Consider the following 144,179-nt stretch of genomic DNA (forward strand, 5'->3'; position numbering starts at 1 on the left):
CTTAGAATTAAGGCCAAAAAGTTCTATCTTGGTCTCATCAGACCAAAAAATCTTATTTCTCACCATCTTGGAGTCCTTCAGGTGTTTTTTTTAGCAAACTCCATGCGGGCTTTCATGTGTCTTGCACGGAGGAGAGGCTTCCATCAGGCCACTCTGCCATAAAGCCCCGACTGGTGGAGGGCTGCAGTGATGGTTGACTTTCTACAACTTTCTCCCATCTCCCGACTGCATTTCTGGAGCTCAACCACAGTGATCTTTGGGTTCTTCTTTACCTCTCTCACCAAGGCTCTTCTCCCCCGATAGCTCAGTTTGCCCTGACGGCCAGCTCTAGGAAGGGCTCTGGTTGTCCCAAACGTTTTGCATTTAAGGATTATGGAGGCCACTGTGCTCTTAGGAACCTTAAGTGCAGCAGAAATTTTTTTGTAACCTTGGCCAGATCTGTGCCTTGCCACAATTCTGTCTCTGAGCTCTTCAGGCAGTTCCTTTGACCTCATGATTCTCATTTGCTCTGACATGCACTGTGAGCTGTAAGGTCTTATATAGACAGGTGTGTGGCTTTCCTAATCAAGTCTAAGCAGTATAATCAAACACAGCTGGACTCAAATGAATGTGTAGAACCATCTCAAGGATGATCAGAAGAAATGGACAGCACCTGAGTTAATTATATATGAGTGTCACAGCAAAGGGTCTGAATACTTAGGACCATGTGATATTTCAGTTTTCCTTTTTTAATAAATCTGCAAAAATGTCAACAATTCTGTGTTTTTCTGTCAATATGGGGTGCTGTGTGTACATTAATGAGGAAAAAAAATGAACTTAAATGATTTTAGCAAATGGCTGCAATATAACAAAGAGTGAAAAATTTAAGGGGGTCTGAATACTTTCCGTCCCCACTGTAGATATATGGAGCCTTATTCAGATTCAAATATCATACATTTTTACAAAAGATCAATTTATAAAGTTGTATTTAATTTATAACATTTTCAGCTTTGTAAAGCATCTCCATAGGAACATCTGCTTTTGATATGCTTTCACTACACAACAAAATGACAAGCACACATTCACAGTCCTAAAAAGCTGCTTGCATGAACCCTACAGAGAGCAGGTGCGAGAGCCCTTTCAAGAACCCCAACGCTGTTAGGGCTCAGGCAACTAAGCGGCCATCTAAACGTACCCTTATTGTGCGTATTTGTTAAAGCAATATTAAACCCTGAACAAAAATTTATTATATTTCAGCTGACTAATTCTTGAATGTAGTGGCTGCATCCGTTCTCTTTTAGGCTTTTTTTCCTTTATTTTTACCTGTTGATCCAGCCAATAACACACTTCTTGCCTTATGGCAGTGATGGCGAACCTTGGCACCCCAGATGTTTTGGAACTACATTTCCCTTGATGCTCAACTACACTGCAGAGTGCATGAGCATCATGGGAAATGTAGTTCCAAAACATCGTCGTCATGCTGGATGGAAGAGCAAAGGCGACACCTTTGGACAGCAGCATTGTCAATCTGAGGAAAGGGTAGCTGTTGAGCGCTGTGGTAGTTCATTGATTCTTCCTGTCAGTGTGAAACTGCCTGCCCATGCGATGTGTGGGCAGACAGCTTATGCTTACAGTCTGTGGGAATCCATGCTGGTGCAATGCTTTCCAGGCTCCTAAAAAAATAGTTAATGCGCATTTTTTTATGTACAAGGTATTTTTTTTTCTTAAAAGGTAAACTTATGCTTTAAATTAACTAGACTTACAAAATAAAGCCAAACTCCAGCTAACATTCTGGCTAGATAGCTATGAGTAAGCATCAGTAGATGTGAAACGTGTTAGCTGTTGTGCCTGTACCATCCACCTCTGATGTGACCTATTTTGGATTTTTATACTTTTTTTTTACAATAAAGATGCTCTATTTTTCACTGAGTGCGGGTGTCCAGGACTACCTTATTTTCCTCATCTAACTGTGCAGAGCCAGCACCTGTGAGGCTGAGTAGGGCGGGAGCTCTCATTCAGGTGTGGCGGTCCTAGGAGCCACATTTCTCTTTGTAACATTCTTTGCAGCAGCTGAAGCAACAATTTGTTTTCCTTTTGAGATAAATGTTTTACTTAAATGAATAAAGGCTGACCATTATAAATGCCCCCGTCAGTGTTAAATGGTTTCTCTCAACCCTTTAACTGACATTTTTGATGGACAGCTTAGTCTGTTAAAGGAAGTTGAAAAATAACAGACATACTAGCTGGATCACCAGGAGAAAATAAAGGAACAAAGCCTAAAAATAGAAAACGAATGCAGCCACCATAAGCTACAATATAATACATTTTTATTTTTGGGCTTAACACTGCTTTAATTGTTGCTGACAATATTCATTGCTAATATTGTTGTGGATCTGGCTCCCGTTGCTGACCCAAAAGCCAGCTGTGGGTATAGTGCTTTCTATAAACATGTGGTGCATACCTTTATACACTGTGCCTGCATGAAGTGGTCTCTTGCAGCTTACAAGCCCGCCACTGTGGACCAGAATTGGTTATGGATGCATTCACATAAGTGCTTATGTTTAGAACGTTGATGGGACTTTCAAGTTGTGTGGGGTGTCTTCTCAATGGGCTTTTCATATTCCGTTAAGCTTTGACGAATGGGGGAGGTTCAGCTTTCAGATGCTGATCATGTTTTCCTAGGGAGAGCACTGAAGACTCTTTTGAGAGAGACTGAGCATGCCGCTGGTGAGAAGAGTGTTGTTAGCAGAAGAGCAGTTTAGATAAATTCAAGATTTTTTCCTATTTTTTTCTGCTGATCACAAACATGCAGCTTTCCACCTGAAGCCCCTGCACCCTGCTGGGCTTTAATCCAGCCCAATTCACCCAGCCACACTGGAAGTGCTGTACTTCCACTCTCAATGCACTGATTGCCCTCGCTATGAATGCCACCACCTGCAAGAAAGGCTGTTTTTTTATTCCCTCTGCTCTTCTTGAGAAGGAAGTAAAAGATGATAATTTATGGCAAACATTAATTAATTGTTTACAAGATTACTTTTTTTCCCAACCCCATCTATACTCTATTCCAGCGTCCAGGTTTCAAGGACTGATGCCGAGTGTCTCAGAGTTAACCCCTGAAATGTTAGAGGGGTCATTTCACTGACATGTATAAAATTCGTTGTAAACCCAATCACTAAAATCTCACATAATCTTTTACATATTAATGTCATTTTAAAAGTAATTTTCAATCTTCAAAATCTGCAATTTTCATTAGAATAGTACCTGGTGATTCTGCCATGAAGGTCTTTGTTCAGGTGTTTCCTGATGCAGGATGACAATGCTCTGTCCAAAGAGGCTACAAAGGGGATGGAAATTAGCAGCACCTACATGCAAAAATATATAAAAAAAAAGGCAAAAACTATTTTTTGTAAAAGAAAAAAACATGACAGCTGTATTTGATACCAACGCTAGCAAACAGAATGTCATCTAGTTAAGGTCTACATCTACTTTACAGTAAAGAATACATACAGCACCTTGAAAAAGTATTCATACCCTTTGACATTTTCCACATTTTGGCATGTTGCAACCAAAAACGTAAATGTATATTATCAGGATTTTATGTGATAAACCAACACAAAGTGGCAAATAATTGTGAAGTGGAAGGAAAATAATAAATGTTTTTCAAAATTCTTTACAAATAAATATCTGAAAAGTGTGGCGTGCATTTGTATTCAGCCCTCCTGAGCCAATGCTTTGTAGAACCGCCTTTCGCTGCAATTACAGCTGCAAGTCTTTTTGGGTATGTCTCTACCAGCTTTGCACATCTAGAGAATAACATTTTTGACCATTCTGCCTTTCAAAATAACTCAGGCTCTGCCAGATTGGATGGAGAGCGTCTGTGAACAGCAATTTTCAAGTCTTGCCACAGATTATTAATTGGATTTAGGTCTGGACTTTGAGTGGGCCATTCTAACACATGAATAGTCTTTGATCTAAACCATTCCATTGTAGCTCTGGCTGTATATTTAGGGTCATTGTCCTGTTGGAAGGTGAACATCTGCCCCAGTCTCAAGTCTTTTGCAGAGTCTAACAGGTTTTCTTCTAAGATCGCCCTGTATTTGGCTCTATCCATCTTTCCATCAACTCTGACCAGCTTCCCTGTCCCTGCTGAAGATAAGCTTCCCCACAACATGATGCTGCCACCACCATGTTTCACGGGATGGTGTGTTCAGAGTGATGTGTTAGTTTTCCGCCACATATAGCATTTTGCTTTAGGCCAAAAAGTTCAATTTTGGTCTCATCTGACCAGAGGACCTCTTTCCACATGTTTGCTGTGTCCCCCCCATGGCTTCTCGCAAACTGCAAATGGAACTTCTTCTGGCTTTCTTTCAACAATGGCTTTCTTCTTGCCACTCTTCCATAAAGGTCAGATTTGTGGCGTGCACAACTAATAGTTGACCTGTGGGCAGATTCTCCCACCTGAACTGTAGATCTCTGCAGCTCCTCCAGAGTTACCATGGGCCTCTTGGCTGCTTTTCTGATTAATGCTTTCCTTGCCCAGCCTGTCAGTTTGGGTGGACAGCCATGTCTTGGTAGATTTTGAAAAACATTTATCATTTTCCTTCCACTTCGCAATTATGTTGGTCTATCACATAAAATCCCAGTAAAATACATTTACGTTTTTGGTGGTAACATGACAAAATGTGGGAAATTTCAAGGGGTATGAATACTTTTTCAAAGCACTGTATTATAGACAGTAAAATAGATAGAAAACTCTAACTGTAACACAATATTTTTGAAGGTGTGCCTAGGCACATAGGTAAGTCCAAAAGTGATATTTTGATTATAGGTGGAAGCTGGTGGGCTAAGACATTTAGATGACATGAGAAGAACACAAACCCTTTGAGGCTCAGTTCACATATGAGCCGCATCCTGTCACACAGCAGGGGTCCGGTGTGTACTGGTTAACTGTTTTAGGTTCGATTTCAGCCCAAATTTTGGGCTGAATTCAGACCTGAAACGGACCAAAAAAGGCACAAGTTTTTCCTGCAAAACACACCGGACCTGCTGCGGAAATATGTGAACTGGCTCCATAGAGAGCCAGTCACATTCTCCTGCTATGCAAATTGGATGCGGGAAAACCCGCATCCAATTAGCATAGGTGTGAACCCAGCCTTAATTACATGCTTGGGAGATGCCTTTAAGCAGTGTGGGATGTTGTGGAACAGCATTATCAACACTATATTCCGGCATGACATATTTTGGATGCGTGATTGAATTTTTACCTTATACATTTAGCTTTGCTTTTCAGTTACTTTTGGCTGCAACAACTGCTTTTTTTATCTAGAAGTAAAAATTCTCATTGAAACTAATGCTAATGAGACCTTTTCCATTCTTCTTCTTCTGCTAAAGGGTGCATATCAGCCATTTATATTGCTAATGCATTTTCCTACTCCTCCTCCCAAGGGCATTAATTAGTCACTTTCCTTTCTAGTACTACTCTAGTGCCATCCTTCTCCCTGTTCTCTGCTAATCCCACCATAGCTCCACCAACTGGTTATAAGGAGTCAGTGAAATTATGTTAGCACTGCTATCTCCCAGGCTAGTCCACAGACCTCTGCATTTTTAAGCCTTTTTAAACATATGACTTCAATACCAGCTCTGCCAGACACTCATTTTAGTGAGTTTGTGGCTTGTGCTACACCACAGTATTAGTTACCCAGCCACCAGGAGTGTTTACGAGCTAGCAATGAGGAGGAGGGAGGCCAGGGTGCTTGAATTAGGTAGGACAGTTGGAGTGCTGTTGGTGAAGAGTAGGGATGAGCCGAACACCCCTCTGTTCCGTTCGCAGCAGAACATGCGAACAGACAAAAAATGAGTGCGAACACCGTTAAAGTCTATGGGACGTGAACATGAAAAAAAGTGCTAATTTTAAAGGCTTATATGCAAGTTATTGCCATAAAAAGTGTTTGGGGACCTGGGACCTGCCCAAGGGGACATGCATCAATGCAAAAAATAGTTCTAAAAACTGAAGTTTTTTTCTGGAGCAGTGATTTTAATAATGCTTAAAGTGAAACAATAAAAATGAAATATTCCTTTATATATCGTGCCTGGGGGTGTCCTTAGTATGCCTGTAAAGTAACGCATCTTTCCCATGTTTATAACAGTACCACAACAAAATTACATTTCTAAAGGAAAAAATGTCATTTAAAACTGCTCGTGGCTGTAATGTATTGTTGGATCCCGACAATATAGATAAAAATACCAAAAATACAAAAAAAAATGGTGTGGATGTCCCCCCAATCCATACCAGGCCCTTCAGGTCTGGTATGGATATTAAGGGGAAGCCCGCGCCAAAAATTAAAAAAAATGGCTTGGGGGTCCCCCAGGGCCCCAGGCACTATATACTCTGAACAGCAGTATATATACTATGCGGCCTGCCCTATATACTCTGCAGAAAAACTGGGCCTTAGGTGTTGGTGGTACCAGAACACTGTATCCCCTCACAGTTACTCTTGTTGGGGGCAGGATATTGTATCAAAAATTGTAAATACATTGCCCTGTTAAACAGGGGCAGAAAAAAAATTTTGGTGGCGCCAGAACACTGTAATGCCCCGTACACACGATCGGACATTGATCGGACATTCCGACAACAAAATCCATGGATTTTTTCCGACAGATGTTGGCTCAAACTTGTTTTGCGTACACACGGTCGCACAAAGTTGTCGGAATTTCCGATCGCCAAGAACGCGATGACATACACCACGTACGACGAGACTAGAAAAGGCCAGTTCAGAACAAAGCACGGCACCCTTTGGGCTCCTTTTGCTAATCTCGTGTTAGTAAAAGTTTGGTGAGAGACGATTCGCGCTTTTTCAGACTCGTGGTTTTCAGATCGTTTTCTGCTGTTCATTTTGTGCTTGTGGGTTTGTATCTGCTCATCAGTGCGCGCAGCGAGTACCATTGACTCTTGTCATTGTGTTCTTGTTCGTTCGTTACTGTTTTTCAGGTCGCTCTTCAAAGGCCTTGCTGTTCTTCAGTGCGTTCTGTTACTTCGTTCTGAGCAGCCAACCGTTTTCTAGCCATGTTGCGTATACGTACTCCTCGTAGAGTTCGTGCTGTGCGGGGGCTTGGTGTTGGGGTCCTGACCTTGACACAAGTCCAGTCCATGAACAGGGTGGGGAGGAGTTCATGGACCAAGAATTAGTTGCTTCAGCGTGACCAGTTCTGTCATATGCCTTTGCTCCGTGAGATCCGTGAGAATAATCCTGATGATTTCAGGAACTTTCTCCGGATGACGGACCCTGTATTTCACCGTTTGTTGGCTTTGCTGACCCCTTATATTAGCAGGCAGGATACCTGCATGAGGCAAGCCATCACTCTGGAGCAGAGACTCGTCGCCACCCTGCGGTACTTGGCGACAGGGAGAAGCCTGCAGGACCTCAAGTTCTCAACAGGCATCTCCCCCAGGCTCTGGGAATCATTATCCCAGAGACCTGTTCTGCCATCATCCAGGTCCTGCAGAAGGAGTATATGAAGGTAAGATTTAACATTGGGTCTATACTGCTTCTAGATTGAGGCCTGTATTTGCACAAGTTTAGAAGACTTTAGGCTGACATTAGGGTTTGTCTTGTGTTGTGTCTTGCAGTGAAAATGGATATCTTGAAAGATAAGGACTTTATGCAAATCTTCATTGATATGTTCAGGGAGCTGCCCTGTCTATGGCAGATAAACCATCCGGAATATAAGAACCAAACAAAGAGGAAGGCAGCGCTGGATAATTTGTTGGAATTTGTGAAGACGGTGATCCCCACGGCAGACATCACCTATTTGAAGATCCTAATTGGTGGCCTGAGGAGTAGTTATCTAAGGGAGCACAAGAAGGTCCAGGATTCCCAGAGATCAGGAGCAACAGATGACATTTATGTCCCCAGGCTGTGGTACTATGACAGACTGCATTTTCTGGCAGGTCAGACTGAACCCAGGCTAGCACTCTCCACTCTTCCTTCCACGCTTCCTTCCCCCCCAGCTGAGGCTTCTGACGCCCAACCTGGGCCTTCCAGGCAGCAACATGTGGAGGAACCCAGCTTGAGCCAGGTATAGCATTCTTCTAAATATTTCTGGTTGTCCAATCAATGATGTTAAATAGATGTTAGTTTGGATTGCTAATTTATGATTGTGATTGATGAAGCAAAAACTAAAACCATGTCCCTTTTTCATTCACAGGGAAGTCTCAGCCAGGAGGTGCCGGGCCAAGCAGACTGCCCGAGACACAGGTCCCTACCCTCCACCTTCAAAGACAAAGTGGCAGGAAGAGGAGTAACCTGGAGGAGGCTGCCATAGGCCTCTTTTGGAAGGCTACAGAGGCCCTGAGAACCCCCCACAGTGTGGAGGAGGACTTTGCTGGCATAACTGCATGCAAAATGATGCAGATGGAGGAGGGCCAACGACTCCTGTGTGAGTTCTTAATTTTGGAAGCTCTCAATAAGGGGTTGAGGGGCCAAATAACATGTGCTACCCACATTTGTGACCTCACACATAGTCTTCCTCCTCCTCCTCCTCCAGGTCCTACTCCTCCTCCTCCTCCTCCAGGTCCTACTCCTCCTCCTGCCACATCTCCAACACCAGAGCCACAGCCGGCAAGGAAGCGTGGAAGGAAGACCAGAGAGTGATGACCCTGGGCTCAGTCTGGTCTGGCAAAAGATGCAGCCTCTTGTAGTACCACAGCCTGGGGACACAGATGTCATCTGCTGCTTTCCGGATCTCTGGGACTTCTAGACCAGATTGAACTCCCTTATATATGGACTCCTCAGGCCACCAATTTTGCTGGAAAAGAATTGATGTGTGCCCTGGGGGTCCAAAGCTTCGCCAATTTATGATATTTATCCAGCGTTGCCTCCCTCTTTGTTTGGTTCTGAGCCCTTAATAAAGGAATTTTTAGTTCAATTATACTCGCCTATGTGTGTTTTCCTTCAAAAGGACAGTTTGTTTTTTGAGAAGGCAGGTACATTTAAAAAATACAATGTGAAATTAACAAGGGACACCAACACCAAGCAACCTCCTTGAGATTAAATAATACAAGATACCAATGGTGTTGTGGTAACTTGACACACAAAACACACACAAAAATATTATGGAGTAAAACCAATTAAAAAAAAAAAAACATCAGCCTTGAAAAAAAAAAACAGCCTTGAAAAAAATACAAAACAAAAATAAAACAACAAAAAACACATTTGGTCAGATGTGACAAATCAAAATATATTGAGGGAATCACAATAAATAATAAAGAAAGAAGTTTGTGAGAACTCTGTGTGAATATGAGCAGCAAAACTACTTAATTCTTCTCACATTATGAAGAAAAAGAGAGTGTGCTGTATTAAAAATTTTTTACATTGCAGCGTGACGAAAGTTCTCTATCCATTCCGAACGCTAATTTTACCAAACCAAGCTGTTCCATCTGGGAATTTCTTCTGAGCATGCGTGGCACTTTGTGCGTCGGAATTGTCCACACACGGTCGGAACTGACGCGATCGGATTTTGTTGTCGGAAAATTTTATAGCCTGCTCTCAAACTTTGTGTGTCGGAAAATCCGATGGAAAATGTCCGATGGAGCACACACACGGTCGGAATTTCCGACAACACGCTCCGATCGCAATTTTCCGTCGGAAATACGACGAAGTCCCCACAGTTACTCTTGTTGGGTGCAGGAACGGGTCCTGCTGTGAAATATTATATCAAAAATTGTAATTACATGCCCCTGTTAAACAGGGGCAGAAAAATTGGGCCTTTGGTTTTGGTGGTGCGAGAACACTGTAACCCCTCAAAGTTACATAATTACATAGTTACATAGTAGGTGAGGTCGAAAAAAGACACAAGTCCTTCAAGTCCAACCTATGTGTATACTCTTGTTGGGTGCAGGAATGGGCTGTGCTTAACTATTATTTCAAGGGACCATGGCCTGCGCGGGCATGTGAGCGGATACATTACACTGAGCTTCCACTGCATATCCTCTTTTGATCCTCTTCCCGCTTGAAATAATAGTCAAGCAGGGCCCGTTCCTGCGCTCTGCTTAACTATTATTTCAAGGGACCATGGCCTGCATGGGCACTTGAGCGGACGCATTACACAGAGCTTCCACTGCATATCCTCTTTTGATCCTCTTCCCTCTGATGATCAGGACCGGGCACCGACCCATTCCACCTGCTACAGTCCCTGAGGTGATCCGGGAGTGTTTCCAGCGCTTCATGGGGCCCATGATGACCTGTAAAGGAGAGAAAGATGCCTCGGCGGCCATGGAGGCCCAAGATGGCGCCTGCTCTCCATAGCCTCAGAGAACAGAGCAAGGGGCTGATAAACAACAGGAGGTCAGCGGTAAGTTCCTCAAGGCTCACAAGCTGCAGGGGAAGGAGCAGCCCAGGGATATGCTTTATTACACTCAAAAGCTGCAGGGGACAGGCTGCTCCATCCTCTGCAAGCACAGACTCCTGCACATGAGCCAGAAGACACAGAATCTCAGCATTAAATGACACACTGCCTTTGGATAGTTCCCCTGTCCCTACTCGTGATCTGTTTGACACGCTGCAGGATGACACACAGTAACCCACACTAATTGAAATCCTGCATGCAGTCCAACAGTGCACGGCCTCAGTGGATGGCCTGAAAGAGCAGTTTAGGGGTCTCACAGAAGCAGTGTCCCTTATGCGACAGGACCTCCAGAAAATACGGGAGAGAACCACTGCTGTGGAGGGCAGAAGTAGTGACATGGAAGATCAGTTGCCCCCACTCACCAGAGACACCAGGGCAGCGATACAACAAGCAGCACAGGCCAATGTCAAAACAGATGATATAGAGAACCGCCTGAGGTGGAACAATGTCTGCATCGTGGGGCTCCCCGAAAAAGTTGAGGGCCGGGACACCACAGCAATTACAGAGCAATGGCTGCAAGATGTATTTGGCAGAAGGCCTTTACTTCACTGTTTGCGGTTAAGCGGGGCCACCACATGCCACCTCGGCCCCTTCCCCCTGGCAATCCACCGAGATCCATGTTGGCCTGGCTCTTGAATTACAAAGACCGTGAGATTATACTCAGACTGGCAAGGCAGAAAGGCTCTGTTCATTTTAATGGGACTAAAGTTTCCTGATTTTTCGGCTGAGGTGCAACGAAAGCAAGCTAAATTTGCTGAGGTGAAGAAGCATCTACAAAAAATCCAATTAACGTATGTGATGCTGTTTCCGGCCAAACTGCATGTCACAGCCAGAGGGCAATCTACATTCTTTGAATCAGCCTCGGATGAAGCTGCATGGCTGGACCACAATGAACAGGACCTCCGGAGAAGTTGTGACGCCGACAGGGGAGACTGACACCTGGAAACCCAATCTGGCATGGCCGGTATGATGTCTGTTGACACTTCAAGTCTACTACTTACACAGTGGGACACTTTATAATTTGCCTAGACCAGCGCTTTGAATAGCTTCTGACACAGCGCTAAACACCAAGTTCAGTTCACAGTGTGTGAGTCGAGCTCACACGCTTCTAATGTATTTCACTATGTCCCAGTTGCAGGGACACTCTTGTTGGTGCCAGGTTGGCACATGTTTTTCTACCGGGTACTGGCCTGTGGGGAAATGGAGGCGGATTGTTCCCACCCCATACAAGTTGGCGGCGGCTGCTCAGCTATGTATTATTCTCTACACTTACCTTTGTTGCGCAGTTGCGCTTTGTTCTGAAACCAACACTTCACTACCTCTTTAAGCTGAGCTTGACACTTTTTCAGTGTTTAACCATTTGTCACCTGGAGAAATTAAGTGATTACCTAGCAAATCGTGACATTCTTGCATTCAGGTACTTTATTTAGAAATTTCATCTGGCCTTAATAGGCCTACAGGAAACTCATCAAAAGATACAGTGGGATTTTTGCAATATTCCTGGTTGGGCAAGGCATACCACTCCACGCATTCTGCCTATTCTCACGGAGTGAGTGTGTTGATCCATAAGTCCTTGGCTTACCAGTAGGGATGGGCCGAACACCCCCCTGTTCAGTTCGCATCCAGAACGTGCGAACAGGCAAAAAATTAGTTCAAACACGCGAACACAGTTAAAGTCTATGGGACACGAACATGAAAAATCAAAAGTGCAGCGATTCCCTTTGCATAAGAGGGGGCAGGGTCACCTGTACACATCACTGGATAACCCCGGCGTTTCCCCTTGTCAGAAGGGGCGGGGTCACGTGATGGGTGGCCCCGCCCTCAGCTACATAAGAGCTGTCAAGCTAGCACTGCCTTATTGGCTGGGTGCCTCCGGTGGAGGCATGATCCTGTGCGTGTTCCTCGCTGGAGATCATCCATCGCTGGAGATCGAGAATTGGATTACATCGCTGGAGTAGGAGCATGGATTTATTGGATGACATCGCTGGAATCTCTTTTTTATTTTTTTATTTTTAATAAAGGACTTGTCCCAAGCAGTCTCCTGTGGTTTTTAACATTTTGACACTTTCTTTTTGTGAAATGGTAGGGGTACAATATATCCCTTACCAATTCACATGGGGAGGGGCAGGATCTGGGTGTCCCCTTTGTTAAAGCGGGCTTCCAGATTCCGATAAGCCCCCCGCCCACAGACCCCCACAACCACCAGGCAAGGGTCGTGGGGATGAGGCCCTTGGCCCCATCAACATGGAGTCATCCTCCCCATGTTGAGGGCATGTGGCCTGGTACGGTTCAGGAGGGGGGGGGGCACTCTCTCGTCCCCCCTCTTTTCCTGCGGCCTGCCAGGTTGCGTACTTGGGTAAGGGTCTAGTGTGGATTTTTGGGGGAACCCCACACCATTTTTTTTCAATTTTGGCATGGAGTTCCCCTTAAAATCCATACCAGACCCTTCTTATGGATTTTTGGGGGGAACCTCACGCCATTTTTTTTTATTTTGGAGCGCAGTTCCCTTAATATCCATACCAGACCTGAAGGGCCTGGTAATGGAATTTTGGGGGACCCCCACGCTTTTTTTTTATTTTGCAATGACTTTCAATGACTTTAATGTGTATTGTCGGGACTGACAATTCATTAATAGCTGGCACTAGCGCTAGCACTTTTAAATGACTTTTTTTTTCCTTTAGAAATGTCATTTTGCTCTCGGACTGTTATAAACACGGGAAACATGCGCTACTTTACAGGCATACTATAGACACCCCCCAGGTACGAAATTTAAAGGAATATTTTACTTTTATTGTTTCACTTTAAGCATTATTAAAATCACTGCTCCCAAAAAAAGTCAGTTTTTAAAACTTTTTTTGCATTGATACATGTCCCCTGGGGCAGGACTCAGATCCCCAAACACTTTTTATGACAATAACTTGCATATTGACCTTTAAAATTAGCACTTTAGATTTCTCCCATAGAATTTTAAAGGGTGTTCCGCGGCTTTTTGAATTTGCCACGAACACCCCAAATTGTTCGCTGTTCGGCCAACGGGCGAACAGCCAATGTTCGAGTCGAACTCATGTTCGACTCGAACAGATAGCCCATCCTTACTTACTAGGAAATAGACTCCATAGTAGACCCCATGGGACGATATGTGTTTTTGTACTGTAGACTGTTTACATTAAATGTGATTATTGCCTTTGTGTATATCCCATTTTCTAGAGAGATACTACAGCTCCTTCTGTTGTACCTGGTTGACAAGCCTGAAGTTCCCACCATGATCATGGGAGACTTTAATTGTTACCTGGATCCCAGGTTGGACAGGCACCCTCCGGTCCAGCCTCCCTTAGGCACTATTTTAAGCCATCTGCTGACAGAGGTGTGCTGGACAGATGTATGGGGATTGAAATACCCTACGACTAAACAATTCTCCTTCTTCTCTAAAACGCATGGTTCTCTTTCTCGCATTGACCTCTGTGTTGGCTCCTCACATATTATTAACTTGGTCACTAAGGTAGAGTACTTTCCCACGGGAATATAAGACCACTCCCTAATGTTGGCACATTTAACTACCCATCCAGCTGTCTCCTTGCAAAGAGCCCCATGGAAATTAAATGTCTTTTGGCAAAAACTTTTTTCTTCTCATGAGCGGGTGGTCAAACAAATAGAGGGATTTTTTCATAATAACCAATCATATCTCAATGTTTTAATGAAATGGGATAACTTTAAGGCATGCCTTAGAGGCACTTTCATAGAAGAAACTGAGGCCATAAAACATAACTCGTCAGCCCGCCTGGAGTGGGTGGAGGATCAGGTGCGACAGCTGGAGCTCTCTTATGTCACAGATCCATCTGTATCTGCGAGGGAGGCATGGATATCATGCCAGGATTCCCTGGGCCGGTTGAGATCCTCCGCCGCAGAGTGGAAACGCTTTTTTAGTAAGCAGGCTTTCTATGAGGAAGGTGAGAAAGCAGGTCACTTGTCAGCTAGGATTGCTAGGCCCCAAAGTCTTCCCCAGCCATAGGAGCCATTTGCTGTTCCACTGTGCGGCTGGTGAATGACCCTGAGCTAATAATAATGGAACTAGCATCTTTTTACACAGACTTGTACAGGCCTTGTGATGATTACTCTGATTAGGCACTACAGGGCTATCTATAAACTTTATCCCTACCGGTTCTGACCCATCAGGCTCGCCTGGAACTGAAAGCTCCGTTCACGTTGGACGAGCTAAAAGAGGCGGCTGCCTCCGGGGGAAAACGGGATCCCCATGGAAGTCTATACCTAGTATGGGGAGGTAATTTTACCTAAACTACCAGAAGTATTTCATTCCTCAATAAAGTCGGGACAGCTACCTACAACTATGTCCAGGGCAAATATTATTCTGTTACTCAAACCAGGAAAAGACCCGGTGGATCCAAGCTCTTATAGTCCCATCTCCTTGCTGCAAAGTAATGTAAAAATACTAGCCAAAATTCTAGCCTTAAGGGTTAACAGGGTTAGTCTGTCTATTATTCACCCAGACAAGGCAGGCTTCATGCCATGAAAATCCACTGTGACTAACCTTAGAAGACGTTTTTTGAACATGCAGACCCCAGCAGATAATGCAGGCCATATGGCACTGTTGTCTCTTGACGCCAATAAGGCATTCAACAGTGTCAGCTGGCGTTATCTCTGGGCTGTATTATCCAAATTTGGGTTCGGTCCTAGATTTATCACGTGGACATGGTTACTGTATAGTTCTCCACAGGCCACCATATGCATGTCAGACAGGATGTCTCCTGTCTTTGCACTGGGCAGAGGGTCTAGGCAGGGCTGCCCCCTTTCTCCCCTGCTCTTTGCACTGGCCATTGAGCTTCTCGCTGCCCAGGTGCAAGATCGGCCACAAATCAGGGGATTTCGCTATGGTGACCTGCATGAGAAAATAATGCTCTACGCCGATGAAAAGCTCCTCTTTTTGGAGGACGTGGACAACTCATTGGGGGTCATTTACTATAGCGCCGAAAAATTATCCTGCAGTGCCAAAAAATAGCGCTTAAATAAGGCCAAAAAGACTTCTACTCTCAGAAACTGAGCGCTAATGCAAATGGAAAGCAGTGCTATTGCCGGCAATAATGCCTGTCAGATTACATATGCTGGAATAGTGGAAGTCAATGGGGCTTGAACCAGCAAAATCCAAAGTTCTCACTGAAAGCTTATATACAAGTTCTTTGCCATAAAAAGTGTATGGGGACCTTGGTCCTGCATCAGGGGACATGTATCAATTGGAAAAAATGTTTTTAAAACTGACGTTTTTTCGGGAGCAGTGATTTAAATAATGCTTAAAGTGAAATAATAAAAATTAAAAATTCCTTTGAATATCATGCCTGGGGGGTGTCTATAGTATGCCTGTAAAGTAGCACACCTTTCCCATGTTTGTTACTGTACCGCAGCAAAATGACATTTCTAAAGGAAAAATTGTCATTTAAAATTGCTCGCGGCTGTAATGAATTGCCGGTTCCTGGCAATATAGAGAAAAAAAAAAAAAAACAGAGTAGCTTCCCCCCACCAGTCCATACCAGGTCCTTCAAATCTGGTATGGATATTAAGGGGAACTCCACGCCAAAATCTAAAAAAAAATGGTGTAGGGGTCCACCACAAAATGCATACCAGACCCTTCAGGTCTGGTATGGATATTAAGGGGAACCCTGCACCAAAATTTTTTTAAAAAATGGTGTGGGGGTCTCCCTCAAAATCCATACCAGACCCTTATCTAAGCACGCAACCTGGCAGGCCACAGGAAAAGAGGGGGGATGACAGAGCACCCCTACCCTGAACTGTACCAGGCCACATGCCCTCAACATGGGGAGGATGCTTTGGGGTCCCCCCCAAAGCACCTTGTTCCCATGTTGATGGGGACAAGAGCCTCATCCCCACAACCCTTGCCCGGTGGTTGTGGGGGTCTGCGGGCGGGGGGCTTATCAGAATCTGGAAGCCCCCTTTAACAAGGGGGCCCCCAGATCCCGGCCCCCCTATATGAATTGGTAACGGGTACATTGTACCCCTACCATTTCACCAAAAAAAGCAGTGAAATGTAACAAAAGACATTAGCTGGTTTTTGACAATTCCTTTATTAAAAAATGTCTTCTTTCCCCCGCTTCTTCTTCCATCTTCCTCCGGTCTTCCTTTGGGTTTTCTCCTTCTTCCTCCAGCTTCTTCTTTCCCCCGATTCTTCCTCCATCTTCCTCCGGTCTTCTCCATCTTCCTCCGGCTTCTTCTTCCCCCGATCTGTCCTCCGGTCTTTTTCCTCCGCCGCTCCCGCCGCCGCTCCCGCTGAACATTCAAAAAATGAACTTCCTCCAATGCCTTGTGATTTCACTGCCCGGGGCATGATGGGTCAGTGATGTCACAAGGCAGCAGGGTCTCCCGCTGACGTCATCTGGCGGCCATGCCCCTTAGTTATATATGATATGTGCGCTATAGAAGTGGACAGATCGGCTGGCCGCAGCGTCGGAGGAGGTTTGTTGTTTTCATGTTCAGCGGGAGAGGTGGAGGAGGAAGACCAGAGGACGGATCGGGAGAAGAAGAAGCCGGAGGAAGATGGAGAAGACCGGAGGAAGATGGAGAAAGAATCGGGGGAAAGAAGAAGCTGGAGGAAGAAGGAGAAAACCCGAAGGAAGATGGAGGAGGAAGCGGGGGAAAGAAGAAGACATTTTTAATAAAGGAATTGGTGAAATGGTAGGGGTACAATGTTAAAGGGGGCTTCCAGATTCCGATAAGCCCCCCGCCCGCAGACCCCCACAACCACTGGGCAAGGAACCCCAAAGCACCCTCCCCATGTTGAGGGCATGTGGCCTGGTACAGTTCAGCAGGGGGGGGTGCTCTCTCGTCCCCCCCTCTTTTCCCGCAGCCTGCCAGGTTGCGTGCTCAGATAAGGGTCTGGTATGGATTTTGGGGGGGACCCCATGCCAGTTTTTTTTTTATATTTATTTTTATTGGTATGGAGTTCTCTTTAAAATCCATACCAGACCTGAAGGGCCTGGTATGCATTTTGGGTGGACCCCATGTCATTTTTTTTAAATTTTGGCATGGAGTGCCCTATAAAGTCCATATCAGATAATGTTATTGAATAATTACATACCATTGCATGCATTTGAAGAGTTAAAATGATGGAATAAACGAAACTGATGTGCATCCACTAATTATGCTGCTGAGTACAATGTACGTTTTCAGGAGGTGATACCATTGGATGAACCATGGCATGAACCTTTGAAGGTAGCAGGGCATACCACTATGCTATGGAGCTGAGCACAATCCTACAAAGAAAATACTATTACTAAAGTTTGATTCTTTTTATTCTATACAATAATGTTTTGCATTTGAGGCAATAATATTATGGTACCAACCATGATCATGTGCCATTGGCTATTGGGTAGGGATGAGCCGAACACAATTTCGGTTCGCACCAGAACTTGCGAACAGGTCAAAAATTTGTGCGAACACCGTTAAAGTCTATGGGACACGAACATGAAAAATCAAAAGTGTTCATTTTAAAGGCTTTTGTGCAAATTTTGCCATAAAAAGCATTTGGGGACCCGGGTTCTGCCCCAGGGGACATGTATCAACGCAATTTTTTTTTAAAACATCAGTTTTTTCAGGAGCAGTGATTTTAAGGTCCCTTTCACACTTGTGCTATTCCAAAGTCGCACGATTTTCACGGCCACGATTTTTACAAAATAGTCATACGACTGCAGATCCGACTTTGCCCTACGACTTGAAGTACGAATTCAACGACCAGGGACGCGACTTTGATTAGGGGGAACTCCACGCCAGTTTTTTTTTTTAAACTGGCATAGGTTCCCCCTTCATGAGCATACCGGGCCCCTCAGTCTGGTATGGATTTTAAGGGGAACCCCACACCAAAAAAACGGCATGGGTGTCCCCCACATGGCCTCAACATTGGGGGTGGGAGCCCTGCACCCCCCACCCCAAAGCACCTTGCCCCCATGTTGATGAGGACAAGGTCCCCTTCCCGACAACCCTGGCCGTTGGTTGTCAGGGTCTGCGGGCGGGGGGGCTTATCGGAATCTGGGAGCCGCCTTTAATAAGAGGGCCCCCAGATCCCGGCCCCCCACCCTATGCAAATGAGTATGGGGTACATTGTACCCCTACCCATTCAGCTGAAAAAAAAAAGTGTCAACACTAAAAAACACTACACAGGTTTTTAAAGTAATTTATTAGGCAGCTCCGGAGGTCTTTTCCGACTTCGGGGGTCTCTTCCTTCTTCTCCGCTCTCTCCGGCCTGTTCTCTGCGCTCTCCGGTTCTCCTCCTGCTGTCCGTTCGTCTTCTGCCGGGTTCTTCTGCTCTTTTGCCCGCTCTTTTGCTAGCTCTTGCCCGGTCTTCTCTGTCTTCTTCTCTCTGCTCTTCTTCCGATGTTGACACAACACTCTCTCCCGCTGTAATGCCGTGTGCGCGGTGCGCAACGACTTATATAGGCATGGGGCTTGGTCACCGGGTGATGTCATCCAGTGATTCCCCCCCTTATGACGTCACCACCCAGGGCATGATGGGGCGATGACATCATACCAGGGCGTGATCACCAACTGATGTCATCAGGTGATACCGCCCCTTATGACATCACCCAGTGACCACGTACCATGCCTATATAATTATAATATATTCAATATAATATATTCTGTTCGTGCGGTGGTTGGCAAGCGGTTAAATGGACTGTAAAGTGGTTCTGCAAAACGCAATAAAAAATGCATAGGTGTGAATCTAGGGTCAGGGCCAGTTCACACTGTAACGATGCGGAAACCCTGCAAATCCAGTGTGGGTTCCCGCATCGCATACAACTCGCAGGCAGTTCACACTGCCATATGCAAACTGCTGGGAGTATTATTATTATTATTATTATACAGGATTTATATAGCGCCGACAGTTTACGCAGCGCTTTACAACATTAGGGCAGACAGTACAAGTACAATACAATTCAATACAGGAGGAATCAGAGGGCCCTGCTCGTTAGAGCTTACAATCTAGGAGGGAGGGTCAAGTTATACAAAAGGGTATCAGTAGAAAGCTAATGACACCCCCAAATCAGTTCGCAGATCACAGAGCGAACTGCAAATTCAGACAACACCCATGCGATCCAATTCTGCTGTGGAACAAAGAAAGGGTCCTGTGCGAGTTTGGTCCAAAATGCGATGTAAAATCAACCATACATTCTGTATGGCAGAGTCTGCATCACACAGACATCGCATGTGATTTGCAGTGAGGGGCAAATCACATCCAATGTCGGACAGCACACCAGTGTGAACCGGCCCTAAGGCCCCTTTCCCACTTGTGCGACTTTTCTTGTGACTCCTGCATCCATAGACCGCATTGCTTCAAATCACATCAAATTTGCAGCAAAAAGTGATGCAAAATCGCTGGTCTTTTAGATCGCACAAATGTGAAAGGGGCCTTATGGACCTCAAGTTCTAGGAAAAGTCGGCCATGTGTGAAAGGAACCTAATGAGATTCATTGATAACATCTTTGAATTAGGCCCCATTTGCACTTGTGCGACCAATATCGGGGTAATCTTGCGGTATATGGACCTCAAGTCGCATCAAAGTCAAACCAAAATAATGCAGGGACTAATTTAACCCACTTGCAGGATGCACAAGTGAGAATAGTGCCTAATTCAAAGGTATTTTCTATGAATCTCATTCACACTGCTGCGACCTGAAAGTCACATTATTTTGCTGCCACTTTGCTACTGCAACTTGGCCCCAACTTCTGGGAATGCCTGTGTAATATTGCGCCCTATGTACCTCAAGTCACACCAAAGTAGTACAGGGACTACTTTGAAGTTGTTGCAACTTGAAGTAGCACAGATATGAATGGTTATCATTGAGAATCATGGAGTACAACTTGTCAAGCAACTTAGCGGTCCAAAGTCGCCCAAATGTGAAACAAGTTATATATATTTTAATAGAATGGAGCTCTCATTTATATTTGCACAGTCGTTACTGATTTACATGAGAACAAATGCAGGAAGTGTGCACATGGGCCAGAAGCAAATGTGTGGGGATGCCAAACAAATTAATGAACCCAACCCACACCAAATCTAACTACCACATCCACCCCCACATTGAGTAAGCACAAGTACATATCCTACACTTACCCGGAAAACGAGCAGCACCTCCTCTTTGCTAAAGAGGGACCTTGTCCTGTCCACCTAGACGAAGATCCTGACCAGCACAGGAACTTCCGGTTGATTAAAATGACTTATTTCTGGGTCAGAAGGCGAAATCACGCTCTTTTGATCGCAGCTGCGAATATTTGATCACAACCACGATTAGAATTTTATTATTTTTGTTTATTTGCCGATATGCAAATTTGTATTTCTACTTATGATATTTAAAGGCGTTCGATAAGAAATGGTGTCCCTGGGATAGCAGCAGGTGAATGACAAATCAAAAGGCCCAGTTTAAGCCCTGGTTCACACTGAGACCCGGTTCACACACGGGCGGCACGACTTGCAGGTCGCCTCAGTGAGGCGACCTGCAAACGACTTCCGCGGCGACTTGCAAAACGACTTCTGTATAGAAGTCTATGCAAGTCGCCCCCAAAGTCGTACAGGTACCTTTTTCTAAGTCGGAGCGACTTGCGTCGCTCCGATTAAAACGGTTCCATTGTACAGAACGGGAGGCGACTTGTCAGGCGACTAGGTCGCCTGACAAGTCGTCCCTGTGTGAACCGAGTCTGACAGTGGGAGGAAATTGCACGAGTTCAGCTGAACTCACACAATTTCATTCCCGCATGTCAGTCCCAACTGCAAGGGGAATTTCAGAGACATCTGTGCAGGTTTCTGCACTGATCTCACTACAAATTGCACCTCAAAGTCACACCAATTAAAACAGTGCAACTGGCACTGATTTGACATGTCAAATCGCACCAATGTGAACCAGAGCTGACACATACAACACTGCCTATCCAGCAGCTGAATTCATTACCTGCAATTCTCCACGGCTGTTATAAATAAAGATTCCACCTTTATCATTTACTTGCAGGTGTGCAGAAGCCTAGGTTTACATTGGAGCGATTTGTCATGCAATTTGAGAGATCAAATCACATGGCTATTGGCAACAATGGTACTGTTCCAATTGATACGACATCGATTTTGTGGCGCTGCACCAATTTGCAAAAGTAGTTCCTGCACTACTTTTGCCGATTTCAGGTGCGACTTCAATAGACATATGTGTATGAAGCCACACAGATGTTGGTACTGACCTTGCTACTTTGAAATCGCGCTACTTCAAGTGAAGTGGCGCAATTGAAAGAAAGAAAGACACACACACGTGCAATAATGTAATTTTATTTTGTCAGCAGAAAAAAAAAAGTACATTCATTTACTAGCTTCAAAAAAAATTTGGACAGGATATATGGTGCTACATTTAGCAATTGGATTTTAAGGGCCCTGCTCCTAGGAGCTTACAATCTAAAATTTGGCAAAACCTTAGAGTGGACACAGCTTTACTTTCAGTGTATAACGGGCAACACATCACATTTTTATCTGCAAGATTATAGAAAAATACTTAACAGTCAGTCATTCTTACAAAGCATTCCAACATAATAATAAAAAAGACACTTATTCAAAACACCCACCACCCGCCCACAATCCATACATACATAGGTGACCATGTTCTGCTGGAAGCTGCATTTCTGTGTACACAATTAAGCAATGAGATCAAAGAGTAGAAGGTCAGCAGACGCTTCCAAACGATGTTTGCATGGTCAGACAGGAACAATACACACATTGACAGCATGGCCACATAAACCCACTTTTGATTGAAAAAATGCACAAGAATTTCAGCAACTATCCCTAGTTGGGCATACGGGGAATTTTTCACTTCTCAGACTTTTAAAGATATTTCAGTGTAGAAATCATTTTTTCACACAGTTTAAAAGCAGATTATCTTTAAATAATATACCGAACATTTCAGTACTATTTAGGCATTTATATCATGCTCTAAATAATATTTCAATGTGCAATTCTCCAGGTTTTAGCAGAGTAAGGGTTTGGGCGCTATTTGGTTTCAGGGAACTATAGTAAATTTGATTTTGGGAGTATCTTCTCACCAGTGCTATAGTGAATACCGTTTTAGCGCTAATTAGTGCAAATTCACAGTAATTCATGCTAATTAGCGCCGCGGTGCTATAGTAAATGACCCCCACAGTCTTATGCAATGTCACTCATCGCAGATTTTGGCCACTATTCAGGCCTTACCATTAATTGGTCTAAATCCACATTGATGTTTCTGGACGAGGCACCTGAGTCGAGTGCAGAGCTTCCCTGCCCTATCCCTATAGTGACTTCCTTTAAATACTTAGGCATTTACATATCCCTCAAACTGACTGATTATTATAGTCTAAATATATAAACCCTTACTGACTCGTTTCAGAGATAACATAAACATATGGGACTGACTTAAAATGTCCTTAGCAGGGAAAACAAACCTTATTAAGATGATTCTTATGCCTCAATTTCTATACCTGCTCCTCAACACACCCGTGGTTATTCCACTAAAAATATTTTGAGTGGTCAATTCCCTATTCAGATTACTGTTATGGCATAACAATCCCCCCAGGATCAAATTGGAGCAGCTGCAATATCCGAAGGAGGGGGGGGTGTCTGGTATTCCCCAACCCTTGGATATACTATTTGGCTGCACAGCTGCAGCACTTGATAGGATCCATGGCTCCCAGACCTGCTGGTTCGTCAGCTAAACTCCTGCTTGTTGGGGCGTGGCTAGGATGGCGCTGTAAGCGGTTGCCTTTTCAGAGAGCTCCGCTGATCCGAACGAAAATCCGGATCCATCGGCCCCAAAAAAGCACCAAATCCACTCCTGTTGTCAAGCAGGGGATAGGGGATCCTATCCCTGCCGAGATCTGGGGGAAATTTTGACTCCCGGAGCGAGATTGGGGACCCGGCCTACCGCGGGCGACTAGGCCGAAGCCGCGGCCTTTCCTGACGGCCGCACGGCGGACCGGGAACCCCCTGCCGCGATCGGCCTGGACATCGGGCCCTGCTGGCTGCCTCGGACCACAGGTGGGGACGGGTGAGTGAGTCCTGGACTGTGTCTGGGCCGCGTCCTGGGCCTGAAATCCTTTTATTCCCCCCGCGATTCACTAGGCCGCAACCGCGGCCTTTCCTGGAGCCCCGGGGCCGCCGGATAGACGGGGGTACTGTTGTGTCCTGCTGAGCTAGTGGAGGGGGCCCTGTGACCGCTCAGAGGCGCTGCCAGGCCACAGGAGCAGACCCTGGAGCGCCCACATCCCCCCCCCCTTACAATTGTGGTGAAGTGCGGTGGCTGAGTTGGCTATTCCTGTGGGCCCGTGCGGACCTGAAGTCAACGGCTCCTGTGCCATTTGCCTGCAGATGAGGAGGGAGGACTGTTAAAGGGACACAAACGTTATCCTACCTGCTGCTTGAATATCCCTGACTTCGCAAACAGGCTCCCTATACCAATTGCTGAGTACTGCCCTACTGCCCGGACCGGACCTGGGCCTGCGCCACCTAAATGAGGCGCCGGAATTCCAGCGCAAGATACAGTAAAGGGGGTAAGAAGTTGACCTTCCCACCCCAGCTGGACTCCCCCCAGACGCCCACCGGTCCCCCTCCGGAGGACCCTAAAGTGCGCGGCACCCACAGAGTCCCACAGACAGACATTATGGAGTCGGATGACTCTCGTCCCCCCTGGTTGGCGGACGTCATGGCGGCCATTGCTACTTGCCAATCAACACTAACAACAAAGATCGAGGCAGTTCAGTTGGACATGGGTCTAATCCGTCAAGATATAGATAAAATCAGATCACGAGTCACTGAGACGGAGCAAAGACTGAGCACCACTGAAGACACCATTGCGGAACACGAGAGGTCCCTCCGCACTCTTCAAACTAAAGTAAAGGTCCTCGAATACAGAGCTGAGGATGCGGAGAACAGGAACCGGCGAAATAACCTTCGTATTGTTGGTTTACCAGAGGGGGTGGAGGGGAGTAACCCTACCTCCTTTATAGAGGGCTTGCTCCGTGACCTTCTACCTGAGGCCCGCTGGTCACCTTACTACACGGTGGAGAGGGCGCACCGCATCCCGCCTAAGCTGGGACCTCCTGGATCCCCCCCTCGCACCTTCATTCTACGTCTACTTAATTTTAGAGATAGAGACGAAGTTCTCCGTGCCTCTAGAAATGTTGGGGACCTCAGATTCCAGAACACGAAGTTGATGATCTTCCCCGATTATACGGTAGAGACCCAGAAACTTAGAAAATCTTTTGACCAAGTTAAGGTGGCTCTACGATCACGCAACATTCGTTACAGTGTACTTTTCCCTGCTCGCCTGAGAGTCCAGGATGGCGAGACAACTCGCTTCTTTACCTCTCCAAGGGAGGCCTCCACCTGGCTGGACTCGCTACCACGGATCCGTTGATGGTGTACCTGGCATGCAAGGTGAGATCCTTCATTGTTTGTTCACCATAGTCCTGGCTCAGGTCTGAGGTAATATACGTATTCCCACATGGATGACTTTCTTCGTTGCATAAGTTTTGCTCAGTTCAATCCATGGGGTGGACAGCCTTGGGAGGAGAGGTTCGTTACCCCTTCCAGGGAAATTCTAAGATAATGCCCCTGCCAAACAACTTGGTCAGGAGACCGTTGGAACATGAAGTTCCTTTACAACTCCTTGTTCTCTTGAGGGATGCTGGGAACATTTTTGTTCGATATCTTCACCCAACGATGGACAGACTTTACTGTGGGGTCATACTATCGGATGTTTCCCCGTCATCGGACTTTCTGAATCTCCACAGCCTGTTGTATTACAAACGGAGCTCGCAACTGTATAAGCCGCTTGAAATGCTGTTTCCCCCCCGTGTGAAGTTTCGGGGGGGTGAGCTCGCCTCTTCCACGGACCCTCTGTTGCAGCCGGCGAGCTGAATAAGTTCGGGATAGAAACCCGCCTCAGTTTTGGGGGGCTGGGTGGGGAGGGGGGTGGGGTAAGTTCCCCTATTGGGGCCATTTTTATTTTCATCTGCTCCGATTTTTGGGATCCTCTATCTGTTTTTGGTTTGGTTTTGTTTTTGTTTGTTTTTCTTACCAAGATAATTGACTTATCGGCATTGCACTGTTTACAAATGTGTCCGGTTCGGGTCCGGGGGTCCGATCCGAGAGCCGCGATTTCCATTGATCCTAATACTCTTAACAATATCAATGGCCATGTCCTCACTTAACATCATCTCCTGGAACACCAGGGGACTGAATTCCCCGGTTAAATGCTCTCTGGTGTTCCAATTCATTAAGTCTTATAATCCACACATATGTGTGCTCCAGGAAACGCACCTAACAGGTCGTAGGGTATTGGCCCTTAAAAAACCATGGGTGGGACACCACTACCATTCCACGCACTCCACATTTTCTAGGGGTGTAACTATACTGGTGCTGAAGTCACTCCCCTTTCGGCTCTTGGATTTGGCCCTGGACCCTGACGGACGGTATGTTATTATTCACGCAAAAATTTATTCTGTAACGTGGACTATTGTGGGCTTATATTTGCCCCCCCCGGCCTCCTTGCTGGTGCTCAATCAGATCACCGGTAAGCTGGCCGACTTTGCCTCTGACAACAATGTCATATTGGGGGATTTTAATCTGGTCCCTGACCCGGATTTAGACAGGCTAACTCCTGCGGGAGGTCATTGCTCTGGGTTGGCTGAGTGGGCGGATACCTATGGCCTGACTGATGTCTGGAGGTGGCGTCACCCCCAATCTAGGGCATACACATGCCACTCGGCCTCCCACAGAACGTTTTCCCGCATAGACTTGGTCTTCGCGGGGTCTCGGGTCCTCCCACGGGTTACAGACATACGAATACTGCCTAGGGGAATTTCCGACCATGCACCCTTGTTGTTGTCTTTGGATCTCTCCCTAGGCTCAGTAGAGAGGGTATGGAGGCTCTCCAGATTTTGGATTTCAGACACTGCAGTAGACTCCCAATTTAGAACGGAATTGCTTGATTTTTGGGCCACAAATGTGGGCTCTGCTGACTCCGCGGTGGTGTGGGATGCCTTCAAAGCCATGACGAGGGGGCACTACCAGACCATCATTGCCAGGGTCCGACGTGAGCGTAGAGCAGACTTAGTGAAGGCAGAGCGGGAGGCGTGTAGTGCGGAGGCTCTCTTTGTTCGTACCCGGGACCCTGCGCACTATTCGCATCTACAACTGTTGACGAAGGAGGTGGTCCGTCTCCGTACCTCTCTCACGCAGAAGAAAATGTTGGCTCAATCCCAACGGATTTTTGAACAGGGAGAGCGATCAGGCCGTTTATTGGCCTGGCTCTCTAGGGAACAGGCGGGTGGGATGAGCATTTCACATATTAGAGACTCCTCGGGACTACTGATCCACACACCGGAGGGGATCAACTGTTGCTTCGCTGAGTTTTATGAATCTCTTTATGGTTCCAGGGTAGACTATAGAGGGGAGGATCTGGGGGCATATTTAGACGACATAGATATCCCAACCCTTACAGTAACGTATCGCGACAAGCTTGACGCCCCAATTACGTCCTTGGAGATACTAAGGGCACTTAAATCAATGCAGGCTGGGAAAACTCCGGGACCTGATGGCATCCCTGTAGAGTTTTATAAACAATATGCCACAGAACTAGCTGACAAATTACAGGTCCTCTTCTCTGAGTCATCGCGTCTTGGGAAACTTCCTGACACAATGAGTGAAGCAATCATTGTAGTGATCCCCAAACCAGGGAAAGACCCCACGTTGTGCTCCTCGTACCGCCCTATATCTCTTCTGAACGTGGATGCAAAAATACTGGCAAAAGTATTGGCCAATAGGCTTAACCTGGTAATTACTGCTTTAATCCACAGAGACCAAACTGGCTTCATGCCCGGCAGAGGAACTGATATCAATATCAGACGCCTCCATACTCACATAGACAGGGCGGACGAGGTGACCAATGGGATGGTGGCCTCACTCGACGCGGAGAAGGCTTTTGATTCCGTCGAGTGGGGCTACTTATGGGAGGTTCTCTCGCGATTCGGGTTTGGTACGGGTTTCACGAAATGGCTCCGCATGCTATATCACGGCCCCTCAGCTAGAGTACGTACCAATGGATGCCTCTCAGGGAAGTTCCAATTGTCTCGAGGTACGCAACAGGGGTGTCCCCTTTCCCCGGGTCTATTTGTTCTGGCAGTGGAGCCCCTGGCTATACTGTTGAGGGCCGACCCTGGGGTGAGGGGTCTTCAGGTGGGACCCATTGAGGAGAAGTTATCACTCTACGCGGACGATGCTCTGCTTTATTTAGCGGATGCGTCGTCCTCTTTGCAGACTGCACTCAATCTGATTGATCGATTCGGCGGGTATTCGGGGATTCGCATTAATTGGGACAAATCGATCCTATTCCCGCTCCATCCCTCGACCCCAAGGTTACCACACCCACAGCTTAAATGGGTAGATGAATTCAAATATCTGGGGATAAAAATTAGCGGTAAAGTCCAAGATTATATTGACAACAATTTACGTCCGCTCATGACACAGCTTACGGCTAAATGCTCTGCTTGGCGTTCCCTTCCATTGACTCCGGTTGGCAGAGTCAACTTGCTCAAAATGATCTACCTTCCCAAATATCTATATTTCTTTCGCAATACACCCATACCCATCCCTGGGACCTTCTTCCGGAGGCTGGAGAGCCTGTTGATACACTTTGTCTGGGCTGGGAGGCCACCCAGGGTGGCCTAGCAGATCTTATATCTCCCTCTCTCGGGAGGGGGACTGGCGCTACCGAATTTCCAAATCTACTACTGGGCCGCAGTTCTGGTCACGATTCGGTGGTGGTTCTCCCAGCCCACGCAGAATCCCGCGGTCACTCTGGAGGCAGCCATTCTTGGTTCCTTTGCTGCCTTGAGTAACCTCCCGTTTCGGGGTCTCGGGGCCAGTTCGTCCATGACGACCCTGATGCGTACCACTGTAAGGGTTTGGCAGGAGGCTAGGAAAATATATAGGAAACCAAATAGCATTTCACCCCACATGCCCCTGTGGGGCAATCCTATGCTACCCCATTTTTATACTTTACCGGACCCCTCTCTTTGGGCAAAAAAGGGAATTCTTACACTAAAGCATATAGTCAAGGATGGCAGGCTTATGACTTTTCAAGCTCTTAGACAATCATTTGCTATTCCTGCCTCCTTCCAGTTTAGATACTGGCAGCTGAAGCACGCCTTTGAGGCTCAGTTCCCTGCCCCCCTCACTCTGGAACCGGACTCTATTGAAAGGCTCTTGACTTCCAGCGTGATGGGGAAGCCCCTTTCCACACTATACCTATACCTGACAGTGGAGTATGATGCCAAACTAACTAGAACCTGGGAAAAGTGGAGGGCTGATATTCCTTCATTGGATGAGGAGGAATGGAAGGAGTGTTTAATATCCTACATTCCTTCCATGATCGCTGCAAAAGGTTCATACAATTCAAGTTCCTACACAGGGCGTACTTTACTCCACAGAGGTTGGTGCGCATTTACCCTCAGAGAGATCCCAATTGTCAGAGATGCAGACAGGAAGTGGGTACTTTCTGGCATATGGTCTGGTCGTGTCCCTGTCTCCGACTCTTTTGGTCAGAGGTGGCATCCACACTGAGCAATGTCATAGGATCAGACTTGCAGGCGGATCCCCAGATACTACTGCTCAGTCACCTTGAGGATGTTGTGGGTGATAGGTATAGCAAATTGTGTCTAACCTTCGCATTGTACTATGCTAGGCGGGAAATTCTATTGCGGTGGAAAATGGTAGAGCCTCCTACCCTGGCCTCGTGGATAAGGTCTGTGAATGGGGTACTCCCTCTGTACAAATTAACGTATGAAAGTAGGCAATGCCCGGGGAAGTTTGACAAAATCTGGTCGTCCTGGGTCGACGCCTCCGGAGACCCTGATCCCCCTACCCCATAAGCAGGATGGGAAAAGTAATGGAAGCTATCCTATACCTCACGTCTCTTCTCTTTATGCCTGTTTCCTTTCATCCCGCTCCTTCTCATCCCTCCCCCCCCCCCCCCCTCTTCCTTTCTTCCTCTCCCCCGCCTCCTCCCCCCCCCCTTCCCCCCCCGCTGTCCCTACCAGGTTTAGTTGATTATTGGGCCACTCATTTTATACTATCAAAAATGTATGAAGATTTGAGCTTTGAGAGGTCTGGTTGAGTAAAACTTCTGATGTTTGCACGCCCGGAATTCCTGATAAATAATGGCTATTGTTTAAGTGTCAATTTTACTTTTTTTTTTTTTTTTTTTTTTTTTTTATTCTCACTACAATGTCTGTATTGAACTTTTATATTGTACTGCTGATTTGTTCAATAAAAAAAAATTTTTCTGTTAAAAAAAAAAAACTCCTGCTGCTGAGTCTGTACTGGAGGGCCTGGAAGCACAGCTGTTTCAATGGCCCAACAAACGAATGCCCACTTACACACTCCTTCTTAAGGTGTGGAATAAGGTCAAACAATCAAGTAATGGGGTATACAGGGGTATGGGGGGATTAAATCATATGAGGAATTGTCCAAACTCCAAAAGGGACCCAGATGGCGCTCCCTGGGAATAACACACCTCAGGCATGTCTTTCATAACGGGAGACTGCTCTCTTTCTCAGACCTGCAATCTAAGTTTGCACTGCCTTCCAGCATGCTATTCTACTACTTACAACTAAAGCATGCCGTTAAAGCACAAGGGACACAAAGGGTATAATATCCCAATGCTATCTTATGCTCCTATCTGCACTCTTAGAAGGATATTCCGTTTAAGCAGCGGCCCAGTGGGAGGTAGGCTTAGGCCCTATTACAGGAGAGCAGTGGGAAGAGGCCCTTCAAGCTGTTAACACTTGTTCGCTGAACGTATCGCAAAAAGTATCCCAATTGTATTCCTGTTGAGAGCACACTATACCCCAGTAAAACTTTATAAAATGGGCAAACTACCTGACTCATTGTGTGACAAGTGTAAAATAGTGCCAGGTGACCTGATACATCTCCTCTGGCATTGCCCCAAACTCCATAGATATTGGAAGGGGGTTCTGGCCACGCTTAACCAGGTTTTCCAAACAAATATCCCTCTTGATGCACTATGTTGCCTTCTAGGTGTACTGGAGGGGGCAATCCCAGAGGAAATGATAAGGATGGCTTTTGCCAGGGCCCTTTTTCAAGCTAGGGAAATAGTACTTATGATCTGTAAATCTGCCATTCTGCCATCGGTTAAATCTAGGATTCAGCACATGGGTAATACCCTTATCCTGGAAAAATATATATATCAACATAGGGGGAATCCAGGGAAATTTGACAGATTATGGGACACATGGCTTGATACACCAGGAATTAGTCCCAGAGAACTGGTACAGATGAGGCTGCTCAGATGCCCACAGATACAGTGGGTGCCTGGGGAAATGCTTGCTTGAGAAAATATGTAGCATTGTAGGGAAAATGCGGGGATGATATGGCTGTCATTACAATGGAAAGGGTTCACAGCAGGGCTTTTTTTCTCAGAGAAAAGGTGGTGAAACTCACCCCCCCTCCCCTGGCCACGCCCCTACCCACCCACCCATAGGACCGCCCCCTAGAACCGCCCCTTTAGAGAACAGTGATGCAAGTAAAATGTGTGGCACAGAGACATTCCCAAGTGTGTGGCACAGAGACATTCCCAAGTGTGCGGCACAGAGACATTCCCAAGTGTGCGGCACAGAGACATTCCCAGTGCATTAGAGACAGCCATAGTCCAGCAAAGAGATCATCCAGCCCAGCAAAGAGACCACCCAGCTTAGTCCAGCAAAGAGACCGTCCAGCCCAGCAAAGAGACTATCCAGCAAAGAGACCGTCCAGCCCAGCAAAGAGACCACCCAGCTTAGTCCAGCAAAGAGACTGCCCAGTCCAGCAAAGAGACTACCCAGCAAAGAGACCGTCCAGTCCAGCAAAGAGACTGTCTAGCAAAGAGACCACCCAACTTAGTCCAGCAAAAAGACTGTCCAGCTTAGGCCTGCCACTCACATGCACCAAAGCATGCATCCCCATATATTGAGCAAAGAGACATTATCAAATGTGCAGCAGAGAGACATTCCCAGCAAAGAGACCGCCAGCAAAAAGTCCACCCAGAATAGTCCAGCAAAGAGACCGCTCAGCCCAGCAAAGAGATGTCAGCAAAAAGACCGTCCAGATTAGTCCAGCAAAGAGACCGCCCAGATTAGTCCAGCAAAGAGACCGCCCAGATTAGTCCAGCAAAAAGACTGCCCAGGAAAGAGACTGCCCAGCAAACAGATGGGATGGATGATCCGGGGTGGGGATGAGGGAGAGGGATGGATGATCCGGGGTAGGGATGATGGAGAGGGATGGATGATCCGGGGTGGGGATGAGGATGATGGAGAGGGATGGATGATCCAGGGTGGGGATGAGGATGATGGAGAGGGATGGATGATCCGGTGTGGGGATGAGGGAGAGGGATGGATGATCCGGGGTAGGGATGATGGAGAGGGATGGACGATCCGGGGTAGGGATGAGGATGATGGAGAGGGATGGATGATCCGGGGTGGGGATGAGGGAGAGGGATGGATGATCCGGGGTGGGGATGAGGGAGAGGGATGGATGATCCAGGGTGGGGATGAGGGAGAGGGATGGATAATCCGGGGTGGGGATGAGGATGATGGAGAGGGATGGACGATCCAGGGTGGGGATGATGGAGAGGAATGGACGATCCGGGGTGGGGATGATGGAGAGGGATGGATGATACGGGGTGGGGATGAGGATGATGGAGAGGGATGGACGATCCGTGGTGGGGATGATGGAGAGGGATGGACGATCCGGGGTGGGGATGATGGAGAGGGATGGACGATCTGGGGTGGGGATGATGGAGAGGGATGATGATCCGGGGTGGGGATGAGGATGATGGAGAGGGATGGATGATCGGGCGTTGGGATGAGGGAGAGGGATGGATGATCCGGGGTGGGGATGAGGGAGAGGGATGGATGATCCGGGGTGGGGATGAGGGAGAGGGATGGATGATCATGGGTGGGGATAAGGGAGAGGGATGGATGATCCGGGGTGGGGATGAGGGAGAGGGATGGATGATCCGGGGTGGGGATGAGGGAGAGGGATGGATGATCCGGGGTGGGGATGAGGGAGAGGGATGGATGATCCGGGGTGGGGATGAGGGAGAGGGATGGATGATCCGGGGTGGGGATAATGGAGAGGGATGGATGATCCGTGGTGGGGATGAGGATGATGGAGAGGGATGGATGATCCGGGGAGGGGATGATGGAGAGGGATGGATGATCCGGGGTGGGGATGATGGAGAGGGATGGATGATTAGGGGGGGGATGATTCAGAGGGATGGATGATTTGGAGTGGGGATGATGGAGAGGGATGGATGATCCGGGGTCGGGATGAGGATGATGGAGAGGGATGGATGATCCGGGGTGGGGATGATGGAGAGGGATGGATGATCCGAGGGTGGGGATGATGGAGAGGGATGGACGATCCGGGGTGGGGATGAGGATGATAGAGAGGGATGGACGATACGGGGTGGGGATGATGGAGAGGGATGGATGGACGATCCGGGGTGGGGATGAGGGAGAGGGATGGATGGATGATTCGGGGTGGGGATGAGGGAGAGGGATGGATGATCCAGGGTGGGGATGAGGGAGAGGGATGGATGGATGATCCGGGGTGGGGATGATGGAGAGGGATGGATGGATGATCCGGGGTGGGGATGAGGGAGAGGGATGGATGGATGATCTGGGGTGGGGATGAGGATGATGGAGAGGGATGGATGATCCGGGGTGGGGATGAGGATGAGGGATAAGGATGATTCTGGGTGGAGATGAGAGTTACATTGTGAAGAGGCTCTCCATAATGTATCTCATCTTCACCCAAAAACATCCTCCTCCCTCTCCATAATGTAACTCCATTATGTTAGCTTGACAGGGTCAGGTGTATGATGTCCCATCTGGGAGATTAAATACAGTCACTCCACAAACCAATCAAGATTCTAAAACAGCAGCACACACATCGACTTTAGTGACTTACCAGGTCTGCATGGCATGCACAGCACTGACGAGGCTGGCCACACCCCCTCCCTGAGATCACATTACTAACCTATCACCACTGTCACACTCGTCTCAGCAGGGAAGCAAAGATCATGGATCATCTGCAGGGAGGGGCGGAGGGGAGGAGGAGACGGCACGGGACTACACACAGCCCACATGTATGGAGGTTTATCTGTGTTTCCTCCTCAGGAGGCGGGGCGCAGGCTATACAGAGATTAGGAAGTTTGTTTAGAGACAGAATGGCTGACAATAGGTGGCGGAACGCAGTCCCGGTGCGTTCCGCCAGAAAAAAAGCCCTGGTTCACAGTGTATAACAATATGGAAGTTAACAATGTATGTGCTATGCAAAGACTACTCACTGGTACCTGTTTATTGAAGGGTATGACCAATGGTGATGTCACTGATTTTTCACAGTCAAGTTAAAGTGTAATGTAATATTTGTTTGGATTTGCTCTATTTTTCTTTTGCAATAAAAACTTTTGATTAAAAAAATATAAAATATTATTTCAAAACAGTAATTACATGCCCCTGTTAAACAGGGGCAGAAAAATTAGGCCTTTGCTTTTGGTGGCGCCACTGTAAGTGCCTCACAGTTACACTTGTTGGGCGCAGAAATGGGCCCTGCATTGAAATATTATATCAAAAAGTGTAATTACATGCTCCTGTTAAACAGGGCAGAAAAATTGGGCCTTGGATGGTGGTGGTAGTAACAAAACACTGTAACCCCTCACAGATACTCTTGTTGGGCACAGGAACGCGATCTGCTGTAAAATATTGGATCAAAAATTGTAATTACATGCCCCTGTTAATCAGGGGCAGAAAAATTGGGCCTTGGGTGGTGTTGGTGGTGCCACAACACTGTAACCCCTCACAGATACTCTTGTTGGGTGCAGGAACAGACCCTGCTGTGAAATATTAGATCAACAATTGTAATTACATGCCCCTGTTAGACAGGGGCAGAAAAATTGGGCCTTGGGTGGTGGTAGTGGTGCCCTTAAACAAAAATATTGTTGAAAGCTAGCATCATCAAGATTGAGGAGGAATAGGATAGTCAGCATAGGCAGTCTTCAAGAGATCCCAGATCTATAGCAAATTCAATCAATTACATCAGCATCAGGTGCTTGATAGCTGCTGATTCAAGACTCATTCATTTTTATGAATGTGAGCCTATCAACAGAGTCTCTAGACAGGCGCACTCTTTGATCCATTACAAACCCTCCAGTAACACTGAATGTGCGTTCAGAAAGCACGCTGGATGCAGGACAGGCCAGTAGCTCAATTGCAAATTGAGCAAGTTCTGGCCAGTGGTCCATCCTCAAGACCCAGTAACCCAGTGGATGGTCTGTTGGAAAGGTCTCCAAGTCTGCTCTTGCCCCTAGATATTCCTGGACCATATAATGCAGACGCTGGTGATGGTTGCTCGAACTGATAAGACCTGGGCGCTGAGGACTGAAAAATTGTTTAAAGGCATTGGTCAGCTGGCCACCTTCTCCACCGCTCTTCCTCTGACTGAACGAAGCCTCAGCAACATGTTGTCCAGCACCAGGAAATGGTAACCTCCCAGGGTCTGGAAATGCATTACACAAACCTTTATTCAAGGCCTCCTGAAGATGTTTCATCCTCTGCTCCCTCTGCAAAGGCAGGATGAGTTCTGCAACTTTACCCTTGTAGCGTGGATCAAGAAGGGTTACCAGCCAGTAATGATCCCTCTCCTTGACACCACGAATCCTAGGGTCCTTTCGCAGGCTTTGCAGAATCAGGGAGTCCATGCAGTAAAGGTTTGCAGAGGCATTCGATTCTGAGTACTCTGGGTCACTAAGGATTACATTATCCATAACTACCTCCTCCCAGCCACGTACAACTCCTTGGGTTTCTAGGGACTGAAAACCATCCGTTGAAGACTGCTGCTGAGTGCTATCCTCTACATCCATGCTGACACAATCCTCCTACTCTTCTTCCTGTGTGTTTGGGGGCCCGAAGGAATGCTATCTGGATAAAGGGGACCTTCACTGGAAAGGAAGTCCTCTTCTTCCTCCTGCTGTTCTGCCTCAAGTGCCCTGTCCATGATTCCACCAAGTGTGTGCTCCAGCAGGAAGACTAGAGGGACAGTGTCACTGATGCATGCATTGTAGGGATGAGCTTCGAGTTCGAGTCGACCTCATGTTCGACTCGAACATTGGCTGTTCGCAAGTTCGCCGAACAGCGAACAATTTGGTGTGTTCGCGGCAAATTCAAATGCCGCGGAACACCCTTTAAAAGTCTATGGGAGAAATCAAAAGTGCTAATTTTAAAGGCTTATATGCAAGTTATTGTCATAAAAAGTGTTTGGGGACCCGGGTCCTGCCCCAGGGGATATGGATCAATGCAAAAAAAAGTTTTAAAAACGGCCGTTTTTTCAGGAGCAGTGATTTTAATAATGCTTAAAGTCAAACAATAAAAGTGTAATATCCCTTTAAATTTCGTAGCTGGGCGGTGTCTATAGTATGCCTGTAAAGGGGCGCATGTTTCCTGTGTTTAGAACAGTCCGACAGCAAAATTACATTTCGAAGGAAAAAACCCATTTAAACCTACTCGCGGCTATTGCATTGCTGACAATACACATAGAAGTTCATTGATAAAAACGGCATGGGAATTCCCCACAGGGGAACCCCAAACCAAAATAAAAAAAAAAAAATGACGTGGGAGTCCCCCTAAATTCCATACCAGGCCCTTCAGGCCACATGCCCTCAACATTGGGAGGGTGCTTTGGGGTAGCCCCCCAAAACACCTTGTCCCCATGTTGATGAGGACAAGGGCCTCATCCCCACAACCCTGGCCAGTGGTTGTGGGGGTCTGCGGGCGGGGGGCTTATCGGAATCTGGAAGCCCCCTTTAACAAGGGGACCCCCAGATCCCGGCCCCCCCCTGTGTGAAATGGGAAGGGGGTACTAACCCCTACCATTTCACTAAAAAACTGTCAAAAATGTTAAAAATGACAAGAGACAGTTTTTGACAATTCCTTTATTTAAATGCTTCTTCTTTCTTCTATCTTCCTTCATCTTCTTCTTCTTCTGGTTCTTCTGGTTCTTCCTCCAGCGTTCTCGTCCAGCATCTCCTCCGAGGCGTCTTCTATCTTCTTTTCCTCGGGCCGCTCCGCATCCATGGCATGGGGGGAGACTCCCGCTCTTCTCTTCATCTTCTTCTTCATCTTCTTCTCTTCTTCCTTCTTCTCTTCTTCTCTTCTTCTCTTCTTAATTTTCTTCTCCGGGCCGCTCCGCATCCTTGCTGGCATGGAGGGAGGCTCCCGCTGTGTGACGGCGTCTCCTTGTCTGACGGTTCTTAAATAACGGGGGGCGGGGCCACCCGGTGACCCCGCCCCCCTCTGACGCAGGGGACATGACGGGACTTCCCTGCGGCATTCCCCGTGACGTCACAAGGAAGTCCCGTCAAGTCACTGTGCATCAGAGGGGGGCGGGGTCACACAGCGGGAGCCTCCCTCCATGCCAGCATGGATGCGGAGCGGCCCGGAGAAGAAAATGAAGAAGAGAAGAAGAGAAGAAAAGAAGAAGAGAAGAGCGGGAGCCTCCCCCCATGCCATGGGTGCGGAGCGGCCCAAGGAGAAGAAGATAGCAGACGCCGCGGAGGAGATGCTGGACGAGAATGCCGGAGGAAGAACCAGAAGAACCAGAAGAAGAAGAAGATGAAGGAAGATAGAAGAAAGAAGAAGCATTTAAATAAAAGATTTGTCAAAAACTGTCTCTTGTCATTTTTAACATTTTTGAGTTTTTTAGTGAAATGGTAGGGGTAAGTACCCCCTTACCATTTCGTACAGGGGGGGGCCGGGATCTGGAGTCCCCTTGTTAAATGGGGCTTCCAGATTCCGATAAGCCCCCCACCCGCAGACCCCCACAACCACCGGCCAGGGTTGTGGGGATGAGGCCCTTGTCCTCATCAACATGGGAACAAGGTGTTTTGGGGGGCTACTCCAAAGCACCCTCCCAATGTTGAGGGCATGTGGCCTGGTACGGTTCAGGAGGGGGGGGCCGCACTCTCGTCCCCCCCTCTTTTCCTGCGGCCTGCCAGGTTGCGTGCTCGGATAAGGGTCTGGTATGGATTTTTGGGGGACCCCACGCCGTTTTTTTTTTTTTTTGTTTTTTTTTGGCGCGGGGTTCCCCTTAAAATCCATACCAGAGCTGAAGGGTCTGGTATGGAATTTAGGGGGAACCCCACGTCATTTTTTTTTTTTTTAATTTTGGTTCGGGGTTCCCCTGTGGGGAATTCCCATGCCGTTTTTATCAATGAACTTCTATGTGTATTGTCGGCAATGCAATAGCCGCGAGTAGTTTTAAATGGGTTTTTTCCTTCGAAATGTCATTTTGCTGTTAGACTGTTCTAAACACGGGAAACATGCGCCCCTTTACAGGCATACTATAGACACCCCCAGCTACGAAATTTAAAGGGATATTACACTTTTATTGTTTGACTTTAAGCATTATTAAAATCACTGCTCCTGAAAAAAACGGCCGTTTTAAAAAAAAATGTTTACATTGATCCATGTCCCCTGGGGCAGGACCCAGGTCCCCAAACACTTTTTATGACAATAACTTGCATATAAGCCTTTAAAATTAGCACTTTTGATTATTCCTGTTCGTGTCCCATAGACTTTAACAGTGTTTGCGTGTTCAAACAAACTTTTTTCCTGTTCACATGTTCTGGTGCGAACCGAACAGGGGGTGTTCAGCTCATCCCTAATGCATTGTCGCTGCTCATCCTTGTGGCCTCCTCAAATGGTGATAGGGCAGTGCATGCATCCTTGATCAGTAGCCACTGGCATGGTGAAAAGAAGCCAAGCTCCCCTAACCCTGTCCTGGTGCCATAGTCGCACAGGAACTCATTGATGGCTCTCTGCTGTGTGTGCAGCCTCTGCAGCATTGCCAACGTTGAGTTCCACCTGTTGGGCATGTCACAAATGAGGCGGATGGTGGGCAGGTTGCATTCTGTTTGAATGTCAGCCAACCGAGCACTGGCATTGTATGACCAGCGGAAATGACCACAGACTTTTCTAGCCTGCCTCTGCAGATCTTGTAAGCCTGGGTACTTGCTCAAGAACTGCTGCACCACCAAATTCAGGACGTGTGCCAAACATGGAACATGGGTCAAGTGTCCCTGTCGGTGGCTGGAGAGAAGGTTGGTGCCATTGTCGCATACAACCATTCCTGACTGAAGCTGGCATGGCATCAACCACCTCTGAGCCTGCCCCTGCAGAGCTGACAAAATCTCTGCCCCAGTGTGGCTCCTGTCCCCTAGGCAGACCAACTCAAGCACCGCATGGCATCTTTTAGCCTGACTGCTTGCATAGCCCCTTGAACGCTTACGGAGCACTGCTGGTTCAGAGGACAAATTTGCAGAAGATGCAATAAAAAAAAAAAGAAGAGGAGGGGTGGAGGAGAGAGCTGTGGCAGAATCACCACTAGCCACTTTTGGAGGCATGGTGGCAGAACAAGCTCCAACAACACTGAACCTTGTCCTGCATCCTTCCCAGCTGCCAGCAGAGTTACCCAGTGCGCCTTGAAGGAAAGGTAACATCCCTGCCCATGCCTTCTGGATCATGAGTCAGCGGTAATATGAACCTTACTGCGGACCGCCCTGTTCAACGAGGCCAAAACATTGCCTTTCACATGCCAATAGAGAGCCAGAATGGCCTTCCGTGAAAAGAAATGGCATTTTGGAACCTGCCACTGAGGTACAGCATATTCCACAAATTCACAAAAGGGGGCAGACTCTACCAGCTGAAAAGGCAGCAGTTGCAGTGCTAGCAATTTGGCCAGGCTAGCATTTAGATGCTGAGCATGTGGATGGCTGGGACCAAATTTCTTTTTACGGTTCAGCAACTGGGGTAGGGAAATTTGCCTGCGAAATTCAATTGGTGGTGTACTGCTAGCAGATTGGCTGCACGTTCTTGGGACACCTATTGCTATACCTTCATACCTCTCAGTGCAGGTTTTTGAGAGGACTGGAGGTATAGTAGAGTTGGAGATCCCAGATAAGGAGCAAGGAGAAGTCCGCCTTTTTTTTTTATGTGAGTCTTTCAAGTGCTGTTGCCAACGGACTGTATGGCAGGTCGTCATATGTCTGGTCAAGCATGTGGTGCCCAAGCGGCTGCTGTTCTGGCCATGTTTGATCCGCTTCAGACATAAGTTGCAAACAGCAACAGTGCGATCTGCTGCACATGTGTCGAAAAAGGCCCACACCAGGAACTTTTAAAAGTAAGCGGGGAGTCAGCAGTGCCCTTCACCTGCGGAGCTCTGCGGTGTGATGCAATAGGGTGGCTGCCCTTATGTTGCCCCCTAGAGGACATCTTGCCTCGTTGGAGTTGTGCCTCCTCTTCTTCCTCCTCCTCCTCTCTTCACTCAGGCACCCAAGTACAGTCAGTGACCTCATCATCCTCTCCCTCCTCATCACTGTAGCAAACTTGGCAGCATGCTGCAGCTGGGGGATCATGACTGCCAGTTTCTTGACCTTCTGTGGCACCCCCTCTCTCTAGGCTCACGTTACTCCCTTCCTTAACCTGGGAACCAACATCGGAGCCTTCAAATCACTGCGCATCCTCCAGCAGCATGTACCTGACACTGTGGTCAAAACATTCTGGGGACTCCTCCGTGCATGATGGTGGGGCTACTGAAGGAGTGACTGTGGACAAGGAGCCGGTGGAATAGGTCGCTTTGGCAGCTGCATTGGAAGGCAAACTACTCTGAGCCTGGGTGACAGAGGATGAGGAGGATGAGGACGACTTTGTTATCCACTCCACCAACTCTTTTGCATGTTGTGGCTCATGGAGTCTGTACCTATCATTAGCATGACGCAAGTGGAACGAAGACCACGGAGATGCTCCTCTAATGCAGGAATATTCTGCGGAACAAACGAGTCAGGCAACATGGAAGGTTGGAAACCATAATTCACCATAAACGGGGACAGTCGGGAAGCAGAATTCAAGGCACTATTGTGAGCAAACTCTGCCTACGGTAATAAGTAGGGATGAGCTTCGTGTTCGAGTCGAATCCATGTTCGACTCGAACATCGGCTGTTCGATCGTTCGCCGAATTGCGAACGATATGGGCCGTTCGCGCCAAATTCGTGTGGCGCGTCACGGCCCATAATTCACTGCGGCATCGCAGTGCATTGCTTGCTGATGATTGGCCAAGCATGCACTATGACCCGCATGCTTGGCCAATCACAGCGCCGCCTTAACAGAGAGCCATAATTGGCCAAAGCCAAGGAGGCTTTGGCCAATTATGGCTCAGGGGATTTAGTACACGCCCCACACTATATAAGGCCGCCTGCACGGCGGCCCTGTGCAGTGTGTTCCGGTGTGCTTAGAGAGAGAGAGAGACAGTGTCATTTCATTTGAGTTAGCTAGATTAGGCAGGACAGTCAGTCAGTTAGCTGCACTTAAAGTGTATTGTGTATATATATGCATCCCAGGTGTTGCATATATATATATATACACTGTATTCAGTTTAGCTAGATCCGTTCCTGTTATCTTCTAGACTATTTACATTTAGTGCAGTGCGTCCTGCTCACAGTGTTCAGCTAGATCCGTTCCTGTTATATTCCTACTGACAGGCAGGCTTGTCTTGTTACAGTATTTTGAAGAAAATTACTGGTGTTCTTTTGATCCTATTAGTACCACAGTCAGGCAGCTAGACTATTTACATTTAGTGCAGTGCGTCCTGCTCACAGTGTTCAGCTAGATCCATTCCTGTTATCTTCTTACTGACAGGCAGGCTTGTCTTGTTACAGTATTTTAAAGAAAATTACTGGTGTTCTTTTGATCCTATTAGTACCACAGTCAGGCAGCTAGACTATTTACAGTTAGTGCAGTGCGTCCTGCCCACAGTGTTCTGCTAAACCTACAAGTAAGTGGGGTGCGTCCTGCTCACAGTGTTCAGCTAAACCTACAAGTTAGTGGGGTGCGTCCACCTCACAGTGTTCAGCTAAACCTACAAGCTAGTGGGGTGCGTCCTGCTCACAGTGTTCAGCTAGATCCGTTTCTGTTATCTTCTTGCTGACAGGCAGGCTTGTCTTGTTACAGTAAATACAGCTACCTGAAGAAAATTGCTGGTGTTCTTTTGAACCTATTAGTACCACAGTCAGGCAGCTAGACTATTTACAGTTAGTGCAGTGCGTCCTGCTCACAGTGTTCTGCTAAACCTACAAGTTAGTGGTGTGCGTCCTGCTCACAGTGTTCAGCTAAACCTACAAGTTAGTGGGGTGCGTCCACCTCACAGTGTTCAGCTAAACCTACAAGCTAGTGGGGTGCGTCCTGCTCACAGTGTTCAGCTAGATCCGTTTCTGTTATCTTCTTACTGACAGGCAGGCTTGTCTTGTTACAGTAAATACAGCTACCTGAAGAAAATTGCTGGTGTTCTTTTGATCCTATTAGTACCACAGTCAGGCAGCTAGACTATTTACAGTTAGTGCAGTGCGTCCTGCTCACAGTGTTCTGCTAAACCTACAAGTTAGTGGGGTGCGTCCTGCTCACAGTGTTCAGCTAAACCTACAAGTTAGTGGGGTGCGTCCACCTCACAGTGTTCAGCTAAACCTACAAGCTAGTGGGGTGCGTCCTGCTCACAGTGTTCAGCTAGATCCGTTCCTGTTATCTTCTTACTGACAGGCAGGCTTGTCTTGTTACAGTAAATACAGCTACCTGAAGAAAATTGCTGGTGTTCTTTTGATCCTATTAGTACCACAGTCAGGCAGCTAGACTATTTACAGTTAGTGCAGTGCGTCCTGCTCACAGTGTTCTGCTAAACCTACAAGTTAGTGGGGTGCGTCCTGCTCACAGTGTTCAGCTAAACCTACAAGTTAGTGGGGTGCGTCCACCTCACAGTGTTCAGCTAAACCTACAAGTTAGTGGGGTGCGTCCTGCTCACAGTGTTCAGCTAGATCCGTTCCTGTTATCTTCTTACTGACAGGCAGGCTTGTCTTGTTACAGTATTTTAAAGAAAATTGCTGGTGTTCTTTTGATCCTATTAGTACCACAGTCAGGCAGCTAGACTATTTACAGTTAGTGCAGTGCGTCCTGCTCACAGTGTTCTGCTAAACCTACAAGTTAGTGGGGTGCGTCCTGCTCACAGTGTTCAGCTAAACCTACAAGTTAGTGGGGTGCGTCCACCTCACAGTGTTCAGCTAAACCTACAACCTAGTGGGGTGCGTCCTGCTCACAGTGTTCAGCTAGATCCGTTCCTGTTATCTTCTTACTGACAGGCAGGCTTGTCTTGTTACAGTATTTTAAAGAAAATTACTGATGTTCTTTTGATCCTATTAGTACCACAGTCAGACAGCTAGACTATTTACAGTTAGTGCAGTGCGTCCTGCTCACTGTGTTCTGCTAAACCTACAAGTTAGTGGGGTGCGTCCTGCTCACAGTGTTCAGCTAAACCTACAAGTTAGTGGGGTGCGTCCACCTCACAGTGTTCAGCTAAACCTACAAGCTAGTGGGGTGCGTCCTGCTCACAGTGTTCAGCTAGATCCGTTTCTGTTATCTTCTTACTGACAGGCAGGCTTGTCTTGTTACAGTAAATACAGCTACCTGAAGAAAATTGCTGGTGTTCTTTTGATCCTATTAGTACCACAGTCAGGCAGCTAGACTATTTACAGTTAGTGCAGTGCGTCCTGCTCACAGTGTTCTGCTAAACCTACAAGTTAGTGGGGTGCGTCCACCTCACAGTGTTCAGCTAAAGCTACCTGTAGAAGGTTGGTGGTGTTCTCATACTACAGGCAGGCAGTTGATTTTGCTAGCTGCAGTATCAGTACATATATATATATATATATATATATATATATCCCAGCTTAGTGCAGCTACAGGCCATTAGTATGTCTGGAAGGCCAAGAAGGAGAGGCAGACAGTCACAAGCCAATAAGAGAGGGCAAGCAGGCTCTGTGTCTAGTGCTGGTCGTGGAGACGGTGCATCCTCATCAGCACGTGGCCATGGGACACGCTTGGCCTTTTTTTCGGCAGCTGGCCATGTTGAGCCGCAACATGCGGAAGACTTGGTCGAGTGGATGACCAAGCCGTCCTCATCCTCCTCATCCTCTCTCACCCATGCCCAGGGTACTTTGTCTGGCAAAGCAGCGGCCTCTTCCCTCGGCTCAATGTCATCAGTGACTCCTTCCCTAGCCCCACCATGTCCTCCTGAGGAGTCCCTCGAACTGTTTGACCACAGTGTTGGGTACATGCTCCAGGAGGATGCCCAGCGTTTGGAAGGCTCTGATGATGATACTGAGCTCGATGAAGGCAGTAACACGAGCACGGACAGAGGGGGTGCCCAAGAAGGACAGCAATCTGGCAGTCATGCTCCCCCTGCTGCAGCATACTGCCAGGTTTGCTCCAGTGATGAGGAGGGAGGGGATGATGAGGTCACTGACTCAACGTGGGTGCCTGATAGGAGAGAGGAGGAGGAGGAGGAGGCGGCACATCACCAACGAGGCAGGATGCCCTCCAGGGGCCAGCCTAAGGGCAGCACATTGACTGCATCACACCCCAAAGCTCCACATGTGCAGGGCGCTGCAGTCTCTGCGCGTTATTCAAAAAGTTCTTTGGTGTGGGCCTTTTTTGAGACGAGTGCATCAGATCGCACCGCTGCTATTTGCAACATATGTCTCAAGCGTATCTCGCGTGGCCAAAACATCTCCAGCTTGGGTACCACATGCTTGGCCAGACATATGTTGACCTGCCATGCAGTTCGTTGGCAAGCGTATCTAAAAGACCCACACCAAAGAACAAAGAGGACCTCTGCTTGCTCCTCATCAGCTGAGATTTCCAACCCCACTAGACCTTCAGTCCTCTCTGAGACCTGCACTGAGAGGAATGAAGGTGTAGAATTAGGTGTGTCACAGCCACGTACTTGTGGGCAATCTGATTTTGGTACACCGACGTCAGATTGTACCAGGCAAATTTCCCTGCCCCAGCTGCTGCACCGCCGAAAGAAGTTTGCTCCCAGCCATCCACATGCCCAACGGTTGAATGCTAGCTTGGCAAAATTGCTAGCACTTCAACTGCTGCCTTTTCAGTTGGTAGACTCTGCCCCCTTCCGTGAGTTTGTGGAATGTGCGGTTCCTCAGTGGCAGGTACCCAAACGCCACTTTTTCTCACGGAAGGCGATTCCGGCTCTCTACCAGCATGTGGAAGGCAATGTCCATGCCTCGCTGGACAGGGCGGTCAGCGGTAAGGTGCATATTACCGCTGACTCATGGTCCAGCAGGCATGGACAGGGACGTTACCTAAGTTTCACGGCGCATTGGGTGACTCTGCTGGCAGCTGGGAAGGATGCAGGACAAGGTGCAGTAGTGTTGGAGGTTGTTCCGCCACCACGCCTCCAAAATGCTAATGATTGTGACACACCTCTCTCCTCCACCCCCTCCTCTTCTTCTTCCTCCATGGCCTCTTCCTCGGAACCAGCGGTGCTCCGTAGTCGTTCAAGGGGCTACGCAAGTACGCAGGCCAAAAGATGCCATGCGGTGCTTGAGCTGGTGTGCTTGGGGGACAGGAGCCACACTGGGGCAGAGGTTCTGTCAGCTCTGCAGGGGCAGGTTCAGAGGTGGTTGACGCCACGCCAACTTAAGGCAGGAATGGTGGTTTGCGACAATGGCACCAACCTCCTCTCTGCCCTCCAACAGGGACAAATGACCCATGTGCCCTGTTTGGCTCACGTCCTTAACTTGGTGGTGCAGCGGTTCTTGGGCAGGTACCCGGGCTTACAGGATGTCCTGAGGCAGGCCAGGAAAGTCTGTGTGCATTTCCGCCGGTCATATAATGCCAGTGCTCGGCTGACGGACCTCCAAAAGGAGTTTAACCTGCCCAAGAACCGCCTAATCTGTGACATGCCCACCAGGTGGAACTCAACGTTGGCCATGCTGCAGCGGCTGCACACGCAGCAGAGGGCCATCAATGAGTACCTGTGCGACTATGGCACCAGGACAGGGTCAGGGGAGCTTGGTTTTTTTTCCCCACGCCAGTGGGCCATGATCAGGGATGCATGCACTGTCCTGTCACCATTTGAGAAGGCCACGAGGATGGTGAGCAGTGACAGTGCATGCATCAGTGACACTGTCCCCCTTGTCCACCTGTTGGAGCACACGCTGCGTGGAATAATGGACAGGGCACTTGAGGCAGAACAGAGGCAGGAAGAGGAGGACTTCCTTAGCTCTCAAGGCCCCCTTTATCCAGACAGTGTTCCTGCGTGCCCGCCGATCACACAGGAAGAGGACGAGGAGGAAGAGGAGGAGGAGGAGGAGGAAGATTGTGTCAGTATGGAGGTGGAGCCTGGCACTCAGCATCAGCAGCAGTCTTTAAGGGATCAGTCCCAAGAAACACATGGACTTGTACGTGGCTGGGAGGAGGTGGCTGTGGACCATGTCGTCCTTAGTGACCCAGAGGACTCCGGACCGAATGCCTCAGCAAACCTACGCTGCATGGCCTCCCTGATCCTGCAAAGCCTGCATAAGGATCCTCGTATTCGTGGTATCAAGGAGAAGGACCAATACTGGCTGGCAATCCTCCTTGATCCACGTTACAAGGGTAAGGTTGCGGACCTTATCTTGCCATCGCAGAGGGAGCAGAGGATGAAACATCTTCAGGAGGCCTTGCAGAAAGGTCTGTGCAACGCGTTCCCAGAGACTGGGAGGTTACAAACTCCTGTTTCTGGACAACGTGTTGCTGAGGCTTCGGTCAGTCAAAGAAGGAGCGGTGGAGAAGGTGGCCGTCTGACCGATGCGTTCAGACAATTTTTTGGTCCGCAGCCCCAAGGTATGATCGGTTCCAGCAACCATCGCCAGCGTCTGTTTTACATGGTGCAGGAATACCTAGGGGCAAGATCAGACTTGGACACCTTTCCCACCGAAAATCCTCTGGGTTACTGGGTCTTGAGGATGGATCACTGGCCAGAGCTTGCACAGTATGCAATTGAGCTACTGGCCTGTCCTGCATCCAGCGTTCTTTCGGAACGCACATTCAGTGCTGCTGGAGGCGTGGTAACCGATCACAGGGTGCGTCTGTCCACTGACTCGGTCGATCGACTGACCTTCATAAAAATGAATGAGTCTTGGATCACCACCAGCTACCAAGCACCTGATGCTGATGTAACCGAATAATTTTTTTTGAAATCTCAGATCCCTTCAAAGACTGCCTATGCTGATGCTGAGTGACTATCCCTGAGTAATTATCCTCTTCCTCCTCAATCATCACGCTGATAGCTTGTAAGAACATTTTTGGTTCTGGGTGCCACCACCAGTGCCTAAGGCACAATTTTTCAGCCCCTGTTTAACAGGGGCGTGTAATTACGATTTTTGATGTAATACTTTGCAGCAGGGCTCGTTCCTGCATTCCAACTAGAGTGTCTGTGAGGGGTTGCAGTGTTGTGGCACCAGCACCAGTGCCTAAGGCCCAATTTTTCAGCCCTTGTTTAACAGGGGCGTGTAATTACAATTTTTGATGCAATACTTTGCAGCAGGGCTCATTCCTGCATTCCAACTAGAGTGTCTGTGAGGGGTTGCAGTGTTGTGGCACCAGCACCAGTGCCTAAGGCCTAATTTTTCAGCTCCTGTTCAACAGGGGCATGTAATTACAATTCTTGATCTAATATTTCACAGCAGAGCCCTGTGAGGGCTTACAGTGTTGTGGCCACAGCAACACCTAAGGCCCAAATTTCTGCTGAGTATATAGGGCAGGACCCTACTTTCAAACAACTAACTTACAAACGACTCCTACTTGCAAACGGAAGGAGACAACAGGAAGTGAGAATAAATCTACCCCTAGGAAGGGAAATTCTCTCCTGTAAGAGTTAATATGGGAAAAACATTTCTCCTTTCCACTGATGCTTTCCAATCCATTGGGACAAAAAGTGAGGTGAAATCTTCTGAAGAGGAGGAAAGACAGCAAAACAAATGTCACAGGGGTGATAACCCTTCCCTATGTTTTCCAAAAAGCTTAAAAAAGATTTTTTGGCTGGAGCTAAACACGTTAAAAATGTACCCGTTCAAAATTACAAAGAGATTCTACTTAACAACAAACCTACAGCCTGTATACTGCTGTTCAGAGTATATAGGGCCTGGTGGCCCCACACCTTTCCTTATTTTAATTTGGGTGCGGGGTTCCCCTTAATATCCATACAAGACCCAAAGGGCCTGGTAATGGACTGGGGGGTACCCATGCCGTTTGTCTCACTGATTTTCATCCATATTGCCAGGACCCGACATTACATTAAACCCGCAAGCAGTTTTAAATGAGATTTTTTCCTTTAAAAATGACATTTGGTGCAGGGACTGTTCTAAACACGGGAAACACGCGTCACTTTACAGGCATACTATAAACACCCCTCAGGTACGATATTTAAAGGAATATTTCACTTTTTTTTTTTTTACTTTAAGCATCATTAAAATCACTGCTCCCGAAAAAACGGCCGTTTTTAAAAGTTTTTTTTGCATTGATACATGTCCCCTGGGGTAGGACCCGGGTCCCCAAACCCTTTTTAGGACAATACCATGCAAATTAGCCTTTAAAATGAGCACTTTTGATTTCGAACGTTCGAGTCCCATAGACGTCAATGGGGTTCTAACGTTCGTGCAAACTTTCAGTCCGTTCGCAGGTTCTGGTGCGAACCGAACCGGGGGGTGTTCGGCTCATCCCTAGTAATAAGTCTGACCAGTTGTTATGATGGTCAGAAATATAGCAACGTAGGAATTGCTTCAAGGACTGATTGGCTCATTCTGCGGCCCCATTAGAATGTGGGTGATAGCAGCAGAGGCGAAAGCAAGCTGAATTCCCAACTGTGCACAAAAGGCTCACCAGATCCGGGAGACAAACTGACTACCCATGTCCGAGACAATCACCTTGGGTAGCCATTGTAAGCGAAAGATCTCCTGAGCAAAAATGGAAGCCAGTTCCTTAGAAGTGGGCAACTTCTTAAGTGGAATACAATGACACATCTTTGAGAACCGCCAAAAGGATAACAGTATTGCCTTAGGAGTTGGATAATTCCACAATGAAATCCATAGACAGGTGTGTCCAGGGCCTCTCTCCATTGGGTATGGGTTGTAGGAGGCCCACTGGAAGGTGTCGTGGAGTCTTATTCTGGGCACACACGGAACAGGCAGCTACGAAGTCACATCAGCACGTAGACTAGGCCACCAGAATTGTTGGAAAATGGCCCAAACGAGTTGATTCTTCCCAGGGTGGCCAGCTGTCTTGGGAGAATGGTAAGTCTGGAGCACGGCAGTACGGAGACTCTCTGGGACAAAGCAGCGATCACAAGGTTTCTCTGGAGGAGCATGGACCTGAGCAGCAAGAATTTTGTCACCCAAAGGAGAAGTGAGACTGGTGCGAACCGTAGCCAGAATACGATCTGGAGGAATCAAGGAACCGGAACCGGAACCAACTCCAACTTGGAAGTGGAGGAAAATTGTTTTGACAAGGCGTCAGCCCTTACATTCTTAGTACCAGGTAAGAATGAGACAATGTAATTGAAACTTGACAAGAAAAGAGCCCATCGCGCCCTTCTGGGAGAGAGGCGTTTAGCCTCAGACAAGAATGTGAGATTCTTATGGTCAGTAAGAATGAGAACCAGCAGAGTGGTACCTTCGAGGACCTTCGATCGTCTTACCAGAAACACTCTGCATTGGACTGGATCACCCCCAAATCACTGGGGAAGTGGAGCGGAACCAGACATACCTCTTATAGAGGTAATACTCGAGGCGGGTGCCTGCACAGAGACTGGAGCAGCAGCAGGGAAGGCCTGCAACACAGGTTATACCGGAGCAGCCACAGTGGGAGATTCCAGGTGAGCCGTGCAACTCAGGAGCGTTTGTAACGCCATGGCAAACTGATCCATGCGGTGATCCTGCTCATCCAATCTGGAAAAATATTACCAACAAGTGGATTGATTGCATCTTCTGGATTCATGGCCTTCACCTACTGTCAGAAACCATGAATCAGACTGAGACAGAAGTACAGTTAAATCACACTTGTTTAATAATAATAAAAAAAAGGTAAACAGAGTAAATGTAGTCCAAACATAGCCAGCGTTCAGGAACCGTAAGGGATAGTCAGACAAGCCAAAATGTCAGGGAGCCAGAGAACAGCGTAGTAGAACATCAAGCAGGATCTGGAGCCAGAAGGAGTGTCAGCCAAGCAAGTCTTTAACAGGAACACAGGAGAGCGTCTCTAGAGATGTGACCAAGGCGAAGGCAGAGATCATTTGGACTGGACGGCTTAAGTAGGCAGGACTGAAGAGCAGGATATCATCAACAAGAAGCATATTATTTGTAGTTATTTGCAAAATTGTGTATTTGTTTGCAATGTATGTGAACTGCAAACAGGTTGGGATTGCCCAGAACCCACGTTTGACTCGAACCTGAACCCTAAATGTCTTAGGTGTCTAATGCCGCGTACATACGAGCGGACTTTACGGCAGACTTTGCCCGGCGGATGGGATTTCGTCGGACAATTCGATCGTGTGTGGGCTCCAGCGGACTCAAAAGTTGGACGGACTTAGATTTGAAACATGTTTTAAATCAATCCATCGAACTCGAGTCCGGTCGAAAAGTCCGCTCATCTGTATGCTAGTTCGACGGACAAAAAGCCATGCTAGGGCAGCTATTGGCTACTGGCTATGAACTTCCTTGTTTTAGTCCAGTCATACGTCATCACGTACGAATTCGACGTTCTTTGGTGGATTGTGGGTAGGCAAGTCCGTTCATTCAGAAAGTCCGTCATAAAATCCGTCATAAAGTCCGCCGGGCAAAGTCTGGCGTAAAGTCCGCTCGTGTGTACGCGGCATAAGTGTTATTTGTCTCCCCACCAGTTGCCAAATGCTGAAATATCAGCATTTTATTTAAGTGGACTGGTCGGGTAAACTGGTCATATACAATACTGTGCAAAAGTTTTAGGCAGGTGTGAAGAAATGCTGTCATGAAAATATATGTTTAATTGTTTATATTTATCAGTTTACACAATGCAAAGTGAATGAGCAGAAGACAAATCTAAATAAAATCAATATTTGGTGTGACTACCCTTTGGCTTCAAACCAATATCAATTCCTCTAGGTACACTTGCACACAGTTTTTGAAGGAATTAGGCTGGTAGGTTGTTCCAAACATCTTACAGAACTAATATAAAAGAATGAGTGTGCATATCCATATAAACCCAAAAATTAATAAATACAAATCATACATTCATCAAGTGAATAATACATCAAATATTATCCACATAAAAAAACTAAAGTCATATGCATACAATATTACAATTGTTCTAATGAGGAATACATAAAAAAGTAAAAAGTCCTCCAAGTGAATTAAAGTGCTTTTAGTGACATTCAAATGCATATGAAGTGCTTCCAGTGTTCAGGTGCTGCTCCCTCATGCACAGCCTCTTACCAAAAATTCAGATCTCAACAAAAGAAATCAATTTGCACATTGATATAACTATGAGGCTTCAGAAAGCCAGGCCCAGATCAATAACACCAAATGGATGTCACCCATAGATACTTTATATCAATCTTTAACCTTCGCAGGCAATACCCAGATAAAACAATAGAGCAACTTCATAGTGCAGTAAGCTTAAAACAAGATTTATTTCAACCAAGGATTAACTCACATTACAGTAGAAACAAAAAAGGCATTTTTAATATACACAGCGCCTTGCAGGACCAGCCGCCATGCATGATGATGTCACAGAACAGCTCCTACCAACACGTTTCCCCCAAACAGGCGTCTTCAGGAAAGACCTCACCCTTTATAGTAATTGATTAATTTATCTTGATTTTACATTCTTATAATCAGCTGTACAGCAGCACTGAGACTGGTAGAGGGAAGGGCCATAGAAGAGACCCTCAGTTTAATCAGATGTGCTGCATCATCAGTCTGTACAATTACAAGCTGAGAGTAGGGAGTATATTTTCTGTTTAACTTCAGCAAAGAAAAGTCAGGTTCATAGACTGGCTTTGCAGCACTCTGTAAATATGTGGATTGGCAGAAGTTTCAATCCTTTGACAAGTAAGATATCTCCCATATATGTACTTTATTGCTGCATTCAACTTTTTGCCTGGAGTTCGGATTTCTCTACTTTGCTATAAGTAACAGGGTGGGGCTCTCCCTCACAGTAATCCTTTCCTGAGAAAGTACTTAAAGTGGATGTAAACCCACATTTTTTTTTTTTTGATATCATACTGTAGAGTATAAGATTTCCTATCATTTGAGCCCAGTCTTGCCACACAGAGTAAATCCATCTCTGAGCAATCCCCTTTTATTGTTCAGTGAGAGAAATCTTGACAAACTGACAAAAACTTTGTCAAATACTCCCCCTTGCTGTGAGTGACAGCCTAAGACACAGGCATGATTTTTTAATTCCCTCCCCCACTCCTTTCTTCAGCAGCTCTGCAAGGATTGGCTGTTCCACACCTCAGCATGATTTTGCATGCTGAAGTCATGTGGTTACTTTCCTGTCTTTTCACTGGATGTTAGAGATCATAGCAGATGTTCAGTGTAAGAAATACACAGGAGAAAATGCATATTGACAAGGGGAGTGTAGAGGTGGGCGGGGAGTCTACTGACATCACGACTCCACCCATGAGCTCCAGATAACAGACCCACCCACAGAATCTGCAGTTTTTCAGCTCTCATAACAGACAGAGGGGAGACATTTGACAGGTAAAGATACTGTACATGCAGGAGGCATGTATATCCTTATAGATAACCCCTATGGCAGTAGTTTAGAAAGGATGACATTGGGTTTACATCCACTTTAAAGAAGAACTAAGGTCAAAAACGAAAATTCAAGATAGAACTTTGTAAACTCTAATATATTTCTGTCTTTGTAATATAAATGCAAGGATATAGAGAAATGTACCTGCTCCACCTTAAGCTTGTCAGCTTCCTTTATTGTGGGGATAACGCAGCTTCCTCACTTTCCAAATGGTTCAATTGTCCCCTTTTGCATTATGCTTTTATTCATGGAACTACAGGGCAGCACAGTGACACCGTTGTGAAGCGTTGCTTCCTTTCATTAGAAAGCCCTAGTGTGTCAGTCATCTTTGAAGACACGCCAAGGCTCTACCCACTTCTCATGTTTTGGCCCTCCTATGCCACTGCCAACTGCACATGGAATCATGGGAACTGTAGTTTCCTGTGGGAGATGCTAGCACAGTGGAAGGCAATGACGTGCTAGCTCTGAAAAACTCCTCCCACCATCAATATCAGGATCCAGTAGCGGAGATACAGATGGCGGGGTTAGAGCAAACAAATGCAGGTGTATGCTGAGGTAATATCGATTTTATTTACGATATTTATTCAAATGTGGCACTTTCATGAGCTTTATTCAGAGTACATTAAAATTCGTACTTTAAGTCTCCATACGTGGCCTTCCTTTTTGAGAAAACTAATTCCCTGGCTGCCATCCTGATCCTGATCCAGTAGTTCCACCAGGAGCCACTGTTGATAATGGGTCCTCTGCTCTGCCACCACTCTCTAAACTGCTTAGTCCCCACCGACACACTTGGTCATATACTAAAGACTGTTTGCACCACTGGATTTAAAAGTAAGCAGGCTATCACTCTAAGGATGCACAGGAAAGAGACCACAAACAGCTTGGCAGTAAATTAAATTATTAAAGTAATTCAGTGTAATACGGTGCAAATCAATAAACAGATAAATGCATAGACAAAATGCACTATAATAGACAAATGGGCAACAGTTTGCTTACTTGCACTTAAAAAAAACTACAGCACTGTTAACTCTTCACCAGGCTACTAGAGTCTCTAAATAACCGCAAACAAGTCAGAAAAGTCAGAAAAAACAAACAAGATGTACAATTCAAATAAGAGAAAAAATCCTACGAGCCACACTGAACCTAGTGCTAAGTATAAGCACTACTAAGCTGCATGCATGAAACATGTCTTGTATTGCGTGTAGATAGCAAATAAATAAAAGATAACGATGCGCTAAAGTGTGCTAAATGTGCCCCTATTGTGACACAAGAAAATGTTGTGCATATATAAAAAAAGGTTTATAGAAGTGTATACCACACTAAATTTTGTGAAATAAACTAAAAAAACATAATCGCAAAAAACTGATAAATATTATGTGCATAAACAAACAATACAAGTTACACATATAATATCAATCCAATGAAACCACGTTTGCTTTAGATATACATCATAGGTGCAAACGGATACCAAAAAGTACCATGTGCCAAACAAATTGCAAAGTGCTTAGTGCCACACAATTCATATATATAATAGTCCTTATTGAACTACATGAATATATAATGAGCATTTAAATAAAAGTCCTGCACATAAATAATAAAAGTGCTTATGTGAGATCTTCAATGGTGGTATATTCAAACATGCTTATATATTTCTCCACGTGCCACAGGTCATGCGATGGTGCAATATAGGTGACCACCCAAGGTAATGAGCTCACCTCAGAGTATGTGATTAAGTTGCTAAACAAAGTCAGAGAACACTTTTGAGCCACCCCGGGCTCTGTGTGGATCACAGGATCACAGGCTCCAGCACGGGAACAGTCTGATATCGGGGAAACAACCAAATCCAGTCAGGCGGGAAAATTGCTCAGCTGGGCAGTTTACGGGGGGCCCCACTTGCCTGGGGGGCCCCGTCTGCCAAGCGACCCAGGGCCGTCTTACCCAGGGGCCCCATGTGCTCATGGGGCCTCATCAGGGCTGGCTCTGATCTAGAGGGATGCAGTACTCGCTCTCGGCTCGACTGCGCATGTGCAGTTCCCGGCTGGAGCCGGCGGAGGCCGAGAATCTCCGATCATCTATCTGAGTGAGTGAAGCTATTTGTACCCTCCCCTTTTCTCTCAGAGTGCCTTATTTAAGTTCCTCACAGGAGAAGCTGAGAGGGGGAGGAGTGGAGCCAGCCTGCAGTGGAGGACGGAGTTCAGCCTAGCCTAAGGTAAGCTAGCTGAACAACATGCAGTTCTGTCGGTGGCTTATCTTAGTGGGCAGGAGGAGGGGAAGAGAGGGAGAGAGGATGGGCTCTGTGTAGTAGGCTTCTGTCTCATGCTCTTACGCTAGATCATTTTTGTGTGTGGCTGTGAACTGCTCTGCTTCTAAAGGGAGCACGTTTTCTGAGATCTCCCCCCAATCTCTATTACACCTCCCTCCCTGTCCCTACCCATTACCTGCTCACCAGGCACAGCCTCCTCTCCTGCAAGACCACCTCATGTGTCAGGCTGTGGCACTACAAATCCCAGGATGTCAGGAGAGGGGAGGCAGCAGCAATATCACAGATCAGGCTGGTTTGTAAATGAAAAGAGCTGATGTTGTATAGTGCGTGTTTTATAAAATGAATGATCATTATATATTTGATTATTGTACTTTATGGTCTTAAGGTATTTATTATTCATATATTTTTTTAGTAAGTGGTGAGCAAATTTAGTGTGGAAGCTCACTGGAGTATTTTTATTTGTATATAATGGAAAGAGAGTAGAGGAGTGATGGGGGGGGGTGGATGGACAGAGAGATGGAAAGAGTGAGGAGTGAGTTAGGCCCCTTTCACACATACACGTTCAGGTCTGTCTGTCAGTTTTTCAGGCGGACCTGACCGGACGCTCCATTCACCTCTATGGAGCGATAGATGTCCTTCTGGCATCCAATCCACTAATCCAGATGGATGGAAACCCTATTGTCCATCCCTCTGGCAGATGGGATGAAAACGGACAGGCAGATCTGTTTTCATTCGATCCCCCATAGAGGAGAGCGGAGCTCTGACAGGTCAGTCTCTCCAAAGTGAGCAGAGACGGACCTGCCATCTGTCGGCTCAGCGGAGTCCATGAAAACGGATGTGTGTGTGCAAGAGCCCTAAAGAATGGAGGTATAGACTGGGTGATAGTGAGATGGATGATGGGATAGAGCAAGGCATGGAGGGATGTGAGTGAGACAGAGGAATGGAATGATGAAGCAAATGATGGAGGGATGGATTTTTTGGAAAGAAAGAGGGAGAGACAGAATACTAGAGGGATGAAAGTGATGGAGGATAGAAAAGGTGGAGGGATATAAGGCACAAGGAGTTGTGGAAAGATAAAAGAAGGGAGGGATAGAGTAACAGAGGGATGGAAGTGATTGAGGGTGAAGAGGTTGGAGGGACCTGCAACAGAGGGAGGGATGGAGACAGGAGGTCTTTAGAATTGGGGACATACATTCTTGTGATCCTGGTTGCTACCTGGGATTGGGTTGCGTTTGGTGAGCGGTAGTGCAGCCTTGTGGGGGCCCCAGTGCATTACTTTGCCCAGGGGCCCATAATGCTATTAAGATGGCACTGGTTAATGGCCGCTCTTGGGTGGAAGAAAGAGTTTTAATTTTACTGGGGGCTACTTTACTTTTGACTTTACAGGCCATGCGGTAAGATACTTTAGGTTTGGAGGTTATTGATGATTGTAGGAAAGAGTCCTCGAGGAGGATGGACCAATGTTTATTGACTATTTGGTCCATCTTTTTATACTGTACATGAAATTGGGTTGGATTGTAAACCTGGTAGGTTGACTGATGCTGGAGGGATTCCATTTTTTTTTCTTATTTAGTTTCTTATGAGAGTAAGACTGGAAGGCCTCCTGAACAAGTGGGACAGGATACCCTTTGTCCAAGTACTTCTCTGTGAGCAGATTGAAATGAATATGGTATTCATAATCCCAAGGACATTTACTGCCCAACCAACAGAACTGACTCTTTGGTATCTTTGGATGGTGACAACTGCGGAAATGAAGAAAAGAATTACCCGCTGTTGGTTTTACATATTTTTTTTTCATATATAGCATTGCCCTCATGACACAACTCTAGATTAAAAAATGCACACACATTAGGGTCCCGAACAAAGGTAAAGGAGAGTTCTAGGTCACTGGTATTGCAATATTGGGTGAACATATCCACTAATCCCAAATGATGATAAAGTTCCAACCGTAGAAAATGATGTTAGCAGCAAAGGGATTGTTCTTCCAAATATGTAGAGACTCCCAATATCCCATGGTTAAATTGGCATAGCTGGGGGCAATATTAGCTCCCATCATGTGCCATTGGTCTGTAAATAAAAGGTCCCATTAAATTCAAAATAGTTGCGTTTCAAGCAAAAAAGAGTTGCATCTAGAATGAAGCTGGCTTGTTTGGGGTTGATAAGGGGATCCTCAGCCAGGAACTGTTGTACCACCAGAAGGCTGACATTGAGAGGGGATCAGTGTGCATAATGAATTCACATCCAGGGAAACCCACACATATGTGGGTTCCCATGAATATGATTGCAACATATCCAATAAATGGATTCTATCTCAGATATATGATGGTGGACCCTGAGCTAATGTTTGTAGAAATTAATCAATGTACACTGAAAATCCACTAGTAATGCTATCCATTGTGACTACTATAGGGCAGCTAGGTGTATTAGTTAGATCTTTATGTATTTTTGGTAAATGGTAGAAGTAAGGGGTCTTAGAGAAGTCATTTTTAACAAAGACTACTTCTAACTTAGTAGTAAGTTCTTCCTCCTGTGCCCTCACAATAATACTAGTGGCTTCAGTAGTGAATTAGGGCAATGGCTCTTGTTTCAGTTGTTGGTAAGTATCAGAAAGCAACCATTCCGCTTCCTTGATGTTATCCATATTCTATTCTGTACAACAATCCCACCTAACTTATCAGCAGACTTGATTATATTGCTGTTTTTAGTAAGGTTGTTCAGAGCCTGTAACTCCAATGATTTTAAGTTGGAGTGTAGAGGGACTGGTCTTACACATGTGTACTAGGTCGGCATAAACAATCTGATTAAAAGCCTGCAGGTATGAAGGTTTGGACCTTTGCTATATGTAGGGTTGATTCAGACTTCGGTCTAAGATGGGTGTTTTGTATAGGGCTGAGGTTGGACAATGTTGTGTGACCCAAATTATGTCATCATCAAAGTTCTCAGTGTATAGTTCCTCCAACCATGCCAAAGCAGGTCTATCTGTATCACTATCTGATCTGAATGTATGATCCTATATGAGGAACTCTGCCCGAGCAGTAGTAAGAGGCCTATCTTTAGGGGTCTTAATATTGTAAAAATGCTTAATGGTGAGGTCCCTGATAAATTCATTCTGGTCCTTAAACAAGGTGGTAGAGGACATTCGTAGATAGGTTGAAGATTTTTATAGTTTGTGGATCTTTCCTTTCCCCCTTTCCCCCTTGTGTCTACCTCTCCCCCCTCCTGTCTTGTCTCCATACTCTTTTTTTGTGAGGATGGACGGGGGGATCCTCTCTAAAAAAGACTCAGGGTCCAAATTGGAATGGACTTGTTCAGTGGCTGTATGAAATACCTCTCCTACATCCGATAGTGGCTCAGTGGTGGGTGATTCACCTCCCAAAAGGTCAGAGGTACCAACCACAACAGATGCAGTAACTGTGGGAACTGCAATTGTATTATTAGGCACATTATCAGCACTAATTGGTACAACTGAGGGAGATGTGGATGTATGTTCTCCTGGATGAGCAACAGCAGGTACCTGATGTACAAGATTCCCTTGGTGGGTGACCATGGGCACCTGGGCACTAGTGGGGGAGGGGACATGTTGATAGAGAGTGACTGGCACCTGTAAACCAAACTTAGTAACAGGAGGTTCGGGAGTAGTGGTGTAAGAAATAGAGGTTTGTCTTCTCCTTTTTCTCACCTGTCTGGGTTTTGGGGTATGTCCAGTCACTGGATGCTGTGTATTCCATAACCTATGGGTGGAGGAATGGTGAGTATGGGATGAGTCCTTGGTGTGAAGAGTAGGGGTAGGGCGGCAGGCCATAAGTGAGATGGGTGCATTATGAGGAGAAACAGTGGTGGTTTTGGGTTTCTTCCAACATAAAATCTTATGATTGTAACAATAACAATAACAATCTTATGATTGTTATAATCAACATCTGTCATGATCAGGGGTCAGGCTTGAAGACCAGTTGCTATAGCAGTTGCGTGACTACCACCTGGCAGATGACGTGGGCTCACCTGAGGTGCGTAGTCTAAGTACTAACTGGTGTTCACCAGCGATCCTGATGGTGGAGATGGTCCAGTAGCAGATAAGCAGATAAGGATCAAACAGAAGCATAGTCAGTAAACAAGCCAAAAGGTCGGTAATGAGTAGTTGCAGGTTAGGATTAGGCAGAAGCGTAGTTGAGGAACAAGCCAAGGGTCAATGGTAGCAAAATATGGACGACAGCAGGGGAGACAAGAGCGAGATACTGGCTGAAGACAGCACAATAATCTGGCAAACAGGAAGTTCAGAAATATGGCTTTAAATCAGGAAGTTCATGGGAGAAGAAAAGAGTTCAGGGTTCAGCAGAAGTTAAAGCGGGGCCTCCACCCACCGCTGCAAAAATTAAAAGCCAGCAGCTGCACATACTGCAGCTGCTGACTTTTAATAATCGGACACTTACCTGTCCTGGAGTCCAGTGATGTCGACACCGCAGCTGATGTTTCCGAGAGTAGCTGTCGGGTGCATGCCGCCTCCATTGCGAGTAAGGGAACCCGGCTTACGGCTTCACGCCAGGAACCCTACTGTGCATGCGCGAGGCTCCGCTCCTCTCTCCTACTGGCCCGGTGGCCAGGGAGGAAGGAGGGAGCCCGGTCGGTTGTGTCAATACCCGCGGCTGAGGCTCCTGGACGTGGGAACAGGATACCTTTGAAAGACAGGTATCCTATCCCCCCTCCCCCCGAAAGGTGCCAAATGTGGCACCGGAGGGGGGAGGAGTACAACGAGCAGAAGTTGCACTTTTGGATGGAACTCCGCTTTAAGGCACAGGACAAGGCTGTCCAATGTATCAGACAGGGTGCTGTCCAGCATTTCAGCGAGAAGAGCCATAGACAGATACAGCAGAGGTCCCAGGTTCAAGTCAAGTCCAGGCCCTGACAACATCCCTCCTAAACTTCTCTAATTTAACCCTCATAAGGTCATACTCCCTTCTCTTAGTATTTTCTTTAGAGTAATTAATGGAAGATGTTGTGTCCACCTGGTGATGGCCTGGATTAGATTCTGGACTCAACTACGTTAAGTTATGAATCACTGACTCGTATGTGGACTTTTCTGACCTGCATGCTTGTTTCAAGCCACTGACTAAAATGAAAGTCAGAGACAGCCAGGCAACTATCATTTTAAGAAGGTAGGCAACAGCAGTAGCCTCTTTATACAGGTTTACTTTGAAGGTGTGTCATAGTAATTTCTCCTAGTGCTATCCAATCACAGTAAATCATTGCATATAGTCATTTTCTAATAGAGGAAAAAACAAGTTTGATTTTCCTTTTTCCTATATGTATGCTCAAACACGTGTCACACTCCATAATAAAACTATTTCATTATGTGAAACACAAAGTGGTTAAAAAGCCTGCATTCCATTTCTGCCTGAAGCCTTTAAAATCCCACGGCTGAAAGACAGCGAGTGGAATACAGGAGTGGCACAAACAGGTCGGTAATGGGGGTGTATTGATTACTTAAAGAAAGTTAAAGTAAAAGCAATTTTTTTCCCTGCATATCCCTCGCAAAGCAGTCCTCGGTCCATCCACTCACATCTAAAAAAGCGTTCTTGTGGTTAATCAGGTTTCAGCTGTCTCCCTTCCTTGGCCAAGCCTCTCATCTCTCAGCCCTCTTCAAGAGCTTCTTTAATTAACCATAATACCATAGATGCTATTGATTTTTTTTTTTAAAACATTTTTTTTACACTAAAAAATCCCATTGCAGTGAAGCCGTGCCAAAAGCCAAGCTGAGATTCTTTGCTGTGCTCTGCTCTTTCTTTAACACTCTCTGCATACCTGATGAGTTTCCATATCCATATAGTGCAATCTCTAGTTTTATCCTGGAAAATAGAATTGATTTTTCTATCACCCCCTCCATCTCCCCGTGTTACACTTCACATCTGTCATTAGAACTATAAATCGCAAAGGGGAAACTGTAAGCAAGCAGGGTCTCATCTACAAGGCATTACAATTCCAAATTAGTTGGATCAACAGACCATGTGTGTCATAGTGTTATATAAAAAGGGTCAAGCATTGAAATCAATTAAATGTTATTTTGTTATTTTGGCCTGCTACTGGTTAGTTAATGCAACTTTAACTTTTTCCTTCACTAAAAATGTCAACGGAAAATAGGCATTGCAGTCAGGTGTAAGACCCCATTCTCACATCAGCATTTTGTAGCTTGTAGCTCGAAGCTCCAAAATGCTGGAGGAGATAAAAATCAATTTATTCTCTATGGAGATGGTTCACATCTGAACTCCAAGTTGCTTGAAGCCAGACTTTTTTTGTAGCTCGAAACTGGCAGATTTGAGCTTCTTTACCACATTTTCATTCCCATAGAAATGAATAGAAATGTGTCATTCGTGCGTTTTTGTGCGAATTTGCACGCTTTTAGGCAATTTAATGCACAAATGAAAAAATTACAAAAAAATTAAATAGTAATGATATATGAATAAATAAATGTAAACTAAATACCCAAATAGCTAAAAATCATCATAAATAAAATAAATTCATAATATGTAACAATACATAAATAAATAATAATGAACCTCTAGCCTTAAAATATATTAAATAATTTATTATTGTTATTAATAATAATAAAAAATAAACACCCAAACCCTAACAAGAAAAATAAATTATTAATAATATTAATAATAATAATTCATTTATTTATTTTGTGTTAGGGTGTTTAGTTATTTATTATTATTATTTTATGGGTTAGGAGCTAATTATCTGTTTATAATTAACCCCTATTTATATACAGTATCTCACAAAAGTGAGTACATCCATCACATTTTTGTAAATATTTTATTATATCTTTTCATGTAACAACACTGAAGAAATTACACTTTGCTACAATGTAAAGTGTACAGCTTATATAACAGTGTAAAATTGCTATCCCCTCAAAAATAACTCAACACACAGCCATTAATGTCTAAACCGCTGGCAACAAAAGTGAGTACACCCCTAAGTGAAAATGTCCAAACTGGGCCCAAAGTGTCAATTTCTTTGTGTGGCCACCATTATTTTCCAGCACTGCCTTAACCCTCTTGGGCATGGAGTTCACCAGAGCTTTACAGGTTGCCACTGGAGTCCTCTTCCACTCCTCCATGATGACATCACGGAGCTGGTGGATGCTAGAAACCTTGCGCTCCTCCACCTTCCGTTTGAGGATGCCCCACAGATGCTCAATAGGGTTTAGGTCTGGAGACATGCTTGGCCAGTCTATCACCTTTACCCTCAGCTTCTTTAGCAAGGCAGTGGTCTTCTTGAAAGTGTGTTCGGGGTAGTTATCATGTTGGAATACTACCCTGTGGCTTAGTCGCCGAAGGGAGGGGCTCATGCTTTGCTTCAGTATGTCACAGTACATGTTGGCATTCATGGTTCCCTCAATGAACTGTAGCTCCCCAGTGCTGGCAGCACTCATGCTGCCCCAGACCATTACACACCCACCACCATGCTTGACTGTAGGCAAGACACACTTGTCTTTGTACTCTTCATCTGGTTGCCGCCACACCCGCTTGACCCCATCTGAACCAAATAAGTTTATCTTGGTCTCATCAGACCACAGGACATGGTTCCAGTAATCCATGTCCTTAGTCTGCTTGTCTTCAGCAAACTGTTTGCGGAGTTTCTTGTGCATCATCTTTAGAAGAGGCTTTCTTCTGGGATGGAATAATTAGTAATACTCATGCGCTGGTATGACAGTAATATTGTGTGTAGCGTTAGAATAGCTGCAGCCAAAATAGTGATCACTCACTCATAAATAGTGCTAAATTGTATAAAAAATATAGTGCGCTAATCTCCTATATATGCAATCGTGCTATACATCAAAATGGTCCCTCTTAAATTCCAGACCACTAATAAAAGTGCCAAGTGCTGTGAAATAACTACAACCGCAAACCTGTGTGTATACAAATAAATATAAATAAATATATATGTGAATGCGAGTTAATCGCATACAAACAATGAATCTTTCAAATAAAATAGCAATATACTGTGTACCAATGCTAATAATCCAAAACTGGCATGAAAAAGAAGTGTTCTGTCCTAAATTTCTACTGCTGAGATGAGCTATGGCTAGGTAAAACCACAAAATAGCAACAACTGAAAAGTACCAGATCTTTGTAAACATACGATGGTAATATGAGTGGAATGTGCCCAGCTGCTTCAATCACTTAATGCTGATGTTCTCCATGTCCTCCCGGCATCCAACATGTAAAAAGAAAAAACACAATAGTGTTGTACTGCAGAGACTATTATGCAGCTGTCTCAAGCTGATACACTCCTCCTGGCATTAGAGGACTGAAACTACTGACTAACTTCGGAGTCAGTCAACTTGTCTGGGGTCTCCTCCTGTGTTAGTCTCCTGCCGAAAGGGGAGAAATGTGACAGACCTAGCCGGGAAAGAGACTTTTGGAGGGAACTGTATGCTAGCCTCTTGCTGATCGATCGGGGGCCCTTGCATTTGGGGGAACGGTGCTCTTTGTGAGCTGAATGCCTGGGTACCCTTGAGGTGGTATTACTGTGGATTAGGGTCCTGGTCCCCCAGGACACACAGACTCTGGGGACACTGGATTTGCCATATTGGAATAGTGGCTGATTCATAATGCTGGGACAGATACTGTTATGAGATGCTGATGTAAATTCCAGCACCTGTCTGTCTGTTGTCTGCTAAAATGTGTATTGTAAATAAGTATATAGTATGGGATCTAAGAGTCATTAGATCCCCATTGTTGTTTGTGTTAATTAACTCTGCTATTGTGGGAAGAAGAGTCTATGTTGATTGTGATAATGTTGATTGGATTTTCTGAACTACAAGACGGCCAGTCTGGCCTAAAAGTCATGTCTGAGTCATCTAGGCTGTCTAAAAGGATTAGTTAATTAGCTCATGTTAATTAGGTTAATTAGGTTACAGCTGTATTGTTAGAGTAATATGAGCAGGAGGTCTGCCCCTCCACTTTTAGTGTATAAAAGCCTGTATTTTGCAATAAAGTGAGATTCCTGTTTGAATTTACATACAGCCTGCCTGGTGTTTGTTCTGAGCTATCACAACTGGACTAGAACGGCACAGAGCTGTAGTTTTAGCAGCAGAGGAGTGTCGGGAGAGTGGAACTGAGCAAGCAAGGGGCTTGTTACATTGGTGGCAGCAGTGGGATTTGCTCTCCAGTTACTGGGACACTCCAAACCAGCCTGCAGGAGAGCCACGCTGAAAGACTTACTTGAGAGCCGTGGAGGGAATGGTGGGATCGTGCTTCCTTGCCGTGAACACATCCAAACCATCACCTGGATCCAAGGTAGCAGGATAGCAGGAGAGGAGAAATACCAGCTACCATGGATGAGGAATTCAGAAGGAGGTTGCAAGAGAAGGAGATACAGCACAGAGGATCAGTATCAGAGCAGGTCCTGCTGGGATGGTTTGATTCTATCCGCGGTGAACTCTGGAAGGAAGCGCTAGCCCTTGAGCAGCGACACCAGCGAAAAGTTCTCCCCTCCATCCATGTGAGGTACTGGTCGCAGTATGAAGTGCGAATGCTGTTTTTGGGGGAACAGCCCAACCAGGAGTGGACAGCCGAGTTAAGCAGGCTGATCCGGGCAGAAATGCGGTTGGACGAGAGCTACAGAGCCCTCCAGTGGTATGTAGCCCGAGTGTGCCAATGGACAGCGGATGACAGCCCCACGGAAGGCTTTGACTACGATGGCCTGGGATTGTTATACTGGAGGCTGTCCAGGGACCCTGACTTTGGAAGTGATCGGGAGTGGCGTTTGGAGGAAATAATGGAGCACAGAGAGCGGAGACTGAATGTCTCAGAAGTGCACTGGGCACTGGAAGATTTGGAGTTTCTGACCATTCAGAAATGGGAGTTGGAGATCGCCTACAAACAGCTGTTGGACTCTGCTCAGCAGCAGGGTGGTGCTCCCTTTGCCTGGGACTATCATGAAATACCAGCTGACAACTCTGAACTCCTGGCTGAAGAGTTGACAATGTGGCAGAGTAATGGTGTGCTTTGCCAACCTGCACCCACAGCTATGGAGGGGGAGGTCTTATGGCGGATGCAGCAAGTGCTGACTGACCTTGATGAACCTGTTTCTGCATTGGATGATCTTGGATGGAGGAATGTGCCTGTCCAGCAGAATGCCAGAGAATCGGCAGTGGAAAATCTGAAGATTGCCGTTCCCAAACCTGAAGTGCTGACAACAGGGCAGAGCTCTGCTAACCTCTGCCCAGCACTGATAGCATCTTCTGGGTTCCACGGAGAGGAGATGGTGAACCTTTATCCCCAGACACCAGTTGCAGAGACAGGGGATTTGATAGACTTTTCTGCTGAGGAAGAACAACCTGGTGAGCCTCCAGCAGAAGAAGAGCTGTTATTAGGGCCAAACTTCACTATGCTCTGCCCAGCACCAACAGAAGTATCTGTGAAGTTACAAGGAACTTCCCCAGCTGAAGCGCTGGCAACCGGACAGAGGGTCCAAGATCTCTGCCCTACACCTGCGGCGGTTCCGGAGGCTCAGGGTGAGAAGGAGGTGGTCACTTCCCAGCAGCAGATCAGGATACAGGGGAGAAGGGAGAGGAGTTGTTCGTCGTCCCTCCCCAACAGTTAGCCGGAGCAGATGGTGTGGGGTTTCCAGCAGAAGGGCTGGCAACAGGGCCGAGTACTGCTGGACTCTGCCCTCAACTAACAGAGGATGGATGTCCTGTGAAGGTGGATGGGACTTCAGTCTCCACCTGTATACCCCAGGGATGCTGAGCAGTCAGCCCAGATCCCCAACAGCATGACGGAGTGAGCCCAGACACCCTGTCTTCTCCCCAGCGGCAGATATGTTCTCTGAGAGAGGCAGAGGTTGGCTGGGTGAGTAATACTTTGTTTGGAACAATTTGTTTGGGGTACTGTGTGGGTACAGGCATTAGAGGACTGAAACTACTGACTAACTTCGGAGTCAGTCAACTTGTCTGGGGTCTCCTCCTGTGTTAGTCTCCTGCCGAAAGGGGAGAAATGTGACAGACCTAGCCGGGAAAGAGACTTTTGGAGGGAGCTGTATGCTAGCCTCTTGCTGATCGATCGGGGGCCCTTGCATTTGGGGGAACGGTGCTCTTTGTGAGCTGTATGCCTGGGTACCCTTGAGGTGGTATTACTGTGGATTAGGGTCCTGGTCCCCCAGGACACACAGACTCTGGGGACACTGGATTTGCCATATTGGAATAGTGGCTGATTCATAATGCTGGGACAGATACTGTTAGGAGATGCTGATGTAAAGTCCAGCACCTGTCTGTCTGTTGTCTGCTAAAATGTGTATTGTAAATAAGTCTATAGTATGGGATCTAAGAGTCATTAGATCCCCATTGTTGTTTGTGTTAATTAACTCTGCTATTGTGGGAAGAAGAGTCTATGTTGATTGTGATAATGTTGATTGGATTTTCTGAACTACAAGACGGCCAGTCTGGCCTAAAAGTCATGTCTGAGTCATCTAGGCTGTCTAAAGGGATTAGTTAATTAGCTCATGTTAATTAGGTTAATTAGGTTACAGCTGTATTGTTAGAGTAATATGAGCAGGAGGTCTGCACCTCCACTTTTAGTGCATAAAAGCCTGTATTTTGCAATAAAGTGAGATTCCTGTTTGAACTTACATACAGCCTGCCTGGTGTTTTTTTCTGAGCTATCACAACTGGACTAGAATGGCACAGAGCTGTAGTTCTAGTCCCGGAGCATCGGATGACCGAACCATCAGACGTTGCAATCTGATTCAATAGCAGCAGAGGAGTGTCGGGGTCTCGTTACAGTTTGAATTTCTCGATCGCCCAAAATTTAAGTTCTGTGGCATTTTTATTGTGTACTTCAGCAAAATGTTGGGATACACTATGCTTTGGGAATCCTGATTTCATATTCTGTATAGGTTCACGTAATCTTTTCCATAGAGGGCGTTTAGTTCTTCCTATATATTGTAAAGAACAGGAGCATTCCAACATGTAAACAACCCCTTCTGTGCGGCATGAGATAAAGTCCTTAATGTCATATTCTTTTTTGGTGGTATTCGATATAAATTTATTACACTTTTGTCCATTTAGATTTGTATTACGACAGGCGAAACATTTTTTACATGGATAAAAACCTTTTCCTTGAAAAAAAGTAAAATCATGATTTCTTTTTGGGGGGTCTGGTACATTCTTCACAATCAAGTCTCTGAGGGTGGGTGCTTTTCTGTATATAAAATGTGGTTTATCCGGTAAAATTTTGTTCAATTGTGTATCTGCTTTTAAAAGTGACCAGTGCTTCTTACATATCTGCTCTATTTTTTTATGTTGAGCATTGTAGTTAGGTATCATGGGGATGCCCTGCCTGGGCGGTTAGCGGATGTGGGAGCCCCCTCAATCCCGCTTCCTTATGGTTCCTCTTATTCTTCTCTTTATCTATTATGAGGGACTCTCTAGGTATTTCCAAAACCTCCTGGATTTTTTCTTTTATGAGATCTTCACTGTACCCTTTTTCTACAAATTTGTTACCTATTACGTTTGCTTGTTTCACGAATGTATTAATATTGCTGCAATTTCTTCTAATTCTTATCATTTGTCCCTTTGGTATGTTGATGAGCCAAGGATCATAATGGTACCTGTCTGTTGGGATGTAGCTATTATGTTCAACTGGTTTAAAAAATGTCTTGGTGGATAGACCTTCAGTTTCAAGACTTACTTCTAAATCTAGAAATGTTATGTGACTGTTACTGATCTCATATGATAATCTGATGTTTTTCCGGTTGTCATTTAGTTTTTCAAAATACTGGGTTAAGCTGTTTCTATCTCCTTTCCAGATGAGGATGCAATCATCTATGAATCTTTTGAACAAGACCAGCTCCTCTGGGGGGTTTGAATACATAACTTCTTCCTCCCACTTTGCCATGAAAATATTGGCGACACTAGGGGCATACTTTGCTCCCATGCCAATCCTATTCAGCTGTCGATAATATTCCATGTTGTGCCAAAAATAATTGTGTTGGAGTCCATGTGCTAAATGTCACAGACCTAGCCAGAACAGAGGCTGTTGGAGAGGACTGTATGCAAGCCTGTTGCCTTTTGATTATGGGCCCTGGATTTTCAATGGATTCATTCTGTTGGGACACATCCTGTGAGGAGATGCTGGTGTCATCAACCTGTGTTTATGTTAATTGAATGAGCTAATGACATTGTCCTCTATACAATGTAGGAGACGGGACGACTGCTGTTGTGTTGATATAACTGTGTGAAGCTCGGTGACCACAAGTCTGGGCGAAAGGTCATGTCTCAGTCACCTAGGCTGTATAAAGGATTAGATAATTAGCTCATGTTAATTAGGTTACGTTTGTATTGTTAGAGTAATCTTCTCCTGTGTATATAAGACTGTATTCTGGTTCTGAATAAAGTGAGTTCTTGGTAGCAGCAAGCAAGTGTCGCCTTGTGTTGTGCTCAGAGAGGTTGGGATATCTATATACAGACTGGGAGGAAGTGGTATATGACGGAAGCACTCAAGCGGAGTGTGGGACGTTCCGTGACATTGGTGGCAAGCAGCATCAGCATAGCAGACTTCAGTCACCCCAGCGGAGATATGGACCTGGCATCAGAATTCCCGGGGCTGCTGCGGATCATCCTTTCAACATACACCAGGACTGTGTCTGAGGATGAATACCTGGAGCTTAGGCAGCAAATTCGGGTGGAGCTCTGGATTGCAGCCCTCCGTCTCGCTGGTATAAAACAGGGCAAGTGCTTTCCAACCCAAGAGCAACGGGCCAGTGACCAACGGGCATTGCGGATGGCATTCCTGGGAGAGCAGCCCCAGGAGCAATGGGTGACTGAGTTGGACAGGTTGGTCCAGCAGGAGATAGAGCTGGACAATCGTTATCGGGCTCTGCAATGGCAGGCAGAGGAGGGATATTTAGGGGAGACAACAGAATGCTCTCCGGAGGGATATGACATTGGCGGCCCTGGGTTGCTGTGGGAGAGCCTTACAGATCTTTTTATGTTTGGCGATGAAGGGGAACCTGACCTTGAGGACCTGAGAGACTATAGAGAGTCTATGCTCGGTCTTGCAGGGGTCTCAGAGCTCAAACCTGATCTGGACCATTTGCTAAGGAAGGAACAGCATCTGGAAAGGGCATACAGGAAACTGCTAGAACAAGTTCAGCAGCATGCCAGAGAATCGGCAGTGGAAAATCCGGAGATTGCCGTCCCCAAACCTGAAGTGCTGACAACAGGGCAGAGCTCTGCTAACCTCTGCCCAGAAATGATAGCATCTTCTGGGTTCCATGGACAGGAGATGGTGAACCTCTATCCCCAGACATCAGTTGCAGAGACATGGGATTTGATAGACTTTTCTGCTGAGGAAGAACAACCTGATGAGCCTCCAGCAGAAGAGCTGCTATCAGGGCCAAAGTTCACTGTGTTCTGCCCCGCACCAACAGTGGCTTCAGCCTTCCTGAGAGAAGAGGTAGTCGGCCTTTCTCCCACAACACTGACAGGGACATGTGATTTTCTGCCAGCAGCATCTATGGAGTTAAAACAAACTTCTCCAGCTGAAGATCTGGTAACTGAACAGAGGGTCCAAGACCTCTGTCCCACACTTTTACCAATTCCAGAGACTGGGGATTTAATAGACGTTTCTGTAGAGGAGGAACCACCTGGCAAACCCCCAGCAGAAGTGCTGGCAACCGGACAGAGGGTCCAAGACCTCTGCCCCACACCTGCAGCAATTGTGGAGGCTCAGGTTGAGAAGATGGCAATCACTTCCCAGCAGCAGATACAGGGGGAGAAGGGAGAGGAGGTGTGTGTTGTCCCTCCCCAACAGTTGGCCAGGGTGGAGGAAGTGGGCTTTCCTCCCCAGCAAAGATCCGTGTACCTGGGAGACAGTACCATCGACATGTCGTCCCAGCAGCCAGATGAGGGAATGGAAAAGGAAGCAGCCGACTCACCTCCCCAATGGCAGCTACACAGTTTGGGAGTGGAGGAAGCCAGCCTCCTGCCCCAACAGTTAGCCAGAGCAGAGGATGCGGAGTCCCCAGCAGAAGTGCTGGCAACAGGGCAGAGTGCTACCAACCTCTGCCCAGCACCAGCAACAACTACAGAGTTCCAGGGAGGCGGGGCAGTCGGCCTCCCTCTCCAACAGTTAGCCGGAACAGATGGTGTGGGGTTTCCAGCAGAAGGGCTGGCAACAGGGCCGAGGACTGCTGGACTCTGCCCTCAACTGGTCTCGGAATCTCGGGCAGTCTCCTGTGGAGTCCCTCAGGGCTCACCCTTGTCACCAGTGCTATTTAACATCTACATCCGCCCGCTTCTCAATATCATCAGGAAAACGGACCTCTGCTTCCACTCATACCCAGACGACACCCAACTCTACCTTCGCATTAACAGACAAAAAGATCATCATCAGCAACTACAGAAATGCCTCACTTTAATCAATGACTGGATGACCACTAGCTCCCTCAAACTCAACGGATCAAAAACAGAACTTCTTCTCCTGCAAGCCAACAAAAATTCCAAAATTAAGACTCCGTGGACACCACCCTCCATCCTCGGACAGACCATCTCCCCCAGCACCAAAGTCAAGAGTCTCGGAGTCATCTTTGACTCAGGAATGACAATGGATGCACAAATAGGATCGGTGGTGAGCGGATCCCACCACCTCCTCCGCCTGCTTCGCAGACTCATCCCCTTCATCCCAGAAGAGGACAAAGCGGCAATTGTGGGAACAATCATCAATTCCCGACTCGACTACGCAAATTCCCTCTACGTAGGTCTACCCCAATATCAGCTTGCGCGCTTGCAACTCATCCAAAATACGGCGGCAAGACTGTTAACAGGAAAAAAGGCCTGGGAATCCATCTCCCCATCCCTAAAAAGCCTACATTGGCTAACTGTGAAGAATCGGATCATATTCAAGACCCTCTGCCTCACCCATAAATGCATACAAGGAAACGCTCCGCAATATCTCCGGGAAAAAATAAAACACTACACACCGAATCGCAGTCTTCGATCAGCTAACCAAAACCTCCTCATCATTCCCAAATACCGCTACAAAGCAAAGGGAGAACGTAGATTTGCAGTCCAAGGACCTCGACTATGGAATGCTCTCCCAACCAACCTCCGCATGGAAGAAAACCACCAGGCCTTCAGGAAAAAACTAAAGACCTTCCTTTTCTAGAAGCTGGCTACAGAGAATACATCTAGCGCCTTGAGGCGATTCAGTTCGCAATTGCAGCGCTTTACAAATCATTCATTCATTCATTCATTCAACTAACAGAGGATGGATTTCCTGTGAAGGTGGATGGGACTTCAGTCTCCACCTGTATACCCCAGGGATACTGGGCAGTGGGCCCCGATCCCCAACAGCATGACAGAGTGAGCCCAGACACCCTGTCTTCTCTCCAGCGGCAGAAAGGATTCCAGGGAGAAGAGCCAGTCCAGGCCTCTCCCTAGCGGCAGATATGTTCTCTGAGAGAGGCAGAGGTTGGCTGGATGAGTAATACTCTGTTTGGAATAATTTGTTTGGGGTACTGTGTGGGTACAGGCAGTAGAGGACTGGAACTATGGACTAACTTCGGAGTCAACCCGTCTGGGGTCTCCTCCTGTGTTAGTCTCCTGCCGAAAGGGGAGAAATGTCACAGACCTAGCCAGAACAGAGGCTGTTGGAGAGGACTGTATGCAAGCCTGTTGCCTTTTGATTATGGGCCCTGGATTTTCAATGGATTCATTCTGTTGGGACACATCCTGTGAGGAGATGCTGGTGTCATCAACCTGTGTTTATGTTAATTGAATGAGCTAATGACATTGTCCTCTATACAATGTAGGAGACGGGACGACTGCTATTGTGTTGATATAACTGTGTGAAGCTCGGTGACCACAAGTCTGGGCGAAAGGTCATGTCTCAGTCACCTAGGCTGTATAAAGGATTAGATAATTAGCTCATGTTAATTAGGTTACGTTTGTATTGTTAGAGTAATCTTCTCCTGTGTATATAAGACTGTATTCTGGTTCTGAATAAAGTGAGTTCTTGGTAGCAGCAAGCAAGTGTCGCCTTGTGTTGTGCTCAGAGAGGTTGGGATATCTGTATACAGACTGGGTGGAAGTGGTATATGACGGAAGCACTCAAGCGGAGTGTGGGACGTTCCGTGACACTAAACATCTCAATATAAACCTCTTTTGTTTCGATATGAGTTTGCTATATGTATCCATGGGACTTTGGGACTAAGAGTTGTATAAAATGGTCTACATATTCCCCCAATCTCGCATTAATGGATTGTATTCCATTGATTATGGGTCTCCCAGGAGGTTGGGTCTGGTTTTTATGAATTTTGGGTACAGTGTATATGATAGGTACTCTGCAGATGTCTGGTATGAGGTACTTTTCTTCTTTTTCTGACAAAATATTTTTTGTTTTGCCTTTCTGTATTAATTCCTGTAATTCCCTCTTATACTCCTTCGTTGGGTTACCTTGTAACTTTATGTATGTGTTGACATCCCCCAGTTGGTTGGCTAGTTCAGTGTTGTAGTATTCCTTGGAGAGCACTACAATAGCCCCACCTTTGTCTGCTGGCCTGACCATGACTTGTTTATTCTCTTCCAATTCCTTGATGCCTTTCTTAATTATTTGTGGATTTGGTATTCTTTTTATTTTGAGTTTTTCAATATCCTCAGTTACCATTTTGTTGAATACTTTAACATGTTCATTATTGGACACTGGTGGGTTAAAAAGTGATTTGTTTCTCAATTCGGTATGTTCTATTCTATCCATTCTGTTTGGTCTTTCTTCTGCAGCAGGTGCTTTGTTCATCATGTATTTCTGAATATTCATTTTTCTTATATATTTCTGTAGATCCACATAGGTTTCAAACTTGTTCAAATTTTTTCTTGGTGCATATTTTAGGCTTTTATCCAATGTACTTATTTACGATTTAGTGAGCTCCATTCTGCTAAGATTGTATATGCCCTCTCAAGCCTCTCTCAAGTCCCTGGATATGGACACTACCTCCTGGGGAAACCCTGGCACAAGACTGATCGACATGGTGCACGATGATCCCCCAAGGCTGTCAGACATATGAGTCCATAAGGATAACCAAAGCACAAGAGAAGCGAGCACTCTGTGAAGCCAAAGCTGCAAATGCTGCAATGGTGGTGCCCACACATGTCTGCCCGGTATGTGGCAGAAGATTCCGTGCCCTTATCAGTCTTAACAGTCACCTGCGGAAATACCGTGGACAGCCAACAGCATGTTGTATGTCAAGGTCCTCTTCGAAAACGATGGATGAACATCACTCATTCACCAAAAAAGTGTAAAAAGTAAAACAAAACACAACAGTTTTTGACAGTCCTTTATTTAAATAAAAACAATAAATAAATAAATGCCCCCCTAAGTAGATCCAATGTCAATCATTATTGCCGACCAAAAAAAGAGAAAAAAAAAAAGCTCTGCACCTGACAAAGGCTCCAAACGTGTACTTTTTACACTTTTTTGGTGAATGAGTAGGGATACTATGTATCTCTATTCATTCACATGGGAGGGGGAGCCGGGATCTGGGGAGTAACCCCCCCTTGATGAGGGCATGTGGCCTGGTAGCCTGGTATGGTTCAGATGGGGGGGGCGTTCGCACCGCATGATCCGGCTGTGGGGGCATTTAAGGGTGGGCTCCCTTGGTCCCATTCTTATGCCCTGTACACACAGTTATATAAAATTTTCCGACAACAAAATCCGTTGTCGGAAATTCCGATCGTGTGTACACAAATCCAACGCATAAAGTGCCATGCATGCTCAGAATAAATTAAGAGACGAAAGCTATTGGCTACTGCCCCGTTTATAGTCCCGACGTACGTGTTTTACGTCACCGCGTTTAGAACGATCGGATTTTCCGACAACTTTGTGTGACCGTGTGTATGCAAGACAAGTTTGAGCCAACAACTGTCGGAAAAAATCCATGGATTTTGTTGTTGGAATGTCCAATCAATGTCCGACCGTGTGTACAGGGCATTAGAAGCACCTCGGACGGTGCAGGCTGCATGTTTTGGGGTAAGCCAACAACCCATATGTGGGACATCTATTTTATTTCTAGATGCAGAATACTACATTAGCCTTTATTATGCTTTATTGCAGGTACCTACATGTGGGTGGGATGATCCCTTGGACCACCTTTCTGTGGTTTGGTCCCTCTCCCTGCAACACTGACTTTTCCCCCATAACTACACTAGATATGATTCTGCTGACTATTCTATGTCCCTCCGATGGTGGTTCCAGTGGGATTTTGCACTTGGCCATTTTCATTTTTGTTGGATATATTCCCCCTCCCCCTTCTTCTCTTCTCTTTTGGATGCTATCGTTAGTCCTTGCTGGAGAGTTATTTTGTAACACCTTTTTTTCATATACAAGTAAGTAATCCGCGATCTGAGGCTCTATAATATTATCGTATGTAATTGGGGGGTCATCTGTTTAGACCATCTGGGTTTAATTGTGTATATATTATTGAAGGCCACAGCCACATTGGGAGGTTTCATCCCCTCCCCTTTGGATGCCCCAGTGCCCGCACCTGAGGTTCTGCTTCTATGGGTTCTGCTTCTATCCTACATTCTGCATTTTTGGGCAAGGTGAACGCTGTGTTAGATACGTAACTGATGTATATGTTATGCGCATGATACATGTACATGATTGTAATCTATGTTTTTGAATTCACCTACTGAACTTTGTGCTCTTTTGCTGTGTGTCCTGAAGAAGCAAAAGCAAAACACATCGACACACAGAGTACAAGGGATTCGCTTATTTACCCATTGTTTGGAAGCATTGGGCTTTAATGCATCATCATTGTAATCGTATTATTGTTTATGCGCATTGTTTTTAACTTTTGACACTTGTTATGTGCCTGATGTTTTAACAATTTTGTACCAATAAAATGTTATTATTTTATGATTTCTAGTGCCTCATCTGCCTCTAAAGTCCGCCATAGATTTTTTCTTTCCTGCCCTGGGTTTAGAACAGTATTAGGCATGTACACAGACTTCTCCCACAGGTCTGCATTATGTCACCTTTGACTTGGGGAAAGCCTGAGGACACCATACCCTCACCCACAGAACTGCCATGCAGTAGTACAGAATCTGCTATGGTGATTGCACTGTCCAAATCAAAGTAAGAAGTTAAAGAAAAATATTAGGTACTGTAGATTTTGTGGAAGCAATGATGAATTGTAAGATAAACCTTGTAAAGAAATTGTTTAATTCCAGTCAACAGTGAGCTGCGTGTAAGCCTATTTTATTTTCACTTCATAACCAGTGTTAATTTTGGCAGCAAATTTCAATTTAGTTTTAGTCTTAGGACTAAAATGGCATTTTAGTTTTAGTCCCATTTTAGTCTTTTGCAATTATTTTAGTTTTAGTCATATTTAGTCGACTAAATCTCCAGTACATTTTAGTCGACTAAAATGTCCTACGTTTTAGTCGACTAAAATCTCCAGTATATTTTAGTCGACTAAAACTCATTTTAGTCGACTAAAATGAGTTGTCTAAAATCAAATGGGTTAATTCAATTGTAATGCATTAGTTAACAATTCTTTACAATTTGCAAACTCATTATACACTGCTGGAGTGAAAAATCTAATATGTTATTTATTATTACATAGGTATGAACATGCACTACAGACCAGTGTTAATTTTGAAGTCAAATTTCAATTTAGTTTTAGTCTAATGCCCTGTACACACGGTCGGATTTTCCGACGGAAAATGTGCGATCGGAGCGTGTTGTCGGAAATTCCGACCGTGTGTGGGCTCCATCGGACTTTTTCCATCAGATTTTCCGACACACGAAGTTTGAGAGCAGGCTATAAAATTTTCCAACACAAAATCCGATCGCGTCAATTCCGACCGTGTGTGGACAATTCTGACGCACAAAGTGCCACGCATGCTCAGAAGAAATTCCGAGAAGGAACAGCTCGGTCTGGTAAAATTAGCGTTCGGAATGGATAGAGCACTTTCGTCACGCTGCAATGTTTAAAATTGATTAATACAGCGCACTCTCTTCTTCTTTATAATGCTAGAAGAATTAAGTAGTTTTGCTGCTCATATTCACACAGACTTCTCACAAACTTCTTTCTTTATTATTTATCGTGATTGCCTCAATATATTTTGATTTGTCACATCTGACCCAATTTGTTTTTTGTTGTTTTATTTTTGTTTTGTATTTTTTTCAAGGCTGTTTTTTTTTTTTTGGGGGGGGGGTTGTATTTGTTTCAAGGCTGATGTTTCTTTTATTTTTTATTGGTTTGACTCCATAATATTTTTGTGTGTGTTTTGTGTGTCAAGTTACCACAACACCATTGGTATCTTGTATTATTTAATCTCAAGGAGATTGCTTGGTGTTGGTGTCCCTTGTTAATTTCACATTGTATTTTTGAAATGTACCTGCCTCCTCACAAACAAACTGTCCTTTTTGAAGGAAAACACACATAGGCGAGTATAATTGTAACAAAAATTCCTTTATTAAGGGCTCAGAACCAAACAAAGAGGGAGGCAACGCTGGAGAAACATCATAAATTGGTGAAGCCTTTGACCCCCAGGGCAAACATCAATTATTTTACAGCAAAATTGGTGGCCTGAGGAGTCCATATATAAGGAAGTACAATCAGGTCCAGAAGTCCCAGAGATCATGAAAGCAGCAGATGACATCTATGTCCCCAGGCTGTGGTACTACAAGAGGCTGCATCTTTGGCCAGACCAGACTGAACCCAGGGTCATCACTCTCTGGTCTTCCTTCCACGCTTCCTTCCCGGCTGTGGCTCTGGTGTTGGAGATGTGGCAGGAGGAGGAGTAGGACCTGGAGGAGGAGGAGGTGGAGGAGGAGGAGGACCTGGAGGAGGAGGAGGAGGACTATGTGTGAGGTCACAAATGTGGGTAGCAGATGTTATTTGGCCCCTCAACCCTTTATTGAGAGCTTCCAAAATTAAGAACTCACACAGGAGTCATTGGCCCTTCTCCATCTGCATCATTTTGCAGGCAGTTATGCCAGCAAAGTCCTCCTCCACACTGTGGGGTGTTCTGAGGGCCTCAGTAGCCTTCCAAAATAGGCCTATGGCAGCCTCCTCCAGGTTACTCCTCTTCCTGACACTTTTCCTTTGATGGTGGAGGGTAGGGACCTGGGTATCAGGCAGCCTGCTTGGCCTGGCCACCTCCTGGCTGAGACTTCCCTGTGTATGAAAAAGGGACATGGTTTTAGTTTTTGCTTCATCAATCACAATCATAAATTAGCAATCCAAACTAACATCTATTTAACATCATTGATTGGACAACCAGAAATATTTAGAAGAATGCTATACCTGGCTCAAGCTGGGCTCCTCCACATGTTGCTGCCTGGAAGGCCCAGGTTGGGCGTCAGAAGCCTCAGCTGGGGGGAAAGGAAGCGTGGAAGGAAGACTGGAGAGTGCTGGCCTGGGTTCAGTCTGGCCTGCCAGAAAATGCAGCCTGTCATAGTACCACAGCCTGGGGACATAAATGTCATCTGCTGCTCCTGATCTCTGGACCTTCTTGTGCTCCCTTAGATAAGTGCTTCTCAGGCCACCAATTAGGATCTTCAAATAGATGATGTCTGCCGTGGGGATCACCGTCTTCACAAATTCCAACAAATTATCCAGCGCTGCCTTCCTCTTTGTTTGGTTCTTATATTCAGGGTGGTTTACCTGCCACAGACAGGGCAGCTCCCTGAACATATCTATGAAGATTGGCATAAAGTCCTTATCTTTTAAGATATCCATTTTCACTGCAAGACACAACACAAGACAAACCCTAATGTCAGCCTAAAGTCTTCTAAACATGTGCAAATACAGGCCTCAATCTAGAAGCAGTATAGGCCCAATGTTAAATCTTTCCTTTCGCAATCACGATCCGCGCCTCCGTTACTCCTTCCTCCACTCACAGATCGTACGTACTACGCACACGTGTTACGCTTTATAGACACTGCGCATGCGTGAAACTCCGCCCGCCCCTTCTCGTTCGTCACAGTGGTGGAAGAGCACATGGCGGAGACACAGCAGGTGTCAGATAATTACACCAACGAGGAGGAAGAGGAGGAAAGCCCGGAGCCTGAAACGTCCCGATCCAGAAGGAGACGATTTAAGGCCTCAAATATGTCCTTTGGGGAGATGTTGGAGATGGTCGACATCCTGAAGAAGGCCGACTATGACAGGAAGTATGGACCTTACCCCAACCGCAATGTCAGAAAGGCCAAGATCATGGTGAAAGTAGTCAAGAGTCTGCACCGGAATTTCGGGGTACGACGATCGAAAGATCAGCTCAGGAAGCGGTGGTCGGACCTGAAATTAAGAGAGCATGAGCAGTACAGAAGGATCCGGAGAGTGCTGCAAAAAAGTAAGTAGTTGTCCTGTGTTCCTATTCTTTATGTTTATTACGTTCGTGCTGCTCCATGTGCTTTTCTTAACAGTTATCCAGTTTAAAATGGCAACTTTCATGTTCATGGCCACATTATTCGTTCATATAAAACATTGTTCTTTTCGGCCTAGAAAACACCATTGTTTTGGCCATATGCATTTGCCCACATTTTTTATGGCCTACTTGTCTGAAAAAAATTTGGATGTGTAGATGGGTTTGTAACTAGAATGAAATGCAAACTAGATTCTGTGTAAGGAGAGGACACTCAGCAGCTGTTTACACATCTGGATGCTGTAGCACTAGTGTGGGACACAAGAACACCCTTTTTATTAGCGGGCCCACACAGGTGCTCCAGTGTATACTATAGGGGTGTCTCCATCTGTGAAGCTTGTACAAAACAGGTAAAGTATTGAAGCTTGACAAAGGACAATAAAAATTCTACATCTTGGAACTCTGCCAAAATAGACAATTGTACCCCACTTCCAAGCAATGTTTCATATTCCTATTTCTGCCATCAAATATCTGTGTGCTAAGTATATCTATTTTTTTTTTCATAGGGGAGAAAAGACTCGGAGGACACCCCTCATCCGAGGAGACCACAGACTCCCCCACCTCATGAAGAAGTGGAGACCCACCCAAGTCAAGCAGAGCAGGAGGAGGAAGGAGATGTGGTGGAAATTGTCACCACAACAGGTAAGTGTCTGCGACCACAGGCTCAGGTAAGAGATGGATGGTGGCATATTTATAATACATGGTGTGTTTTTGTTTCTATCTTTTTAGGTGATCGTGATGTTGTGGATCCAGGCCATTTCACCTCGGAAAGTGCACAGATCCTGATCGGGGAGATCATGGGGTGTAATAGGGACTTGGAAAACATCCTTAACCACCTCAATACAGTGTACTTACACCCCCTTCTTGCCCAGACCAATTTTCAGCTTTCAGCGCTCTCACACTTTGAATGACAATTACTCAGTCATGCAACACTGTACCCATATGAAATTTGCGTCCTTTTTTTCACACAAATAGAGATTTCTTTTGGTGGTATTTAATCACTAGTGGGTTTTTTATTTTTTGTGCTATAAATAAAAAAGACCGTAAATTTTGTGAAAAAAATGCCCTTTTCTTTGTTTCTGTCATAAAATTTTGCAAATTAGTAATTTTTCTTCATAAATTTTGGCCAAAATTTATACTGCTACATATCTTTGGTAAAAATAACCCAAATTAGTGTAAATTATTTGGTCTTTGTGAAAGTTATAGTGTCTACAAACTATGGTGCCAATCACTGAAAATTGATCACATCTGATCACACAGATGTACTGATGGTCTATCTAATTTCTTGGGACACTAACAAGTCAGAAAAGTACAAATACCCCCTAAATTACCCCTTTTTAGAAAGTAGACATTTCAAGGTATTAAGTAAGTAGCATGGTGAATTTTTTTAAATTGTAATTTTTTTCCCACAATTCTTTGCAAAATTAAGATTTTTTTTTTTTAATTTTTTTACAAAATTGTCATATTAACAGGTTATTTTTCTCTCAGAGCATATGCATACAACAAATTACACCCCAAAATACATTCTGCTACTCTTCCTGAGTATGGCGATACCACATGTGTGAGACTTTTACACAGCCTGGCCACATACAAAGGCCGAACATTGAAGTAGCATCTTCATGCGTTCTACAAGCATAAATGACACATCTCATTTCTCAACCACCTATTGCATTTTTGAAGGCCCTGGAGCACCAGGACAATGGAATTTCCCCCAAAATGACCCCATTTTGGAAAGCAAACACCCCAACATATAATCTATGAGGCATAATGAGTCTTTTGAACGGTTAATTTTTTTTCCAGAAGTTTTTGGAAAATGTGGAAAAAAATGAAAACGCATTTTTTTTTACACAAAGTTGTCCATTTATCAGATATTTCCAACACATAGCATGTACGTAGCAAAGATGACACTCCAAAATACATTCTGCTACTCCTCCTGAGTATAGCGATACCACATGTGTGAGACTTTTACACAGCATGGCCACATACAAAGGCCCAACATTGAAGTAGCACCATCAGGCGATCTACGAGCATAAATGACACATCTCATTTTTCAACCACCTATTGCATTTTTGAAGGCCCTGGAGCACCAGGACAATGGAATTGCCCCCAAAATGACCCCATTTTGGAAAGCAAACACCCCAACATATAATCTATGAGGCATAATGAGTCTTTTGAACGGTTAATTTTTTTTCCAGAAGTTTTTGGAAAATGTGGAAAAAAAAGGAAAACGCATTTTTTTTTACACAAAGTTGTCCATTTATCAGATATTTCCAACACATAGCATGTACGTAGCAAAGATGACACCCCAAAATACATTCTGCTACTCCTCCTGAGTATGGCGATACCACATGTGTGAGACTTTTACACAGCCTGGCCACATACAGAGGCCCAACATCCAAGTAGCACCATCAGGCGTTCTAGGAGCATAAATGACATATATAATTTCCTGGCAACCTATCATTTTTGAAAACCCTTCATATTTCTAAACACATAGCATGCACATACCAAGAATTACAATCCAAATTAAAATTCTATTGCAGAAAGGGTAAAAAAAAAAGCATTACCTGTGCTTTTAGTAGTATCCACAGAGGAGAGCACTGGTCCAGGCAGCAGGCAGGGAGGTGCTTAGTGACAGCAATATTAACTATCCAGGCAGCAGGCAGGAATATTGTCTATAGTCGGCACAGCACAGTCCATAGAAATTGTCCAGGCAGAGACAGCCAGCACAGCCATAATATTGGTCCTGGTACACTGGTAACTGCAGACACTCATTATTGTACCGCTCTCCAGCCCTTCATAAACATACTGCCTCCTGCTACAGCTAATTATTTGCATAGTCCAGGTAGCGGTGTGGTCCATTCATGCGACAGGCATGGGCATGGTGGCAGTAAGTCAGCAGCAGGCTGAGGGCCACAATCAGGTAAGACCTGTGCACAGGGGCACAGGGGTAGAGGCTTCGACCCACTCAAATCTCTATGAAGCCTCCGGACTCCAGACCCTAATTCCAAAACCCGGAGAAAACAAAAATAATTGTTTTCTCCAACCAGAAGAACAATTCTGGAGCCCCTCACATATGTGAGACCCCTGTGTACTACAGTAGCAGGGCAACAGATCAGTTCAAGTGGTAGGCAAAAGCATAGTCCATAAAACAGGCCAGGGTCAGTTCATGTGCAAGCAGTCCAAGCAGTAGGCAGTAGAGTAGTTGATAAAACAGGCCAGGGTCAGTTCACGTGGAGGCAGTCCAAACGGTAGGCAGAGGCATAGTCACAAAACAGGCCAGGGTCAGTTCACGTGGAAGGCAGTGGCATGGTTATTTGGGAAAGAATGGAAAATGGTCAGCACAGATGATGAAAATGGGGAAATGGTTAAAAATATGGGCTAATATTTTATGGATGTATGATAAAGTTGGAAGCATTCACCAATGCAAAGGCCAGGTTGGGAGGGACACTGGGGACAATGGTAGCTGGTATCTTTTCTAAATCCTTTTTTGGTGCACATGCGACGGCCTGCTTCAGATGGTGGAATGCTCAAGGGGAAGTGGCGCTCATGAAGTCGGCAAACAGCCTCAGAACGAAGGTCTTCGGGGGGGGGGCTTTTGTTAATAGATGAGGGACGTGAGAACTTCTTCTATGAATTTTAGGAAGGGGGCAGGGCTTTCAATGGATTTGGTGTAGACTACGTAGGAATTGTAAATGGCCAAATGGATGAGATAAATTGCTACCTTCTTATACCAGAATCGGGACCTCCTTATTGACAAATAGGGCTGAATCATTTGATCGTTAAAATCTACCCCCCCATGTGGAGATTATAATCTTGGACACATGTTGACTTTTTAATGGGACCTTGTCTTCTTTGTACCTCAATTGCAGTGTCGTCATGGATGGTGGACATCATGTGCACGTCCCTCTTATCCTTCCACCTCAAGGCCAGCACTTCGTTGCATCTCAATGATGCTCTTTCCCCCCTTCGCAGCTTTTTGTTCGCTAAAGATTGTGGGAAGCCCTTTCTATTTTTTCTGGAGGTTCCACAGGCCAGGGTTTTTGCAGTGTATAAGTGTTTGAAAAAGGGCAGGCTGGTGTAAAAGTTGTCAACGTAAATGTGAACTTTGTAAGTTCAAGATTTGTGTCTTTCTTGTTGGTTTTAAACATGCCTGTTTTATCTTAAATGGACATTTCTACTTTTTCTAATGTGACCCCAAAAATTGTTATACAACAAACATGTTGGTTTGTTTTAAAAACCTTTTCTAAATACACATGTGATTGTGCTGGTATTAAAAAGAATGTTAATCAAGAATGTGTGGATTATTGTCTCAACGCTCCAACACTTTTGTGGTGCTCTAATTGGTGTTTTCTGTGACAATTGGTGTTATTTCCTAAGGGCAAATCCACTTTGCACTACAAGTGCAGTTTCAACTGCACTTGTAGTGCAAAGTGTCTTTGCCTTTAGTAAATAACACCCAACAGTGCTTTGTAAGGTTACACAATCACGCCATTTTCAGGACTCACCACATTTCTGTCAGGGTCAGCTAAAAGAAACACAAGCAGTAAATGTCATCAAAGATTTGAGTAGTTATTTTTTTTTATTTGAAAAAGGTTTCAGACATTGTCTGCCATATTGATAGCCCCCCTACCCGCAAAGTATTCAAGGTATCTTAGCCGGATATCACGGGCACTCGGGGGGGGCAAGCCAGGACGGCCACTTTCAAGCACCGTCAGGGTTGTTTCATTTAGAATTGCGGCCTCAGGCCCAACTGAGGCAGCATAGTTGGCAGAATGTTGCCGTAAAAAGTTGTGTAGAACACAGCACGCCAGGATAATATGATTCAGCTTATACTCCGCCATGTATATGGGTGTAAGAAATAGGCGGAACCGGCTGGCCATGATTCTAAACCTGTTCTCCACCACTCTTCTAGTTCTGGCCAGCTGGTAATTAAAAACCCTCTGGTCCGGGGTGAGGGTCCTCATTGGGAATGGCCGCATAAGATGGTCCCCCAGCGCAAATGCTTCATCCGCAACGAAGACAAATGGGAGTCCTTCCACATTGTCTTCTGGAGGTGGCAAGTCCAAGCTGCCATTCTGGAGATGCCTGTAGAACTCCATCTGGGCAATGACTGCACCATCGGACATCCGGCCATTCTTCCCCACGTCCACATACAGGAACTCGTAAGTAGCCGACACCACCGCCAACATCACAATACTATTGAACCCCATATAATTATAATAGTATGACCCCGAGTTGGGTGGTGGGACGATGTGGATGTGTTTCCCATCAATTGCCCCTCTGCAGTTAGGAAAGTCCCACCGCTGGGCAAAGTGGGGCCACAGTCTGCCATTCCTGTGGCGTGGAAGGAAACTGTGGAGTCAAACAACAACAAAAAATTAGTAATTTTGCACATAAACAGGGAAAGCAGATTAGACACAAACATTCTTGGCCAACATCAATATAACATTTATTTGAGGGAGTTTTTAAAGACCAAAGTCTAAGGTACACCTATCAAATCCCCCCCCCCTCTCATGGGCCATTTTTAACATTTTGGGGGGGGGGAGCTCTTGGACAGGTAACCCTCTCCACTTCATTGAGAGATGAATGCCTAAATAATGGGTATTACTTTGGCCAGATCCTCCTTAGTTACACTATTGGCAGCCCACTGGACAAGTAAGAAGTGTCATAATACAAAGCTATAAATACACATTGTACACATTTGAGCACATTTGGAAATTCTACTATTACCTATCAAGATAAAAACTTTAAACAGTACCATTTGAAAGTATACAGGCAGGCCCTTGCACTACATGCTTTGGGGAAATTATCCATAAATATGACCACTAAAGAGATGGGTATAGTGTGTATGGGTTTGGCAAAGTCAGCAGATAGATGATTGAAGATAGATAGAGAATTGGTATCAGCTGACTTAGCAGTTGGGAGGGTTACAAATGATTTGGGGACCCCCAAAGAAAAGCCTCTGGCACTCTGCCTGAATTTAAAGCACAAATCACATTTTAAAACATTTTAGGGGGGGGGTTAGGGTAAAGCACTACTATGGAGCTGATAAAATACATTGTTAAGTGACTACATGAGGTGAATATAGGGCCAGGAGACCATGCTGGGAAGGTAAGTGAAGGCAAATATGTATGAAGGAGAAAAAAAATAATTACATAAAAATCCAGCATGCATGAGGACAAAGGGGACATTCACAGCATATTACAATCATGGTAATTTGGGAATGAGGAAAGAAATACAAGAAATGTTCCCTTTGCAGAGAAACAGCCCCAAAGCATGATGTTGCCACCCCCATGCTTCACAGTAGGTATGGTGTTCTTTGGTTGCAACTCAGCATTCTCTCTCCTCCAAACACGACGCGTTGTGTTTCTACCCAACAGTTCTACTTTGGTTTCATCTGACCATATGACATTCTCCCAATCCTCTTCTGGATAATCCAAATGCTCTCTAGCAAACCTCAGACGGGCCCGGACATGTACTGGCTTAAGCAGGGGGACACGCCTGGCACTGCAGGATCTGAGTCCCTGGCGGTGTAGAGTGTTACTGATGGTAGCCTTTGTTATGTTGGTCCCAGCTCTCTGCAGGTCATTCACTAGGTCCCTCCGTGTGGTTCTGGGATTTTTGCTCACCGTTCTTGTGATCATTTTGACCCAACGGGATGAGATCTTGCGTGGAGCCCCAGATCGAGGGAGATTATCAGTGGTCTTGTATGTCTTCCATTTTCTAATTATTGCTCCCACAGTTGATTTTTTCACACCAAGCTGCTTGCCTATTGCAGATTCAGTCTTTCCAGCCTGGTGCAGGTCTACAATTTTGTTTCTGGTGTCCCTCGACAGCTCTTTGGTCTTCGCCATAGTGGAGTTTGGAGTGTGACTGTTTGAGGTTGTGGACAGGTGTCTTTTATACTGATAACAAGTTCAAACAGGTGCCATTAATACAGGTAATGAGTGGAGGACAGAGGAGCCTCTTAAAGAAGACGATACAGGTCTGTGAGAGCCAGAAATCTTGCTTGTTTGTAGGTGACCAAATACTTATTTTCCACCATAATTTGCAAATAAATTCTTTCAAAAATCAAGCAATGTGATTGTCTGGATTCGTTTCCACATTTTGTCTCTCATAGTTGAGGTATACCTATGATGACAATTACAGGCCTCTCTCATCTTTTTAAGTGGGAGAACTTGCACAATTGGTGGCTGACTAAATACTTTTTTGCCCCACTGTAACTTCCTACATCCTGTTAACACCCCCAGGTCCTCAGACCTCTATGTAAATCTGCAGCACATACATATTCCACAGATACACTGGCTTTTTCTTGTTAAATCATTAGTTACTAATTACTGTGTAATTTACCAGTAGCTGCTGCATTTCCCACCCTAGGTTTATACTCAAGTCAATACGTTTTCCCAGTTTTTTGTGGTAAAATTAGGTGCCTCGGCATATTTTCGGTTATACTCGAGTATATACAGTACTTTTTCTGCGCTGTCCAGTCCTTCTTCTCTTTTTATCTTTTTTTTTCTCTGGTCTTTTAATTTGGATCTTACTGTAGGACACATAAATGTGGGAGTACCGATTTCTAAAAGGACTGTGATGAAATGATCTCTAGCAATCTCATATAGCATTGATAGATATAAGCTAGCAACTCTGTGGGCTCTTTAAGACGCTGTAGCAGGATGTCCCCGGAGCTGATGCACGTGCCCAGCGGGCGCGATGACTGCCGGGCACCTGTGATCGCTCGTGACAGAGTGAAACCCGGGATCTGTGTGTGTAAGCACACAAATCCCGGTTCTGTCAGGGGAGAGGAGACAGATCGTGTTTGCCTACTAAGTGGGAACAATAATCTCTCTCCTCCTCTAGTCAGCCACATCCCCCCCCCCACAGTTAGAACACATATAGGGAACACATGTAACCCCTTGATCGCTCCCTAGTGTTATCACCTTCCCTGACAGTGACATTTATACAGTAATCAGTGGCTATTTATAGCACTAATTGCTGTATAAATGTCAATGGTCCCAAAAAAGCGTCTGATTTGTCCGCCGCAATGTCTCAGTCCTGATAAAAATGGCAGATCGTCGCCATTACTAGTAAAAAAAAAAAAAAAAACAATAAAAATGCCATAAATCTATCCCCTATTTTGTAGACACTATAACTTTTGTGCAAACCAATCAATATACGCTTATTGCGATTTTTTTTTTTACCAAAAATATGTAGAAGAATATATTGTATATCAGCCTAAACTGATGAAGAAATTTTATTTATTTTTTTTTTTTTTGGATATTTATTATAGCAAAAAGTACAAAATATTGTGTTTTCTTTTTCAAAATTGTTGCTCTTTTTTTGTTTTGTAGTGTAAAAAATAAAAACCGCAGAGGTGATCAAATACCACCAAAAGAAAGCTCTATTTGTGGGGAAAAAAGGACATACATTTTGTTTGGGTACAGCGTCGCACGACCGAGCAATTGTCATTTAAATCGACGCAGTGCCGTATCGCAAAAAATGGCCTGGTCATTAAGGGGGAAAATCTTCTGGGGCTGAAGTGGTTATTGGCCACCGAAAGCAGCCATTTTTGTTGCCCACCACTCCTCTAGGTTGAAACTACCCCAAGCCCATGGGCGGCATTCTCCTGACCACAGTTACCTGTCTGAAGTCTCTGTCAATCTGCTGTAGCTAAGCTCTGTCCCTGTCTATCTCTTGTAGCATGTCCACCATCTACATCCAGTATATAAGACATAGGTGTGCACAGCCTATTGCATTATGCCCCGTACACACGGTCGGACTTTGTTCGGACATTCCGACAACAAAATCCTCGGATTTTTTCCGACGGATGTTGGCTCAAACTTGTTTTGCCTACACACGGTCGCACAAAGTTGTCGGAATTTCCAATCGACAACCACGCGGTCACGTACACCACGTACGACGAGACTAGAAAAGGCCGGTTCAGAACCAAGCGCGGCACCCTTTGGGCTCCTTTTGCTAATCTCGTGTTAGTAAAAGTTTGGTGAGAGACGATTCGCGCTTTTTCAGACTCGTGGCTTTCAGATCGTTTTCTGCCGTTCAGTTTGTGCTTGTGGGTTTGTATCTGCTCTTCAGTGCGTGCAAGCAAGTTCCGCGTGACTTTAGTCACTGTATTCTTGTTCGTTCATTACTGGTTTTCAGGTCGCTCTTCACAGGCCTTGCTGTTCTTCAGTGCGTTCTGTTACTTCGTTCTGAGCAGCCGACCGTTTTCTAGCCATGTTTCGTATGCGTACTCCTCGTAGAGTTCGTGCTGTGCGGGGGCTTGGTGTTGGGGTCCTGACCTTGACACAAGTCCAGTCCATGAACAGGGTGGGGAGGAGTTCATGGACCAAGAATTGGTTGCTTCAGCGTGACCAGTTCTGTCATAAGCCTTTGCTCCGTGAGATCCGTGAGAATAATCCTGATGATTTCAGGAACTTTTTTCGGATGACGGACCCCGTGTTTCTCCGTCTGTTGGCTTCGCTGACCCCCTATATCAGCAGGCAGGATACCTGCATGAGGCAAGCCATCACTCCGGAGCAGAGGTTGGTCGCTACCTTGCGGTATTTGGCCGAAGGGAGAAGTCTGCAGGACTTGAAGTTCTCGACAGGCATCTCCCCCCAGGCTCTGGGTATCATCATCCCAGAGACCTGTTCTGCCATCATCCAAGTCCTGCAGAAGGAGTATATGAAGGTAAGATTTTTATCCTTTTATATCATATTTTATTGTATTGAATGTTTGCTAATATCTTGTATTTCTTTCCTCATTCCCTAATTACCATGATTGGAATATGCTATGAATGTCCCCTTTGTCCTCATGCATGCTGGATTTTTATGTAATTATTATTTTAGGTCCTTCATACATATTTGCCCTTCAATAACCTCTCCAGCATGGTGTCTCCTGCCCTATATTCACCTCACGTAGTCACTTAACAATGTATTTTATCAGCTCCATAGTAGTGCTTTACCCCAAACACCCCCTAAAATGTTTGTTAATGTTATTTTAGCTTTAAATTCAGGCAGAGTGCCAGAGGCTTTTTTTGTGGTGTCCACAAATTTTTGGTAACCCTCCCTCCCCCAACTGCTAAGTCAGCTGATCCCAATTCTCTATCCTCAATCATCTATCTGCTGACTTTGCCAAACCCATACACACTATACCCATCTCTTTACTGGTCAGATTTATGGATGAATTCCCCAAAGCATGTAGTGCAAGGGCCTGCCTGTATACTTTCCAATGGAACTGTTTAAAGTTTTTGTATCCTATTATTATCTTGATAGGTAATAGCAGAATGTCCAAATGTCCTCAAATGTGTACAATGTGTATTTATATCTTTGTATTCAGACACTTCTTACCTGTCCAGTGGTCTGCTAATAGTGTAACTAAGGAGGGGCTGTTCCAAGTAATACCCTGTATTTAGGCATTCATCTCAAAATGAAGTGAAGAGGGTTACCTGTCCAAGAGTCCCCCCCCCCCTATAATGTTAGAAATGGCCCATGAGAGGGGGGGAGGGGGAATATGATAGGTGTACCTTATACTTTGGCCTTATTAAATTCCCCTTATTAAATGCTATCTGGAGGTTGCCCCATAATGTTTGTGTATAATCTGCTTGCCATGTTTCTGTGAAAAAATAGTAATGTTTATTGTTTTTTCCTCAACAGTTTCCTTCCACGCCACAGGAATGGCAGACTGTGGCCTCCCACTTTGCCCAGCGGTGGGACTTTCCTAACTGCGGAGGGGCAATTGATGGGAAACACGTCCACATCATCCCACCACCCAACTCGGGGTCGTACTATTATAATTACAAGGGGTTTGATAGTATAGTGATGTTGGCGGTGGTGTCGGCTAATTACGACTTCTTGTATGTGGACGTGGGGAAGAATGGCCGGATGTCCGATGGTGGAGTGATCGCCCAGACGGAGTTCTACAGGCGTCTCCAGAATGGCAGCTTGGACTTGCCACCTCCAGAGGACAATGTTGAAGGTCTCCCATTTGTGTTTGTTGCTGATGAAGCATTTGCGCTGGGGGACCACCTGATGCGGCCATTCCCGATGAGGACCCTCACCCCGGAACAGAGGGTTTTTAATTACCGGCTGGCCAGAGCCCGAAGAGTGGTGGAGAACACATTTGGAATCCTGGCCAGCCGGTTCCGATTATTTCTGACACCCATCCATATGGCGGAGTATAAACTGAACCATATAATACTTGCCTGCTGTGTTCTCCATAATTTTTTAAGAAAACATTCAGCCAACTATGCTGGCTCAGTTGGGCCTGAGGCCGGAATCCCAAATCCATCAACACTGACGGCGCTTGAAAGTGGCCGTCCTGGCTTGCCCTCCCTGAATGCCCGTGATGTCCGGTTACGCTACCTGGAGTTCTTTGCGGGTAGGGGGGCTATCAATATGCCAGAGAATCTGTGGCACCTTTTTCAAATAAAAAACAAACAAAAGAAATTCTTGGTGGACATTTACTGCTTGTGTTTGTTTTAGCTGACCCTGACAGAAATGTTTTGAGTGCAGAAAATGTCGTGATTGGGTAACCTTATAAAAAATAGTGTTGGCTGGTACTTCCTAAATGCCAAAACACATTTCACTACAAGTGCACTTGCAACTGCACTGAACCTGCACTTGTAGTGCAAAGTGTAATTGCCCTTAGGAAATAACCCCCATTTGTGCATAAAACAGCAATTACATCACCCCAAAAGTGTTGTAGTGTTGAGACAATAATCCACACATTCTTGAGTAAGGCACTTTTTTATAGCTGCACAATCACGTGTGCATTTCCGCAAGGTTTTTAAAACAAACCAACATGTTTGTTGTATAACAATGTTTGCAGTAGCATTATCAAAAATCGAAATATCCATTTCAGATAAAACAGGCCTGTGTAAAACCAACAAGAAAGCCAAAAAACTTGAACTTACAAAGTTCACATATGGTAAAACCTGAAGGCTATATCAGACATGAATATTTAGGAACTGTGTTTGATATAGCGTTCAGATGGGGGGAAATCACCCCTGGAAAAGCCAAATTTGGAAGATGCACACCAAGTTCAGAATGTCAACATGTGCTATCTGCCATCAGGGGGGATCAAGGGACGTGTTTTGGGGGAGCAAGCCCTTCCTCAATGCGACTTTATAATTGAGGAAGGGGTTGCACCCCCAAAACGCGTCCATTGATCTCCCGTGATGGCAGATAGCACATGTTGGCACACTGTGTGCATCCTCCAAATTTGGCTTTTCTAAACATTGTAAAAATTTTAGTTACATAAAACAGGTGATTTTGTGGGGTTTAAATTCGCCCCAAAACATCAATGATGTTATTATTTTTTTTAATAACATCAGTGATTTGTTGCTGGATGTTTTGCAATTGGAGATTACACCCCATGATCTCCCCGATGAGTATCTGGGCACTTTCAGATGTAAAGCGTTCTGGATCACGATCACCTAAAAAGAGATAAAGAACAAAAAAAAAGGTCTCAAAAATCTGCCACCATCCATCTCTTTTACCTGAGTCTGTGGTCGCAGACACTCACCTGTTGTGGTGCCAATCTCCACCACATCTTCTTCTTCCTCCTGCTCTTCTTCTTGGGTTGGTATTTCCCCTTCTTCCAGAGGGGGGGGGGGCTCTGGTCTCCTGGGATGAGGGGTGTCCTCCGAGTCTTTTCTCCCCTATGTAAAACAAAAATGGTATAATTAGCACACAGATATTTGATGGCAGAACTAGAAATAGGAAATATTGCTTGGAAGTGGGGTACAATTATCTATTTTAGCCGAGTTCCAAGATGTATATTTTTTATTGCCCTTTGTCAAGCTGCAATACTTTACCTGTTTGGTACAAGCTTCACAGATGTAGCCCCCCCTATAGTATACACTGGAGCACCTGTGTGGCCCCCCTAATAAAAAGGGTGTTCTGGGGTCCCACACTAGTGCTCCAGTGTCCAGATGTGAAAACAGCTGCTCAGTGTCCTCTCCTTACACACAATCTAGTTTGCATTTCATTCTAGTAACAAACCCATCTACACAAACAAATATTTGGCATCCAAGTAGGCCCCCAAAAATGTGTGAAAATGCAATGGTGTTCTAGAGGCCGAAAGAAAAATGTTTGATACGAACGAATAATGGGCCCATGAACATTAAAGTTGACCTTTTGAACAATTACTAAAAGCATATGGAGCAGAACGAACAGAATAAAGACAGAAAGAATAGGAACACAGCACAACTACTTACTTTTTTGCAGCACTCTCCGGATCTTTCGGTACTGCTCTGGCTCTCTCAACTTCAGGTCCGACCACCGCTTCCTGAGCTGATCTTTAGACCTTCTTCCCCCAAAATTCCGCTCAAGACTCCTGACCACTTTCGCCATGATCTTGGCCTTTCTGATGTTGGGGTTGGGGTAAGGCCCATATTTTCCGTCATAGTCGGACTTCTTCATGATTGTCGACCATCTCCAACATCTCCCCAAACGACATATTTGTGGCCTTATAACGTCTCCTTCTGGATCGGGACGTGCCTGGATCCGGGCTTTCCTCCTCCTCCTCCTCCTCGTTGTTCGAATTAGCACGCACCTGCTGTAACTCCGCCATGTGCTCTTCACCCACTGCGCCGAACGAAAAGGGGCGGGGAATAGACTAGAAAGAACGTCAGGGGCGGGCAGAGTTACACGCATGCGCAGTGTGTATAAAGCGTAACACGCGTGCGTATTACGTACGATCTGTGAGCGGAGGAAGGAGCATTGGACGCGCCGATCGTAAGAACGAAGGTAAGAGCCAAACTTGTGCCTATACTGCTTCTAGATTGAGGCCTATATTGTAACAAGATTAGGAGAGTTTTGTCTGACATTAGGCTTTGTCTTGTGTTGTGTCTTGCAGTGAACATGGATATCTTAATGAAAGATAATGACTTCATGTCAGTATTCATAGATATGCTAAGTGAGCTGCCCTGTCTGTGGGAGATTACCCACCCCCATTTCAAGAACCAAGCAAAGAGGAAGGCAGCACTGGAGCAATTGTGTGAAATTGTGAAGCAGGTGATCCCCACGGCAGACATCACTTATTTAAAGATTTTCATTGGTGGCCTGAGGAGCACATATCTAAGGGAGCGCAAGAAAGTCCTGGATTCCCAGAGATCCGGAGCAGCAGATGACATCTATGTCCCCAGGATGTTGTACTACGACAGGCTGCATTTTCTGGAAGGCCAGACTGAACCCAGGCCATCCCTCTCCAGTCTTCCTTCCACGCTTCCTTCCCCCCCGGCTGAGGCTTCTGACGCCCAACCTGGGCCTTCCAGGCCACATGTGGAGGAGCCCAGATTGAGCCAGGTATAGCATTCCTCTAAATATTTCTGCTTGTCCAATCAATGATGATAACTAGATGTTAGTTGGGAGTACTAATTTAGGATTGTGATTGATGATGCAAAACATTACAACCATGTCCCTTTTTCATACACAGGGAAGTCTCAGCCAGGAGGTGACCGGGCCGAGCCGGCTGGCTGATATCAAGGTCCCTCCCCTACACCTGAAAACAGAAAGTGGCAGTAGGACGAGTGCCCTAGAGGAGCCGGCTATAGCATTCTTTTGGAGGGCTACAGAGGTCCTGGGAGCACCCCACACCAGGCAGGAGAACATTGCTGCATTCATAGCATATAAAATGCAGAGGATGGAGGAGGGCCAAAAAGCCATGTGTGAGGCCCTCATATCAGAGGCTCTGGAGAAAGGTATGAGGGGCCAAATTACACCTCACACACAGCTTTGGGATGGTCCTCCTCCTCCTCCTGCAGGTCCTCCTCCTCCTCCTCCCTCTCCTCCAGGTCCTCCCAGTCCTCCTCCAGGTCCTCCCAGTCCTCCTCCTCCAGGTCCTACTCCTCCTTCTGCCACATCTCCAACTGCACAGCCACAGCCCGGAAGGAAGCGTGGAAGGAAGACCAGACAGTGATTGCCCTGGGTTCAGTCTGGTTGGCCAAAAGATGCAGCCTCTTGTGGTACCACAGCCTGGGGACACAGATGTCATCTGCTGCTATCCGGATCTCTGGGACTTCTGGACCAGACTGCCCTCCCTTACATATGGACTCCTCAGGCCACCAATTTTGATGTTGAAGAATTGATGTCTGCCGTGGGGGTCCCAGGCTTCGCTAATTTCTCATGTTGATCCAGTGTTGCCTTCCTCTTTGTTTGATTCTGATCCCTTAATAAAGGATTTTTGTTTTGAATTATACTCTCCTATGTGTTTTACTTCAAAAAGGACAGTTGGTTTGTGAGGATTCAGGTACATTTCAAATATACAATGTGAAATGAACAATGGACACCAACACCAAACAATCTCCTGGAGATTAAATAATAAAAGATATCAATGGTGTTGGGGTAACTTGACACACAAAACACACACAAAAATATTCTGGAGTAAAAATAAAAATAACATTGAGCAAAGATCAGCCTTGGAAAAAATCCAAACATTAAAGAAAAAAAAAAAGGCTGAAAATCCAAAAAAAAAAAAAAAAATAAAAAAATAAAACTGTCAGATGTGACAACTAATAACAATATATTGAGGGAATCCCACTAAAAAAACACAAATAAAACTTTGTGAGAAGTGTGTGTGAATATGAGCAGCAAAACGACTTAATTCTTGTCACATTATAAAGAAGAAGAGAGTGCGCTGTATTAAACCATTTTTAACATTGCAGCGTGACAAAAGTGCTGTATCCATTGCGAACGCTAAGTTTACCAGAACGAGCTGTCCCGTGTCGGAATTTCTTCTGAGCATGCGTGGCACTTTGTGCGTCGGAACAGGCCACACACGGTCGGAATTGACGCGATCGGATTTTGTTGTCGGAAAATTTTATCTCCTGCTGTCCAACTTTGTGTGTCGGAAAATCCGATGGAAAATGTCCGATGGCGCCCACACACGGTCGGAATTTCCGACAACACGCTCCGATCGGACATTGTCCATCGGAAAATCCGACCGTGTGTACGGGGCATGAGGGTGTGTACCTCAAAGCTCAAACACGTATGTGTGTGTGCATTTGTATTTAAGAAACAAGGAGAGAGACGCCTCCAGGTGTAGGATTAAGCTAATAAAATTGGCAACCCACATGTGTGAATTTAAAAACAGGCACATCAATGAGTACGGTCCCAAAAAGGGAGGTCATCGGCAGACTGTCAACTCCTTCAGTCCCATAGCTGTGAAGCACTGTGCTCAATGCGCGTCACCGCTAAATAGGAATCCGGCTGTGCCTGTTTTTAACTTCACACATGTGAGTTGCCAATTTTATGGGCTTTTAAATTGTTCTTAATCCTACACCTAGAGGCGCCTCTCTCCTTATTTCTTTCAGCTTTGCTGGAACTCAGCTTCTTTTCCCATATGGTGGCAGCCCTAAGTGTTTGGACTTTCTTAACCCCCATTAGTTATAAGGACTTTTAATGGACTTATTGATATATTTGTGGGGAAAAGTAATTTCAAGTGTTTGCGCCTTTACTTATTCTTGTGCATGTGTATTTACACTGACAGTGTCAGTAGGGCAGAGATTGGTGTCAGTAATTTTTATTATTTTTTTTAAAAAAAGTATTCATTTTTTACAAATCTTTTAGGAGCCCTGTTAGGGGGCTTTGGTGAAATATCATGGGTTTAAACAGGGGGAATCTGCACCACACAGGGTGATTAGGGTGTGCCCAGGCACTCCTGGCACACCCTGTGCACACGCCTATGATATAAGATCTATTTTATCTGCCAAAGGGTTTGTATTTTAGTCCACACAGTTCTAAGATTTACACAGCTCTGCCGCACAGCACAGCCCTGTCTGTCAGGGCACTAGATATGATTTTTCTCTGCTGCAGTTAACATGGTTGTTAGGCCACTGTGTAAAGTACATGCAATCCCCTCTGTTAGAAAACGTTCTATGCCCCAGTGTCTATGCTTTGTAAAAAATATGGCATTACTACCTTATTTCACAGCGCCGCTCAGCGCTTACGTGACTCCTTGCTGCTCCTTCTCCTGATCTGACAGCTACAGCGGGATGGACTAATAATCCCCCACTGTCATCATTTGGGAGGAGAGGAGGGGAGGAGAGGAGGAGAGAGCCAAGATGTAAGCCAGGGGGAGGGGAGGACAGGAGGAGAGCAGCGAGGAGTCACGTAACACAGAGCTGACAGGCAGGGAGGGGGAGAGAGGACAGAGGAGAGCTGTAGATAGCTGCGGATGATGAAGGCACGTAAGCTGACCGCGGTGTCAGGGCTCAGCAGCCATGATAAACCGCGGTCAGTTTACAAGGGGGAGTGCAGAATCAGGCAGTAATAGCCAGGTATTTCAGGTGATACAGGGGCCAAATTACACAGCACAAGCACTGTGCTGTTTAACATGCTTTAAAGTAACAGGATCACAATTTTTTTTTTTTTTTTTTAGGGTTACAAATGCTACAAATGCTACTCATGCTTACAGATCTTGCCCTTTCCCCAGCCTGTGCCTGGGCATTCAAAATAAAGTAAGACAGTGATTAGCTCATCTCTATGTCACTCTGCTCTCTCCATTCCGTATGTCCCTTGTTTGCACATGAGCACCGCAGAACTACTTTCTAACGCCTTGTGCTGCTTCTCCCTCTTCCAATCTGATCACTATTGTATAGGGCCTGCAAAAGGTTGACACCAGGTAAAATTCAGGTACTTATACTGCTTACACTTCAGGTACCTAAGTACAATTCAGGTACTTATACTGTTTATATGTAAATACTTAATTTTTTCTGTTAAGTTTTAGAAAATATGCTATCATAAATATGAATTGAATTAGACCCAAGCTATCTAGATGGGGATACATTAAAATATTGTTTTTTATAAATGCATAAACAGATATGTCCTTTCGCAAAACATCTTTTACCTTTTTCAGTTTGCTACTTCCTCCCACATTGTGATGGGGAATTATGTGGAGGACAAATGACACAATCAATCCCTGTATAACATGTGCTTTTTTATAAATACATGTTGTAGGTGAGTATTTCTATAACTGCAGCACACTTTGAGCGACAAATAGTTTGGTAGGTCTGATTGGGACTTTGACTGTGGATAATAACATAGTTTGTTCTCTTGGCATCGCAGATTATACCAAATTAGAAAATATTATTGATTTAGGTTGCAACCGATGAAGCAGAAATGACAGTTGAAGGGCAGGTGCATTATCTCTAAATTACCTTTTTTCATGGTCATGTGTTTGTGTTCAGCGCTCCTTTAGGTTTCATATAATTATAAAGCAAATGTGAGATTGAAATATAAGGGAATAAATACAAGTGTACTTCTAAGCAATGATCTTTGCTATGTAGACTGGTAAATTTTTTTAATAATGCTTATCACTCTTTGTCCTACTTCAGCTCCAAGGATCAGTTCTATTGTCCTATTTGATGCAAGGTCCATGAAGACAGCAAGTATGTGATTGGTGTCCTTCTAGAGAATGTAAAACATTTCACAATAAAATATGAGGTCAGAGCGCCTAGGGTCTCACAATGATTTCTTTGGTCTTTTGTATTAGTCTAGGCTTCTTCAGGAACCCGAGATAAGATTGTTTAACAAACATTAAAGGAGTTGTAAAGGCAGAAGGTTTTTTAATCTTAATGCATTCTATATGAAGACTGTATTTTACCCTCTACCTAAAAAGTAAAAGTAAATAGTGGCGCTGATATTGAAATATGACAATCAATACTGTAACATAAACAAACATAAATTAAATAACACCCTGTGACAAGTGAAAGTCACTATGAATATTAGTGACAGAAGTGCTACAAATTAAAGTCCATAAAATAATCCAAATGTTTGACTCTGTGACTTCAAAAATATCTTTCTATTGCAGTTGTAATATTCCAGATCTTCCACCACATCGTATGTCCGCTCTCCTTAAGAAAAGCACTCACCAGCTTTAGGTGCCTTGCACTCTCATGCTCAGCATATACACTTTTACCCTCAAAGGGTTAAATCATCCCACCGATATCCAACCGTGCATACGGAAAACGGTCTCCCCAAATGAAAATAAAATAAGTGCTCCAAAATAACGTTTAAAACAATTTAATGACTAAAAGCACATCTTCAACTATTACACTCACATAGATCCAAATAAAGTAAGCATAAAAACAATCCTCCTGTTATCAGCAAGTGGTGGTATTTTGTGGTCACAGCAGACCCACGGTGTAGGATCTGTATCTCACCCTCACTGACTCATCAGACTTGGATCGTCCGGTTTGACGTCAGACGTCACAGCTGGTTGCCATACAGCCACGCCCCCAGATATTTTTGAAGTCACGGAGTCAAAAATTTGGATTATTTTATGGACTTTAATTTGTGTCACTTCGGTCGCTAATGTTCACAGTGACTTTCACTTGTCACAGGCTGTTATTTAATTTATGTTTGTTTATGTTAAAGTATTGATTGTCATATTTCAATATCAGCGCCACTATTTACTTTTACATTTTAGGTAGAGAGTAAAATACAGTGTTCATTTTGATTTATTTAGAGTGGCAGCTTTTATCAACTCTTTAATTTTTCCTAGGGGCGCAGTGGTAGGGCTTCAAGTGTGGGCGTGTTAAACTTGCTGACCATCAGTTAGACATTAATGCATTCTATGCATTAAGATAAAAAACCTTCTGTGTGTAATAGCCTCCCCAGCACCCCCTAATGCCACGTACACACGATCAGACTTTCTGGCATACTTGGTCCGGCAGACTTTCCGACGGACTTTGTCCGCCAGGTGCGCCGGACTTAAAAACGGACGGACTTGCCCACACATGACCAGACTTTCCGGCGGGCTAAGTCCGCCCGTCTTTCCGACGGACTTTCGCTGGAGTTACGGCGGACTTTCAGAATGAACGGACTTGCCCACACATGGACAAGTCCATTCATTTTGAACGTGACTCAGGTACGACGGGACTAGAAAAGGAAGTCAATCTTGCCACTTTTATCGGCGAGATTGACACCTTGCGAGCCCCGTCGCGGGTCATACCAGGCCCTTAGGTCTGGTATGGATTATAAAGGGAAGCCCCTACGCCGAAAAAACAGCGTGGGGTCCCCCCTAAAATCCATACCAGACCCCGATCCGAGCACGCAGCCCGGCCGGTCAGGAAAAGGGGTGGGGATGAGCGAGCGCCCCCCCTCCTGAACCGTACCAGGCCGCATGCCCTCAACATGGGGGGTGGGTGCTTTGGGGGAGGGGGCCCTGCGGGGCCCCCCCACCCCAAAGCACCTTGTCCCCATGTTGATGAGGACAAAGGCCTCTTCCCGACAACCCTGGGCGTTGATTGTCGGGGTCTGCGGGCAGGGGGCTTATCGGAATCCGGGAACCCCCTATAATAAGAGGGCCCCCAGATCCCGGCCCCCCACCCTATGTGAATGAGTATGGGGTACATGGTACCCCCTACCCATTCACCTAGGGAAAGTGTCAATAATAAAACACACTACACAGGTTTTTAAAATAATTTATTAAACCGCTCCGGGGGGGTCTTCCTCCGGCTTCGGGGGTCTTCTTCCGGCTTCGGGGGTCCCTCCGGTTCCTCTTCTCCCGGCGTCCGGTTGGTTCTGCTCCGCTCTCTCTGGCTTCTTCTCCCGGTGTTCCAGTTCTTCTGCCGGCTCCTCCGCTGTCTTCATGCCGGTCTTTTGCCAGCGGAGGTCCGGACTTCTGGGCTTCTTGTCTTCTTCCCTCTTCTCTTCTCCAGATGTTGACACAACGCTCTCTCCGGCTGGACTGCTCTCTGAGCGTACCGCTGTGACTTATATAGGAGGAGATCCCGCCCCCTTATGACGTCACAATCCCTGGGCATGCTGGGACTGAGACGTTTTAGGGGGTGTAGTCACCGGGTGATGTTGAGGGCATGCGGCCTGGTACGGTTCAGTAGGGGGGGCGCTCGCTCGTCCCCACCCCCTTTCCTGACTGGCCGGGCTGCGTGCTCGGATCGGGGTCTGGTATGGATTCTAGGGGGGACCCCACGCCGTTTTTTCGGCGTAGGGGGTTCCCTTTAAAATCCATACCAGACCTAAGGGCCTGGTATGCCCCGCGCTCACCGCAGTAGGAAAATTAGTTTTTCCTATTGCAGCGAGCGCGAAATGCAATACCCTGCCCTTGCATCGTATCTGGTCCGTTGGACCAGCATACAGACGAGTGGGCTGTCCATCGGACCAGCATACAGACGAGTCTGACGGAAAGATTTAAAACATGTTTCAAATCTTTTTCCCGCAAGTCCACCGGAAAAGTCCGCCGGAGCCTACACACGGTCGGATTGTCCGTCGGACTCTGGTCCGCCGACCAAGTATGCCGGAAAGTCCGCTCGTGTGTACGCGGCATAATACTTACCTGAGCCCCATCTCTATCCAGCGATGTCCACAAGTGTTTTAGCCTTCCAGGACTCTCCTTCTGATTGGCTGAGACACAGCAGCGGTGCCATTGACTCCCACGGCTGTCAATCAAAGTCAGTTAACCAATCAGGGGAGAGAGGGGGCGGTGCCAGAGCTCCGTGTCTGAATCGACACGTGGAGCTGTGACTTGGCTCGGGTGTCCCCATAGAAAGCTGCTGGCTGAGGGGGCACTCGACAGGGGAGAGGGGCCAGGAGCAGCGAAGAGGGACCCGAGAAGAGGAGGATCCAGGCTGCTCTGTGCAAAACCAACTGCACAGAGGAGGTAAGTATAACATGATTGTTATTTTTTTTTTTTAAATGGCACTTTACAATCACAAAATGTACATAGTTTTTTTTGAATATGTTGAAAAGAAAAAACATTTTTGTAGTAATATTTATCTGAAAACCTGACTCCAGCCACAATTTTTCTATCTTGTAAGTGTAACAGGGCACTGTAGGCTAAGCCCCCCAGGGTGGGAAGTGTTCTCCTCCTCGCACCCCCCCCCACAAAATGAACAGTTTTAAGTGCAAATTTCAGTATTTAGGCTACAAACTAGTACAATATGCAATTAGCAATGTGATTTAAGGTAGATATTAAGGCAAAAAACATATTTGTTATTTTATTTTTGATATAGTAAGTATCTCAGGGACAAAACTCAGGAGGGCAAGAAATTATAATGGGCAGGCATACACACATGAAATTGACTCTCACAGTGACACTGACAGCAGTGTGCAGCAGCACAGATGATGATGACACCTCACCGACCCAACATGTTCCCTCGTGAGTCACAGTGACAATCTCTCTCCATGCCAGGTGGTCTCTTCAGTCCACTCCAGTCCAAACAGCACTGACAGTTCCACTCCCAAATTGCCTTGCTCCCGTCCCACAGACCCGCACACGGGCTCCGCCGGCTGGCTCCAGACCAAAATTGCACATGCGCAGTTCCGAGCCGAGTTTCACAGCCATATTTTTTACTGGCAACCTTTTTCTGTCACTGGCAGGAGAAAAGTAGCCATTTTTGCTGGCTGCCAGTAAAAATACATATGGTTGGCAACACTGCTTCCTGCTGGTCTTTTGTGCACACAAGCCCGTCTGTAGGAGTGTCTCACTTCATCCACCGCTGCCTCTCCCACCCACCAGGTGTACTGTGGAACTATGCGCAGCTGCCAGCTCTCGCTATTGCTTCTTCACTTTTTGCACTACGAACTTTGACTGGAGCAGGATCTGTGTGAGAGTGGGCAGTGTAAAATCCCTGGTTGCTGATACGCTCTCCCTCCTCCCTCCTGGCAATGCAGGATTGGATCTAGTCAGAGGGAGCAAGAGCAGAGCCAATGGAAACATCTGCTGTGCAGACACCATGGACTATGGGAATTGTAGTTCTTAAAAGGGCACTGCACCATATCTGTTAATGGAGGCTAACAGCCTGTGGACTTCAATTACCACAAATCTCTGCTTCTGAAGAAGAGCTTCTCTGATTTTCCTGGGTAAATAGACTGAGATCATGGTAGCCCAGGGAGGAGAGCGATGGGTACAGACCTGCTGTCAGGGTCTGTGTCTCACATCTGAGGGACCAGAGCCATTGAAGATGAGCTAAGGGGACCTGTTGCTGTGCCTGTTCATCCATGTCAGGGAGAGAGCAAAGACCTGCATCTGAGTCTTCTAGAGCTACCTTCAGAGACTGAGCCCCTGTGAGTAACCGGGAACAGATCACAGGGACCTACTGATCACCAAGCCATTGGGACCAGATTAGCCCCTTGCTAGGAAGTGGTGAGCTACACTATACATCCTAAAGGCTTGCCACACGCTGTTAGCCCAAATAAAGACTGCTCCTACTTAGCAACCTGTCTCCTATCATCCAACCGCACTCTGAAAGGGTACAGTGCACCTAGAGAAGAGCCCCGCCGAAAGCCAACCAACATTAATCTCTAGGCACCAGGTCATTTCTACCACTTCCAGGGATACCCCCCACTAGAAACATGTACGCCGTCTTGCTTTTGGGGTTGTATGTCTAAGGTTTACACCAGGGCCCTTTAAATTCTTCTGAACTGGTTGATATTGTTTAGAGTTTCCAGTTAGCCAGTTGTAGTTTAATTTAATCTTGCTATAACCTTTGAGTGCCAGCTAGTGGGTAATTGGCCATTTCACCCCTTATAGTGCTCTTAAAGCGGGGGTCCACCTATCTATCGTTTTTTTTTTTTTTTGAGTTCATTCACAAACTTTTCTTCTCAGCATTACATGCTCACATATTGTGTGTAATATGTCCGCCTGTGTCAGATTTAGTCGGAAAGAATAACTTATATTATTCACTGCAGGCGGTTTCCATCTTCATTGTGGGCATTTGAAGCCCACAAGCATTTATTTCCTGGATGTGGTGAATGCTGTGCTCCCAGCATTCACCGTTCGTTCCCGCACATGCTCAGTGGCATCCTGGAAAGCCTGAGACTAGCTCCCAGGAGTCTGGGAGAGGCTAGAAACACGCCTACTCCCATGGGAGGAGAACCAGGAAGTGCAACGAAGAATAGAAAAATAAAAGGTAATTACGGCGATTTAAATTTTTTTAAACGGCATGTCAGCATCTAGGCAAGGAAGAGAATACATACAGATATTGTTCAAAATTTGGGTGTAACTACATGTTTATTGATTTACCCATTGTTAGTTTGCTTTGCCTTGATACATTTTATAAATGTACCTACCAATTGGTTGTGGCCTATTTCCTGTGCATTATTGCAGTATAGTAGCTTCCCAATCTTTAAGTTACACAGGTGTAAATGGCCTTAGTCAAAAGCCATGTGTCAGAAGGGATTGATCAGCTAATAGAGTGGCAGAATTAAGAACCTGTCATCACCAGCGACTCCTGCTAGGGTAAGTGCTATATTTGGGGGCTTTTCCAGTATATCTACAGTATGTTCTGCAAGCAATAAGCTAAGACAATGAGCCAGAGACAGCCATCATGGATCCTGCTGCTGCAACCCAATAGTGCAAAAAGGGAAAATGGCCAATGGAAGTTAAGTTAGGTGGTCGAGTTTCCTGGAAATACCTGGTTGGAAGAGCAAGTCTGCCAAACAGTGATGGCTTTAGTTCTTGATCAGAGAGTGTCTGTACTGGACATGAAAATGGATCAAGATGCATCTCACCCTTATATATGCTAGAGTGGAGAAGAGGAATCCCTGCCTGTTTCCAGGGGGCTGATCTACAGCTAACTAATGATGTTGAAGCCAATGTGACGTTGGACCAGCTGAGAATGTCAGAAGTTAATCCACAGAGTTCAAGCCACACCACTACTACAGAAGGAGCTCTTAAGTCAGCAAAATCAGTTACTATAGGAGCAGACTTCTTCATCGCTCTGGAAAACTTCATGACCAAGTGTGATCAGGCTAGTGCCATCCATTCAGGAGCAGGCTACAGAAAGTTGAGACTCTTCTCAGGGACACAGCCAGCGCCTGTTGGGGAAGAAGAGTATGTAACCTGGATGGAGCCTGTCCTGCAGACTCTTGAAGAATAGGATGTCCCAGAAGCACAAAAGAAACAGTGCATCACTAAGACTGCTTTCACACTGAAAGCGTCGGCCGTTAGCACTAAATCACTGCTTGTTTTAGTGGCGCATTAGCGCTGTTTAAGCGGCGCTTTCATGCTGCTTTTCGGCTGCTAGCGGGGCACTTTTTACCCCCAAAAAAGGGTTAAAAACTCCCATTTTATGGTGCTTTTAAAACACTTTTAATGGGCACGGTGTTTTGGGAGTGCTAAATACAGTGCTCCCAACACGCACCAAAGATGCTGCTTGTAGGACTTTTCATAACGTCCCGCAAGCGCACCGCCGATTATGAAAAGTCACACTGGAATGAATGGAAGGTGGTTTTCAGACGCTTAGCAGAGGCTATTTCCACAGGAAATAGCCTCTAATACCACAGGCAGGCAGCTGCAGTATTTACAGTTAGTTTACTATGTTCTCTGCACAGTGTGCACCTAAAGCTACCTAAAGACAATTGCTGTTGTTCTGATCCTATTAATACCACAGGCAGGCAGCTGTAGTATTTACAGATAGTGTACTGTGTCCTCTGCACAGTGTGCACCTAAAGCTACCTAAAGACAATTGCTGTTGTTCTGATCCTATTAATACCACAGGCAGGCAGCTGCAGTATTTACAGTTAGTGTACTGTGTCCTCTGCACAGTGTGCACCTAAAGCTACCTGAAGACAATTGCTGTTGTTCTGCTCCTTTTAATACCACAGGCAGGCAACTGCAGTATTTACAGTTAGTGTACTGTGTCCTCTGCACAGTGTGCACCTAAAGCTACCTGAAGACAATTGCTGTTGTTCTGATCCTATTAATACCACAGGCAGGCAGCTGCAGTATTTACAGTTAGTGTACTGTGTCGCCTGCACAGTGTGCGCCTAAAGCTACCTGAAGACAATTGCTGTTCTTCTGATCCTATTAGTACCACAGGCAGGCAGCTGCAGTATTTACAGTTAGTGTACTGTGTCCTCTGCACAGTGTGCACCTCAAACTACCTGAAGACAATTGCTGCTGTTCTCATACTAATAATACTACAGGCAGGCAGTTGATTCTGCTAGCTGCAGTATCAGTATATATATACATCCCAACTTTGTGCTGCTACATTTCACTGCAGGCCATTAGTATGTCTATTAGGCCAACAAGGAGAGGCAGACAGTCACAAGCCAATAAAAGAGGGCAAGCAGGCTCTGTGTCTAGAGGCAACAGTGCTGGTCATGGAGACAGTGCATCCTCATCAGCACGTGGCTGTGGAACACGCTTGTCCTTTTTTTTGGCAGCTAGCCATGTTGAGCCGTAACATGCCGAAGACTTGGTAGAGTGGATGACGAAGCCGTCCTCATCCTCATCATCCTCTCTCACCCAGGCTCAGGGTACTTTGTCTGGCAAAGCGGCTGCCAATGCAGCCTCTTCCCTCGGCTCAATGGCATCAGTCACTTCCCTAGCCCCACCATGTCCTCCTGAGGAGTCCCCCGAGCTTTTTGACCACAGTGTTGGGTACATGCTCCAGGAGGATGCCCAGCATTTTGAAGGCTCCGATGATGGTACCCAGCTAGAGGAAGGCAGTAATGTGAGCCCAGAGAGAGGGGGTGCCCAAGAAGGACAGCAATCTGGCAGTCTTGTTCCCCCAGCTGCAGCATACTGCCAGCTTTGCTCCAGTGATGAGGAGGGAGGGGATGATGAGGTCACTGACTCCATGTGGGTGCCTGATAGGAGAGAGGAGGAGGAGGCACATCTCCAACGAGGCAGGATGCCCTCCAGGGGCCATCTTAAGGGCAGCACACCGACTGCAGCACACCGCAGAGCTCCGCATGTGCAGGGTGCTGCTGTGTCTGCGCGTTATTCCAAAAGTTTTTTGGTGTGGGCCTTTTTTGAGACAAGTGCATGAGATCCCACCGCTGCTATTTGCAACATATGTCTCAAGTGTATCTCGCGTGGCCAAAACATCACCCGCTTGGGCACGACATGCTTGACCAGACATATGTCGACCTGCCTTGCAGTTCGTTGGCAAGTGTACCTAAAAGACCCACACCAAAGAACAAAGCGGACCTCTCCTTGCTCCTCATCAGCTGGGATCTCCAACCCCACTATACCTTCAGTCCTCTCTGAAATCTGCACTGAGAGGAATGAAGGTGTAGAATTAGGTGTGTCACAGCCAAAAACTTGAGAGAGAACACTTCTCAGAGGGCAAGTCAGAGGATGAATCTGTTATTAAGCTGCCAAGAAAGACTGCATGTCAAGCACCATCTGGAAAAAGAGAATCTGAAATCGGAAATTGTCGAAAAAGTCAGGGTGGTTACTTCAGTGGGGATGAACTCGGAGATTGTTGACCTGAAAGTAAAAGTGTCCCAGTTGAAGGAAATGGTAACCCTGCTAGCAGGAAGAGTCAGCAAGCACCTTGGGAAGTTGATACAAACATGAATGCCTGAGTCCTCTGAAGGCAAAAGAGCACCCACAAAGGTGCTTGACTTCTTCAGCCAGCTTCCAATCATGCTGTGATACAAAAAAAAAGGGAAATACCATACACTTTCACCCCCTTCCAGCCCAGGCCAATTTTCAGCTTTCAGCACCCTCCCATTTTGAATGACAATTACTCTGTCATTGCAGCACTGTACGCAAATTACATTTTTATCATTTTTTTCACAAAATTAAGGCTTTCTTTTGGTGGTATTTAATCACCACTGGGTTTTTAAGTTTTTGCTAAATAAGTGAAAAATGACTGACAATTTAAAAAAAAAACGTGTTTCTGTTATAAAATTTTGCAAATAAATAATATTTCTTCATAAATTTAGGCCAAAATGTATTCCGCTACATTTTTTTAGTAATCATAACAAAAATTGGTGTATATTATTTAGTCTGTGAGAAAGTTATAGAACCGACAAACTATGGTATATACAGTATCTCACCAAAGTGAGGACACCCCTCACATTTTTGTAAATATATGTTATTCTATCTTTTCATGTGACAACGCTGAAGAAATTATACTTTGCTACAATGTAAAGTAGTGAGTGTACAGCTTGTATAACAGTGTAAATTTGGTGTCCACTCAAAATAACTCAACACACAGCCATTAATGTCTAAACCTCTGGCAACAAAAGTGAGTAAACCCTTAAGTGAAAATGTCCAAATTGGGCCCAAAGTGTCAATATTTTGTGTGGGCACCATTATTTTCCAGCACTGCCTTAACCCTCTTGGGCATGGAGTTCACCAGAGCTTCACAGGTTGCCAATGGAGTCCTCTTCCACTCCTCCATGACGACATCACGGAGCTGGTGGATGTTAGAGACCTTGCGCTCCTCCACCTTCCGTTTGAGGATGCAACACAGATGCTGAATAGGGTTTAGGTCTGGAGACATGCTTGGACAGTCCATCACCTTTACCCTCAGCTTCTTTAGCAAGGCAGTGGTCATCTTGGAGGTGTGTTTGGGGTTGTTATTATGCTAGAATACTTCCCTGCCACCCAGTCTCCAAAGGGAGGGGATCATACTCTGCTTCAGTATGTCACAGTACATGCTGGCATTCACGGTTCCCTCAATGAACTGTAGCTCCCCAGTGCCGGCAGCACTCACGCAGCCCCAGACCATGACCTTCCCACTACCATGCTTGACTGTAGGCAAGACACACTTGTCTTTTTACTCCTCACCTGTTTGCAACCACAGACGCTTGACACCATCCGAGCCAAATACATTTATCTTGGTCTCATCAGACCACAGGACATGGTTCCAGTAATCGATGTCCTTAGTCTGCTTGTCTTCAGCAAACTGTTTGCCAGGTTTCTTGTGCATCATCTTTATAAGAGGCTTCCTTCTGGGACAACAGAACTGACAGGCTGACCCCCCACCCCTTCAACCTCTGCAGCAATGCTTGCAGCACTCATATGTTTAATTCCCAAAGACAACCTCTGGATATGACTCTGAGCACGTGCACTCAACTCCTATAGTTGACCATGGCTAGGACTGTTCTGAGTGGAACTTGTCCTGTTAAACCGCTGTATGGTCTTGGTCACCGTACTTCAGCTCAGTTTCAGGGTCTTGGCAATCTTCTTATAGTATAGGCTATCTTTATGTAGAGCAACAATTCTTTTTTTCACATCCTCAGAGAGTTCTTTGCCATGAGGTGCCATGTGGAACTTCCAGTGACCAGTATGAGAGAGAGAGCGATAACACCAAATTTAACACACCTACTCCCTATTCACACCTGAGAACTTGTAACACTAACGAGTCACATGACACTGGGGAGGGAATATGGCTAATTGGGCCCAATTTTAACTTGGGGTTGTACTCACTTTTGTTGCTAGCGGTTAAGACATTGAGTTATTTTGAGGGGACAGCAAATTTACACTGTTATACAAGCTGTATACTCACTACTTTACATTGTAGCAAAGTGTAATTTCTTCAGTGTTGTCACATGAAAAGATATAATAAAATATTTCCCAAAATTTGAGGGGTGTACTCACTTTTGTGAGATACTATATATATGAAAATCTATCAAACCTGATGTACTGACATCTAGTTTTTTGAGGCCTGTAAGTGCCAGGACAGTACAACCCCCCCCCCCCCCATTTTTGGAAATCATACAGTCCAAGTAGTAAGAGGAATGGCAAGTTTTTTGAAATTGTAATTTTTTTTGTCACAACTTTTTGAAAAATTAAATAAAGAATACATTTTTTTTTTCCACAATTTTTTTTTTTTACATACTGTCACTAATGCAGTACAGTGCCAGCATCATATAACTGGTGAAGCAGTGATCAGGGGCACTGCCTGGTGACAGTATGTGAAAACATTTTTTAGAATAATCATTTTTTTACATTTTTTTTTTAAATGTGTCTTCTTTTTTACATTTTTTTTACATTCTGTGATCAGAGCAATACAGTGTTACCATAGTAAATGTAAAATATATGAGTGGTCCCATGCTTGTGGCAATAAATGTAGTTGAAAATGAACTGCTGCCCCCACCGGTACCACCACCTAGGTGGAATGTAGAATGCAAGTGTAAATGGAAAGAGGTAGGTATGGCGCTGTCCTGGGGTGCAATATTGCATACCACTGTGTAACAATCTGTGTGTCCCTACATTATACTTCCAATACAATTAATAATATAATAAGCAACAAAATTAATAAACGTGTTTAGTGTCAAGTGCCTTGTGCATACACTGGTGTGTGCTGGTGCTGGCAATACATGTATGCAAAATAAGTAGATTTGCTGTGATCACATATAATCCATTTATCAATCCAAAGAGTTAACAATAAAGTGACAAGTGCTCTTCAAAACCATGCCTTAGTGATCCTTACACATAAAAGGAATTCATGTGAAAAAATAATAAATATTCTGTGATCATATACAGTCCATTAGTTGTTCCAAATAGTAAAAAATAAAAATAAAAATTAAAAAACAATAAAAATAAAGTGAAAGGTGCTCTTCAAATCCCTGCTCCATGATCCTTATAGGCCCCCTATAGATATTGGACTCAACCGAACCACTCACCCCACACAAGGGAATCTCACTTTCACAGTATCTGCCACTGTGCAGCAATCTCCAGATCTGTGTCTGTGGTATCAGCTGTGTCTTTCCGTGCTTGTGGTGTCAGGTGTACCTTTCACCTTTAAATCTCACTCCACATCACCCACATATAGGAAAGAGACATCTCCATAGTGTGATTCCGTTTTAAATTAAATTAACGTCTGTATATGTATGTAATATCGATATTGTATGCGGTGTCCCCATGACAATCATTTACGAGACATTTGGAAGACAGTCTGTCTTAAAACACTAATATTTCATGACAAACTGTGACGGTCAGTCAATAAACATCGTAACTAGTTGCCAAATGTGCCGTTTGGGATGATAAGTTATTATGGACTACGAATGAAGATACAATAAATAGGACAATTATACAACAGAAGGTGCCCGTATATATTAGACAGACTAACCAAAAATGGCCGCGATCACATGACCAAAAATCAGGGATTACCACATGCTATATAAACCAGATGGTGTAGCAAGATGGTGCAGCTCCAGATGACATATTGATGATGAAACGCGTAGGGAAGAGAATCTAGCGTCTTTGCGTCACTTCCAGTTTCGGGCCATGGAATGCAAATCGTCTCAACCTCCTGTTTTTAAAGGCTGTATATGTACTTGAAGCAATATGAGTATGTTTTCAATCTATTTGTGATAATAAATATAATTTAAAACAGAATCACACTATGGAGATGTCTCTTTCTTATATGTGGGTGATGCGGAGTGAGATTTAAAGGAGAAAGGTACACCTGACACCACAAGCACCACAAGAAAGACATAGCTGATTCCACAGACACAGATCTGGAGATTGCTGCACAGTGGCAGATACTGTGAAAGCGAGCTACCCGTGTGTGGGGTGAGTGGTTCTATAAGGATCACAGAGCATGGATTTGAAGAACATCTGTCACTTTATTTTTATTGTTTTTTCATTTTAATTTTAATTTTTTACTATTTGGAACAACTAATAGACTGTATATGATCACAGAATTTTTATTAATTTTTCAGAGGAATTCTTTTTATGTGTAAGGATCACTAAGGCAAGGTTTTGAAGAGCACTTGTCACTTTATTTTTTACACTTTGGATTGATAAATGCATTATACAGTATATGATCACAGCAAATCTACTTATTTTGCATACTGTATGTGTATTGCCAGCACCAGTACACACCAGTGTATGCACTAGGCACTTGAAACTTTAAACACGTTTATTAACTTTGTTGCTTATTATTTTATTAATTGTATTGAGAGTATAATATAGGGACACAAAGATTGTTACACAGTGGTATGCAATATTGCACCCCAGAACAGCGCCATACCTACCGCTTTCCATTTACACTTGCAGTGTTATCATAGTAACACTGTACTTTCTCTGGGGAGGCAGTCAGGATTTTTTTTTTCATACTATGAGTGCTTATAACAGTGATAATCACTGTTGAAAGCAACCATTTTTTATGAATGAAATCCATTCATTCAGTGCGTACTATTGTGATTAGCTGTGATTGGCCACAGCTAATCACACGGTACAGATGGGCTGTGATTGGCCCTATCTGTACCATGTGATCACTGTGACCAATCACAGATATCATCACATTAGTACATAATGAATGGTATGAATGGAACCTATTCACTATGTACAATTGCCATGTGATCTGCTGCAATTGGTCATAGTGATCACATGGTACCAGCAGTACCAGTAGTGGACACAGCAGGTGACGGAGTGCGCTGCAGCATGGCCCGTGTGGCGTTATCAAGGCGCGATCCTAGGAAGACATCATATGACGTCCACCCAGGATGGCAGCACTCCCTACCAGCCATCATTTGTCTATAGGCTGGGCGGGAGGTGGTTAAGAGATACCCCCACCAGTCTGTTGTGTACACAGAGCTGTAGGAGTGCCAGTGCCTGGTCTCCTCGCTTCATCCACAACTGCCTCTTCTTCACCCCCCCCCCACCAGCTGTGCGAAACTATTACAAAAATGGCTTACGAAAATGTGCATCTGCCTCCTCTCACTGTTACTTCTTCACTGCTGCAATGTGAACTGTAAAAGGGACAGGATCTAACATGCTGTTAGCCCAAATAGAGAGTGCTCCTACTTAGCAACGTATCTCCTGTTATCCAACAACACTGAAAGGGATAGTGCACCACCTAAATAAAAGAAAGAAGGAATCCACTGATCCAGGTGTATACAATAACCCAAATGGAACCAAGTAGGAGTGCAAGCCCTGGCTTGCCTCCATGGAATACTTGAGAAAAGAAAAATGGCTGCACTTCCAAAGATTCCAAACAAAGTGCCAGGATACACCAGGGACACCAGATATTTAGTCATGTAGACGCGTTTCACTTAATCAGCACAGGCTGGATGTGTGAAATGTATCTAAGTGACTAAATACCTGGTGTCCCTGGTGTATCCTGGTGATCTTCAATAAGGGCACTTTGGAAACTTTGCATGTGCAGCCACCACCTAAAAAGGCCGCAACGAAAACTGGCCAATGGTAATCACTAGGTGCCAGCTACTTTCTACCACTTCTAGGGGTACTCCCACACTAGAAGCACATATACCCACCTGTTACTGGGGTTTTATGTACACTGTGTACACCCTGGTTCCGAGGGACCCTTTGAGAAAGTTGTCTGACTGATAAAACAACATTAGGGAGTGGTTTTGCTACATGTGTGGGCCAGCAGAGGTGAGCAGTGTCTATCAGCAGTGATCGCTGATGTGAGAGCGGTCACTATTAGATCTGACACACTGACAGCTGCTGGGGAGAAAAAGAGCATTGCTATAGTGCTGCTTTATACTGGGCTATGTTTATGGTTTGTATTTATTTAATAAAATTTTGAAGGCTTTTTACTAGGGTTGTCCCGATACCGAGCATTTGCCCGAGTACTTGTACTCGGGCAAATGCTCCCGATGCTTCACCCGATACCTGGACAGTCAGGGTGATCAGTGCGGAGGGAGAGTTACAAGCACCAATCACCCTGTATAGATTTCAATAAAGCCTGCCAGTCGTTTCTCCGCTTCTCTCTCCCCCCTTTCAGCTGCTATAGTGAAATCTACACAGCAGTGATCAGTGCTTGTTACTGCCCCCAAAGCTGCACCGATCACCGCTGACTGTCCCTGTATCCTCCTCCAGTCCCCCTCTGTTCTGCTGCTGTCCCCCTCAATGTCCCCCTCCATGCTACTGTCCCCTCCCTTCTCCTCCGTGTCCCCCTCCATTCTATCCCCCTCCGTGCTGTTGTCCCCCTCCCTTCTCCTCCGTGTCCCCCTCCGTTCTGTCTCCCTCCGTGCTGCTGTCCCCCTTCATTCGCCTCCATGTCCCCCCTCCGTTCTGTCCCTCTCTGTTCTCCTCCTTTCTGTCCCCCTCTGTTCTCCTCCTTTCTGTCCCCCTCCATTCTCCTCCTCTGCCCCTCGATCTTTCAGGATGGAGAGCGGAGATAGGAGCCAGTAAATCTGGCTCCTTCCTTTTGCGAATGAACAGTCAGTGATAACTGACTCTGTCCATTCACATGACTGAAACATCGTAACCTGTGTTTACGATGCTTCAGTTTATGAATAGAGAGGAGCCTCTGTCTCCTCTCCATTAATTTTCAGTGCAGCTGAGGCTGCTGAGAAGGGGACTGGAAAACATGTGTCCTCAGTCCCTTTCCCTGTCTCAAAGGGGAGATGTCAGGGGTCTGTTAAGACCCCTGATATCTTACCAAAGCCCCCCAACAGGGCTAATAATAATAATAGAAAAAAAAGAATTGCAATAAATAATAAAAAGAAATTAATTGTAAACAATAATAAAAAATAAAATAAAAAACACACTGACACTGTCCACCCCCCCCCCCCCTTTATAAAAAGAATGCATTGTAAAAAACACATAAAATAAATTGTAAAAAATAATTTAAAAAAATTATTGTAAAAAATAAAATTGTAAAAACAAAAACAAAAAACTACTGACACACGTGCCACTGTCACATGACATAAAAAAAAGTATCGGTAATTAGTATCGGCTAGTACTTGGAAAAAAGTATCGGTACTTGTACTCGGTCTTAAAAAAGTGGTTTCGGGACAACCCTACTTTTTACAGTATCGTTATTTTTAGGTATTTATGCATTTTTTGGGGAAATCTCCACACTGAGTGGTGAGACATATGGAGGAAAATCAGAAGGTGCATATCCTGTGTGATTTTGAAGCTTGGAGGAGAATATGCTGTAAGGCTTCGTCTAGCTCAGGGGTCCTCAAACTTTTTAAACAGGGGGCCAGTTCACTATCCCTCAGACCGTTGGAGGGCCGGACTATAGTTTAAAAAAAAAAATATGAACAAATACCTATGCACACTGCACATATTGTATTTTGAAGTGAAAAAACAAAACAGGAACAAATGCAATATTTAAAATGAAGAAAAAGTAAAGTTAAATCAACACTTACCAGTATTCGATTCAATGGGAACTATGGGCCTGCTTTTGCCTAATGAGATGGTCAATGTCCGGTTCCATATTTGTCACTGCTAGTCGTAACAAGTGATGTAAGTGTGCATCAGTTAGTCTAGATCTGGTTGGAGATTTCAGGTGTTTCATTCTGGAAAAAGTCTGTTCACAGACATAAGTGCTGCCAAAGATGGTTGCCATTTTGAGCGCATGGTTCCTGAGAATAGGATATGTCTCAGAGGGGAGAGATGCATAAAAATTAGGAAGGCTGCTTGTCTTGAATGCGTCTTTCAGAGAGTCACAAGTCTGCAGTTCAGCCAGTTCCATTTGGTAAATTGTATCCACATTTTCAATGTCAATAGAAAATGGGTTACGGAAAAGTTGTATGTCCTGTTCATGGAGATGAAGATCTTTAAATCTACATTGGAACTCCTTTTGCAACTTTTCCAGTGAATCCACACATGTTTTGTTTGGGAATGCAACCAATGGTTTTTCCGCTAACAAGTTTTGAGTTGTGGGGAGATGGCAGAAGTTTTCCTCCTTCACTTGTTTGATGAGGAGGCCTAATTTTACTTCAAATGCTTTCACATGTGATTGCATATCACAGATGAGCTTCCCCTTTCCTTGAAGTTGCACATTGAAACTATTGAGTAGCTCTGTTACATCTGTCAGAAAGGCAAGGTGCCATTTCCATTCTGCATCATTGAGCTCTGGTACTTCTTTGTTTTTTGAAAGCAGAAAAGCTGTAATCTGTGGAAGTAAGTCATAGAAACGTTTCAAAACTCTCCCTCGACTTAGCCAACGGACTTCTGTGTGGTACAGAACATCTTCATAGGCAACATTTAGTTCAGACAGAAATTCCTGAAATTGTCTGTGGTTTAGTGCATGAGCTCTAATGAAGTTAACACAAGATACCACAATTTTCATAACAGAGTCCCACTTCAATGATTTACTACACAGCGCTTGTTGGTGGATGAGGCAATGTATGGTTATTGGATGAGAATGGTTATGTTTGTTCATCTCTTGGTTAATGCGAGCAATTACTCCTTTCTTAGACCCCACCATGCTAGGAGCACCATCAGTTGTCACACTTGCTAGTTTAGCCCAGTCCAGCTCCAAACCATTCACAGTTTGGCAAACCTTTTCATAGATGTCTTCTCCTGTAGTTGTTCCTTTCATGGTTTGCAGTGCAGCAAGCTCTTCTGTGACTTCGAAATAGTCATTTGTCCCACGAATAAAAATTAGAAGTTGTGCAGAATCACAAACATCATTGCTTTCGTCGAGTGCCAAGGAAAAATAGGAAAGTTTTTTTGCAGAGTTTTGCAAATGCTGATGCAAATTGTCTCCCATTTCTTCAATCCTTCGTGTAATTGTAGGTCCTGAAATACTCACTGTACTAAATAAATCGGTCTTCTCTGGACACATCTCTTTGGCAACAGAAAGAAGACATTCTTTTACAAATTCTCCCTCCACGAATGGTCTGCCAGTGCACGCTATTAGCTTGGCAACTTGAAAACTTGCTCGCAGTGATGAAATATTTAGCTGCTTCTGCTTCACAAAAGTATTTTGCTGAGTTGTCAATGTATTTTTCAGTTTTAATATTTTATCTTTTCTCACTTCTCCTACCAAACAATCATATTTATCTTTATGATGAGTTTGATAGTGTCAACGCAAATTGTATTCTTTGAACACAGCCACTACATTCTGGCATATGAGACACACAGCTCTTTCCTTGTACCGCATGAAAAAGTAATCATAAGTCCACTGTTCTTTGAATATCCTACACTCCGAGTCAATTTTTCTTTTTCTTGACATCATTCTTTCCTAGGGATTCCAAATTGCTATTAGTAAAATACCTATTATATATATATATATATATAGCGCTACAAAAACAATATACCAGCAATAACTTTGCCCACACAGAAGAGACAATCAATGCAGTCTGATCAGTGCCCATCAATGCTCACCAACGCAGCCCAATCAGTGCCTGCTAGCACAGCCAAATCAGTGCCCGCCAGCGCAGCCAAATCAGTGCCCGCCTCACCATCAGTGCAAGCCCCCCTCTCAGCCTTACTGTGCCAAACAATGTCTCACCAGTCAGTGTGTGTGCACATTGGGCATCTCCTGCTGCTGTGTCACGGCTCACTGTGAAAAATTCAGGTGTGCTGTGATAAAAGTCCCACCCTCCTCCTACCTAGACCAGCTTGTGGCCCATTCTATCTCAACACTCCAAATCAGTCCATCATATCTAAGGCACCCCAAAGTGAACCACCCTAACCACAGCACCCCAAAGAACCCCACACCAGCGGGATGCAGTGGGGTGAGGGGGGGGGGGCTGCAGAGTGGTCAGAAGGACAGTGGGATGGAGAGGGGGACAGTGGGATGGACAGGGGGACAGTGGGATGGACAAGGGGACAGAGGGATGGACAGAGGGATGGACAGAGGGGTGGACAGAGGGGTGGACAGGGGGACAGTGGGATGGACAGAGGGGTGGACAGGGGGACAGAGGGGTGGACAGGGGGACAGAGGGGTGGACAAGGGGACAGAGGGATGGACAGGGGGACAGAGGGATGGACAGGGGGACAGAGGGATGGACAGGGGGACAGAGGGATGGACAGGGGGACAGAGGGATGGACAGAGGGGTGGACAGGGGGACAGTGGGATGGACAGAGGGGTGGACAGGGTGACAGTGGGGTGGACAGGGTGACAGTGGGATGGACAGGGGGACAGTGGGATGGACAGGGGGACAGTGGGATGGACAAGGGGACAGAGGGATGGACAGAGGGGTGGACAGGGGGACAGTGGGATGGACAGAGGGGTGGACAGGGGGACAGAGGGGTGGACAGGGGGACAGAGGGGTGGACAGGGGGACAGAGGGGTGGACAGGGGGACAGTCGGATGGACAGAGGGGTGGACAGGGTGACAGAGGGGTGGACAGGGTGACAGAGGGGTGGACAGGGTGACAGTGGGGTGGACAGGGTGACAGTGGGGTGGACAGGGTGACAGTGGGATAGACAGGGGGACAGTGGGATGGACAGGGGGACAGAGGGATGGACAGAGGGGTGGACAGGGGGACGGAGGGGGGGACAGTGGGATGGAGAGGGGGACAGTGGGATGGACAGGGGGACAGTGGGATGGACAAGGGGACAGAGGGATGGACAGGGGGACAGAGGGATGGACAGGGGGACAGAGGGATGGACAGAGGGGTGGACAGGGGGACAGTGGGATGGACAGAGGGGTGGACAGGGGGACAGTGGGATGGACAGAGGGGTGGACAGGGGGACAGAGGGGTGGACAGGGTGACAGTGGGGTGGACAGGGGGACAGTGGGATGGACAGGGGGATGGACAGAGGGGTGGACAGGGGGACAGAGGGGTGGACAGGGGGACAGAGGGGTGGACAGGGTGACAGTGGGATGGACAGGGGGACAGAGGGATGGACAGAGGGATGGACAGTGGGATGGACAGAGGGGTGGACAGGGGGACAGTGGGATGGACAGAGGGGTGGACAGGGGGACAGAGGGGTGGACAGAGGGGTGGACAGGGTGACAGAGGGGTGGACAGGGTGACAGTGGGGTGGACAGGGTGACAGTGGGGTGGACAGGGTGACAGTGGGATGGACAGGGTGACAGTGGGATGGACAGGGGGACAGTGGGATGGACAGGGGGACGGACAGAGGGGTGGACAGGGGGACAGTGGGATGGACAGAGGGGTGGACAGGGGGACAGAGGGGTGGACAGGGTGACAGAGGGGTGGACAGGGTGACAGTGGGGTGGACAGGGTGACAGTGGGATGGACAGGGGGACAGTGGGATGGACAGGGGGACAGAGGGATGGACAGAGGGGTGGACAGGGGGACGGAGGGGGGGACAGTGGGATGGAGAGGGGGACAGTGGGATGGACAGGGGGACAGTGGGATGGACAAGGGGACAGAGGGATGGACAGGGGGACAGAGGGATGGACAGGGGGACAGAGGGATGGACAGAGGGGTGGACAGGGGGACAGTGGGATGGACAGAGGGGTGGACAGGGGGACAGTGGGATGGACAGAGGGGTGGACAGGGGGACAGAGGGGTGGACAGGGTGACAGTGGGGTGGACAGGGGGACAGTGGGATGGACAGGGGGATGGACAGAGGGGTGGACAGGGGGACAGAGGGGTGGACAGGGGGACAGAGGGGTGGACAGGGTGACAGTGGGATGGACAGGGGGACAGAGGGATGGACAGAGGGATGGACAGAGGGATGGACAGAGGGATGGACAGGGGGACAGTGGGATGGACAGAGGGGTGGACAGGGGGACAGAGGGGTGGACAGAGGGGTGGACAGGGTGACAGAGGGGTGGACAGGGTGACAGTGGGGTGGACAGGGTGACAGTGGGGTGGACAGGGTGACAGTGGGTTGGACAGGGTGACAGTGGGATGGACAGGGGGACAGTGGGATGGACAGGGGGACGGACAGAGGGGTGGACAGGGGGACAGTGGGATGGACAGAGGGGTGGACAGGGGGACAGAGGGGTGGACAGGGTGACAGAGGGGTGGACAGGGTGACAGTGGGGTGGACAGGGTGACAGTGGGATGGACAGGGGGACAGTGGGATGGACAGGGGGACAGAGGGATGGACAGAGGGGTGGACAGAGGGACGGAGGGGGGGGCAGTGGGACGGACAGGGGGACAGTGGGATGGACAAGGGGACAGAGGGATGGACAGGGGGACAGAGGGATGGACAGGGGGACAGAGGGATGGACAGAGGGGTGGACAGGGGGACAGAGGGGTGGACAGGGGGACAGAGGGGTGGACAGGGGGACGGAGGGGTGGACAGGGGGACAGTGGGGTGGACAGGGTGACAGTGGGATGGACAAGGGGACAGAGGGATGGACAGAGGGGTGGACAGGGGGACAGTGGGATGGACAGTGGGGTGGACAGGGGGACAGAGGGGTGGACAGTGGGGTGGACAGGGGGACAGTGGGGTGGACAGGGTGACAGTGGGGTGGACAGGATGACAGTGGGGTGGACAGGGGGACACTTACATATACGGACTTGCCTCTGACTGTCTCCCCGACCTCTTGGTCCTCACTTGTTCTTAGTAGGCTGTTGCCTGAAGCCTGCGCTTTCGCTGTCACTTTTCTTCCTCCTCACTGTCCTGGGACAAGGCGAGTGTCCCCTCCGCGCCTCCTGTCTGCCAGTTAAGGAAGAAGTCGTGAATCCGCGTGGGACTGTGCTGGAAACTACAAAGGGGGACAGAGGGAGGGACAGAGGGATGGACAGAGGGGTGGACAGGGGGACAGAGGGGGGGGGCAGTGGGGTGAACAGGGGAACAGTGGGGTGGACAGGGGGACGGACAGGGGGACAGAGGGGTGGACAGGGGGTCAGAGGGGGGGACAGTGGGGTGAACAGGGGGACAATGGGGTGGACAGGGGGACAGTGGGGTGGATAGTGGGGTGGACAGGGGGACAGAGGGATGGACAGTGGGGTGGACAGGGGTGACAGTGGGGTGGACAGGGGTGACAGTGGGGTGGACAGGGGTGACAGTGGGGTGGACAGAGGGGTGGACAGGGGGACAGAGGGGTGGACAGGGGGACAGAGGGGGGACAGTGGGGTGGACAGGGGTGACAGTGGGGCGGACAGGGGTGACAGTGGGGTGGACAGGGGTGACAGTGGGGTGGACAGGGGGACAGTGGGGTGGACAGGGGGACACTTACATATACGGACTTGCCTCTGACTGTCTCCCCGACCTCTTGGTCCTCACTTGTTCTTAGTAGGCTGTTGCCTGAAGCCTGCACTCTCGCTGTCACTCTTCTTCCTCCTCACTTTCCTGGGACAAGGCGAGTGTCCCCTCCGCGCCTCCTGTCTGCCAGTTAAGGAAGAAGTCGTGAATCCGCGTGGGACTGTGCTGGAAACTACAAAGGGGGACAGAGGGATGGACAGGGGGACAGAGGGATGGACAGGGGGACAGAGGGACAGAGGGATGGACAGGGGGACAGAGGGGGAGGCAGTGGGGTGAACAGGGGGACAGTGGGGTGGACAGTGGGGTGGACAGAGGGGTGGACAGGGGGACAAAGGGGGGGACAGTGGGGTGGACAGGGGGACAGTGGGGTGGACAGTGGGGTGGACAGAGGGGTGGACAGGGGGACAAAGGGGGGGACAGTGGGGTGGACAGGGGGACAGAGGGGGGGACAGTGGGGTGGACAAGGTGACAGTGGGGTGGACAGGGGGACAGTGGGATGGACAGAGGGATGGACAGGGGGACAGAGGGATGGACAGTGGGGTGGACAGGGGGACAGTGGGGTGGACAGGGGTGACAGTGGGGTGGACAGGGGTGACAGTGGGGTGGACAGGGGGACACTTACATATACGGACTTGCCTCTGACTGTCTCCCCGACCTCTTGGTCCTCACTTGTTCTTAGTAGGCTGTTGCCTGAAGCCTGCGCTCTCGTTGTCACTCTTCTTCCTCCTCACTGTCCTGGGACAAGGCGAGTGTCCCCTCCGCGCCTCCTGTCTGCCAGTTAAGGAAGAAGTCGTGAATCCGCGTGGGACTGTGCTGGAAACTACAAAGGGGGACAGAGGGATGGACAGGGGGACAGAGGGATGGACAGGGGGACAGAGGGGGAGGCAGTGGGGTTAACAGGGGGACAGTGGGGTGGACAGTGGGGTGGACAGAGGGGTGGACAGGGGGACAAAGGGGGGGACAGTGGGGTGGACAGGGGGACAGAGGGGGGGACAGTGGGGTGGACAAGGTGACAGTGGGGTGGACAGGGGGACAGAGGGGTGGACAGGGGGACAGAGGGGTGGACAGGGGGACAGAGGGATGGACAGGGGGACAGAGGGATGGACAGGGGGACAGTGGGATGGACAGAGGGGTGGACAGGGGGACAGAGGGGTGGACAGGGGGACAGTGGGATGGACAGAGGGGTGGACAGGGGGACAGAGGGGTGGACAGGGGGACAGAGGGGGGGATAGGGGGACAGAGGGGTGGACAAGGTGACAGTGGGATGGACAGTGGGGTGGACAGGGGGACAGTGGGGTGGACAGGGGGACACTTACATATACGGACTTGCCTCTGACTGTCTCCCCGACCTCTTGGTCCTCACTTGTTCTTAGTAGGCTGTTGCCTGAAGCCTGCGCTCTCGCTGTCACTCTTCTTCCTCCTCACTGTCCTGGGACAAGGCGAGTTTCCCCTCCACGCCTCCTGTCTGCCACATAAGTAAGAAGACGTGAATCCGCTTTGGACTGTGCTGGAAACTACAAAGGGGGACAGAAGGATGGACAGGGGGACAGAGGGATGGACAGGGGGACAGAGGGATGGACAGGGGGACAGAGGGGGAGGCAGTGGGGTGAACAGGGGGACAGTGGGGTGGACAGTGGGGTGGACAGAGGGGTGGACAGGGGGACAAAGGGGGGGACAGTGGGGTGGACAGGGTGACAGTGGGGTGGACAGGGGGACAGAGGGGGGGACAGTGGGGTGGACAGTGGGATGGACAGTGGGGTGGACAGGGGGACAGTGGGATGGACAGTGGGGTGGACAGGGGGACAGTGGGGTGGACAGGGGGACAGAGGGGGGGGGGGACAGTCGGGTGGACAGGGGGACAGTGGGGTGGACAGGGAGACAGTGGGATGGACAGTGGGTTGGACAGGGGGACAGTGGGGTGTACAGGGGGACAGTGGAGTGGACAGGGGGACAGTGGGATGGACAGGGGGACAGTGGGATGGACAGGGGGACAGTGGGGTGGACAGGGGGACAGTAGGGTGGACAGGGGGACAGAGGGATGGACAGGGGGACAGAGGGGGGGGACAGTCGGGTGGACAGGGGGTGGACAGGTGGACAGGGGGACAGTGGGGTTGACAGGGGGACAGAGGGGGTGGACAGGGGGACAGTGGGGTGGACAGGGGGACAGTGGGGTGGACAGGGGGACAGTGGGATGGACAGGGGGGTGGACAGGGGGACAGTGGGGTGTACAGGGGGACAGTGGAGTGGACAGGGGGACAGTGGGATGGACAGGGGGACAGTGGGGTGGACAGGGGGACAGAGGGGGGGACAGTGGGATGGACAGAGGGGTGGACAGGGGGACAGAGGGGTGGACAGGGGGACAGAGGGGTGGACAGGGGGACAGAGGGATGGACAGGGGGACAGTGGGATGGACAGAGGGGTGGACAGGGGGATGGACAGAGGGGTGGACAGGGGGACAGAGGGGGGGATAGGGGGACAGAGGGGTGGACAAGGTGACAGTGGGGTGGACAGGGGGACAGAGGGATGGACAGTGGGGTGGACAGGGGGACAGTGGGGTGGACAGGGGGACAGTGGGATGGACAGTGGGGTGGACAGGGGGACAGAGGGGGGGGACAGTGGGGTGGACAGGGGGACAGTGGGGTGGACAGGGGGACAGTGGGATGGACAGTGGGGTGGACAGGGGGACAGTGGAGTGGACAGGGGGACAGTGGGATGGACAGGGGGACAGAGGGATGGACAGGGGGACAGAGGGGGGGGACAGTCGGGTGGACAGGGGGTGGACAGGTGGACAGGTGGACAGGGGGACAGTGGGGTTGACAGGGGGACAGAGGGGGTGAACAGGTGGACAGGGGGACACTGGGGTGGACAGGGGGACAGTGGGATGGACAGTGGGGTGGACAGGGGGACAGTGGGGTGTACAGGGGGACAGTGGGGTGTACAGGGGTACAGTGGAGTGGACAGGGGGACAGTGGGATGGACAGGGGGACAGTGGGGTGGACAGGGGGACAGAGGGATGGACAGGGGGACAGAGGGGGGGGACAGTCGGGTGGACAGGTGGACAGGGGGACAGTGGGGTGGACAGGGAGACAGTGGGGTGTACAGGGGGACAGAGGGATGGACAGGGGGACAGAGGGATGGACAGGGGGACAGAGGGATGGACAGGGGGACAGGGGGGGACAGTCGGGTGGACAGGGGGACAGTGGTGGGGTGGACAGGGGGACAGTGGGGTGTACAGGGGGACAGTGGGGTGTACAGGGGGACAGAGGGATGGACAGGGGGACAGAGGGATGGACAGGGGGACAGAGGGGGGGACAGTGGTGGGGTGGACAGGGGGACAGTGGGGTGGACAGGGGGACAGTGGGGTGTACAGGGGGACAGAGGGATGGACAGGGGGACAGAGGGATGGACAGGGGGACAGAGGGGGGGACAGTCGGGTGGACAGGGGGACAGTGGTGGGGTGGACAGGGGGACAGTGGGGTGGACAGGGGAACAGAGGGGTGGACAGGGGGACAGAGGGATGGACAGGGGGACAGAGGGGGGGACAGTTGGGTGGACAGGTGGACAGGGGGACAGTGGTGGGGTGGACAGGGGGACAGTGGGGTGGACAGCGGTCCTCACTTGTTAGTAGGCCTCCGCTCTCGCTGTCGCCTCCGCTCTCGCTGTCGCCTCCGCTCTCGCTATCACCTCCGCGCCTTCTGTCTACTTCTACCACGTGAGGAAGATGTGAATCCGCGCGGGACTGTGCTGGAAACTAAATTTCCCTGCATGCAGCGTGGCACACGGAGCCCTCCATCAATGACTGGGGTGGGGGAGGCGGCTTGAGCGGAGCAAATATGCTCCCTGCCGATGCAGAGTGGACCTGCCCAAGCCGAGCCGGCCTGGCCTGTCGGGAATCCAGCCCTGGGTGGGGTGGGCCGGATAAATGTCTTCGGCGGGCCGCATGTGGCCCGCGGGCCGTAGTTTGAGGACCCCTGGTCTAGCTTATCCATCCATTTGGGATTGTTTGCTCTTTGACCCCAAAATAACATATATTGGGCAACATAAGTTGGTGAGTATAAATCCTTAAGTTGGTGGCGGGCTGCACTGTTCGGATCAAATCACAGTGGTGAATACAAACATATGAAGATGGACAGAAATTTATGCAAAAAAGAGTTATAGATCCTGTGGAATGTGTTTGGCTAAATGGACACTGTGTTTTACATTACCCACACTGGGACAGTTACTTAGTATATTTTCACACTGAATTGCTTTTGGGATGTCTTATGTACTGATATACTTTGAATTATTTGTTAATTTGTTATTTCATGCTTATCTAAAAGATATTATAATATTATCCCTGTAACTGAGATATCCATGCAGTACAGTGTAGATTCATGCATTGAGGGGTGTCTTTTAGATTTTTATGTGCTTAAATCCACTCTGTATTTCTTTATACACATTTTTTTTTTGTTTTATTTAAGTGATTTAGTGCCATAAAAATAAGGGATAACCTTATATACAGCATGTCATCTGTTGGAGGGTTGTTATTATGGCAGCTTTCATGCTTTATACTGTATAATATTTGAGTTTGGGCTTTTCTCACTATTTAGCATAGAGTGGGGGTTTGTATGATCTATTCACTAAACATTCACTGCAGGTGTTTCTTCCTAGTGCATGTGTTTTAAAGTAATTGATACACCCGCATTGAATGTTTGGTGAGGGACAAAAAAAATACATTTGAGGGTTCTAGATTGGGGTGGGAGAATGGGGGTTGGAGTAGGGTATTTAGAATGAAGAAAGGATTGTATCTCACAGACTAAAGAAACCATAAGTAAAAAAAATGTATTAACAAGGGTCATCGGTTCGAATTTCAACCACAGCACTAACTGCCTGGAGTGTACATGTTTTCCCTGTGTCTGCCTGCCTGCCTGTCTTCCTGTGTTTAGTAAAGTAATATAAAAGATATTCACCAGTCTGTACATTGCAATATTTCTGGTTAATGGGGACTTCCCCTAAAACTTTCCTGTGCACTTTGGGGATGTTTGGTCCTAGGGACAGGCACAGGGCTGGATAAGCCACGGGACCCTGCCCAAGCCAGGCTGGGTTGCCATTAGGGGCTTCTAGAGGATAAAGAGTCAGTGGAGGGCCATCTTAGGAGTCGAACCCTGAAGGCCCTCATGGTAAAGGATTCTTGTGGTTTACCCACTGCTAAGCTCCAAAGTGTTAAAAATATATGTGTGCTGCCCCACATCGTACAGTGTCACCAACCTGGCTACACAATGTTATTAACAAGACTAACTAAACAGAATCAGCTTTCTAAGTTAAACAAAAAAACACCTATATGTGCTTTGTGAGTTTGGCTGGAGTTCTGCTTTAATGCCTGCTGGAATTACTGAAAAGAAATCTGTACCTGTTTTAGGCAGTACCCAGCCCAGTCTAGCATGCCAAACTGTTCACAAATCTTTACAGAGAAAATTTTACAATGTTTTGTAGTGTAACTAACTGTGCAAATAACAGAAAACACATTAATAAAGCCTAACTCCCACACCAGCTTAAGAAAAAGCGGGAACATTGCCCAGCCCTTTCTGAACTGCACAAAGTCTTGGTACACTTTCTACATCCCAAGCCCTCTGCTGTTAGTTGCTATTGAAATGCCATTATAGTCAAGCCTTATTAGGATACTTAATACCAGGGGTCCACAACCTTTTTTGTCACAAGTGCCAAAAATAAGATTTCTCCAAAACATACTCAACAGCCACTTGAGATAGAATGCAGTTTCCTCACTGGCATTCACTACGTTATTCTTGATTCATTCTTGAGCTCGTATTCCTCTTGTCAAACTGGCTTCACTTCTAAGTTTGGTTATTTTATAATAATTTCACTTTCCTATTTCCTTTTCTATTTCTGCATAAAGAGAGAAATAATTGTCCATATTATCATTTTTTTTACAGTTTTAGGTTTAAGCTTCAAAGGCGAACCTGTGAAGCTAAATACAGCTTCTACAAATTATTACAACCCATTATGGGCTATTTTGCTAATAAAGAAAATGTAAACCCTAATGAATTTCTCTTATTTGATCCCTTTTAATCTATTAAAGCTCTTTTGTTATATCTGTTAGATAATTGCACAAACTACCTGGTAATCTTGCCAGAAATGTTGTGCTCTATGCATGTTAAGTTATAGTGTTCTCAGTTTTTTCTGATGAGTGCAGAACCCCTTCAATCTGTCATAAAGAAAAGTGAAGAAAGAAAAAGTACTGTAGTCCTATCCTGTTTATTTTGTTCAGATACAATACAGTGAGTAGGGTGAGTGAGCGTTGTCCTCCTATGCCAGGAAGCGTGTAACAGGAAGAATCACCAGCTAAAAAAAAAAAGGGAAGAAAAAAAAGAAAACAAATGCAGCCACCACATCTAAGGACTGTAGGGTGGTAAACTGCAATATATTACACTTTTTGGTTTTGGGGGTTAGATACATTTAAAACGGTAGTAAACTGCACCAATTTTTTTATAAACCCTGCAAGGTAAAGGCATAATATGCTAGTATGGATCGCGGGAGTCACGGACTGCGGCACAAGGCTCTGAAGGAACGGCATGGATATGCCGGCTGCATGCGGTGTGAATATCGCCTAAACAGTGCAGGTTTAGAAGATATTCATGGTACCTACAGGTAAGCCTTATTATAGGCTTACCTGTAGGTACAAGTGCAAAAAAAGAGTTTACTTCCACTTTAAGAGTGGATACATTTGTTTTAATGCCCCAATGAGGATGGGATCAGTTTGCATCAGTACATGACAAGGCTGTTGCGCAATTAGGTTGAAGGTTTTTTGATCATGTGGCCAAACACAGAAGCATATTGTGTAGCAACTTTTCACCTTGTAATGGTTGCTTTGTGTATGTCATATGTTGACTGTAGCAGGAGACCACCATCTGTGTTGCATGTTGGATCCTAGGCATTGTCTTTAAATGGGACCTCAGCTTCTGCTGAAGTCGAAAATAACCAATTATGCCACTGTCATTCAACTATCAAATGCCTGTCCTTGAATGGGCGGGGAAGACTCTGGTCTGATAGCTGGATAACAAAGGGCATGCTTAGCATTGGTGGGGTGCTTAACTTCAACTTGGGCCGTCAAAACCTCATGTACAGCCTACATCAAGGCATGCAAAAGGAGCAAAAGGGGAGAGTTACTAAAACTGGTGCATACAGAATCTGGCATATCTGTGCATAGTAACCAATCAGCTTCTAGATTTTACTGTTAAAGCTTAATTGAACAAGCTGAAGTTAGAAGCTGATTGGTTACTATGCACAGCTGCAACAGATTCTGTGTGCACCGGTTTTAGTAAATCTCCCCTAAAGACTGCATACTTTACTTTAAGGCTTCACAGGGTGTTTGCCCTGCATCACTGGTGTTACTTTAGAAATGCTTTAGGCCAGGTCAATCACACTTTAAAAGGGACCTTGACTCAAAAAGTGAAGATTTGCTATTGTATGGGAAACATATAGGAATGTTGATCGTACCTAACCAGTGACGTTTTGTTTGCAATTCCTCCTGAAAAATAGTAGTGCATTTCCTGGTATGTGAGAGTTCTAAACTCTTGACATTTGAAGTGAGAAGTGGTGATGTCATTACTGTTCTGCTCACTGTTCTCCTTTCTACACTGATAAAAATGATTCTGTTGGCTTGTAATTTTAACATAAAAATTTTATAATTTTCAACATAAAAATAAATGTTAATTCATTTACTTTGATATTTTAGGTACCTTACTTAATTTTCATTAGTTCTTCAAACTCACCTTTTACATTTACAAAAATAATGTATAATATTGAGTAATCTAGACAAAACTTTTAAGGTATGTGCATTTCCATATTCTAATTGAGTTACATTTACTTTATCTCTTCATTTGACTGAAATTGTGGGATGCATATGTTTGCCAAACGTGCAACCGCACGAGTTTTGATGCTGTATATTTTAAAGAGTTTGACGTCTTTTGGAGCTTTGAAAGCCTGCACAAGGCAATTTTTCCAAGTCGCTACAAAGCCATGCAGTCATTGAAAGGTAAGAGTGAACATTCAACAAATTGTCGTTCACATGCTTTAAATGTTGCTTAACATACCATCCAAAATGTTTATTTTATTTACAGGTTAATATATTCATAATAAATGGACATACGTCCGTTGTATACACCTATTGAGGCAACCCACTTGTGCACAAGCAAAGTTTGCGCTTACTGCATGCGGCAGAAAGCAACTAAGATGCAGGGTGAGGGACTGCCAGCTGTTAAGCTTAAAAACTTTTTTGTGCCCCAAAAATGAATGTTTCAGCCGGTTCGGTTTTTGAAATATTGGAATTCAAATTCAGATATGCAACATCAAGCCCCGCCTACTTTGCACCCAATGTTATTTAAATAAAAAAAATCAAAGATAACATTCGTTTGCACTACATCTGTGCGTGCCAATTTGTGCTGCAAAAAACTAACGTATGTACTGGTTTGGTTTCAGAGATATTGCGCATTATAGTTGATGAAACCCCTCCCACTTTGCACCACATGTTATTACATTTTAAAAACAATTTGTTTGTGCTGCATTTGTGCTGATTTGTACCACAAAAACAAACCTTCTGTTTGTTCGGTTTTTGAGATATTGGACATTCAACGTTAGATTATGTAACCTAAAGCCCCGGCCGCTTTGCACTATGTTATTACATTTGAAAAACAAATATACCATATTTATGTTGCATTGGCAGGAAAAACAAGCATATTGGTATAATAGATAGAGAATATTCCTGCGCTACCATATACGGGGAAAGGAGAGGGGGAATAGAACTAGGAAAAACTGCCTACACCAGGTGGGGTACAACCTGCCCCTATATATCAAATAAGTAAGTAAAAGTGCCTGGACGGGACAGGTACTCTATAGTGATTAGCGGTACAAGCTCGCCGCCCGTTGGATCTCCACTCATTATTATTGTTTTAATGTGAGTATCTTGATTTGTTTCAATAAAACCTACCTTTTGCCAAACGATATCACACCATTGTGGGATCTTCCTTTGATGTTTTTATCTTGGTGACCCTGGGATACTACTTGGAGAGACGGATGTCCCCAGAGGAGATAAGCCAGGATAGGATCTAATGAGTGTCGTTCCCAGGATTGGTTGATGCTGTGGTTCTGCTAGCTAAGGGCCGCCATGCCCAATATTGGCTAATGCGAATACCCCATTACTTTCAGGTAAGGGGCCACTGCCCACCACTGCGTGCTGTGTTGCATGAAGAAAGGTTACACATCACAACTGTTACTAGTCACTTTAATCAATTTCAAATGGACCACTGTTGATACAAATTTTTGGACTTTTATTAGCTTAAGTGGATCACTTTTCATGCACGCTGATTTGTGGACTTTATTTTTTGAATATCACAAGGTTCCAGTTTAACTGTCACTCTTATTGTGTTCAAAGAGCACCAGTCACTTTCTATTTTCGCTTGTTTGTTATATGCCTGGCTGCACTGTCCACACTTATTATTTTTAGCCAGGTACTATCATCTTTGTGATATCTTTATATTGAGATTTTATATTTTTAATTTGTTTATGATTATTTTTGCACAAGGTTGCTTATGTTGGTTTTTCACGTAAGAACCATTACTTAAAGTGTGAGACATTTACACTGTCAATTCATTTAGTTTTGTCACAGACTTGTATATGCCTTTAAGGATTAGCGCAGCACCACACTTTTACTTACATATTGGTATAATGTATTTTTTTCATATAGCACTCTCATTTTGTATCAGAATGATTATGGGACTCATTTCTGCTTTTAGCCTGAGCTACCCTGAAAACCTAAAATATACCTTTGAAGTTATTCAGAAGCTAGATGTGGGGAATCTATATTCAAAAGTTCACAGTTTAACCGCATTGGATTCATTAAGGTGAAAAAAAACGGAAGGTTTACATCCCCTTTAAGGCCTCAAGTTACTGCCCAGCATATAACAGGTACCTGCCAATACTTGATTCCACGTTACACAGCTGGACATCCAAAAGAGTTGTTTATGGTATCCAGTGTAAGTGTGGATACTAATATATAGGTAACATTCAAAAATATGCTACAGTCAAACTATAACATTAGTAGCGCTTAGAGTGATCCACAATAAACAAATAAAGTGAATGCTCATTTGTCCAAAACTGATCAAATTGGGAACAATTGAAATGTTCATGAAGGGTGTGCTTTCCAAATTAGGATCCCGTCACCACACCTGCGTGAATAATCACCCCTATGGTCACGCACTCACCAGAAAAATTCAGAACTTGTGCGTGTCACAATCTGTATCTTTGCATCTGGGATGGCTTCCGTCACTCTAGATGTATCTTACTGAAGAGACTACTGCTTGTTTCACCATCTCTTCTGAATGGGAGGCTCCCATTAATACTTCGTACAAAATCCTTTGTTGGTAATGACAGCTTCAAGACACCACCCGTAAGGAGAAACTAGTCGCATTCATTGCTCAGGTGTGATTTTGGCCTTTTGGCCCATTCTTCCAACAGTCTTCAAATCTTGAAGGTTCCATGGGTCTCTTCTATGAACTCCGATCTTTAGTTCTTTCCATAGATTTTCTTTTGGATTCAAGTCAGGTGAGTGGCTGGGCCATTCTAGCAGCTTTATTTCCTTTCTTTGAAACCAATTGAGAGTCTCCTTGGCTTTGTGTTTGGGATCATTGTCTTGCTAAAGTGTTCACCATCATTTCATCTTCATCATCTTGGTAGATGGCAGCAGATTTTGATCAAGAATGTCTTGGTACATTTTTCCATTTGTCCTTCCTTCAACGACATGAAGTTTGCCAGCACCGTATGCTGAAAAACAGCCCCACACCATGATGTTCCCACCTCCAAACTTCACTGTTGGTATGGGGGTGTTTTGAGGGTGATGTGCAGTGCCATTTGACCTCCAAACATGGTGTGTATTATGGCATTCAAAGAGTTCAATTTTGATCTCATCTGACCAGACTATATTCTCCCAGTATTTCACAGGCTTTTCTAAATGTCGTGCAGCAAACTTTAAACAACTTTAAACAAGCTTCAACATGCTTGGAGTCTTGCGTGGTGAGCGTGCATACAGGCCATGGCAGTTGAGTGCATTACTTATTGTTTTCTTTGAAACAATTGTACCTGCTAATTCCAGGTCTTTCTGAAGCTCCCCACAAGAGGTCCTTGCCCTTTGGACAACTCTTCTGATAATTATTTTCAGTCCTCTGTCAGAAATCTTGCGAGGAACAAATGATGTTCTTTCCACTTCTGGATTATGGCCCCCAACATTGCTAACTGGAACATTCAGAAGTTTAGAAATCCTTCTGTAACTAATGCTAGCAGTATTTTTTGCAACAATAAGGTTGAGAATGTCTTGAGAGAGCTTATTGCTTTTACCCATCATGAGATGTTTCTTGTGTGACACCTTGGTAATGAATCAGAACAAAATATTACAGCACGCACATGCAAAAAAGACATTTACCTCCTGAAAGGCTATTTAAAACACCTAAGCATTTTCAAAAAATATGGGGATTTAGTCACACCATATTGCTATATGCTGCTTAAGACTACTTACTGCGACAAAGTACCTCATAGTTAGTGGGTGCTATGCTATCCATCGAATAGGAGATCCTGCTTCTCTGAGCCATGGGAGACATACACTCCTCTATATGGGAGAACTAAATGACTCCACCTATGACACAGGTGGACACAATTGAGAGGCAATGATGAGGGAGTGGGGTGCTCCATCCCAAAAGGATTGTCGCAGTAAGTGGGCTTAAGCACCATATAGCAATATGGTATGACTAAATCCCCATATTTTTTGAAAATGTTTAGGTGTTTTAAATAGCCTTGCAGGAGGTAAATGTCTTTTTTTGCATGTGTGCGCTGTAATATTTTGTTCTGTTCTATGGTCTTATGGCTGAACCATCTTTAATACTTCTTTTAGGGTGTACCAGGGCTGTCTTTAATACTGATTGGACCCTGGGCAAAAAAAATGTTTGGGCCCCCCTCCATGCAGTTTCGCTCTCCACCGGCTTTGAAACATACAATAAAAAAGCAGGTAGACTCAAAATCGGTTTACTGAATCAGATCAGACAGCGATTGCGATTGGTTGCCAGAGGTTACAGTGTATCATTACCATTCACTGACTGGTTGCTAGAGGTTACAGCACATAATTTCTGCTTGTTGATTGGTTGCTAAAGATTACTGTACATCAATACTGCTCACTGATTGGTTGCTATAGGTTACAGCACATCATTACTGCTTACGGATTGGTTGCTAGAGGTCACAGCACATGATCTCCTCACTGCCTGCACACCATGGACTGGGCAGGTGAGGGGGCCCATTACTAGACAGAAAACTCCTAGGGATCCTAGGACTCCTGGGCTCAGTGGCAGTGCTGGGGGGGGGGGGAGGGTGTGATCAATGGCAATGCTGATTTTTTTATACTGACTACCAATATAAAGAGGAATTTCAACACTGGCCACCAATGTAATAGGGGTTTACACTGACCACTAGGGATGAGCTTCGTGTTCGAGTCAAACCCATGTTCGACTCGAACATTGTATGTTCGGTCGTTCGCCGAATTACAAACGATATGGGCCATTCGTGCCAAATTCGAGTGGCGCGTCATGGCCCATAATTCACTGCTGCATCGCAGTGCATTGCTGGCTGCTGATTGGCCAAGCATACACTATGACCTGCATGCTTGGCCAATCACAGCGCCGTCTGTACAGAGAGCCGTAATTGGCCAAAGCCAAGGTGGCTTTGGCCAATTATGGCTCAGGGGGTTTAGTACACACCCCACACTATATAAGACCACCTGCACGGTGGCCCTGTGTAGTGTTTTCCGGCGTTGAGAGAGAGATAGATAGACAGAGAGACAGTGTCATTTGATTTAAGTTAGAGTAGGCAGGTGAGTCAGTTAGCACCTACAGTGTACTGCACTTACAGTGTATTGTGTATATATATACATCCTAGGTGTTGTGTATATATATATATATATATATATATATATATATACTGTATTCAGTTTAGTTAGATCCGTTCCTGTTATTCTCTTCTCTGACAGGCAGGCAGGTGTTTTTACAGTATTTACAGCTACCTGAAGAAAATTGCTGGTGTTCTTCTGATCCTATTGGTCCTATTAGCTACAGTATTTACAGTTGGTGTAGTGTGTCCTCTGCACAGTGTGCACCTAAAGCTACCTGAAGAAAATTAGCGGTATTCTTCTGATCCTATTAGTACAGTACTGCAGGCAGCTGCAGTATTTACAAGTTAGTTCAGTGCGTCCTCTGCACAGTGTGCACCTAAAGCTACCTGAAGAAAATTAGTGGTGTTCTTCCGATCCTATTACTATCGCAGGCAGCTGTAGTATTTAGTGTAGTGCGTCCTCTGCACAGTGTGCACCTAAAGCTACCTGAAGAAAATTAGTGGTGTTCTTCTGATCCTATTAGTACAGTACCGCAGGCAACTGCAGTATTTACAAGTTAGTGTAGTGTGTCCTCTGCACAGTGTGCACCTAAAGCTACCTGAAGAAAATTGGTGGTGTTCTTCTGATCCTATTAGAATCGCAGGCAGCTGTAGTATTTACAAGTTAGTGTAGTGCGTCCTCTTCACAGTGTGCACCTAAAGCTACCTGAAGAAAATTAGTGGTGTTCTTCCGATCCTATTAGTATTGCAGGCAGTTGTAGTATTTACAAGTTAGTGTAGTGCGTTCTCTGCACTGTGTGCACCTAAAGCTACCTGAAGAAAATTGGTGGTGTTCTTCTGATCCTATTAGAATCGCAGGCAGCTGTAGTATTCAGAAGTTAGTGTAGTGCGTCCTCTGCACAGTGTGCACCTAAAGCTACCTGAGGAAAATTAGTGGTGTTCTTCTGATCCTATTAGTACATTACCGCAGGCAGCTGCAGTATTTACAAGTTAGCGTAGTGCGCCCTCTGCACAGTGTGCACCTAAAGCTACCTGAAGAAAATTGGTGGTGTTCTTCTGATCCTATTAGAATCACAGGCAGCTGTAGTATTTACAAGTTAGTGTAGTGCGTCCTCTGCACAGTGTGCACCTAAAGCTACCTGAAGAAAATTAGTGATGTTCTTCTGATCCTATTAGTATTGCAGGCAGTTGTAGTATTTGGAAGTTAGTGTAGTGCGTCCTCTGCACAGTGTGCACCTAAAGCTACCTGAAGAAAATTAGTGGTGTTCTTCTGATCCTATTAGTACAGCATCGCAGGCAGCTGCAGTATTTACAAGTTAGTGTAGTGCGTACTCTGCACAGTGGGCATCTAGAGCTACCTGAATAAAATTAGTGGCGTTCTTCTGATCCTATTAGTATCGCAGACAGCTGTAGTATTTACAAGTTAGTTTGGTGTGTCCTCTGCACAGTGTGCACCTAAAGCTACCTGAAGAAAATTAGTGGTGTTCTTCTGATCCTGTTAGTACAGTACCGTAGGCAGCTGCAGTATTTACAAGTTAGTGTAGTGCGTCCTCTGCACAGTGTGCACCTAAAGCTACCTGAAGAAAATTAGTGGTGTTCTTCTGATCCTATTAGCACAGTACCGCAGGCAGCTGCAGTATTTACAAGTTAGCGTAGTGCGTCCTCTGCACAGTGTGCACCTAAAGCTACCTGAAGAAAATTGGTGGTGTTCTGATCCTATTAGTATCGCTGGCAGCTGTAGTATTTACAAGTTAGTGTAGTGCGTCCTCTGCACAGTGTGCACCTAAAGCTACCTGAAGAAAATTAGTGGTGTTCTTCTGATCCTATTAGTATAGTACTGCAGGCAGCTGCAGTATTTACAAGTTATGCCCCATACACACGGTCGGACTTTGTTCGGACATTCCGACAACAAAATCCTAGGATTTTTTCCGACGTATGTTGGCTCAAATTTGTCTTGCATACACACGGTCACACAAAGTTGTCGGAAAATCCGATCGTTCTAAACGCGGTGACGTAAAACGCGGTGACGTAAAACATCGTACGTCGGGACTATAAACGGGGCAGGGGCCAATAGCTTTCATCTCTTTATTTATTATGAGCTTGCGTGGCACTTTGTCCGTCGGATTTGTGTACACACGATCGGAATTTCCGACAACGGATTTTGTTGTCGGAAAATTTTATAGCCTGCTCTCAAACTTTGTGTGTCGGAAAATCTGATGGAAAATGTCCGATGGAGCCCACACACGGTCGGAATTTCCGACAACACGCTCCGATCAGACATTTTCCATCGGAAAATCCGACCATGTGTACGGGGCATTAGTGTAGTGCGTCCTCCGCACAGTGTGCAACTAAAGCTACCTGAAGAAAATTGGTGGTGTTCTTCTGATCCTATTAGTATCGCAGGCAGCTGTAGTATTTACAAGTTAGTGTACTGTGTCCTCTGCACAGTGTGCACCTAAAGCTACCTGAATTAAATTGGTGGTGTTCTTCTGATCCTATATTAATACCACAGGCAGGCAGCTACAGTATTTACAGTTAGTGTACTGCGTACTCTGCACAATGTGCACCTAAAGCTACCTGAAGAAAATTGCTGTTGTTCTGCTCCTATTAATACCACAGTCAGGCAGCTACAGTATTTACAATAAGTGTACTGCTCTGCACAGTGTGCACCTAAAGCTACCTATAGAAAATTGCTGTTGTTCTGCTCCTATTAATACCACAGGCAAACAACTACAGTATTTACAGTTAGTGTACTGTGTCCTCTGCACAGTGTGCACCTAAAGCTACCTGAATAAAATTGGTGTTCTTCCAGTTCTATATTAATACCACAGGCAGACAGCTACAGTATTTACAGTTAGTGTACTGTTCCCTCCTGCACAGTGTGCACCTAAAGCTACCTAAAGAAAATTGCTGTTGTTCTGCTCCTATTAATAACACAGGGAGGCAGCTACAGTATTTATAGTTAGTGTACTGTGTCCTCTGCACAGTGTGCACCTAAAGCTACCTGAAGAAAATTAGTGGTGTTCTTCTGATTCTATTAATACCACAGGCAGGCAGCTACAGTATTTACAATTAGTGTAGTGCGTCCTCTGCACAGTGTGCACCTAAAGCTACCTGGAGACAATTGCTGTTGTTCTGCTCCTATTAATACCACAGGCAGGCAGCTACAGTATTTACAGTTAGTGTAGCGTGTCCTCTGCACAGTGTGCACCTAAAGCTACCTGAAGAAAATTAGTGGTGTTCTTCTGATCCTATTAGTACAGTACCGCAGGCAGCTGCAGTATTTACAAGTTAGTGTAGTGCATCCTCTGCACAGTGTGCACCTAAAGCTACCTGAAGAAAATTAGTGGTGTTCTTCTGATCCTATTAGTACAGTACCCCAGGCAACTGCAGGATTACAAGTTAGTGTAGTGCGTTCTCTGCACAGTGTGCACCTAAAGCTACCTGAAGAAAATTGGTGGTGTTCTTCTGATCCTATTAGTATCGCAGGCAGCTGTAGTATTTACAAGTTAGTGTAGTGCGTCCTCTGCACAGTGTGCACCTAAAGCTACCTGAAGAAAATTAGTGGTGTTCTTCTGATCCTATTAGTACAGTACCCCAGGCAACTGCAGGATTTACAAGTTAGTGCAGTGCGTTCTCTGCACAGTGTGCACCTAAAGCTACCTGAAGAAAATTGGTGGTGTTCTTCTGATCCTATTAGAATCGCAGGCAGCTTGTTAGGTACCTGGTAGTAGAGCCTGACTTGTAGGAGAAGACCTCTCATACAACGCTGGTTCAGGAGCCACTGGAGTGGGAACAGTGGTCTCCTGAGCGCAGTGGGGTAGGAGTGCCTGTTGGAGTATAGTCTCTGATGCTGAGGTAGAGATCCCTCCAGGATGGCTGGACTGCAGGTGAGGTGGTGACTGGAAGCAGCAGGCTGACACACTGGAGGTGAGAAATCACAGGAGCTGGAGCTGGAGATGCAACAGCAAGGGCAAGCAGCAGGCAAAAGCAGGGTCAGACAGTCCGGGTCGGCAGGTAGTTCAGACAGGTAATCACGGCAGGCAGAGGCAGAGTCGGTGGACAAGCAGAGGTTGGCAACAGTATCAGGCAGAAGCAGCAGAGTAGTCAGGCAGGCCGGGTCGGGTTGGAGCAGGACGGATGGTCAGACAAGCCGGGTCAAATTAGGTAGCAGACAATCAGATGCAGGTTCAAACAGGAATCACAGAGCTGAGACGAAGCAGCAATGCACCCATGGAACAGGGGAACTTTTATGCGCTCTTTGGTGCCAAAACGGCACTAACGCGAACGCGCGCCTGTGCGCGCGCACGCGCGCAACCGTGCCGCGCACCCGCGCGCGCCCGAGCTCCGCGCTGATGCGCAGAAACAGCAGCAGTTTGATGCCGTGTTTGTACAGGGGCGCGCCGGCGCATAGGCGCTTGCAAGCGCCCAGGTCTGGCGCTGGTAGATCCCTGACATTGCCCCCCCAAGGGGCAGCCTCCGGATGCCCAAAAGCCTTCTTTTCTCAGGATGTGTAGAAAAATAGGCGCGAACTAAACGCCTAGCATGAACATTACTGTCCGGTTCCCACGAGTTACTTTCTGGGCCGTAGCCTTTCCACTTGATTAAGAATTGATTTTGTCCTTGCCTTCTTCTACAATCAAGGATAGCCTCAACCTCAAACTCCTCACTGCCATCAATTACAATAGGTTCAGGAGGTCTCGTTCCTCTACCCGGGAAGGGATCAGGTACAGCAGGTTTAAGCAGAGATACATGGAATACCGGGTGTATTTTAAGCGAATCAGGTAAAGTCAGTTCATAAGAAACTTCATTAATTTTCCTTTTAACCGGAAAAGGTCCCATAAATCTAGGTGCCAACTTCTTAGAAGGACATGCTAATTTGATATTATTGGTAGAAAGCCATACCTGGTCACCAATCTGTAAGTTCAGCTCCCCTCTTCTTTTTCGGTCGAAGATTCTCTTACCATCTGCCTGAGCCTTGGACACTGCTTCCTGCAACAACCGGTTGTTGTGACTGAGAAAATCCACTGTACTCTGTACTGCTGGAACTAAAGACTCTGAAAGGAAGTCAGGTAGAAAGGTTAGATGAAAGCCATAATTGCCGAAAAAAGGGGATTGACCGGTAGCAGAATGTTTGGCGTTATTGTAAGCAAATTCTGCTAAGGGTAGCAGGGATACCCAATCGTCCTGTGTGAAAGATGTAAAGCATCTGATATATTGTTCAAGGGTCTGATTGGTCCTTTCTGTCTGCCCGTTAGTTTGAGGATGATAGGCCGAGGACAGGGCCAATTCAATTTTTAGGGTTTCACATAGGGCTCTCCAGAAACGTGAGGTGAATTGAACCCCTCTATCGGAAACTATGTTTACAGGAACTCCATGAAGTCTGATGATCTCCTTGACAAATATACGAGCAGTTTCGATGGCAGACGGGGTTCCCCTTAAAGGCAGAAAATGAGCCATCTTGGTTAAATGGTCCACCACCACAAAGATGGCTGAACACCCCTCAGAACATGGAAGCTCCACAATAAAATCCATAGAAATCATTTTCCACGGTCTGTCGGGTACAGGTAAAGGTTTTAACAGGCCCCAAGCTCGATTCCTGGATGTTTTATTCTGGATACAGATAGGGCAGGAGCTGACATATTTCTCGCAAAAGTCTTTCAGATTGGGCCACCAGAATGTACGCTGCACTAATTCCAGGGTTTTGCGAACTCCAAAGTGGCCCGCCAGTGGATGATCGTGCAGAAGCGTCAAAACCCTGACCCGAACATCTTCAGGGATGAAAATTTGGCTTCCCTTCCAGAACAGGCCATCTCTGTTTACCAAAGTAATCCCTGTAGGCCTGGCTGACTCAGAGGATGCTTCCTTAATCTGGGAGAGTAAATCTGTTTGTAGGAGTAAGAAATTGTTTGCAGGTAAGATGGTGTCAGGAGTAGATAAGTCCTTAGGGTTGTCATGCATTCGTGATAGTGCATCTGGTTTAATATTTTTTGAGCCTGGATGATAAGTAATATGGAAGGAGAAACGTGAGAAATACAGAGCCCAGCGGGCTTGTCGAGGCTTTAGCCGTTTAGCAGATCGTAAGTATTCCAGGTTTTTATGGTCAGTGTAAATTAGTACTGGATGCATAGCCCCCTCCAACAGGTACCTCCACTCCTCCAGTGCAGTCTTAATAGCGAGAAGCTCTCGGTCACCAACGTCATAGTTTTTCTCCGCAGGAGAGAGTTTTCGGGAGAAGAACCCTACAGGATGCATTACATCTTTGCTACCTTTACGTTGCGAAAGTATCGCACCTACCGCAATCTCAGAGGCATCAACCTCTAAAATAAATGGTAGAGATGGTTCGGGATGACTGAGGATTGGTGCTGAGGTAAACAGTCTTTTGAGGTTTTCGAAGGCATCTTGGGCTAGTTGATTCCAGGAAAAACGGGTATTTTGTTTGGTCAACTGCGTGATGGGTGCAATTATGGCTGAGAACCCCCTGATGAACTTCCTGTAAAAGTTTGCAAACCCAACAAACCGCTGAATTCCCTTCTTGTCCAGGGGTACCGGCCAGTCCAGAACAGCGGAAACCTTCTGTGGGTCCATTTTGATGCCAGTTGAAGAGATTATTGACCCCAAAAATTGAATGCTCTGTTGCTCGAACTCGCATTTTTCCGCTTTTGCATAAAGTCTATGTAAGCGGAGACGATCCAACACTCTACAGACATGTTCTCGATGCAGCTCAAGAGATTCTGAAAAAATCAAGATATCGTCCAAGTATGCGATCACAAACACATCTAGGAAGTCCCTGAGAACATCGTTAATCAGGTGTTGGAAGGTCGCAGGGGCGTTGCAGAGTCCAAAGGGCATAACTAAATATTCATAATGCCCGAATCGGGTTCGGAACGCTGTTTTCCACTCATGCCAGGCCCGGATACGGATCAAATTATATGCCCCTCTTAGGTCAAGTTTAGTAAAAATTACAGCAGTCCTTAATTTCTGGAATAGTTTAGGTATCAAGGGTAGGGGATACCGATTCTTGACCGTGATTTTGTTTAGTTCTCGATAGTCTATACATGGACGGAGAGACTTGTCCTTCTTGGTGACAAAAAATATTCCGGCATCAGCTGGGGAGGTAGAATGGCGTATGAAGCCCTTGGCCAGGTTTTCATCTATATACATCTTTAGTACTTCTAGTTCTTTTTCTGATAATGGAAAAATGCGTCCGAATGGAATTTCAGATCCTGGCAGCAACTCGATGGGGCAGTCGTAGGGGCGATGAGGTGGAAGAGAATCTGCCCCCTTCTTACTGAAAACATCAATGTATTCATGGTATTGTTTAGGTATGACCTGGCAAAGTTTCTGGTCGGTGTCCAGACAAAGCAGAGTGGCAGAAGGATCTGGATCTTTCTTAAAACAGTGTTCTTGACAGTAAGATGACAGGAATTTTACTTCTCCAGATGTCCAGTGAATGTGTGGATTGTGGGCCTGCAGCCAGGGAATGCCCAGGATGATGGGGAACATAGGAGAGGTGATGGCATCAAGAACCAGCAGTTCCTTATGTTGGGAGGAAGTGGTAGCAGACAGAGGCAGGGTTTCCTGAGTTACTTGTCCTGATCTGATGCGGGATCCATCAGCTAGGAATACAGAGAGTCCATGGGCTTTAGTCCGTAATGGGATGTTATGCTGGCTGGCAAAAGTTGAATCAATAAAGCAGCTGCATGCTCCGGAGTCAATGATGGCGTTGACCAGTATTGTCCCTTCTTGGAGCTGTAATGAGAGAGGAAGGGCAAGGTGGGTAGAATTCGCAGACAGAGCAGAGAGACTCGTATACACAGGAGATGGACACTTACTTATTTTGACTGGACAGTTAAGGACATAGTGCCCAGATCCACCGCAATAGAGGCACAAATTAAGTTGCCGACGTCGAGCACGTTCTTCAGACGACAAGGCAGGTCGCATCAGTCCTAATTGCATAGGTTCCGAAGTGTCAGGCGTGGCATTAACTGGATTCAAACTAGGTGGGGGTAAGTAGCGTGCTGCAGGAACCGGTGCTCGTGCTGTCATCCAGGTCGGGCGGGATTGTAGAGTAGAGCGTTCAGATCGACGTTCCCGGAGACGTCGGTCAATTTGAATGGTCAAGGAAATCAAGGCCTCAAGAGTATTTGGTATACCCACTCGAGCGAGTTCATCTTTTAGGCCTTCAGATAGGCCCATGCGGAACTGGTGACGCAGGGTCGCATCATTCCACTGAGTGTCCACGCTCCAACCCCTGAAATCAGTGACATAGTCTTCAGCTGGTCTGCGGCCTTGCTGGAGCGCGAACAGAGCTGATTCAGCTGTGGCAGTCTGATGAGGGTCCTCGTATAGTTGTGCCATGGCTTCAAAAAAAGATGACAAAGATTGGGTTAGGGCTGAGTCCCCCTCAAGTAATCGATGAGCCCAGGTCTGAGGTTCCCCTTGTAGGAGGGAAATCACGAACCCCACCTTGGTGACTTCCAGTGAGAAGGTTCGGGGCTGTAGTGCAAAAAAGAGCTGGCAGGCGTTGTGAAAGGCCCGGAACTTAGCCCGGTCTCCAGAGAATCTCTCAGGGATAGGGACCCTTGGATCAGGTGGAAGCATCACAACTGAAGGGGCTGGAGCAGTCTGTGCAGGAGTTGCGGCTGAAGAGGAGGCCAGAGGGTTAGACCCTGCAAGGTTCTGAACTTGTCCTTCCAATCTGTTGTAGTTATCCTGGAGGGATTGCACAGCTTGAGTGAGGGCCGCAAGATGTGTGCATATTTCCTTCATCAGAGAGGTGTCTCCTGCAGGCTCAATCATGGCTGCTTCGTACTGTTAGGTACCTGGTAGTAGAGCCTGACTTGTAGGAGAAGATCTCTCATACAACGCTGGTTCAGGAGCCACTGGAGTGGGAACAGTGGTCTCCTGAGCGCAGTGGGGTAGGAGTGCCTGTTGGAGTATAGTCTCTGATGCTGAGGTAGAGATCCCTCCAGGGATGACTGGACTGCAGGTGAGGTGGTGACTGGAAGCAGCAGGCTGACACACTGGAGGTGAGAGATCACAGGAGCTGGAGCTGGAGATGCAACAGCAAGGGCAAGCAGCAGGCACAAGCAGGGTCAGACAGTCCGGGTCGGCAGGTAGTTCAGACAGGTAATCACGGCAGGCAGAGGCAGAGTCGGTGGACAAGCAGAGGTTGGCAACAGTATCAGGCAGAAGCAGCAGAGTAGTCAGGCAGGCCGGGTCGGGTTGGAGCAGGACGGATGGTCAGACAAGCCGGGTCAAATTAGTTAGCAGACAATCAGATGCAGGTTCAAACAGGAATCACAGAGCTGAGACGAAGCAGTAATGCACCCATGGAACAGGGGAACTTTTATGCGCTCTTTGGCGCCAAAATGGCGCTAACGTGAACGCGCGCGCGCCCGTGCGCACCCGTGCCGCGCACCCACGCGCGCCCGAGCGCCGCGCTGTTGCGCAGAAACAGCAGCAGTTTGATGCTGTGTTTGTACAGGGGCGCGCCGGCGCATAGGCGCATGCAAGCGCCCAGGTCTGGTGCTGGTAGATACCTGACACAGCTGAAGTATTTACAAGTTAGTGTAGTGCGTCCTCTGCACAGTGTGCACCTAAAGCTACCTGAAGAAAATTAGTGGTGTTCTTCTGATCCTATTAGTATTGCAGGCAGTTGTAGTATTTACAAGTTAGTGTAGTGCGTCCTCCGCACAGTGTGTACCTAAAGCTACCTGAAGAAAATTAGTGGTGTTCTTCTGATCCTATTAGTACAGCACCGCAGGCAGCTGCAGTATTTACAAGTTAGTGTAGTGCGTACTCTGCACAGTGTGCACCAAAAGTTACCTGAAGAAAATTGGTGGTGTTCTTCTGATCCTATTAGTATTGCAGGCGGCTGTAGTATTTACAACTTAGTGTAGTGCGCCCTCTGCACAGTGTGCACCTAAAGCTACCTGAAGAAAATTAGTGGTGTTCTTCTGATCCTATTAGTACAGTACCGCACGCAGCTGCAGTATTTACAAGTTAGTGTAGTGCGTCCTCTGCACAGTGGGCATCTAAAGCTACCTGAAGAAAATTAGTGGTGTTCTTCTGATCCTATTAGTATTGCAAGCGGCTGTAGTATTTACAACTTAGTGTAGTGCGTCCTCTGCACAGTGTGCACCTAAAGCTACCTGAAGAAAATTAGTGGTGTTCTTCTGATCCTATTAGTACAGTACCGCACGCAGCTGCAGTATTTATAAGTTAGTGTAGTGCGTCCTCTGCACAGTGTGCACCTAAAGCTACCTGAAGAAAATTAGTGGTGTTCTTCTGATCCTGTTAGTACAGTACCGCAGGCAGCTGCAGTATTTACAAGTTAGTGTAGTGCGTCCTCTGCACAGTGTGCACCTAAAGCTACCTGAAGAAAATTGGTGGTGTTGTGATCCTATTAGTATCGCAGGCAGCTGTAGTATTTACAAGTTAGTGTAGTGCTTCCTCTGCACAGTGTGCACCTAAAGCTACCTGAAGAAAATTAGTGGTGTTGTTCTGATCCTATTAGTATAGTACTGCAAGCAGCTGCAGTATTTACAAGTTAGTGTAGTGCGTCCTCTGCACAGTGTGCACCTAAAGCTACCTGAAGAAAATTAATGGTGTTTTTTTGATCCTATTAGTTCAGTACCATAGGCAGCTGCAGTATTTACAAGTAAGTGTAGTGCGTCCTCTGCACAGTGTGCACCTAAAGCTACCTGAAGAAAATTGGTGGTGTTCTTCTGATCCTATTAGTATCGCAGGCAGCTGTAGTATTTACAAGTTAGTGTAGTGCGTCCTCTGCACAGTGTGCACCTAAAGCTACCTGAAGAAAATTAGTGGTGTTCTTCTGATCCTATTAGTATAGTACTGCAGGCAGCTGCAGTATTTACAAGTTATGCCCCATACACACGGTCGGACTTTGTTTGGACATTCCGACAACAAAATCCTAGGATTTTTTCCGACGGATGTTGGCTCAAATTTGTCTTGCATACACACGGTCACACAAAGTTGTCGGAAAATCAGATCGTTCTAAACGCGGTGACGTAAAACGCGGTGACGTAAAACACGTACGTCGGGACTATAAACGGGGCAGTGGCCAATAGCTTTCATCTCTTTATTTATTATGAGCATGCGTGGCACTTTGTCCATCGGATTTGTGTACACACGATCGGAATTTCCGGATTTAGTTGTCGGAAAATTTTATAGCCTGCTCTCCAACATTGTGTGTCGGAAAATCTGATGGAAAATGTCTGATGGAGCCCACACACGGTCGGAATTTCCGACAACACGCTCCGATCGGAAAATCCGACCGTGTGTACGGGGCATTAGTGTAGTGCGTCCTCCGCACAGTGTGCACCTAAAGCTACCTGAAGAAAATTAGTGGTGTTCTTCTGATCCTATTAGTATCACAGGCAGCTGTAGTATTTACAAGTTAGTGTACTGTGTCCTCTGCACAGTGTGCACCTAAAGCTACCTGAACTAAATTGGTGGTGTTCTTCTGATCCTATATTAATACCACAGGCAGGCAGCTACAGTATTTACAGTTAGTGTACTGCGTACTCTGCACAATGTGCACCTAAAGCTACCCGAAGAAAATTGCTGTTGTTCTGCTCCTATTAATACCATAGTCAGGCAGCTACAGTATTTACAGTTAGTGTACTGATCTGCACAGTGTGCACCTAAAGCTACCTATAGAAAATTGCTGTTCTTCTGCTCCTATTAATACCACAGGCAAACAACTACAGTATTTACAGTTAGGGTACTGTGTCCACTGCACAGTGTGCACCTAAAGCTACCTGAATAAAATTGGTGTTCTTCCAGTTCTATATTAATACCACAGGCAGGCAGCTACAGTATTTAAAGTTAGTGTACTGTTCCCTCCTGCACAGTGTGCACCTAAAGCTACCTGAAGAAAATTGCTGTTGTTCTGCTCCTATTAATAACACAGGGAGGCAGCTACAGTATTTACAGTAATGCCCCGTACACACGGTCGGATTTTTTCTGATGGAAAATGTCCGATCGGAGCGTGTTGTCGGAAATTCCGACCGTGTGTGGGCTCCATCGGATATTTTCCATCGGATTTTCCGACACACAAAGTTGGAGAGCAGGAGATAAAATTTTCCGACAACAAAATCCGTTGTCGGAAATTCCGATCGTGTGTACACAAATCCGACGGACAAAGTGCCAGGCATGCTCAGAATAAATAAAGAGATGAAAGCTATTGGCCACTGCCCCGTTTATAGTCCCGACGTACATGTTTTACGTCACCGCGTTCAGAACGATCGGATTTTCCGACAACTTTGTGTGACCGTGTGTATGCAAGACAAGTTTGAGCCAACATCCGTCGGAAAAAATCCTAGGATTTTGTTGTCGGAATGTCCGAAGAAAGTCCAACCGTGTGTACGGGGCATTAGTGTACTGTGTCCTCTGCACAGTGTGCCCTTAAGCTACCTGAAGAAAATTAGTGGTGTTCTTCTGATCCTATTAATACCACAGGCAGGCAGCTACAGTATTTACAGTTAGTCTAGTGCGTCCTCTGCACAGTGTGCACCTAAAGCTACCTGTAGACAATTGCTGTTGTTCTGCTCCTATTAATACCACAGGCAGGCAGCTACAGCATTTACAGTTAGTGTACTGTGTCCTCTGCATAGTGTGCACCTAAAGCTAGCTGAATAAAATTGGTAGTGTTCTTCTGATCCTATATTAATACCACAGGCAGGCAGCTACAGTATTTACAGTTAGTGTACTGTGTCCTCTGCACAGTGTGCACCTAAAGCTACCTGAATTAAATTGGTGGTGTTCTGATCCTATATTAATACCACTGGCAGGCAACTACAGTATTTACAGTTAGTGTACTGCGTCCTCTGCACAGTGTGCACCTAAAGCT

The sequence above is a fragment of the Aquarana catesbeiana genome, linkage group LG13 (genome assembly GCF_042186555.1).
Source record: "Aquarana catesbeiana isolate 2022-GZ linkage group LG13, ASM4218655v1, whole genome shotgun sequence".
In the NCBI taxonomy this organism is placed as follows: domain Eukaryota; kingdom Metazoa; phylum Chordata; class Amphibia; order Anura; family Ranidae; genus Aquarana; species Aquarana catesbeiana.